General features: G+C 36.2%; 2 protein-coding genes across 9 annotated transcripts; one reads left to right on the top strand and one right to left on the bottom strand.

Annotated features, from left to right (window-relative positions):
- The first annotated feature begins 5,166 nt into the window (after window positions 1–5,166).
- Window positions 5,167–6,906, top strand: LOC125356439 (prolyl-tRNA synthetase associated domain-containing protein 1). Its single transcript, XM_048352917.1, has 3 exons — window positions 5,167–5,273; window positions 6,261–6,699; window positions 6,730–6,906. The coding sequence occupies exons 1-2, from the start codon at window positions 5,190–5,192 to the stop codon at window positions 6,684–6,686; spliced, it is 510 nt and encodes a 169-aa protein (XP_048208874.1). The 5' UTR covers window positions 5,167–5,189; the 3' UTR covers window positions 6,687–6,699; window positions 6,730–6,906.
- Window positions 6,907–13,143: 6,237 nt separating this feature from the next.
- Ccdc88a (coiled-coil domain containing 88A) lies at window positions 13,144–122,012 on the bottom strand. Of its 8 annotated transcripts, none has more exons than XM_048352899.1 (33): window positions 121,188–122,012; window positions 120,990–121,090; window positions 104,708–104,816; window positions 94,925–94,994; window positions 91,042–91,100; window positions 83,029–83,112; window positions 81,682–81,822; window positions 75,129–75,301; window positions 68,729–68,810; window positions 67,832–67,990; window positions 65,074–65,220; window positions 64,296–64,440; window positions 61,285–61,469; window positions 57,574–57,711; window positions 53,811–54,881; window positions 52,085–52,212; window positions 49,433–49,574; window positions 45,172–45,336; window positions 39,798–39,959; window positions 38,105–38,382; window positions 37,749–37,892; window positions 35,648–35,834; window positions 32,884–33,029; window positions 29,667–29,759; window positions 29,328–29,542; window positions 25,977–26,060; window positions 24,840–25,043; window positions 24,197–24,268; window positions 22,981–23,061; window positions 18,982–19,250; window positions 17,834–18,293; window positions 13,902–14,001; window positions 13,144–13,415 (listed from the first exon to the last, which is right to left on the bottom strand). In XM_048352899.1, exons 1-32 carry the CDS (start codon window positions 121,248–121,250, stop codon window positions 13,937–13,939), a joined length of 5,622 nt encoding a protein of 1,873 aa, XP_048208856.1. In that variant the 5' UTR covers window positions 121,251–122,012; the 3' UTR covers window positions 13,144–13,415; window positions 13,902–13,936. The 8 variants fall into 8 exon arrangements, with proteins under 8 accessions (XP_048208856.1, XP_048208858.1, XP_048208857.1 ...); XM_048352901.1 differs by having other exon boundaries at window positions 18,982–19,247; XM_048352900.1 differs by having other exon boundaries at window positions 49,433–49,571.
- Between the last annotated feature and the right edge of the window lie 3,573 nt (window positions 122,013–125,585).

Raw genomic sequence — 125,585 nt, 5'->3', positions numbered from 1 at the left:
TGTATTGCCTAGACAGGGCTCAAACGCAAAAGCTCCGGTCTCCTGGAACCTGGGGCTGCAGCAAGAACGGACGGTTAGTTTCAGTATAAAATTTGTAGTCCTTGAGAAAAATAACGCATCGGTGTTTTATACACCCTTTCATAGTTGTATATCTTTACTAAACGATATCAGATATAAGTCAATCAAAAGAACTGTAGGAGTACAGAATATGCCACTTTGATGTAAGGATTACGTTGAGGTGAAAACGATTGAGGATGAACAGATTTGAGTTCGCTGTCCTTATTTGCGTAAAATCGGTATAAATTTCCCTCAGTGAAGGTGTGTTCAACCTGAGGAAACGTAGCCTAGGGAACCAGTGAGGCATGGCAAATGGCTGCCAGGCTTCCAGAAAATTAAACTTAAAGCTTGTTCATCTGCTTCCCTTAAGATTAAGGGAACAAAGTCATATTAGGGGAAATGACGTAAAATCAGTTTACAGCAAATACGGGAGATATCCCTTCATGTACTTTCCTTAATCTTAAGGTACCAGTCATTTAGAGGAAAATGAAACAGGATAATTTAAGGAAACAGGCCTGGTGAAGGCAACTCAGAAACATGGTATTTAGAAACACAGAAGTGCCATCTTTGCTTCAAAGAGAGACAATAGGATGTATTCCTTCCTGAGAAAATTGCTTCCCCCAAACTTAACCTCCTACCCAAAATGGAAATAACTGGGCACCTCCCTTATCTCAACGATAAGAATCTATTTTATGGCAGGATGCATTCTTACCCAGAAACTCAGAAAGCAACACCAAGTGTGATTAAAACAAAGACAAAATACCTATCTTAGCATAGTTTTGAAGCCAGACCCCTTGCCTTACCATATAAATACCCCAACAGCCAAGGAGTTTGCTGCCTGGGCTGGCTTTGAACTGTGATTCTCAGCTCTCAGTCTCCCGAATAGCTAAGATTACAAGCATGAGCCACCAGCTCCCAGCTTCTTCTGATAATTTTTTTTAGTTTAATTCATATGCCTTCATGATTGAACCCAAGAGCATAGAGGGAATTTTTTTTTTCTCCCTAACACTTTATACATTTCTGGAGAATCAGGTAATTCTGGAGGATTTTTGAGAATACGTAAAATAGGTAAGATGTTTATATTTAAAAAGAGTTATGGCCATGTTTATAACATGGAAAATTTGGAAATGATTTACATTTAAATCATTAGAAATGGGACATTTCCAAATTTTGAGTTGAATACATAAATGGAACACCATACAGTTAGGTAGATTTTTATTGAAAAACCTCTGAGGTAGAAAAAAAATCATGGAATGAGAGAAAAACTGGGAGAAAGTGAAGGAACGGTGACATTCTCTAAAAAGAAATGTAATCTTTACCTGACTTATGTAACTGTAACCCTTCTGTGCATCACCTTTATAATAACAATAAAAAGGAAAGCAGATATATAATTGTTTTGATTAGATAAAATGAGGAATATGCATCATTATAGAAAGTATATACCCTATGTGTGATGTGAATTTGTATGTACTTATGATATAATCTTTTCCTGGTTTTTTTTTTTTTTGGTCGGTCCTGGGGCTTGAACTCAGGGCCCGGGGACTGTCACTGAGCTCTTTTTGCTCAAGGCTAGAGCTGTCTCACTTTGAGCCACAGCTCTACTTCCGTTTTTCTGGTGGTTACTTGGAGATAAGAGTTGTGCGGACTTTGCTGCCCAGGTTGGCCTTGAACTGTTATCTTCAGATCTCAGCCTCCTGAGTAGCTAGGATTGATTCCAGGCGTGAGGCACCAGCACCTAGCTTCTTCTTGGAATCTTTATGTATGATATGTAATTGTTCTGGTTCTAGTTCTGATACTGAGGCTTAAACTCAGGTCTTGTCATGTGTGTGCGCGTGTGTGCGCGCACGCGCCATCATGGAGCTTGAACTCAAGGCCTTGACACTGTCCCTGAACTTTTTTTGCTAGTGTTCTATCACTTGAGCTACAGCTCCATATCTGGCTTTTTCTCAGTAGTTTATTGGAGATAAGAGGATCACAGACTTTCCTGCCTGGTCTGGCTTCAAACTGTAATCCCCAGATCTCGGCCTCCTGAGTGTGATTCCTCGTAATCTGGTGGTCTTCTCGTTCTTCATTAACTTCTTTGTTCGTAGTTGGCACTCTACCTCTGAGCCATGCCGTCAGACCTTATAAAAATGTACTTTTACAGAATATCACAAGCCAGGATATTGTAAAGACACTTGCACATTCATGTTCATTGCAGCACTATTTACAATAGCCAACTTATAATAACACAGATGAGTGAACCCAAAAAATGTGGTACATACACACTATGGAATTTTACACAGACATTAGAAATTTGTAGAGAAATGTAACAAATCATTTTAAATGAGGTAAGCCAAGGTCCAAAACACAAACAGTACATGTTTTCTCTTATACAGGACTCTAGGCATTCACACACAATGAGACCAAAGGAAGGTACACAAAGCTGAAATGCCTATGTGCACCTGGTCATACAGAATATATTTATCAAAATGAACTCCAGGAAGTGGAAATAAAGGTGTTTATTTTCTTTGTTACCATTATTGTTTTCTTTTTGTATTATTTGTTCATTTATCTGGCTTTGGGATGTTAGGGAGAGGCACAAAGGGTGAACAAATACAGCAGTGGTACTCAGTAGATACATGTTGAAAATGAACTATACAGGTTGTGGGTGGGGATGGGAAAAAAGAACTGGGAGAGAGTCAGAGAAAGGGTGACATTGTCCAAGAGGTATACTTTTTACCTGACTTATGTAACTGTGACCCCTCTGTACATCATCTTTATAATAATAAAAAATTTAAAAGAAAACCATTGTAAATGTATTTTTTATACTTTTAAAAGAATGATTAACGGCATTTATTTAAAGATCAAATTTATACAACTTGTTAAAAACCATTAGGCAATAATTGTATATTCAGGAAAAAAGCTACTTTATATTTTGAGCAAAAACTAAATATGAGTTTGTTTCTGAATGACTTGATTTTTTGTTCTTACATTACACCTAATATATTAGAAATATTAATATTTATACAAACTAGCATTTACCATAGCTGTTAAGCAGGACTAAAGGCATAATATGTGATTTCTGGTCTCAAGTTTGTTTCTTTTAAAATTTATGTAAGTAAAAGACAGGCATGCAGGAATCCTAACACTTGCTGGGGCAGGAAGATTGGGAGTTCAAGGCCATCCTGGGCTATGTAGTAAGACTCAAGAAACAAACAAGCCTTATGTAAATATATTACACTTCCAAGTAAATTTAATGCAACACAATTACAGGGAATTTTTCTTGGCTATTAAGACTAGAACAAGAATGCGAAAGTAGTTTCTATAAACCTAATCCATCCAAACTAATTATTCTGAAAAGCTAGATGTAAAGAAAATATCCTTACTCTACGTGCACAGTAGTACGGAGGAGGGAATCTGTTATACTGTAGTACATGTGTATATTAGTGTTCTGGGTTGCTATGAAAACCAATTGTGGAGTACATAATACTGAGCATAAGGCTCCATCAATATAGTGGGGTAGGATTCCCTAGGCCTGGAAAGGTGCAGACTGGTTTACAGAACACCTCAGAGCCAGTCCTGCAGTCATTGTTCCTTCAAAGAATCAGTCATTGTCTGTTTACTGCACAGCCTGGTGCTCATAGGAGAGTCTTCTGTAAAAAGTTGCTGGTCCAAAGTAAAGTTTCCTTATTACCATTCGATTTCAAGCAAGGGCTGAAGAAAGAAAGCAACACTTCTTTTATGCTTAACCTAATTGTCTTCCAAAGTTTTCCTTACTTTGTAGGAAGTCAAGTTTTACCAGGCAAGGAGACAATCAATGCATCTATCAATGCACGATTTAATGTTGGAGGTAATTCTATCTAAGTTGTCTAGTTAATTAACTTTTTTCCCCACTGGAACTTTCTTGACATTTGAAGTCTTTGTGCAGGATTGGTGTACATTTTATTTGTTTTAATCTTATAGGTTGGCCATTTTCTGATTTTTTTCTCAAATATTTTCCTCTCTTTGGGTATAAAAATAACAATCAATATGGAGTTTTCAGAATATAGAAAATATAAAAAAATTAAATTCCTTTAAAAAGTAAAGACCTATCCACTGGAGATAACTGTCTCAACTAATATGTATGCAGCGCATGAGGGCCAATTTCCACCGCTAGTACACAGGCAGACAGCTATGTCCCCGTTGATCTCTACAGGCCTCAAGCACCTTGTTTCAGCGCCCTTGCTTGTTTTGCTTTCTCCTATCTTCCTCTGTATGGAATGCTCTCTTCTCTATCTTAATTTTCACTCCCATTTTAGATCTCAGCCCCTGAGTAGCTAGGATTGCAGGCATGAGGCACTGGCGCCCGTCTCAGAGTCATGGTCTTTATCACACTTCCTCACACTTCAGCCAGTCCCTGTAGGCTTTGCCAGTGCCGTGCCAATCAATGGACTCCACTCTACCGACAGCAAGTTCATATATTGCTACTCACTGGAGGAAGATACTGCCCCAAAGGCACTGTTGGCCACCTCTATCCATCCCCTTACCCTACCTTGGGCCTCACTCTGCTGACTGAGGAAGCTCAAGATTTCCTCCTACTGCCAGCTGTTTTCCCCTCTGTTACCAAAGGAACTACTTTCTATGATCTGTTTTGAGATCAGTCTTCTATGATTCTTTAGAAATATACTTCCTTGTGGAGTATGGTTAGGGAAAGAAGATGCTAATACGAATTAGTTTTTGAAAACTAGCTCACTGTGCTATACAGCTATCTGTATTTAAAGCAAAATTGGAGTCATATTGTCTCCATTTACTAAACAGTGGGCACGACTATACCCTTAAGCACTGGCAAGATGACTGAGAAGCTGGAATAACAATAAGGATCTCAGTTTATTTAACATAGTTTTTTATGGTTAGACAGTCTGGTCTTGGCAAGTGAAAAAAGTTATAAATCACAAATTAAGGTTGGAAATCCTTAGAACGGCGAGGAGGTCTGCCATTTCCAGCTGCTCTGTGCCTCGTGGCTTTGAGCGCGAGGCCCGCGGGCGCCCAGCACCTGGGGAGGGCAGCAAGGCGGCTCTGGGAACGCACACGCCAGGGGTGCGGCGCCCGACCGGGCCAGGCGCAGCGCCTGCCCGTCCCCGGCTTCCGGTTCCGGTCGGCGTGGCGGTGGCATGGCGGGCACCGAGTTACGGGCGGCGCTGGAGCAGCGGCTTGGCGCTCTCGCCATCCCCACAGAGGTCGTGGAGCATCCCGAGGTGAGGCTGTCGCCTTAGGGGTGACGGCTGCGCCGGCTGGCAGGGGCGCCACAGTCACCAGGATCCCAGGCGGAAACGTCGCTGCCAGAAGGGACTGTGGCCGTGGAGACATTGATTCGGACTGAGGTTGGGGGGGGGGGGGGGAGAATATTCAGTTTTTCTCTCGGAGTGATTTGGTCACATACTCAATGAGGCGGCAGTACCACAGGTGGAGAACTGGGGTGTCACAGCTGTGTGGGGTGTGCGTTTAAGCACACACCGTGTTTGGACGTTACTACGCGGAAGCTTGTGGGCGCAGCTGCGATGTTCTCGGCCCCGTAGGTGCTGCCGGACGCGGGGTTTGAAGGTTTGGTATTTTCCTACCGTGATCGGTATAATCACAAAGGTGACATGCAGAAATCACTCTCCCTACCCCACCCCCCCTTACCAAAATGCACATCGCTGTGTCTTCTTAAGCAAAATTTAGTATGTTTCAAAGATTTCTATGCAAGCACACATTTAGCTTTCCTCACCTTTACAAGTATAACATCAAATTTTTCCTTTTTTTTATTGCTGATATTTTTTTTTTTTTGGTAGTACTGGTGTTTGAACTCGAGGCCTCACTGTTGCATTATTCCAGGTTTTGTCTTCTCACCCTCATTGTGGTTACGAATTTGTGGAGTGGAGGTTGCCATACGGTTTGAATTACTGGAAAACCATAGGAATCTGGACTGTATGCTTTTAGCATTAAAAGTTGAGAATTTAATAGTTAATATTTTCCAGTAATGTGACGGCTTGGTCTGCACCTTGCAATAAAAAGCTGGACTGAAAGAAACAGGGCAGTTTTTTTCTGTATTTAGTAATGGTCTATAAAGTTATCTCTGCCATTTAAGTTCAGAGCAATAAGTATGCCATCATCTTTCTGTGTTCATCTAGCAAACAAAATACAAGTGTGTGGATTGTATATTGTTACACTGCTTCTAAACTCATTTTGTGATATTTTTATAGGTGTTTACAGTTGAAGAAATGATGCCTCACATCCAACATTTGAAAGGAGCTCATAGTAAGAACTTATTTCTTAAAGACAAAAAGAAAAAAAGCTATTGGCTGGTGACAGTTCTTCATGATAGACAAATTAATTTAAATGATCTTTCCAAGCAGTTAGGTGTTGGGAGTGGAAATCTGCGGTTTGCTGATGAAACAGCTATGCTAGAAAAACTAAAAGTTGGTCAAGGCTGTGCCACACCCCTGGCACTCTTCTGTGATGATGGAGATGTGAAATTTGTTCTGGATTCTGCTTTTCTGGAAGGTGGACATGAAAAGGTGTACTTTCACCCAATGACTAACAATGCAACCATGGGACTGAGCCCTGAAGACTTTCTCACATTTGTGAAGACAACAGGACATGATCCCATAATATTGAACTTTGATTAACTTTTTGGGTTAATGTTTAAAATAAGTTTAGTAGCTGGGTGCTGGTGGTTCACATGTGTAATCCTAAGACAGCCTGGGTATGATAGTCCATGAGATTCTTCAATAAATTTCTCCCCCAGAAAGCTGAACAAAGAGCTGTTGCTCAAATGAGAGAGTACTAGTAGCTTTGACCACAAAAGTTCAGGGACAGTGCCCATGCCCCAATTTCAAGCCCCAGGACTGGCACACACACAAAAATGTATTTCTGAAAGCTGCTTTTTTCTTTTATAATAATTTTTTAAAAGTACTAAAAGCAATAAAAAATAATACCCTTAATTTGTGGACTCTCATTTTAGAAGAGATTTTTCATCTTAACAGCTTTCTTAAAAATGATGTGTCAGGGTAGTTTTACATATCAGAAATGTAGTCCCCCATCTCCCTTGATGACAACTACTCATTATAGAAATGCAAGCTGCTTGCTGGTGGCTCATGCCTGTAATCCTAGCTACTCAGGATGCTGGGGATTGTGTTTAAAGCCAGCCTAAGCAAGGAAGTCTCTGAGACTTTATCTCCAATTCAGCACCAAAAAAGCTGGAAGTAGAGCTGTGGTTCAAGTGGTAGAGTACTAGACTTGAGAAAAAAAAAAAGTTCAGAGACATCACCCAGGTTCTGAGTTCAAGCCTCAGCACCATCACAAAAATTAGGAATACTTTAAGATTAACTAACTTACATCTTAAGAATGTTTATTGTATTTGAAAGGAAACAAATGACAAAACTAATGTATAAAATTAAGCTTGTAGAATATACAATAAAGAAAAAACCCAAAAGAATAAATATAACAAATTGTTGATAGTGATTATTTTTAGAAAATGGAAATTAAGGAATAAAAATTGCCCAGGAAGATAATGAAATTAGTCAAGGGTAAGAACTTTCTGTGGTTGTGTGTTTGCTTTCAAACCAGTGATTATTTCTCTGCAAAAAATAATATTTTCTTTTTTGCCAGTCCTGGGGCTTGGACTCACTGTCCCTGGCTTCTTTTTGCTCAAAGCTAGCATTCTACGGCTTAAGCCACAGCACCACTTCTGGCTTTTTCTATTTATGTGGTGCTAAGGAATTGAACCCAGGGCTTCATGCATGCTCGGCAAGTACTATACCACTAAGCCACATTCCCAGCCCACAAAAATAATTTCTATAAAAAATAATTTTGATCTAGAAAAGGTAGGGGGTGGAAAATGTGACAGATTGCCATACTATTATGATTACATCTTAAACTCAGTAGCAAAATATGTACTATTAAAATAGTTTTTAGTGTGTTCAGAGGTTAAGAATGTGAAGTTCATTTTTTTATTCCACAGTTTACAGTCCTATTTCTAAAATAGTTCTCCCTTTAATTATGACACTTGAAACTATTAAAGCCTAGGAAAATGTAGAGACAGTTGTAATACAGAAGAAAAACATGAAGAATAGAAATCTGACAGGTTTTTTTCACCTTAGGTTCAAACAAAAGCCTTCAGTAGTTGATGAACCAACATAGGTTACACTACAAAAATTACTCTTCTGGCCAGGGGCTGGTGGCTAGCGTCTGTAATCCTAGATCTGAGGATCATGGTTGGAAGCCAACTAGGGCAGAGTCTAAGTCTTATTATCTCCATTTAACCACCAAAGAAAAAAGAGAAGGTGTGGCTCAAGTGGTAGAATGCTAGCCTTAAGCACAAAAGCTCAGGGACTGCCCAGGCTCTGAGTTTAAACCCCAGGATCTGCATAGGAAGAAAAATACTTTCCTGGTCATTAAATACTGTTTTTTTCCTCCTTCACTCTCCCCCTTTAGTGGTACTGGTATTTGAGCTCAGTGCTTTGAGCTAGTTCAGCTGGCACTCTACCACTAGAGCCATACCTCCAGCCCAGCTTTTTTTTTTTTGCCAGTCCTGGGGTTTGAACTCAGGGCCTGAGCACTGTCCCTGGCTTCTTTTTGCTCTAGCAGCACTCTATCAGTTGAGCCACAGCGCCACTTGTGGCTTTTTCTATGTATGTGGTGCTGAGGAATCAAACCCAGGGCTTCATGTATATGAGGCAAGCACTCTACTATCTCTTGGCCACATTCCCAGCCTTGGCCCAGCTTTTTTTGAGATGAGTCTGGTGGACTTTTCTGCTTGGACTGGCTTTAAACCAGGATCCTCCAAGTCTCAGCTTGGAAGATTTTCAAATAGGGTATCTTTTCCTTTTGAGCCTTCAAAAAGCGTGGAAAAGATGTCCATGTCCTATTGGATGGTAAAGTAGATTATATGTTCAGTGTTTAAGGCAGTTTTAGGTTGCCATGCACATAAAACGAAGGAATAGTGTAATTGGTCTGATATATGAAAATAGGCTGAGAAAGACTGGGTCCATACAGTCTGTAAGTGAAAAATGAAAAACTTTTCTAACGTCTCATTGGTTTTGCTTCTAGAAGTTTCAGTTACATGTGCTCAACTAATCCAGGAAATTCCAAGAACAAAAATTCATACATTTTAAGTTGCTGTTCTTAATGTGAGATTTCATACATCACTGAATTTTGTTATTACTCATTTAGCATTATTGGTTATCATACTGATTGATAGTATCAACTATGGTGATAGCAAGTGGTGTCCAAATAACCTAATATCACGTCACATTTCCCAGTCACTGACCTCACCTGCCTCCCTTCATTTCATGTAGGTATTTTATCTTGTTTCACAAGGGTAAAAAAAAGTACAGCTTGGTATGGGGGGGGTGGGGGGGGGCTCATGCCTGTAATCCTAACTACTCAGGAGGCTGAGATCTGAGGATAGCAGTTCAAAGCTAGCCTGGGCAGGAAAATCCATGAGACTTATTTCTGGTAACTACCAATATGGCCAGAAGTGTTGTTGTGCCTCAAGTGGTAGAGTGCAACAGCCTTGAACATAAAGTTCAGAGATGGCACCCAGGTCCTAAGTTCAAACCCCAGGACTGACAATAAAAACACCCACAAGAGTACAATACAATAATACAGGTATATTTGAAAAAGATCATATTCATTTTTTTATTACACTAGTTATAATGGTTTTATCACTAGTTACTATTGTCAATTTCTTACTGGACCTGTTTAATAAGTTATTTTAGGAATATATGATACGAAAATGCTGTTCATATAGAACTTAGTATTTGTGGTTGAAATTCAGGTATCCACTAAGAGTCTTGGTAAACAGCCCTCAGATAAGTTGGACTATCTGTAGATTGTGTTTAAACCTATATTGGGACAGACAGAATACTAATCTTTATCCCCAAACTTGTTAGCACTCATCCTCAAATAATTAGGACCAAAGTAATCTATATAAAAATCATGGGCTGTGTCTGAAACTGTTCTCTAAGGCTAAGAATAGCATTTGGATAAGATATAACTTTTAAATAATTACTAGTCACTTGTTATAAATATTACCTGTTTTATTTCTTTTTATATAAGAAAAGTGAATGTTAGCCCATAATCCGAACTAATTTTTTAAGAAACAAAATTAAAAAACTAAAAAGACAACAACAATGGTGCCTCTTGTCATGAGTTGTAATCCTATGACTAATATGTTAGGTATTGGCAAGTAATAAAACATTTTGGCATTCAAATACTTCATTAGCATTAGTTTTAAAGGAAATGTTACAGCTTTTGTATTACTTGATTTGGTTTTTAATAACAATTATAAGTACAACAGCAAACACTGAAGAAACCCCTTAGAAGGAAAAGACAATTTAAAATCAGGTTTCGTTAAAAGGTGTTATAAGTGCAACATTATCCATTAAGCATTCCTTTTAAGGCATTTTCATTGTCCAAATAACTCAACATTTACATCACGGTTTATATTATAAAATGGGCTCCTTTTGTATTACTCATTCAAGGCTTTAAAAAAAGAATACATTTCAGGACTAAGCTGAAAAGAAAAAGACAAGTTTACCACTTTTCTCATAAAAAAGTAAATACAAGTAATTTAACATACATTATTATTTCCCATTATAATTCTAGATTTGGTACAGTATTGTTTTCACTTCTTGACAGAAACTTAAGACAGTAGAGGCTGTAGTACTTCATTTGTGAGGTGGCTACAATTCTGTAATGTGCACAGTGATTTTTAAATAGGCTTTTGCCATGACTTGCATGAAAGGTGCTACATATAAACTTGTGAATTCTTTGGTAACCACCCATTCAAAAACTTGGACCCAAATACTTCCTGGTCAGATCTGAAGCACATTAGAGCTCTGGGCTGAAACTATTACCCTGTGTATTGAATTTCTTTTCAGTTTCCTTGGCGATTTAGGCATTGTCTTAGAATAGAGCCAGATTAAAAGCATGTTATGGAAATGGCCCTGACAAGTTTCCAGCTAGCCTTATATTTTGTTTTATAGAAGGTTAAAGGACCAGAGTGGCTTCTTACAAGCTTTTACATATAGTCATTAGGGGTGGGGAACATCTGACCTAAGGGCCTTAGAAGGGCCTCAAGATCATTTGGTACTTGATGGGACACACATGCATGTTTCTGGTGTGCTTCTCATCAGCTGCCCTTGACTGTCTACTTGTATTGATAATTTTGTATGACCTTTAAACAATGTTATAAATATCCAAATGGCTCTTGGCTCTGAGTCCTTTCTTGAAATGGTATAAAAAGATAAGGAATATAATTGAGTATACTTGCATGTTTTAGTCACGAGTTTTTTGCTGGTTGTATCTGTCTTCTCAGGGTCAGCCTACTTCAATTTAGTACTTTACAGCCTGTCATTCATTATTTTCCTTTCAAACAGTAGCGTGTTGGCCAACTCACAAGTGTTCTGTTTTAGGATATTAGTATTGTGGAGAGGTCAAACTGCTATCATTCACTCTCACTGGGTCACCTCACACTCATTAAGTTTCAACTTTCAGCAATTGTCCTGGGATATGTCCTTGTGCAAATTTGATGCTAGTTAATATAAATCTAAGTTACCCATTTTATTTAGCTAAAATGTAATTCTACATTTACTTTCAACTTACATAATTCAAAATTAATTTACAGTTTTTACATGAAAGTGTCTCTAGGCTGCCATAATACCCATTTACCAATTCTGTACTTGGATCCAGGGAGTCATGATGGAGAGAGGTATTTCACAGTCTAGAGAATACATTTTAAATATTTTGCCGTGCAACATTTGTATTGCAGTATGAATGCTTTGTATTTACATTTACATAGCACCTTTCATCCAAGAGTTTCAAAGTGATCTTACAGTATTATTTGCTGGCAAAACCTATGTTGATGGTGGCACTGAGTTAAAATAAATCCAAGCTATCTTTCCATATAAATTTCTGAACAACTAAACATGCTGTCTCTTTTTTACTCATGGCCCTTCCAAAGGACTAAACACAACATTGCTACTGGCCTACCACTTACCAAAAGTAGAGACAGAGTTAGACAGATAGGGAAGAGAGAGGCTTTTCTCATGGTTACTGGGTTAGTGATGATATACATAGTTCATAAACAACATTATGGAACATGGAATTATTCCAAAAAGTTCTTTAGAGCTGGTAGTGAGAGCCTAAGAAGTGTACTGCTAAAATTAAAAAGTCAGTATCTTCTAATTTCAGAAGATTATTCTGATATTTTTATGTTAATGAACTTTTATCAATGCACTGTATTTTATTTCATAAGAAAATAAAACTGTGATATAAAATTGGAGCTACTAAAAATTGATGTTTCCCTGGGTTAACTAAACCTATTTTTGTGCTTCTTCCAAATGTTCAAGGTAACAAACATACAAATATTTCAAAAGTACCAATAACAGTTATCAACTTTAATGTAATATTATAAAGGACAAAGCAAAATTCTTATTAATAAATGATAACCTTAATAATAAATGAGTTCTTGGCAAAATGCAGATAATAAATTATTTACATTATTTTTTTGCCACAAGAAAAACTTCTTAAGCAATAATCAGCTCTCAAGTTAAAAAAACACACACATACATAACCCAACAGCAAAGAAGTGAAATGAGCTACAACAACAGTTTTATCTTGGGAATGCTTTGCTGGAAAACCATCCTAAAAGGTTTTAGAAAAACTTTATTTTGGGATCCATGTATGAATGTTAAGGGTAGTAGAATGGGAATATGGAAAAATAATGTAACTTCCGTTTTTTAGAATATATCTCATGTATTTTTCAGATGTATTTTATAAACTGAATTTCTTTTGGAGTGCACTAAATGTAATTGGCCTCAAAAGAAAAGTACCAACACATGCAGTCTGCTAATCAAAAAAAGGCTCTAACATGCCAAAACAAATTTTTCTCCGTATCTTGATATATAAGTACATTCCCACAAAATACTACAGCATTTAATTTAGGTTTACACAACTAAATATAAATGGCTATATTTTGGCTAATACTTAGCATTAAGCAAACATGGATAAATTCATAGCTGATGAAAAGTAGATTGTTCTTGGAATACTTCTCATAACACTTGACCTTAAAACACTTGGTCCTTAGTGAGAGAATGTCCTTTATTCAGTAGAGCTTAACAATACAATATATTGTTAAGTCCTAAAACCTTCTAAAACTTTTGGCAGTTGAATCCAGTAGAGCTCCTTGATTCAAGGAAGGAATGAAGGTTTGTATTTCTTGCCTGCTCTATTCACGAAGGATTGTTAAAGGTCTCCTTAAAGATTTTTAAGAAATGGCTCCTATAGTTGCTAGGTGTCTTGTTACTTCAGAAAAAAGCTTCACACTGAGAAACTGAAGGGCACTTTTCTCTCTGTATTTAGTTGGAAGGTAGAAAGAAGAAAGAAAATGTAAGAATAGATAAGAGGGATACAAACTTTACAGAGCAGCCTCAATTAGAAAACATGCATCAGATATTTCTATTAGAATGCAGGTATGACAGGAAAATCAGATACAACTTTTGAGAAGATTTTCATAAAATAAGCATCTAGTTTATTCCTAATCATCAAGAAAATTAGGGGAAAAATGGTATTCTTGACATAAAACACAACATTATTTGCTAGTAAAGTTAAGTTTAAATTGAGGGGAAAGTAGGTTTCAATGATTTGATCCCTAAACTGACAGGAAAACCTTTGGCAACCAATTAATGTTGCTTTGCTAGTAAGTATGTCAGAAAAATCAATGAATCAAGCAAGCAATATTTACATCTGTTAATGCAATATGCACTTGTTCTCATACTTAATTCGGTTAGTTTTATAAATGAGACTAATCTCATTTACATTTGAAGCAGTTAACTCACCACTTGGCCCACATGTCATGTAGTGGGTAACAGAATTAGGAGCTTTGTTGCTCCCTAGACCTGCTTTTTGAATTTCTGCTTTCTTGTACTTTGTCCACATCTGCAGGAGAAAAGCATTTCATGTTATTTAGTCAAAGGTTAAACAACACAATTCATGTCAAGAAACTAAAGAGCTCTCTCACTGGGTAGGGCAAGAAGGATGTTTTAAGTGTGTGAGGAAATTACTTATCTGATTAATTTCATTACCTAATGACTGATTTTTTATACTCTAAAGCCATAAACAACATTACGAGAGCTGTAACTTTAAAAAATAGCTAACAATTTCCTTTCTTCCCTCTTATGGCCACAAGGTGTTTGCATATGTACTAAATGTACTATGTACTTAATGGTCACCAAATAGCTTTAAAGTAAAAATCTTGTAATACAACAGAAGAAATAACATGAGAATATTTATATGATTTACTAAGAAAACTAGTACTACAGCCATTTAACAAACAATATACCTACTTAACATTGATTATACCTAAAATTGCCTTGCTAAAAGTGGACCTAACATGAGATGTATTCACAGTACCACACCAATATATTGTATAAATTCTATAAAGATAAGCCAGGAATACAAAAGCTATTCAGTTTCATTACAGTCAAGGTACTGAAATCGTTTTCTAATGCTTGGTGAAGGGTGAAACTAGGTAAATTTTTTTTTTTTTTTGCCAGTACTGGGGCTTGAACTCAGGGCCTGAGCACTGTCCCTGGCTTCTTTTTGCTTGAGGCTACACTCTGTCACTTGACCCATAGTGCCACTTCTGGCCTTTTCTGTGTATGTGGTGCTGTGGAATCGAACCCAGGGCTTCATGTATATGAGGCAAGCACTTTACCACTAGGCCATATTCCCAGCCCTAGGTAAAAATTTATGGAGTATCTTAGAGTAAATAATAGCTGCTGAAGTTGGAGTTGCTTCACTTTTCAAATAATTTTGGACAGCTATGTGAATTTTCATTTACAGAAATAATTATACTAGTTAAAAATGGGAGGGAAACAATTTTTTTTCTATCAAAAGTTTGTTTCCATATGCTGTGAAGAAACACAGGTAAGATGCTAGTATTTAAGAAAGTTATGATGATGGTTTCTGGAAGAATTCTAGTTTACATTCTCAAACATTCTTCAACACACACACACACACACACACACACACACACACACACACGGTACTTGGATTCCTGCATACTGTATATGTTCTTTCTAAAAATATATTACCATTTGGTAGGAAGCAATTTTTTCCCTGTAAGTTCAAGTCTGTAAAATAACTATATAGCTTTAGATATAATAGTGTAGTGGATTTTGAATGACCGAGGATAATATTTCAGATTGGAAGTGTTATGGTCAAATTTCTGACATCTATTCTGAAAATGTGAAATAGTTGTAAAATAATATTTGAATCGTAATGGAGAAGATACATTAGCTATTTTATTTGTGTCATGTATGTCCTCTCATCTAATTTCAACTAAGTCAATGATTATCATTAAATTTTATTCCTGAGTTATGAGAAAAAAGGAAACAACACCATAAATACTCCAAGTATTAGGAGTCACTAGGCAAAAACTGACAGTAAAATAGTATAATGCATTTGTGCAGAAAATGGTACTGATATATGAAGTTTCTGATTGTGTTCATGTGATTACCTGTACTAGAATTGTTTTTAGTAATACCTATGGGGTGGTAGGGAGAGGAGAACCATGGTAAAAATATAAAAGGAAGGGGCCTGATCCCTGAAATGATCTTGTGTAAGTACAAGAGTTACCTCAGTTTATAATGAATACAAATTTCATTAAGCAAAGTGTCTGTTGGCTTTTTTTTTTTTTTTTGGTGGCCACAATGGCCCTTGAACTAAGGGCCTCTTGCTCTTGCTTGGCTTTTTCACTCAAAGCTAGCACTCTGCCACTTGAGGCACACCTCTACTTTTGGCTTTTTGTTGGTTGATGAGAGATAAGAGTCTCATATGGTTTCCTGACAAGCTGGCTTCCAATTTTTCTGGCCGGGAGAGTTTTGAACTGCAATCCTCAGATCACAGCCTCCTGCATAGCTAGAAATATGGGCATAAGCAACTAGTGCCTGGTGATTTTTGTCATTGTGTTTCAGCCTAAATACTACTGATTATTTAGGATGAACCCAAATGGCAAAATTATTTCAGAGGTAAGATATAGTCTTCTAGAAGGAAGACAGGGTTACAGGGTTCCTCCCCCCCCCCCAACAACTTTTAAAAAAGATTCTGAGATTCAAGTTTAGCTGACTTGTTTTAAGTAACCCGAACACAGACAATTTAAAAGCCTAAGATATTATTTTTCTGCTCAAGACTGGACCTATGCCACTTGAGCCACAAGTCTACTAAAAGCCTATGAGTCAGAGTGTACAGATTTGTGTATCTTTTGTCTTCAGAATGTTTGTTTTCACTAAAGAAAACCTTAGATTCAAGGATTGATACATACTTGTTTAAATTGTTTTATAGTTTAGTGTAATATATTTTAAAAATATAAATTTAAAATATCTTCAGAATGCATATCTGTACTTTAATAAGTTAATGATATTGCTATCATTTTGCATAGAAGTAAATACAATTTCTCAACATATTAAGTGTTTATTTCTTGACTCGTATAGAAAAAGAACTGGAGAAACTATTATGTAACTGATTTCATGTTAATTAAGTCATCTTGAAGGAATGATAATATTTGAGCTATTGTATTTATCAAATGAAGTACAAAGAATAAAAAGAGTACAATGTTCCTAATTACTGTGTAATTACATTTAAATTTGATCAGGATTTCTAGGAATAACACTACATTTATGAGAAAACAATGTTTAAAATCTGACAAATGGTTTATAAACATGGGCATTAATTAAAATTAATTTGAATCATAAAATACTTCGTTAAATATAGAACAGGACAGAAAGGACAAAAGAAAAATGAAGGTATTTTTTACACTTTTTTTTACACTGTACTGTGCAACAAGAAGTGCACATTCTGGAAATCAAAGAAATAAGAGCAAGAAAGAAGGACAAGGGAGTGGGAAGATTGAAGAAAAACATTCCTTTTTGGAAGCAACCAAACAAATGACTTCCTGGTAATATAACATGCAACTATTTTAGCATGCTTTTGGATGTCAAACTAGTAAGAGGAACATGCATGATTGAGAATTTAAAAGGCATGCAGAAATATACAAGGTAATATTTCATGCTGGCTTCGGTGTGGTTACACATTCACATTTATATACATGCCATCATGGACAGCTGAATTCTATGCAACAATTTTAATAAAAAATATAGGCCTAACCAAATGATTGTTTTCAACAGCAAATCTTCAAAGAAGCAGAGTGCATATCAAGTAACATCATTATGCAGTTTGGATCACACACAACCATATTCATACCAAACAGTTTGATTATCCTCAGAAACCAACAATGCAGCTTCTGCATCATCAGGACACAGGCATGCAGGAATGCTAAGATTACTATCTACAGAGGATTGTGGGTTACCATAACTAGAGCTCTGATTATCAGGAAATTGTTCATTGTCTTTTTGGGCAGCTTTACTCGAAGAAGCAGAAGCCTGATTAGTTACTCTGGTGATGGGCCTGGGAGGTAACCCACTTATATTACTAACTAATTCTGTGTTTAAGGATAGAAATGGCTGAGATGAAGGAATCACAGTACAAGACTCTATACTATCTTTAGCTGATGCTCCAAATGAATCATTAGGTATTTTAACAGTGGCAAAAGTTTGGTTTAGAAACAGTGATCTTTTTGTTCTTAAGTTTCTAGCCTGGTCATACAGATACTCAGGCATATCTGAAGCTAAATCATTTTGAGTATAAAAACCTTTAGCATGAGTAGGACCATGAAGAGTGTGAGAGGACCACTGATGTAAATGGTACTCACTAGACGCTGCAGTGATGTTGCTATCAGCAGTAGGCAGTGGAGAGTCAATTGACAAAGGCAGTCTACTGTCCTTGGCCAAAAAGTCATGTATGCTTGTCCTTCGTGTTGTTCCTTCAGCTGTAGAGATCACACTACTTGCACGAGGTAAAGTGGCATAAGGATTGCTATCTTTTGATTGTCGTGACAGAGAGGTTTCTTTTACTAATTTTATCTTTCCGTGAGTGCCTGGTGTAGATTTTCCTGTAGAACTAATGAAGTAGGCATCTTCAGTCTTTCGAGGACCAGGTCTCACAAACTCAGGCTTAGTTGTCCGTCTGTCATAGAAGTCCCCTGGGGTTTTTCCACTTACTGACCTGGACAGACCACAACTAACTGGCTTGTCTTTTCCCAAAAAGTCAGAAGAGACAGATAAACTTTTCATTACTTCATCTAAAAGATTCTCTTGACTTGAGGACTTTAGCTGTTTAAAAAAACAATAATGAAACAGGTTAGTAAACATAGCCTCCTGCTGTTCTGAGTCTCACAAATCTTGTTGGCCTTTCACACTATCCTGTCTCTATCTCCCAAGTAGCTAAACTACAGGTGTAGAGCACCACACACAGTTTGAATATAGCTATGTTTAGATTTTTGTGATATACTAACCAGGACAATATCTGGATTTCTTTCTCTTTTTTTCAGGACCCAAAGTCAACTGGGCTGACACTCTATCAATTAAGCCATACTTCCAGCCCCCCCCTCACCCTTTTTTTCTGCCTGAGCAGGATTTGAACTGTGATCCTCCAGAGCTCAGAATCCTGAATAGCTAGATTTACAGACATGCATCTCAATAACAAACATTCCCCCCATCCTCTGTCGCCCCAGTGCCAGTACCAGGCTTAAACTCAGGGCCTCCTACTCTCAGCTTTTTATTTTCCCCCTCACTACAAGCATTCTTACCGCTTGGAGTCACTCCTCCAGTCTGGCTTAATTGCTGGCTATGGAGAGACAGTCTTGTGGACTTCTCTGTCCAGACTGGTTTCAAATCATGATCCTAAGATTCAGTTTCTTGTGTAGCTAGGAATACTGCAGTGACCTGCCAAGGCCTAGCTTTAATCATCGACATTAGTTAGCATTTACCTAAATTAAGGTCACCATACATAAAAACTAACCTGTATTGAGGTAAGCTTGTTGCTTTCTTCCAAAAACTGTTGTAGAGTAACAACTTCACTCCCAGGGGAACCAGTTTTAATTTTATGAAGTCCTCGACTTTCTAGTGTTTCTGGCATTTTGTGCTGGAGCACTGGACTTGATCTAGTTTGTCTTTTTAAGTACTGTATTGGACTGCTCCCACTGCTGGACCAAGTCTCATGATCATGAAGCAGGCTAAATTCTCCACTGCTGTGGCTTTGTGGCCTGCTTTGGTTATTAACTGCACCTGCTTTTGGAATAAATGCTGTGTTGAGACTTCAGTAATAGAAATCAGATTGTAAGCAATAAAATTATTAAGTGGGATTATTTCACGAATAGTCAAACTTACATTCAAGTTTTAAGAAAGGCTTAGTAAACCATGTTAGTCTTTGATGAGATTAACAACTGTCGGCCCGTGCTTGCTTTATTTTATCAAACTGACACATATTTTAAGCACTGCAAGTGTAAAAACTTGCCTTTACCACTAGAATCAAGCTTAAACAATCTACTACGAAGCAAGCACTTACATACCTTTGAAGACTAAATAAATGAGTAAATGAATGAATGATAAAATGTTCAAATTCAGGTCCAAATAATTTAAAATAATTCAAAATTTAGAATTAGGACTTGATTATGTACATTTCAATTATAAGGTTAAAACCCAAGACTTTTAAATGGAAAAATAACATTTCATAATTCTTTGCTTAAAAAGTCTTCATTACTTACAAAACCATGGTTTTTCTGTTCATTCTAAACCAGTAAACGTAAATTTAAAAACAAATTTAAACAGTATGAAAATCAAGGGAAGATATGATGCAATTAATTTAAAAATTCATGTAACTATTAAGATCCAATTAATTAATTAATTAAAGACAGGGGCAATGCTGGCCTGGAAGTAGCTATGTATATGTAGCACAGGATGGCCTAGAATTTATAATGCTTCTTTCTTAGCTTCCCAAGTGTAAGGATTACAGGTGTGTGCCAAGTTTGAACTCAAGGCCTCAAGTTCTTATCTGGCTTTCTGTGGCACTCAAGGCTGGTGCTCTACAACTCGACCAATACTACCAGTTCTGGCCTTTTGCTGGTTAACTGGAGTTGAGTATCACAAAATTGTCTGCCCAATTTGGTTTAAATTTGTGATCCTCAAGCCTGGCACTGGTGGCTTGTACCAGTGGCTCACAATATAATCCTAGCTACTCAAGAGGCTGAGACCTGAGGATCACAGGTGGAAGCCATCCTGTGCAGCAAAGTCTGTGAGACTCTTTCGCTCCACTAAACTACCAAAAAAGCAGGAGGTGGGGCTGTGGTTCAAGAGGTAGAGTTTTTGCCTTGAGCAAAAGCTCAGAACAGAACCCAGGCTCTGAACCAACCTCTACACACACACACACACACACACACACACACACACACACACACACACACACACGTGTGCCAAAAAACAACAACTATGCTCTTCAGATCTCAGCTCCCCCCCCGTGTGTGTGTGTGTGTGTGTGTGTGTGTGTGTGTGTGTGTGTGTGTGTGTGTGTGTGTGTGTGTGTGTGTGTGTGTGTCCTGGGGCTTGAATTCAGGGCCTAGCTGCTGTCCTTGCGATTTCTGCTCAAGAATAATGCTCTACTATTTGAGCCACAGCTCCACTTCAAGCTTTTTGGTGGTTCATTGGAGATTAGAATCTCACAGATTTTAAAAAAAAAAAAATTTTTTTTTTTTTTGGCCAGTCCTGGGTCTTGGACTCAGGGCCTGAGCACTGTCCCTGGCTTCTTTTTGCTCAAGGCTAGCACTCTGCCACTTGAGCCACAGCGCCCCTTCTGGCCGTTTTCCATATATGTGGTGCTGGGGAATTGCACCCAGGGCCTCATGTGTAACAAGGCAAGCACTCTTGCCACTAGGCCATATCCCCAGCCCTCTCACAGATTTTTTTCCTGCCCAAGCTGGCTTTGAACCTTAATCCTCAGATTTCAGCTTCCTAAATAATAGCTGGGATTACAGGCATGAGCCATGGACTAGAGGACTAGATCTCACCCTCTTGAGTAGTTAGGATTATAGGAGTGAGCCATCAGTGACTGATCAATTCAGTTTACTTTTTTTTTTTATTTGCCAGTCATGGGGCTTGGACTCAGGGCCTGACCACTGTCCCTGGCTTCTTTTTGTTCAAGGCTAGCACTCTACTGCTTGAGCCATAGCACCACTTCTGGCTTTTTCTATATAGGTGGTGCTGAGGAATTGAACCCAGGGCTTCATGTATGCGAGGCAAACATTCTAGCACTAGGCCATATTCCCAGTCCCTCAGTTTACTTTTTTAATCTTCTCTTTTTTTTTGGCGGTGGAGTGGGGGGACTATGGAGGATGATCTGGGGGCCTGAAATCAAGGCCTGAGCACTATCCCTGAGTTTCTTTTGCTCAGGGATAGCGCTCTACCACTTGGGCCACAACTGCACTTCTGGCTTTTTGGCAGTTTCTTGGAGATAATGTTTCATGGACTTTCCTGCCCAGGCTGGCCTCAAAGATCTCAGCCTCCTGAGGAGCTAAGATTACAGGTGTGAGCCACTAGCAACTGACATTAATTAATGTCTGGATTACATTGTTCTTAGTCGCTACTGTTGGTATGTTGTGTAAATAACCTTGAGAGACTCAGTTGTGGTTGAACTACACAGAAGGGAAATTGTCAGGTTCTGGAATAAGCTAGGATCTGTGCTATTCAGTAATACTACTATTGTTTTTGATAAATAACAAACTGACAATAAATGGTTTTGTAATCACAAATCATAAAGGGGTCATGGAAAAAATTGTTTCAAGTTATTTAACATTTTCCAGAAATAAACATTTTTTTTTGCCAGTCATGGGGCTTGGGACTCAGGGCCTGAGCACTGTCCCTGGCTTCTTTTTGCTCAAGGCTAGCACTCTACCGTTTGAGCCACAATGCCACTTCCAAGGCTTTTTTCTGTTTATTTGGTGCTGAGGAATTGAACCCAGGATTTCATGTATGTTAGGCAAGCACTCTATTGCTAAGCCACATTCCCAGTCCCCAGAAACAAGGTATTATGAGTGGAAGAAATTCTTCATGCTTTCAGAATTTATTTTTCTTCTATGCTTTCAGGCTGTTTTTTTCTTCCAGATGTAATATGAATTAAAAATAATTATCTCCTCCAATGATATTTCATGTTATCACAAAAGTCACAACATTAATGATAAAATTATAATCGAAACAATTTTGTTATCCAAAAAGTAATACAACAAATGTATTACTCAAAAATTCTGGACTACATGAAATAATGATAATAGATTAAATGTTTCCAGAATTTGAAAGGGATAGCAAATTTTAAAGGAAAAAAGCTCCAGCTAGAGTTTCTAGATATTCACATAAATATCTTACAGAATGCTTTTCTTTAAAATTTGAGGAAAAAAGAATTATTTCCATTTGTTGTAATAAGGTGTATATATATATATATATATATATATACTTAAAAAATTCTTATGTAACACACAAAACTTCTCAAGTTATATATAAATAAATAAGCTATACTATTTTCTAATATATGAGTAATGCAGGTTTAATGTGCATGCATCATAAAAAACTAAACACTTAGATGTCAAAGAAAAAAGTCAAAAGTTACAAATAATTGTCAAGTATAAAGATTACAATAAGACTTTTAATCTGTGAAGATAAACAGCTAAAACCCCAAATAACTTCCTGTTTTTACATTTGTATACATTGAAATACATCTGTATTACAATGTGAAAAATATAAATGTTTCAAAGAACTATGCTTCAAACATAAATGATTTGGGTTTAAACTTTACTTCCAAAAATCCTCATCCCATCTCTAATATTTTCCCACTTGGTGCCAGGGATTGAACTCAGGGCCTTGTGTGTGCTTGCTAAGCATGTACTTTATTACTGAGCTTTTACTCTTTGCTCCTCTCCTACTTGTATATGTTACTAGACATGGACAGAGTATATTAAGTTTACCTACAGCATACCTTTGACTTCATGGAGTGAAGCATTGTTATTGCTATTGCTAGTGGATGTTCTGCCACTATCAAGGCTGGCTGGTCTTGACGCTAAATGAAAAAATGAGGAGACAGTGTGATAAAAATTTACAGTTGATAACATTGAATTTTACATTCTGATTGCAGAATGTTTTGAGAAAGTAATCATGCATACTTTCCCAGGCTGAACATGCCCACAAGTGACCTTATAGTTTAAAAAGCAAAGACATTTCCAGATAGTTCAATAAGACACTTGAGATTAGGACACTTCTAAAACAATAGATGACATTCAAAAGAAAGACAGACAGTATATATTTATACTTGAAAATGATTTCTACATAAGTTCTACAACTGTTTTAGTTGAACAGAATGACGCTGCCCCCAAATTCTAGTGATTGGATCACTTAGAACATATCAAAGAACCCTGCACATTGCAGATGTGTCATGAAGAACAGGACTATGAGCATCTACAGAGTTAATTCTCTGTGTTCCTATCCATAAAAGAAAAACAAAACAATTATATAGTTATCACTGCCTGTGATGCTTCTTAAAATCCTGCTCATGTATCAATTTCCTTTAACATATTACCCATTTGTTAATAATAACTTAGTTTGTTAAGATACAATTTTCTAGATGGAAACTTAAAAATCTAAAATATTCAACACTGGGGGGCTGGGGATATAGCCTAGTGGCAAGAGTGCCTGCCTCGGATACACGAGGCCCTAGGTTCGATTCCCCAGCACCACATATACAGAAAACGGCCAGAAGCGGCGCTGTGGCTCAAGTGGCAGAGTGCTAGCCTTGAGCGGGAAGAAGCCAGGGACAGTGCTCGGGCCCTGAGTCCAAGGCCCAGGACTGGCCAAAAAAAAAAAAATTCAACACTGCAAAAAATTTGTCTTAATATTTTACCAAAATAAATACTTAAAACCAATGGTAAAATGCAACTCATAATAACCTTATATAAAAATGGTCATATTATTTTTGAGGATTATGAAGGCACTGTAAATATCCTTAGTTAAAATACTGTACATTTAGATGAAACAACAATTTTCAAAGGGAATATTATGCTGTAGAAATGGAAGAACTATAGAACTGTAGGATGGAGAAAAGCATGCTTTCTGGCAATGGCACATTCACCTACTCAAAAGACTTTCAACATTCCCATTTAGTATTTAACTCATACTATCTAATTAAGTTCATATCTTACCATGAACTCTTGATCCCGTACTAGAATCATCACTAATACCTTGTGGACTTATGTCTTCAAAGGATGTAGTATCTATATAAAATAGCAAAATGGACATAAACATTTTTGTAACAATTTTATCATAAAATTTATACAGAATATGGATATTTTCTTTAATCACATATCATACATCTTGACCTAGTATATTTTATAGACTCAACAAGAAGTAGGAGTAAGTAAAAGGTAGCTAACTATAGAGAGAATTGAGTTAGGAAAAATGCTAGAAGCAATGAGATAAATCTCCCTTGTCATCAATCCTGCAAAGCAAAGCAAGCAAGAACCTCTGTCATTGTTCTATGTGGTTCTCTGAAGTAGTATGCTTTTAATTTTTTTTTTTAAAACCTAGTACTACTTCCTCCTTTTTTTTCACTTTTTATGTGGTTTACTTTTTGTTAGTTTATTAACTTATTATTAAGAAAGGAGACCTAGAAAGCTTTATAATAATTCATATATTTGAAATGATTTGAACATTCTCCCAAATCAAATCTGTATCATGGTTGATAGCTATTCTTGGTTGTTTGAAGAAAAAAACTACACAGGAAGTCAAATTAAGATTCTTGTTGTCAACAGTTACACCACAGTGCAAATAGCAGACGGCCTATACCTTTATTATTAACCAACTGCTTGGATCTGAAGCCTGCAGAAGAGTTGACAGTTGAAAAGTTGATGGCTGTAGTAGAGAAGGCCATAGCTCCCAATTCTTTTCTCCTTTTACCCGTTGAAATATCATCAGGAACCTCCAAATTCTCAGTACTACCTGTCCACTGTCCTCCTGCTAGGACCATGGACTGCACCAGGTCATTCATGGCTGGGATGCAAATGAAAGCAAATGAATCAGCATGGTTAATGTCTTATTTCTATTTTGTATTATAAGTGATTGGGTTTTTGTCTATGAATTAATGAATATGGACCTAAATAATAATCATAATGTCATTTGAATTATGAAATGCATTCAGCTGAATGAAATGAGGAGGCCAAACCCTGATAAAGTTCAGTAAATACGTATATTCCACCTCTGCCCTCTTTAAAGGACAGAAAGGAATTTTACTACAATCAATTGTCATGCTTTTTGCACAATGATGTATAATATAATTAGAAGCTTTCAAAATGTAGTTTTGTGGTGATAAAAATAAGAATGAAGATGAAATGCAATTCTTATACAGCATCATTATTGCAAATGAAAGAGTCCTTGGTCAGAGCAGGTTACTGAAATTATTCATTTTATAAATCAAGTAAGTATACCATTGAATATAAACCTGAAAGAGATACCCACAGTGACAGACATTTGATTATGTAATTAATCCACTTAAAAAAAAGGAAAACCCAGACTAAGAAATAACAAACATTTTGAAGGGTTGTAGGCCATTTGTTTATTTATTTAATTAGATTCGTTCAGGAAGTGCCTAATGCTAAGGGTTTTATTGTATTTTCCTTACATTTCTTGGGGGAAAAATTCTCTATGGCAAGTTTGTGGTTTTTTCCTGCCAACTTTTAGAAAGCACTGGAAATTTACAAGTATATTACATGTATATAAAACATATGCATGTATATGTATCAGTAGACATACATATAATGCAAATGCAGTGCAGTTAAAAAATATTCTGCTAGCTCTTTTTATTAAAGACTGAACTTTGCTTTGCAAAATAAGAAATCAGCACAGTCCAGAGGAAGGTTAGTGAAAAATTAATAATGGAAGCCAGTGTAGTTATTTGAAAGAAGCTGAACTGTCATAAAGTCTTACACATGGAACGACGGTAGCAGGCCTTCATTTTGTCTTTATCCTTCGGTCTGTTCCTCAAAAAGGGCAGTCTTTTCAGTGCAACCACTTTAATGTCAGAGCATGAGGAAAAACAGAAACAGAAAAATGAAAGAAAAAAGGGAGAAGAACAGATGGGAGTTAAATGTTGAAATTAAGGACAGAAATGAATGTTGAGTTTCAGCTATATTAAAGCTATTATTCTCATGCTGCTGAGTGATAATGAAACATGAAATATGTACTTTGATACTTTATAAATACTTGGAAAAGCACTGAAGACAATGATGAGGAACATAGTACTCTGAAAGGACTGGCTATACTGCTATAAAGACAAGAAGTAATTAGAATCATTTATGGAGTGACTAAATTCCCTAGTAGGAGTTGTAAGGTAAACTCCAAAAATTAGATGACTAATGGCTCATATTCTAAACAATGAAAATGTACAAATTTTTCCAAGTCTCTACTTTCTTTAGTTTTTAAAAAGCATTATTTTGGGGGAAAAAACAGGAAAATGAATATTCTAACAAAGTATTTTAGTAAGACATCAACAAATATTAGGGTGCCAGATAATAAAAATAATCTAAAGAAAATGATCAAAAGAAATTTTAGAAGTAAACTAAAAACTTAAAGAAACCTTAAAAATCACCGTAAAACATTTTAGTGATCTCCTAAGCTCCAATAAAGAAATATTGTTTTGAACTGGATTCTAGTATGTTATTATCAATACCTAGAAATACACAGTTTTTTTTTTTGTCAGTTGTGGGGCCTGAACTTATTAGGGTTTGGGTGCTGTCCCTGAGCCTTTTTGCTCAAGGCTAGTGTGCTCTACCACTTTGGGTCACAGCTCTACTTCTGGTAAAATCCATAGTTTGTTTCAAACAATTTTTCTAAAGATAAAATAGCAATTATATTGATTTCACTTTATAAAAAATAGCTGGGAGAAAGAAGAAAAACAGAATATTTAGACAGAAGTAAAAGTATGAGCACTAATCTCTGAAAAAAGTTACAAAGATAAGGAAGCACCCCAAAGCATGAAAAATGACAGGAAAAAAAGATAACCCTCTGGTTATATTTAACATAAACTGTGAGCTTATGTTAAAAAAACTAAATGAAGCACTGGAAGCAAAAAACAACAACCGACTTTATGAATCAAAGTCTTATCAGTGAAGTAGAGAAGTTATTAGGACAAAATTTCAAATTCATTAACCATTTACGATTTAATTATATCTTTCAATTTTTTTCAGTGCTAAGGACTGAACTCAAAGGCCTTGTATATGTGGCAAATGCTGTACCAGTGAGCTGCCTCCTCAGCCCTATTATTCTTTTTGGAAATGTAATTTAGAAATTAAGAAAATAACTTGCAAAAAGATATACAGCCATAGTAACTAAGCTGTTTTTCATAATCTTGAAAATAATAAAAACTTTTGGTAAACTGACAAGAATCATTCATGAAAAATAGTACAATATTAGCCTTATAACTTGTTTGACTGCTTTAAGGAAATTTTATGATTCAAATAGTTTTTTAATTTGACCTATGTTTTTTTCAAGCTTGATAAACAAAACTGTTTTCAATGGTCAAAAAGAACTGAAAGCGATGTAAAAATGGACAATTAGCTAAAACAAAACTGAGTGATTGAAGCATGCACATGTCATGTTTAGATACTTTTTTCCTGTGTCTGATTGTAACTGTTTGCAAAGACTGCTTTACTAACAGACAAACTCTTCCAAAATGAACAGGATAAAAAAAGAGTATTAAATATGTGAGGGAGGGAATGTGATTCTTCTTATGGCAATTAGTTTGGTGATAAAGAATGTTTTTTTACCCAAAGCATACTTAAATTAAGGGGCTACTAGGATTGTTGGATTCTGTTTATTCGAAAAATTCTAGAACAATTGTAGGAAAAGAGAATATTACTGCCTTTTGACTCTTATTCTGAGAAGTTTCAGCAGAGTATGAAAGAATAACAAATTGACACTCCAAACAGACAAAGGTATCTCAAGACTGTTGTGCTTTCTTATGTAATAAACTTATAAAATTGACTTATAAGCTACTTGAAAGGAAAACTTGATGATCTTCCCACAATAGTAAGTGTTAATTTAGTGGACAAGGCTGTATGGCAAAAGATCAAGGAATAATCTGTGGAGACACAGAATTAAATTGCTTTTTGGAGACTAGTATACATGATGTGTGTAGATTTGTTCTTTTTTTTTTTACAGTTTATTTATGTGTTTTGAAATATGTGCTATAATGTGTAATAGCTTACATACTAATCTTTTCAGAGATAGCTCATTCACTAAATTCACCAAAACATAGGCACAATTTTTTGAGAGTCTTGAGAGTCATCCTTATGGGGAGACTACCTTTGGAGGAGACAGAAACTGCTTTTGCTTGTTATTTATTTTAACAGAATGGTGTATATGTTGTATTTTTTAGCTTGTGACACTGGTTATAATTTGAAAGGACTCAAAGTAGATTTTCCTCCTCTTTTCTTTTCTTCTACTGGTTTTTTTTTTTTTTAATATATCCCCTAAGAATACTGAAGACAACCTCTTGGTCATCTTCACAGGACTTAGTATTGAATTCTTTTTCTATTCAAATATACATTTTTAGGCCTTTACTCTTGCTACTTAGCTAAATACACTAGAGATGAAGTAAAAGGCTATAAATTATATAGGCCATGTTAGGATGTGATAGTTCTAGATTATAAAAATTAAAAGCTTCTATACAAAGTTATTTATCACTCTTTTTATTTCATTTAAATCAAAACATTACCAGACACCCTTCAATAATTTTCTTAACCCTTATTCATTTCTAAATATTAATACCTTTTCCAATTCATGCCTATTTTTCTTTGCTTCATCCAATGTAGTAACTTTGGTCCAGTTTACTACCATCAATGTTCCAAGCAAGAACCTTGCTATAAAATGCTTTATTTTCATTAAGTTATAGGTATTAATGAAAATAAAGTTATATACATTATATAGTACATATATATGTGTGCATATATATGTATGCATATATATTATATATAATACATATATTTTATCTGCAAGGGGTAAAGGCATTCTAGCTCTTAATTCAATTTTCTTTTTAAAAATATTTTACCTCCCTGGCCAACTGAGGGCATCTCTGTGTATACTATGTTCCAGAAAATCAAATGGTTATGTACTATTATGCAATTAATTTTATACTAATATAACATTAAAAGGTGATGCCATTCCATTCATTAGACCATTTCCTGAAAGGACTGAAGTGTGTTTTTTATTTAAATAGAAATCTTTCAAAAGATTCTAAATTAAAAAAAAATACCATGTTTAAAGAGTTTAAGCACTCACTGCTGCTTTTCTTGGTCCCAAGAGTTTGTCCATCTTCTAAAGAATTTGACCCTACTGAAGAACTATCTTGACTATCTTGATGGGGCAGTTGAAGAAATCCTTCACTGGAATCTGAGCGGGTAGGTGTTAATGTTAGAGATTTCTGACGTTCCCGGTTAATATCTTTCTTGGACTTTATCAATTTTCTCATTTTTAGGGTAATCCAGTTGCCTCTCCTAATAGAATAATTTTAAAAATTCTCAGTCTAAAATTCAACACATAAATCCATCACAAAATTAGAAATCTTCAAAGTACTAGAAATATATTTTTTCTAAATTCATAAAATTTGTTTAGGGGTACCTTCTAGGAGGAGATGGGTCATAAAACTTGTATTGATCCATAATTTTCTCTTCTAATTTCTCCTTCTGTCGTCTTAATTCATTTAACTTATCACTGTAAAATAAGAATTAATTTTAAAACATGTATATTTTGTATAATCATGAAATAGACTACATTATTTTGTAATTAATATTCTTCTTTTTCTTTTTCTTTTTTTTGGCCAGTCCTGGGTCTTTTTTTTTTTTGGCCAGTCCTGGGCCTTGGACTCAGGCCTGAGCACTGTCCCTGGCTTCTTCCCGCTCAAGGCTAGCACTCTGCCACTTGAGCCACAGCGCCGCTTCTGGCCATTTTCTGTATATGTGGTGCTGGGGAATCGAACCTAGGGCCTCGTGTATCCAAGGCAGGCACTCTTGCCACTAGGCTATATCCCCAGCCCCCAGTCCTGGGTCTTGAACTCAGGGCCTGAGCACTGTCCCTGGCTTCTTTTGGCTCCCTCTGCCACTGGAGCCACAGCGCCACTTCTGGCCATTTTCTATATATGTGGTGCTGAGGAATCAAACCCATAGCTTTATGTATATGAGGTGAGCACTCTTGCCACTAGGCCATATTCCCAGCCCCTAATGTTCTTCTTTCTGAAACATAAATACAAATACCACAAGTGACAACTGAGTTTGTAAGGCAGCAACAATGGGTTTGCTATGTTTTTCCTTTGCTTTAAACTTACAACTTACTTAAAAATTAAAGTATATAGGGCTGGGGATATGGCCTAGTGGCAAGAGTGCTTGCCTCGTATACATGAGGCCCTGGGTTCGATTCCCCAGCACCACATATACAGAAAATGGCCAGAAGGGGCGCTGTGGCTCAAGTGGCAGAGTGCTAGCCTTGAGCAAAAAGAAGCCAGGGACAGTGCTCAGGCCCTGAGTCCAAGCCCCAGGACTGGCCAAAAAAAAAAAAAAAAATTAAAGTATATAGAATCTAAAGTTTCAATTCTTCAATAGAGTTGTTTAAAGAAAAATTTCATACTATTATCTCATCATATAAAGAAATTCTTCAGCTTTGTACAGCTATTTTAACAGTATCAGCCATAACTATTTCCCTACTCTCTTGGATTGTTTTTGCAGAAAGGTGATTTATTTTAACTTATATAAGCAAAATGTGAAAATGCTGATATTTTATTTGCTTATAATTAAAATAAAATAAACACAGGAGGTTGAGATCTGAGGATCACAGTTCAAAACCAGCCTGGGGAAAGTCCTTAGGTTCTTATCACCAATTAACCAGTAAAAAGCTGGAAGTGGAGTTGTGGTTCAAGTGGTACAAAACCAGCCTTGCGGAGAAGAAAGCTAAATGGCAGCACCCAGGCTCCGAGTTCAAGACTCACTACTGGCAAACATACACACAAACATAATTAAGAATGTGCAATTACATCCTTATGCAAATAGATATTTTTTTCCTCCTGGTTCCAAATACTTAGATTACATTTAATTTGTACTGAATTATTTCCTGACCCTTGATATAGATAAGTATACTTTTTTTTTTTTTTGCCCATCCTGGCTGGGGCTTGGACTCAGAGCCTGACTGAGCACTGTCCCTGGCTTCTTTTTGCTCTACCTCTTGGGCCACAGTGCCACTTCTGGCTTTCTCAGTTTATGTGGTGCTGAGGAATCAAACCCAGGGCTTTGTGCATGCTAGCACTCTACTACCACTAAGCAAGATTCCCAGCCCCAGTATGCTAGTTTTACCATATCCTACTAGTAGAAATTATCACATACAGAAACATCTAAGATCACAAACCAAAGTAGAGGGCTCACTCTTTGGGGAGGGGGGAAACCCACAAAACAACACCAGTAACAAAAACCTTATTGCCAGACACTGGTGGCTCACACCTGTAATCCTACAGGCTGAGATCAGAGGATAGAGGTTCGAAGCCATCCCAGTCAAGATAAATTTGAGACTCTTATCTCCAATTAACCAGCAAAAAGTGCAGGTATGGCTCCAGTGTTAAAGTACTGTCCTTGAGCAAAAAGGCTAAGCAAGAATGCAAGGCTCTGAGTTAAAACACCAGTGCATGTGTGAACAAACACACACACGTACCCCAGTTGCAATGTCAAAGAATACTATTTATACTCAATAAACATTTAGAAATTATGTAACAATAAGGAAGGGATGAGGAATATATAAAGATGGATATAAGTAGCTCTGCTAATAACACACCAGGAGAGAGGATATACAGAAATGACCATTATAATTGTAGCCAAAAGTAAATCAAATTGTAGAAATCAAATCAAATTGTAGAAATACAATAGAAACCTGTAAAAGGGAAAATGTTCCCATCCTAGATGACCAAAAAAATTCCTCATGAGAAAAAAAAGACTATTACTATAAAAGCTGAGAAAGAAATGTAAGGTTGCTAACCAAAGTAGTTGACCTTGAATATAAAAAGGGAAGCTGTAAAGGAGTCTTGGGTTTAGATTTTGTTCAGTAGAAAGTCAGATGCATGAATTTCACAATTGTGAAATCTTTGCCTAAGGTACCTTAAACCCAATGATGGAAACATATATATCGGAAAGGCTAGTGGTAAAGACAACATTCAAGAAGCTTGAACCACAATCTTTCAGATCTCAACTTCTTGAGTCATTAGGATTACAGACGTTAGCTACTATGTACAATTAGGACATGGTCTTTTATCTTCAGGCTGATCAAGCAATCCTCTTGCTACAGCCTACTAAGTGCTAGCGCAAAGGGGGTGCAATGCCTTACTTGAATTCATTTCTTGGCTTAAGTATTATATTAATTCTTCTAAGGCAAGATCTATTTTGTTGTTGTTGTTGGTTGTAGGGCTTGACCTCTGGGTCTGGGCACTGTCCCTGAGCTCTGCAGCTCAAGGTTAGCGTTCTACCACTTTGAGCCACAGGGCCACTTCCAGGTTTCTGGTGTTAATTGGAGTTAAGAGTCTCATGAACTCTCTTGCTCAGACTGGCTTTGAACCTCGATCCTCAGATCTCAGCCTCCTGAGTAGTTAGGATTACAGGCGTGAGCCACTGGCGCCTGGCTAATTTATGTGTTTTCAGTTAGTATTTCTGGTTATTTGAGGAGTGCCTGCAATATTATTAGCACTCAAAAATACATACTGAAGTAGTTAAAAATCAAGAAAGATGGGCATGAATTTTCTTTGCTACTGGACAAAGCAATAACATCATGGGTAATATGTAAAAGTGCAGAATTATTTTGTACCTACATGTACTGTCTTTGTTCTACATGAAAAAGATCCTTGCTTTCCATATTTTGTTCCAATAGTGTTCTATTCTGAAGCATTAGTGTCTGAATTTGATCTAGTAGATGTCGATTTTCTTCTTCCAAGTTTCCTTTAAGTTGGCTGAGCAACTGTTTAAGATAAAAAATTAAAAAAACATTGACATTTAGCATAAATCACCTGAAACATTTAAAATAAAGTACTTCATAAAGACTTGTCTTTAACTGTTTGAATAAGTAGATGACTGCACTTTGATCAAAACATAAATTATAGTAATAATAACAGCTACAGAACTAAATTCCAAGCTATACACATATATTTCTTAATTCCCACAAACACTGGATGGGTCTAATATGTGATAAATTAGGTCTAAAATTACTGCTACCTTTGAAATTACTTAGCCTATAGCCCAAAAGCTAAACTCTAATCCCTAGTCTTCTATTTAAGTAGCTAAGAAATGTTGGACAAGTTAGTTTGGTCTCAAATCTATAAAATGAGGATAGTTCTTATCTCACAAGTTGTTGGAACGATTATTTATGTAAAGTACCTGGTTGTAAGTTACACTTCATAAATGTTATTCTTGTCCTATCCACCATTTTCAAGTAAGTTTAAAAACTTGTGTTTTACAGCTTGATGAAGTGGAACAAGGTAATTCAGTCAGTGGTATATATTTTCAGCTAGTATGGGCTTTTTGTATGAATTAATAGAAACTGGAAATACACTGCAACAATAGATGCAGAAGCAAACCCTTGAGCCTAAATATCAGTGAGTCATTAGCACATTTTCTTGATGAACCCACATGCTTAAGGAAAAAGAAACATTTACTTGTCCATTAAAAACTGAGGTTCTATGATTATTATTGTGTTAGATAACTGATAAGACATATAATCAGAAAAAGTTGTACACATATAGGTAAGTGAGTTATCACAAATTTAACATACATATTAAAACAGCACACAGATGAAGAAATAGAATGTTAGATGTATTTTACAATCACTTCTGTGCTACCTTCCAGTCATCTTCCTTTTTCACCAAGGTTAAGTATCATCCTGACTTCTCACACCAAAGAAAAGTTTCTACCATTTACAATTACAAATCATGACATTATATAACCCCAGTGTAGGGTTAACATCTGATCTGAATTATGACAATCAGCCAGAAAAGAGGATTCATCTCTGGTAGTAGCATGTGAGACATTACCAAAATTCACCGTCACTGTCTCATTTCTTCAATCTCCTTGTTAAATTTCTGAGTAGTTTGCTTTTATACTATTTGCCTCAACTAGCATTTCAACTTCAAGCTATCTGAGGAATGATAGACAACGTCCTCAAGCACAAGGCTTTGTTCTGCTCTGCTTTGAATCAAGTCTATTTCAGTTTGGGGGCTGATGGCTCACACCTGTAATACTAACTACTCAGGAGACTGAGATCTGAGGGTAGAGGTTCAAAGCCTACCCAAACAGGAAAGTCTGTAAGATTCTTATCTCCAATTAACAACCAAAAAGATTGAAGTGGAGCTGTGAAGCTGTGGCTCAAATGACAGAGCACTATCCTTGAGCAAAAAATTTAGCTCAGGGACAGCACCCAGGCCCTAAGTTCAAGCCCCAGGACTGGCAAAAGAGAAAAAAAGAAACCATCAAGTCTGTTTTATGTACTGTTAGAAATGTTGGCAAGCAAGATATACCCCTCATAACAACCCATAAATAATAGAAAAATAAAATTCTCAAAAAGGTACAGAAAAATCAGAATATTTATTATGAATATACATAGACAACCATCTAGATCCAATAACTGTTAATACTGTACCATGTTATTTATAGAATTATTTATAGATTATCTATACAATGTTAATTGAAAAAATATATATATTCACTGAAATACTTAAGACATATTTGTTCTTTTCCCTATCTGCACCTGCCTAGAATATGACTTCATTTCTTCAAGTCAGTCTGCATCAGGGAAGGGGAAGGGAAATACTGCATACAATCATAGTTATTTCTCAAGGCGGAGTAGTTCTCTTTCAGAAGTGCCGCTCATGTCAAAGTCCTAAAATGGTTGTTTTTGACAATATTATCCAACTTTTTTTTTTTTTTTTTTTTTTTTTTTTGCCAGTCATGGGGCTTGACCTCAGGGCCTGAGCACTATCCCTGGCTTCTTTTTGCTCAAGGCTAGCACTCTACCACTTGAGCCACAGCACCACTTCCAGTTTTTTCTATATATGTGGTGCTGAGGAATCGAACCCAGGGCTTCATGTATACAAGGAGAGCACTTTACCACTAGGGCAAATTCCCAGCCCCTACCCAACTGTTTTGAATATTCCTCATTCACTATTCTGGATGTACACCAACCAAAGTATATTTTACTCATACTTTTACAAATTATGGGTAGAATAAATGCTAGGAACCTTCTGAGTTTTGTTGAGTATTTAAATGCATGTGATTTCAAACTAATTTTTCTTTCTCTTGCTTATTATATCATGCTAAGTTTACAATACACATTTTATTGTCAAATAAGCATTTAATTACATTTTGAAAGCAGCTGTACAATAAAAATTGAACTATCAGTAAAAAAGAATGAAATTAATGATATATGTTTCTCAGATTTTTGTAAATGTCAGTTATCCTCCTTAACCAACTATTAGAGAAGCAACCCAATAAGTATCTACCGCCTTTGTCATTATAATATAATTAGGCTATGTTTAGGGCAGGATCACAGAAAGAAACAAAACAGTGATTAAACTTGTAGCTTACCTCACACTGGTTATTTAGCTTGGTGGATGTGATATCCAGCTGTTGGTATTGTTCCTTAAGCTTCGAAAATTCAGCTTCTAATCTTGTTTGTTCCAGTTTAGAATTATTTAGGAGGCTTTTCAAATTTTTATGGTCAGTTTGTAAAATTTCAGTCTCTTTTAAAAGCTGACTATATGTATAATTTAACCTAAATTAGAAATCATAATAAAGATAGTTAGACTAATTTTTTTGGTGGTACTGGGACTTGAACTCATTGTTTCCCATTTCCTACCCATTTCCTAGGCAAAGATTTTACCACATGAGCCATGCCCCCACCCTTTTAGTTTTAGTTTTAATTATTTTTCAAGTAGGATCCTGTAATTTTTGCCTGATCAGGCCTAGACTGGTCTCTTCTTATTTTAAGACTCCTGCATAGAAGAAATGACAATTGTAGATCCCCATGCCCATTTTTGTTTTTTTGCCAGTCCTGGAGCTTGAACTCAGGGCCTGAACACTGTCCCTGGCTTCCTTTTTGCTCAAGGCTAGCACGTTACCACTTGAGTCACAGTGCCACTTCTGGCTTTTTCTCTTTATATGGTGCTGAGGAATTGAACCCAGGGCTTTATGCATGCTAGGCAAGCATGAGAATTTCAGCAACAGGATAGGAAACCATGGAAGATGATTCTAGGAATCTAGAATGTGTGTGTATGAATGTGCGCCAGTCCTAGGACTTGAACTTAGGGACTGGGCACTGTCCCTTAACGAGCCACAGCTTCACTTCCAGTTTGGGGGAGTCTTAACAGACTTTTGTGCATAAGCTAGTTTCAAACTGCGATCCTTAGATTTCAGCCACATAACTAAGATTATAGACATGAGCCACTGGCATCTGGCTAAGGTTTTTTTTTTGTGTGTTTTTTTTGCCAGTCCTGTGGCTTGAACTCTGGGCCTGGGTACTATTCCTGAGCTTTTTGTTCAAGGCTAACGCTCTACCACTTGAGCTATACAGTACCACTTCCAGCCTTTTCTGAGTAGTTTTATTGGAGATAATAGTCTCATGGACTTTCCTGCATGGGCTGGCTTTGAACCATGATCCTCAGATCTCAACCTCCTGAGTAGGCAGGCTTGCAGAAATGTGCCACTAATGCCCCACTGGCTAGGAATTTTTAAAAAGAAAAACAGATCAATTCTAAAGGTGAATTTGTTAAATTCATAATTAGAAAATAGTTAGGAACCTGTATTTGAATTTTGCTGTTTAGCTATAGCAATGTAAGTGTAGTACAAATGCTTTTACTATTTCAACTAAAATTTCTGAAAAACATTGAGAACTGTACACTTATGAAGTAGGCTGGTTATATTTGGCAAGTTTTGACTTCCCCAGACTTTCAATTAAAAAAGAAACAAAAAACTTTCCTGTGGCAACATAAATACATTAATGCACAAAGTAGTTAAAAATACCGGTTCAAATCCAGTTAGACAAAAAATTATTAGGCAACAATTTCAAAAGACAAGAATTGGGATGCCAAAGTAGGGAAAACAATGACACAAACCATCAAGTTTAATTATATTTTATCCCAATAAAGTTTTTTTTATAGGTTATCAGCTTTAGAAATTTTGTTAAATGATACAAATTAAAAACTTAGTTGAAGCTGAGATTGGCGGCTCATGCCTATAATTCTAGTTACTCAGTGGGCTGAGATCTGAGAGTCAATGGTCAGCTCAGGCAGACAAATTCCAAAGAATCATCTCTAAATTAACCAGCAAAAAGCTAGAACTGGAAGCATAGTTGATCCACTTTGAATGGAAAAAGCCAACTAAGATTTTGAAACCCTGAGTTCAAGCCCAATTATTGGCATGTGTAAATAAATAAATAGGCAAAATTAGCTGAAGAAGAGAAGATAGAACAATTAGTTTTTTTCCTAATTTATAACTAGCAATGCAACTTTGTTAAGTAGCTTATTTACTGCTTTGAAGTCTTTGAAAAAAAGTTTTGACTGCTAAAAGATCTGTTTCAAACAGTCTATTCCTTAAAATTTGAACCCCAAATTATAGTTGGTATTACAAAGGGGCAGTATATACTTCAGATTTAAGGAATACAGAATTAAAATATATAAACAATTGTTACCTATCATTTTCACCACAAAGTTTCTTGTATTCTGCGGCTACTGTCTCATGATTTTTGTTTTCAAGAAGCATTTTTTCCTGTTCTATTTTGAGTGTTTTTTCCAAATCTTCCAATTGTCCTTTCTGTTTTAACAACTGATTGTAACTGTGGAAAAAAGTTAGGTATATAGCTTATAGTATTTTCAAAGAAGAAAATATTTTAAAAATGAACAAGAGTATCTTATTAAAAGTACTACATAAAATACATGTAATTTTATACAAATTACCTTCATAAGTATATTTAATTCATAAACCTGACTATATTGTCTAAAGAAAATTTGTTTTAAAATTAAGAGTACAACAAATATAGTTGGTTACCGGTCTTCAAGGTCTTTATGTTCCACTTCAAGATTTTTGTGGGCAGATTTCAGAGTTCCATGTTTAGAGATGAGAGATTCATATTCTGAGGCCTGACGTTCATGAAGAAGTTCCAGCTTCTCATGATCTTTGAGCAGAGAATCATAGAGAGATTTCAAGTCTTCTCGTTCTTTGATTATAGATTCATTTTCATTTTCTAAGGATGACTGCTGGATTAGGAGTTGTGCATTCTGGTTCATAAGTGAGGTACTCTGGGAATTAAGGGTGGAATTTTCAACCTGTATGAATACATATTGTTAGCAGAAGTGATGTTAACAGAAAGTTCTAAATCACAGCAGGTATATTCATATTTTAATATGAAACTAGATTTTTACCTTCCCAAAGAATAAAGTTACCACTCAATTTTTATTTCTGGAGATGGTATGATATTATATATACACACACACAAACACACACATACACGCACATGCACACACACAAACATATTATAGTCAGGTGCTATATATATGGGTGGCTCATGCTTGAAATCCTAGCTATTCAGGAGGCTGATGTCTAAGGATCATGATTTGAAGCCTACCAGGGCCAGGAAATGCTGTGAGACTATTAGGTCCAATTAACCACCAGAAAACTGGAAGTGGAGCTGTGGCTCAAAGTGGTAGAGGACAGCACCCAGTCCCTGAGTTCAAACCCTCTGACTTATCCCCCACAAAAGATACAAATAACATAACATATATATGTGTGTATATATATAGAGATATACACACATACATATGTGTTATACATGCACATATGTATGTGTACTATATATACGTTATATATTTGAGTTGAATTTTGATTACCAACTATTTATTTGTATTCCACTTGCAAAGTATTAAAAAATGAAATTATTTTAGCTTATAATTTCTAGAATCTAGGAGCTGACAGAACTAAAAAATTACTTTTTTTAATTTTCCCAAGTCCAAATTAGTAATTTCTTTACCACTTGGAATAGGATAATATAAAGAACTGTTAGGTTCGAAGAGGAAGCTTGTTTCTGAGATTTGAAAGTTGGGCTTTTTTTCAACTAGACTGTTCTGAAAAGACATTGGGTGGTAAATGAAAGATGGATCATTTGAAATGTCTGATGACAAAATCCCAAGTTGTATGTGTTCCACTAACTAAACTTATAAGAAAGCTGTAAAAATGAAACATAGTATGTTGCAATCATACCTTACAGCAAAGTTTAGTAGCTAATTAGAATTAGATTATACAAGTCAGCTTAGCTGGGTGAAGGTGATTCACTGCCTATAATCCTAACTACTCACAGAAGGCTAAGATCAGAGGAATGTAGTTTGAAGCCAGCCCAGGTTGAAAATTCTATGAGACTCCATCTCTAGTTAACCAGGCAAAAGTAGGGCTAGAGGTATGAGACAAATGCTAGAATACTAGCTGAGCAAGCAAGATGAGTAAGCACAAAACTCTAAGTTCAGCCCTGTGTAGCCCCCCAAAATGTATTTTTGGGTCAATTTATTGCTTTTTTACTACTTTTGACATTTATAAAATGCTGATGTTTAAATGTTTGACACTGTACTAGATAAAAACATTTTGTTTTCAACTGTCCAATTCACTCACTAAGATCTATTTTCAAGCCTCCTTTATTTAAGAGCATACTTCAAGTATCTGGTTTTATAACTCCCAAATATCACATTACAACCTGAAGCTTGGCATTCTGGGTTTGAAGAGTGGTATTCTGTTCCTGTAATGACACAGTCTGCCTCTGAAGTGCAAGAATCTGGGCCTGTAAATTATTGTTCTGGGTTTCGAGTTGCTTCAGTTGGGTTTTCAATGCTTGCTTCTCTGCTTGCAATGTAGCATTCTAAAAAAGACACCAAAAATTAAAATTAAAATGAATTTCAGATTTATTTTTCTGTAAGATACTGAAATCTTATACAATGAGCATTTATTACTAGTTAAAATAAAAAATTTACAAACTCAAAAAGAAAAAAAACCACCCTCTATCCCATATAATAAGCACATTTATTAATCTGTGAGAAAGAAGGCAATAATACCGTAACTTTAATATGTAATTGTGCCTGGATTCTGTTTTATAAAAATCTGTACATAAATATTCCATTCTAAATATATTTATTAATGCAAGGAATTAGAATGAGGTTGTATGCTCAGAAGTACTAAGTGGGGCAGGAAGAAAAGCCCTACCTAAAAAGGGCTGAAATAGAGCTCCTACCTAGCAAGTACCAAGGCCCTAGGTTCAAATCCCCAGTATCACTGAGAGAGACAGACAGAGAAAGAGAGAGAGAGAGAGAGAGAGAGAGAGAGAATGAACACAAACAGAATATTTTGGTAAAGATACAAAGGAAGAGGGAGGGAACCCTTACACACAGTTGGCAAGACTGTAAATTAATGCAACCACTATGGAACACAATGTGCAGGTTTTTCAAAAAAATTAAAAATAGAACTTCATATAATCCTGCTATACCACTCCTGCAAGTCAAGATATAGTCAAGATATCTGATACCCGTATTTATAGCAGCATTATTCACAGTAGCCAAAATACAGACTCAGCCTAGGTGCCTATCAATAGATGGATGAAGAGAAAACATATATTCATACACAGTGGAATATTATTCAGCTATAAAGAACAAAATTATGCCATTTGCAGGAGAATTGACAGAAATGAAAGTCAACATGTTAAATGAAATGCTCCAGGCTGAAAAAGACAAATATCAAATGTTTTCTGTCTACTGAATCTAAACCTAAAGAAAAAAACAACAACTGAACATGAGTGTGCAACAGGGTTTCTGTTTATGAATGAGAAGAAGCAGGAGCAGAGAGAGGAAAAGGAAAAGGTAAAGACTGCATGATCAAAGTCCTTGTTTTTCATACATATATACAATATTTTAATCAGATTGACCTCACTTAAGCTCATTTTTCCCATTCCATCATTTTCCCACTCATATTACCATGAGTTTCATTTGTTATCTTAATTTACATATGTGCTCTATTTTGGTACTATTCATCGTCTAGCATTCTCTTTTCCTCCTCAGGTGGTTCTCGTGCAGGTTTTAAAATAGAATAATAAAATCCAGTAAAAATTGTTGAAAAGGGGGAAGGACAAAAGTAATAAAGGGGGAAAATCTGATCAAAGTATATTATATGTATATATGGAAATATCACAATGAAACCCCTTTATATATATAACAAATAAAACAAACACAAAGTAGAAAAAAATTTTGAATTTCATACTAAAAAATGTAAAGCTACTGGTATGTGTGTGTGTGTGTGTGTGTGTGTGTGTGTGTGTGTGTGTGTGTATTTGGGGGGGAGGGGGGGCTCATGGAGCTTGAACTCAGAGCCGGGCACTGTTTCTGAGCTCTTTTGTAAAAGGCTAGTACTCTACGACTTTCAGCCACAGTGCCACTTTCAGTTTTCTGGTGATAATTAGAGATGAGTGTCATGGACTTTCCTGTGCAGGCTGGCTTTGAACTGTGATCCTCAGATGTAAACATCCTAAGTAGCTAGGATTACAGGTGTGAGTCACCAGTGCCCGTCAATATTTTAAGTTTTGAAATGATAATCTGGGTTATTTAAAAAGAATACTCTAGTTAATATACTAAAAATGGGCTTGATCAGTAGAGGAGTGGAAAAGGGGGACGAATTAGGATATACTGAGTCAAGATGATCTATCTTGACAAGAGTGATAGGAGCAAAGATGGAAAGAAGTAGATGTGTTTGGGTTATATTTCCTAAATAGACATAAACCTTGATTATGGACTTATATGAGGGTGATGGTGAAAAGTATATCAAATTATTAGACCACTGGTCTTGTTCAATAATCAACCAAGGAAGTATAAAAGTTAAGTATTGAGAGGCTGGGAATGTGGCTTAGTGGTAAGAGTGCTTGCCTCCCATGTATGAAGCCCTCCCTGGATTCAATTCCTCAGTACTACATAAATAGAAAAAGCCAGAAGTGGCTCCTTAAGTGCTAGTCTTAAGCAAAAAGAAGCTCAGGGACAGTGTCCAAGCCCTGAGTTCAAGCCCCAGGACTGGCAAAAACAAAGAAACAAAGAAACAAACAAAAAAAAGTTAAGTGGAGGGGCCAGATGGCTCCCCAGGCTCCCTGAACTGCTGACACAGATACCTGACACAGATTCTTCTGTGTGATTCTGTGAATAAGCAGAGGGAGGCAGAGTAACAAAGGAAACTATATTATAAAAGAGAAAGAATACTGATTATCACAGAATAGGTGACAGAAAGCTGAACAGAATAGAGAAAAGGAAAGGCAACACAGAAAAAGGAAACAGCCAGCAATTCCAACTTGGATACCAGAGGGTAGAGGAAGAAGCTGATACCATAAAAACAAGATAAGGCAAACCTAAAGACAACAGATGGCAGAACTAGATCCAGGATAATCCCAAGTGTCCCAAATAGAAGTTCTTAGTGTAAGAAAATTCCTCCTGAAAAGTAGGCTAGCATTGAAGAAGAAATCTATTTTGTTGTTCTTCACACCTGAGTTGTTTTTTTCAGACTGAGCTATTTTTAGGACCTGCAAACAAGGAAGACTCATAAGAAATGATAATAGAAAGGGGGAAGGTCTAATGTGTACCAGTTTTTAAAAAGTTCAAGTAGCAGAGTTGGTGGCTCACCCGAGGATTACTATAGACACCGAACTCTTAAGTCTTGGCTTAGAGCTTGGCCTCCATGAGCTGTCTTCCTGCCGTGTATGGTTGGTTGTGGGTGGTTACAGACACCTCTAAGCCTATGTCACTCAATTTCAGAGTATAATAAAGAAAAGAACATGTATGCATCAAGAAAAGAACATGGCTCACACCTACAATCCTACTCAATAGAGTGAGGATTATGGTTCAAAGCTAGCCCAGAAAATAAATTCACAGGACTCCAATTAGCTAGCAAAAGCCAGAATAAAGGCATGATTCAAGTGGCGAAGTGCCAGTTGTGAGTGAAAATACAGAGAGAGCTAGAGGACCCAAGTTAAAGCTCTAATACCAGCATTTTTTTAAAAAAAAAAAAAGGGAAAGAAAGTATGCAGAGAACACAGATCATTTCTGGAACACCATTAAGAGACAAACTCTGTTGGCCACTGATGGCTCATGACACCTGTAATCTTAGCTACTCAGGAGGTTGAGGATCACAGTTTGAAGCCAACCCAGGCAGGAAACTCCATGAGACTAAAAAACTACCTCAAAAGCTAGAAGTGAGAGAGCATTAGCCTTGTGCCAAAGCAGCTCAGGGATAGTGCCCAGGCCCTGAGTTCTAGGCCCAGGACTGGCACTTAAAAAAAAAAAAGAGGGCTGGGGATATGGCCTAGTGGCAAGAGAGCTTGCCTCGTATACATGAGGCCCTGGGTTCGATTCCCCAGCACCACATATACAGAAAATGGCCAGAGGTGGCACTGTGGCTCAAGTGGCAGAGTGCTAGCCTTGAGCAAAAAGAAGCCAGGGACAGTGCTCAGGCCCTGAGTTCAAGGCCCAGGACTGGCCAAAAAAACAACAACAACAAAACAAAAAAAAGACCAACTCTATTAATTATTGATGTAGAAGAAAAGGTACAAGCTAAAAGACATAGAAAATAGTCAAGAAAATAATACCAAAAACTTTCTACAATCTTGTCAAAGAGATGGCAATGCAAGTACAGCAGGCATTTAGGACTCTAAACAGGTAAGACCAAAAGAGCTCTTCCCATGTTACTTTAGAGGTAAAATACTAAATATACAGAACAAGAAAGTAATATTGAAAGCAAAATAAAGCATCAAACACATAAAAAGATAAAATCATCAGAATAACAAATTTCTCTATACAAACTAAAAACAAGAAGAGCCTGGAATGATATATTCTAAACCCTGGAAGAAAATGAATGCCAATGTAGCTATTTGGAGAGCAAAGCAATCTTTCGTAGCAAAAATAAAAGCATTCTAAAGAATAAATGCTTTTATCACTAGTGGAATTAACAATACTAAGCCAGGATTGAAGAATATACTCAAAAGGATCCTACAAACAGAAGAGAAAAAACAAGTAGGAAAACATTGAAAAGAACAGACTACATTTTACTAGTCAGATGGATAAACACATGAAGATTACAGAAGAATCAAACATTACAAAAATAATAAAATGACAGAATACTCCATACTTTTCACTAATAACTGAATAGTCTCAATTCTCCAATTAGAACACAGTGTGGTGGACTGGATTAAAAAAAACAATAACAGAAAACCCAACTGTTTATTGCTTACAAGAAACATACTTTATTGACAAAGTCAAACAGGTTTAAAATAAAAGGACAGAAAGATACATTTCTAATTACACAAAACACAAATGATAGCAAGAGAAGCTATACTTATAGCTAGTCAGAAACAGATCTATGAAGGCTGGGAATATGGCCTAGTGGTAAAGTGATCGTCTTGTATACATGAAGCTCTGGGTTCGATTCCTCAGCACCACATACACAAAAAAGCTAGAAGTGGTGCTGTGGCTCAAGTGGTAGAGTGCCAGCTTTGAGCAAAAAAAAAAAAAAAAGGGCTGGGGATATGGCCTAGTGGCAAGAGAGCTTGCCACGTATACATGAGGCCCTGGGTTTGATTCCCCAGCACCACATATACAGAAAACGGCCAGAAGTGGCACTGTGGCTCAAGTGGCAGAGTGCTAGCCTTGAGTAAAAAGGAAGCCAGGGACAGTGCTCAGGCTCTGAGTCCAAGCCCCAGGACTGGACAAAAAAAAAGAAGCCAGGAACAGTGCTTAGGCTCTGAGTTCAAGCCCCAGGACCAAAAAAAAAAAACAAAACAAGAAAAGAAATAGATCTACAAATCTGAGAGAGCAGACTTCAAACCAAAACTAGGGGAAGGTGAGAGGAAGGATAAGAAAGAACAGAGGGGCGAATATGATCAAAGTCTATTATATACACAAACAAATGACATGATGAGCTATTGAATATATGCCAATAAAGGAGCATAAAAAAATCAGAACTACAAAACTAGGCGAAATTTTCTAACTTACCTGATTATATCCAATGACTTTTAATATACTTGTTCTACTAAAAAAATTTTAAGAACTTACATTTCTCTCTACTTCAATTAATCTGTCTTTAACTTTAAGAAGCTCTCTAGTTGTTTCTTGACTTTCTCGTTCCCATTTGTTATCTTCTCTGGATACTAGAGGAGAGCTCTGCACCATCCTTTCCTCATCTTGTCTCTGTTTGAGTGCTTCGTAATTTTTTTTCACCTAAAATGTATTCAAATATTTTAATACAGAGAAAAAAAATCACCAAGGTTATCCTTCTCACAATTAATTCCACCTTGCATAGGTCTGGTGAATGGAAAGGTTTTGGGGGAAAATATGCCAGTAATACATGTGATAACTATTATTAATATTATCAGAGTTACAAATTGATCATTTTAAAATGCCAATGAGGTGGCTCATACCTGTAATAATAGCTACTCAGGAGGTTAAGCTCTGAGAGACTGAGTTTAGAGGTCAACATACAGTCTGCGAAATTCAATTTCCAATTAACTAACAAAAAAGCAAGGCTGGAGTTGTGGCAGAGTGCTAGTCAAGGAAGAAAGCCAAGCAAGCATGAGGCTCTAAATTCAAACCCTGGTATCACATATTTTTCTTCTAGAAATACTGTGTATGTTCATACATACTAAATATATCCTTTTTTTTTTTTTTTTTTTGGTCGGTCATGGAGCTTAAACTAAGGGGCCTGGGCCTTGTCCCTGAGCTTTTTTGGTCAAGGCTAGCATTCTACTACTTTCATAGCACCATTTCTGTTTTTTTTTTCTGGTGGTTAACTGGAGGTTAAGAGTATCACAAACGTTGCTTCTCATGCTGGCTTCGAATTGTGATCCTCAGATCTCAGCTTCCAGGGTAGCCAGAACTACCAGTATGAACTACCAGCTCCTGACTATAATTTCAAATCTTATCGTGATTAAAATGTCCCTCAAGGGGCTGGGAATAGTGATAAAGTGCTCACCTCGTATACATGAAGCCCTGGGTTCGATTCCTTAGCACCATATACAGAAAAAGCTGGAAGTGGCACTGTGGCTCAAGTGGCAGAGTGCTAGCCTTGAGCAAAAAGAAGCCAGGGGACAGTACTCAGGCCCTGAGTTCAAGCCCCAGGACTGGCAAAAACAAAACAAAACAAAAAAAATGTCCCTCAAGAATTGTGAGTAGACTCAGATGTGTTGGTAAGTAGTAACAATTATTTTTAGAGCTATACTGTAGCCAATATAGGAATTTCACAGATTCCTGTGTAAAAACCAAGTAGAGATTTGTTATACAAGTTCAGTCTTAAAAAGATACCTAAAGTTACTTAAGTATCTATAAATATCTGCTCTTCTAAAGATATGTTACTAAGAATGAACTGTTATTAATAATTTTATTCAGATCTTGATATGAACATAATTGCTGTAATTTATCTTAAAATGATTAGGATTTTAACACTCTTATAACAATAGATGACTAACATCATTAGATTGATATTATAGTGGTCATATGACTTTTTTTTTTTTTTTGCCAGTCCTGGAACTTGAACTCAGAGCCTGGATACTGTCCCTAAGCTATGCTCAAGGCTAGCACTCTAGTACTTGAGCCACAGCACCACTTCCAGCTTTTTTTTCTGTTTATGTGGTACTGAGGAATCAAACCCAGGGCCTCGAGCATGCTAGGCAAGCACTCTATTGCTAATTCACATTCCCAGTCCCCCTCTTACTATTTTCTACTTGCCTAATCTGTACTTTATTCCGTTTCTTCTTTTCTGCCTTCTTTTAGATTTTGTTTAGATTATCCTATTTTTAGCATTTTTGTTATTCTATTCTTTTGGGGAGGTCATATTAAGCAATATTTCTTTGCTATACTACTTTAGGCTTATACTATTTAAACTCCAGAATCTGTTACATCTTTACCACATCATTCATACACATAGAATTTATGCCCAAGTGACTGACAGTAGAAGACAATGTTGGAATTAGATTTCATAACTTTTAAATTTTGAACATACATATACCAACTTACAGCCATTTTCTGGCTAAGTAGCTCCATGAGGCTGATTTTTATGGCATTCCATTGATAATGCTTACGGAGATGGAAATTCAAGACATTAAACACATTTTAGAAATCTGAAATCTGGCATGTAGTTTCAGCTTAACATTATTTTTATTTTTTGCTAATTCTAAGTTCTAGAATTTCTTCTGGAACAAAATATATTCATTGAAAAAAAATCTGTGACAAGCATTAGTAACAATGGTCTAAAACAAGTTTTCTACTTCCCACATGAGAAATTTAACTCTGTGTGTGTGTGTGTGTGTATCTTTTTTTTTTTTTTTTTTGCCAGTCCTGGGGCTTGGACTTAGGGCCTGAGTACTATCCCTGGCTTCTTTTTGCTTAAGACTAGCACTCTACCACTTGAGCCACAGCGCTACTCTGGCCTTTTCTACATATGTGGTGCTGAGGAATCAAACCCAGGGCTTCATGTATGCGAGGCAAGTACTCTACCACTAGGCCATATTCCCAGCCCGAGAAATTTAACTTTGGAAGGTACTATGCTCACTAGCATACCACTCACTGATACTTTGATTAACTGTTTCTTCTGAAGTTATTCTTCAGAAGTTATTCAACATAACTAGGAAATAATACATCTAACAAAATAACCTGTTTGGTAAATTGTATCTGGAATTGGAGAACTATAAATACCTAATGAAAGTCATGTAACTGAATTCTTTGCATGCAGCAACTCTTATAATGTGAACCATACCGATCTTATTAAATCTATGCCTTTAGAGTTGCAATAGGTAATGACTGCTGTCAAAGCTAGGGTAGCTTTTTTCCATATCGTGTGAATATAGTGTGAATCTCTGCTTCATCTTCCTGGAAAGATGAATTTCAGACAATGAAGAGACCTATCTCTTCCTTGCCCTGCCATCTACTTGTATTTCCTACAGTATACTCAGTAGTTCTAAATGTTGCCTACATGTTGGATTGAACAAAAGATCTCTATTGGGATAATGGCAAGAATGAAAGAAAGAATAAACCAGAACAAGATTCTACCATTATGTTTCATTTTACTTACTATGAGAAAAACAGAAAGCACTTACCAAGTAATTCTAAACACTGTATATGAAAACAGACCTAATTAGTACAAATACTGTCATTTGAACAGAGTAATCTATTTCATAAGCTCATCATCTGTAACCACTAATTAGAGGTTTTGAATTATCAACATGTTTAGAAGTCAGGTTAAACATACATAATTTAAGCTTAAATCTGTAAGGGACTGTCATCCTCCTACTGTCCCCACTTTTAAAAACAACATTGTTTTCAAATATAAAACCTCTATTCCGGCTGGGAATGTGGACTAGTGGCAAGAGTGCTTGCCTTGTATACATGAAGCCCTGGGTTTGATTCCCCAGAACCACATATATAGAAAATGGCCACTTCCAGCTTTTTCCGTTTATGTGGTGCTTAGGAATCAAACCCAGGGCTTTGTGCATGCTAGGCAAGCACTCTACCTTTAAGCCACATTCCCAGCCCAACCTTGAGCCATTTAAAGCAAAAATATAATGTATTTCTGAGATTTCAACAATCAGCAAAAGATAAAAAAAGCTCTAATTAAAAGGCCATTTCTTAGTCAAATACACAATATCCATCCAAAATTACGATGGTTATTAAATAGCATTAAAAAGAACATGACAACTGCCTTCCAAAAGGAAAAGAAGACAAGCAAATAGACCTGGAAATAATTACTTCTTTGACCATACTTTCCTCTTTGTGGTAAACTCATTAGGCCTATCTTTGCCCACCAAAATTTTACCTCAATTTTCAATAGAAGGTAATGCCAGAGTGAATTGTCAGTATCATAGTGAGTTTTCCTAATGAAAAAATGTACAAAGGGACCTTTATCATTTATCAAATACTGAATACATTATAGCATATTGATGTTATATTCATATTGTAAAGAACATGCTCAAGTTTCTGAAAAGAATGAATGATTTGGGCTGGGGATATGGCCTAGTGGCAAGAGTGCTTGCCTCATATACATGTAGGCCCTGGGTTTGATTCCCCAGCACCACATATACAGAAAATGGGCAGAAATGGCACTGTGGCTCAAGTGGCAGAGTGCTACCCTTGAGCAAGAAGAAGCCAGGGACAGTGCTCAGGCCCTGAGTCCAAGCCCCAGGACTGGCAAAAAAAAAAAAAAAAATGAATGAATAATTTAAATATTAGTAAAATGTTTGAACTTTCATAGTCCATTTTATACTTTTCTGTCCAAATACTTTTAAGATAAAGTATAGTTAAAATTACTTTGAAAAAAATCACTTACTGTTTTAAGTTCTTGTCGCAATTGCTGGTTATAATTTGTGGATTCTTCTAATCGAGCTTCTAAAGCAGCAATTTTTTCTTCTTTTATTTCAAGAGATTTCTTAAGAGTAGATTCTAACTTTGATTCCAAAAGTTTGTACCTACTGTCCAAGCACAGAAGTAAAATAAATCATCATCAGAGGTCAGAAAATTGTTTTCAAAGACAATTTATGACCACGACATTGATTATATAAATGAGTTATAGAGAAGTCCTTTTAAGAGGCAGCTTAAATTAGCTTTGTTTTACTGATTTATTTCTCTTTTAAAACTATTCCTGGTTAGAAAGCAATAAAAATTGGTTAGTAAACAGAGCTCTAAATTACAGCCTAGACTGTCAAAGAACAAATAATAGCCAGTGCATACCAATAGACCCATCACTTGAGAGGCTGAAGCAGGATTGTAAGCCAGCCTGGAATACATAGTGCATTCAAAGGCTAGCCTAGGTACTGGAGCAATGCCCAAGTAATAGAGAGTAAGCTCTAAAAAGCAAGCTGAGCAAGAGCATAAGATATTGACTTCAAGCCTTGGTACTGGCACAAAGGCTGGGTCCTAGGCACCTAGGGCCCCTTAGGCTACATAGCAAGTTTCTACCTCAAAAAACCAAACATGTACATATGCCAAAACCAGCAAACAAAATCAGTACTCAAAAAAAGGATCTTGAAGTTCTAAGTCCAAAAATATTTATCCTAGTTTTATATGACTAAAATCAAGAGGAAAGAAATGGATTTATTCATTTTATCAAGCATTTGCCTATGACATTAATGTATAAAGTACTTATTCAAGGACTAGCAAACAGCTAAAACTTAACACTCAATAAAGACTGTCATTGGACAATAGAGTGCTTACAGTATTTAAGTATCTGTATTAATAGAGTATATATTAACATGTACTAGACTAACATCTAATATTAATATTTAATACGTATTAAAAGGTAGTCAAGGGCTGGGGATATAGCCTAGTGGCAAGAGTGCCTGCCTCGGATACACGAGGCCCTAGGTTCGATTCCCCAGCACCACATACACAGAAAACGGCCAGAAGCGGCGCTGTGGCTCAAGTGGCAGAGTGCTAGCCTTGAGCGGGAAGAAGCCAGGGACAGTGCTCAGGCCCTGAGTCCAAGGCCCAGGACTGGCCAAAAAAAAAAAAAAAAAAAGGTAGTCAAACCAAATTAGCACTTAACTTTCTGATTAAACCAAATAAAGTATGAGCTTGTGAAATACTTGTAGTGTTAATAATGGTAGCCTGACTTCGGTATCTAAAAATTCTCTTTATTAAGATCTAGCCTTTCTAAGTATCAATTTATACTATTTTTTCTATTCTCAAGTTATACAAGCAAATCTTAAACAGTAAGTATCAATTTTCTCTAAATGCTATAATGGATAATGGATGATTATATAATGGATAAATAAAATTATATCAAAAACTCCAATTAATTAACATCTAGACTACACAATACAATTTGGGTGTATGTATCTAATAGTGAGGCTTGAACTGAAGATCTCATACCTGCAAGGCTGATACTTTATCACTTGAGCAATACCCTTAGCCTTTATCTGCTTTAATAATTTTATTTTATTTTTTTTGGCCAGTCCTGGGGCTTGGACTCAGGGCCTGAGCACTGTCCCTGGCTTCTTTTTGCTCAAGGCTAGCACTCTGCCACTTGAGCCACAGTGCCACTTCTGGCCGTTTTCTGTATATGTGGTGCTGGGGAATTGAACCCAGGGCCTCATGTATACGAGGCAAGCACTCTTGCCACTAGGCCATATCCCCAGCCCATGCTTTAATAATTTTTAGGAAGGCTAGTCAAACTGTGACTCAATTGGTAGAGCATTAGCCTTGGTGAAAGTATATCAGCTATTTTAAAATACTGTTTGTCAACTCTTCATTTTTTACACTTTTCTCAATGTATTTTGTTATTTTCCATTTCTTTTATTTTTTTAGATCCAAGACTAAAACTCAAATTTCATACCTGACACCTTTGCTCAATGGCTGGCACCCAACTGAGCCATGCTTCCTATCTCTCCCTCAATTTCTTAAGTCCACAAATGAAAAACAAAATGCCTGTGTATTTCCTGCAAGAATGCTTGTTCATTGTTGATGTTTTATTCACAGGAAAATTACAGCCTCTAATCTTCTGCTACCTAGGTGGCATCTTGTTTTCTATTTTGTATTTTTACTTATATGAGATTTTTTCCTCACATAAATATTAGAGTCTCTTTATTTGGTTCTTTTTCCTTATATATCTTTCTGGTGGCTCATGCCTATAATCCTAGCTACTCAGGAGGCTGAAATCTGAGGAGTGCAGTTCAATGCCAGCCTGGGCAAGAAAGTCCATGAGACTCTTATTTCCAACTAACACCCAGAAAACCAGAAGTGGAGCTGTGGCTCAAAGTGGTAAAATGTTAGCCTTGAGCAAAAGAGCTCAGAGACAGCACCCAGGCACTAAATTCAAGTACCAAAACTGACCCCCCCCCCAAAAAAAAAAAGATGATCAAGTACATAATGTCTTTTGCTGCTAGAAGAAGTTGCTGTTTAAGTAAAAACAAAGTAAAACAAAACCCTCAATAATAAATATCTGGAATTATAATTTCAACTATTTGCCAGACTTTATACTCACCTGTCATCAGTACTTTGTTCATCATGTAAGAGGCGTTCTTTATTTAACCCTATCTTCTCAAGCTCATGAGTTAATTTTTCAAGATCATTGTTCATTTGTTGAGTCTTCAATTTTTCACTGACCAAATCCTTATTTCAAAAGAATACACAACTCAATTAAGTGTCAAGAACATAACATATCAGAAAATAAATCAAGATTCCCATTACTTTGATGCAGGAAAGTAATTTTGAACCAGGAGCGATAGAAATATTATCATTAAACCTTTCTTTTTTCTTTTCTTGGTTTTTTGATTTGTTGACTTTGGAAAGGGGGATGCTTCGGGCATGCTAGACAAGTACTGTTAAGACCAAGCTACTGTACATAAACAACTACTGAACAATAGTTAAGCTTCACATTGTATTCCAGTTGAAATAAACTTCTTTCCTTCTTTTCTTGTGCTAATACTTCTTTTTAATCATAATGTTAAAAACTAAGTGACAAAAGAAATGTCTGCCTACTGATTAAAGACAGATATAGCCTCTTTAAGGAATTATAAGCCTGACCGTGGTAAATAGTTCTATATAAGTGAATATCCCGGTGGTAATTGTGAACAGTTGTAGCCTAGTAATGTAATTATATCGGGGAATTGAAAAATACTCAAAAATGGTAAAAAAAAAAAAAAAAAAAGACTAATGAGAGAAACTCTATACTTAGAAAAATGCACCTTAATGGGCTGAGATGGCTTAGTGGTAGAGTACTTACCTAGCACGCATGGAGCCCTGGGTTTGATTCCTCAGTAGCACATAAACAGAAAAGGCCAGAAGTGGAGCTGTAGCTCAAGTGGAGTATGCTAGTCTTGAACAAAAGAAGCTCAGGGACAGTGCCCAGGCCCCGAGTTCAAGCCCCAAGACTCGCAAAAACAAAAACAAACAAACAAACAAACATGCACCTTAGGTTTGAAAAGTATGAAGAAAAAAATAAACATTAATACTCCTTCCACCACAAGGCCCCTTCTCTTAAAAGAAAGAGGCTTAAGATAGTGATCTGAAAAACTAGAGGGTATTCTTGGAAGATTGGGCCAAGAAAACTGTTGTGCATGTTTGTAAGACTACAGAACAACAGAAAGAAAAAAATGAAAAGTCCCTATTAATACCTCTGTAGTAGACATGCACTTTCTGCTATCTCGTAGCAGAAATGTGACTTTCTGTCAGAAAGCTAATATTTAATTACCAGCAGTGTATAAAATTAAAGGAGCATTAAGGCATGACTTGGTTACCAGTACTGGAGCTTGAACTCAGGGCCTAGGTGCAGTCCCTTAGCTTTTCACTCAAGGCTGTTTGCTCTTGAGCCACAGTTCCACTTCTGGATTTTGGTGATTAATTGGAGACAAAAATCTCATGGACTTTCCTCCCTGGGCTGGGGTCAAACCTCCATCCTCAAATCTCAGCCTCCTGAGTAACTAGGATTATAGGTGTGAGGTACTTGCATCCATCTTGATTAAATATTTTAATATTATTTTTGAAATTAGAGATTGAAACTAAAATGTAATAGAGACCCCAAAGAATCTTAATACTACAACCCTTCAGACATTTTATTTAGATTTACTTTTAGTTTAACCGAGACAGAAACCTAGAAAGTAGTTTCCAAGTTCTGTTGAATCAAACAGAATTTCTAATGTTTCCAATAAAACTTAAAATAACGGATTAAAAACATAAAAATTATGTCAAACTCTGGTAAATATGCTTACCTCACGTAATGTAACCAAAGTTTTTACATCAATAGTTGCTCTTTTCACAAGCTCTTTATTTTCCTTTTCTAATTCTTTGAGACGAATACAAGATTCTTTGTATACACCAATTTCTTTAAAAAGAGTTTTGTTTTCTTTTTCCAAATTTCCAATCTTCACATTATTTTCTTCTAATGTGATATCTTTTATTTCTGCTTGTTGTCGGAGTCTCTTGTTTTCCTTCTCCAATTGTTTCTTATCCTTTTCCAGTTGAGATGTTTCCTGCTCTAATGATTTATTTTCTTTTTCTAGCTGTTCTAATCTCTTGCTAGATATTTTCAATTCTTCTAGGTTCTTTTGCAATGTTTGATTTTCCATCTCTAAGTCTTGTAGTTCACTTTCTAATTGTTGGATTTTTTTATTGCTATTTTCTAAAGCTTTCTGTAGCCTTTGGTTTTCTGTATCTAATCCCTGGTAGCTAACTTCCAAACGTTCTGTTTTCTTGAAAGATGCTTTCATGAGCTCCAAACCTTTCTTAAGTTGTTCTTTCTCACTTTCTAACTCTTTGTTTTCTAATTGTAGCTGAGCCATTTTCATACTTGCACCCTTCAAAGATTCCACATTTCGTCGAAGTTCTAAATTTTCCTCATCAAGTTGGGAATTTTCTTTTTCTAAGGATTCTAACTGAAAAGTAAGGTTTTTGAAGCTATCCAATGTTTTTTTTAATTTTCTATTTTCTCTTTCTAGCTCTGAATTTTCTCGTTCTAAGGCCTCAATTTTTTCACAAGTAATTTTTAAATTGGTTATCTTTTTCTGTAACAATTCATTTTCTTTTCCAAGATGCTGCAACTCACTTTCAAGTTCTTCTGCTCGTTCTCCTTTTTCTTTATAATGTTCTAATTCTTTTCTAATTTGCCTTTTTTCAAATTCAATCTTGCTTAGCTTGCTACTTGTTTCCTTGATAGATTCGTGGAGAATTTTATTTTCTTTTTCAATGTCTTTTACCCTTGCTTCAGCACTGATCTGAGAACGCTGCCTTAAAGAAGACACTGTTTGATTCAGATGTTCATTTTCCTGTTCCAATATTTTAATCTAATTCAAGAAACATAAAGAAAATTTAAAATTGTAATGAGGAAAACTACATATTGTGAATTATAGTTTTTACCTTCCAGAAACACAGACCTATGTGCTAGAGGATATAAGGCTACAATATGCCTTACTTTGAATTCTCATAAATATTTTCTGAAAGATCGCTTTGCATATGTATTGTCAGGTTATTCTTTAGAGAGTTCAGTCTAAGTGAATAGTTAATACACGTTCATTTACTATTATTTTTTTTTTTCTGTGCCAGTACTGGGGCTTGAACTCAGGGCCTTTTGCTCTTGCTCAGCATTTCCACACATGGCTGGCATTCTACCGCTTGAGACATGCCTTCAATTCCTGCTTTTTTGCTGGTTAATTAGAGATAAGTGACTATCAGTTTTGTCTGCGTGGGCTGGCTTTGCACCTCAGATCTCAGGTAGGGTTACAGGCATGAGCCACTAATGCCTGGTTTGCATTTATTACTAAAATGACCTTCAGATTTTTTTATACATGTTTTAAATTCAAATATAAATACAGGGTGAGATACACCCACACATCTCTTTGAAGATGTATAGTTTAACTTCTATTAAACTATTTTTTCAATGCCTGTAGTATGAAGGATCCTCCCAATGTATACATTGTACATCTATGTATTCATTCTTTTTTTTTTTTTTGGCCAGTCCTGGGGCTTGAACTTAGGGCCTGAGCATTGTTCCTAGCTTCTTTTTGCTCAAGGCTAGCACTATACCACTTGAGTCACAGCACCACTTCTAGTTTTTTCTATGTTGTGCTGAGGAATCAAAACCAGAGTTTCATGTATGCAAGGCAAGCACTCTACCACTAGGCCATATTCCCAGCCCTGTATTCATTCTTAAAAAGAATTCTAATTAGTGAAAATTTAACAAATAAAATCATGATACATCTGATAACAAATTCATCTAGTTGATACCATGCCCTAGTATAATGGATTTCAAAATGTAATGTGTTCACTAATTCTAAGAAGTTTGTGAAAGATGTATACTTTAGAATTTTTATTCCATACTCTATAGAGAAAAATGTACCTAACCTATTCATACTTGTTTCTTCAAATAACAGCAATAAATAGTTGAAAACAAATTCAATAGTATTCAAGATATGGGCTGCCATATTCTTCCTTTTTAGTAGGGTCAGAGTACAGCTACATTTCTTTCCTACTCAAGTAAGGGCCTTTAGAATCTGTAGTATTATTCTATAGACACTGGAAAGCATAGGTGCTAGCACATTTTATACTAGATTGTTATTAAGCATGTGGGCAATGTTAAAAAATTCTGATTTCTCTTCAAATGCTTAAAAATACGAGGGGTAGGAAATGGGGTTAAATTATACAACAGTTCCTTCTTTATCCATGAGGAATATGTTCTAAGACCTCTAGTAGAAAAAATGAAACTGTGACCAGTACAAAAATCTTGTGCTTATCATGTTCTCTCCTATATACACATGCCATGATAACATTTAATTTATACATTAGGAACAGTAAAAGATTAACAGTAGGGATGGGAATGTGGCTTAGTGGTAGAGTGCTTGCCTTGCATGTATGAAGCCCTGGTTCAAATCCTCAGCACCACGTAAACAGAAAAAGCCAGAAGTAGTGCTGTGGCTCAAGAAACAGAGTGCTAGCCTTGAGCAAAAGAAAGCCAGGGACATTGCTCAGGCCCTGAGTTCAAGCCCCAGGACCGGCAAAAAAACAAAGATTAATAGTAAATGACTGGATATTTCCACAATCTCAACATACTTCTTTTCCTTATTGGATCAAGACCTTTATTTAAAAGAAGCACTTAATGGGTTTTCTTTGATATATGTGAATTACTTATATCACTACTCTTACATTTAGGGGTGACTTAAAATGCCTGCCTCGGTATACCCGAGGCCCTAGGTTCGATTCCCCAGCACCACATATACAGAAAACGGCCAGAAGCGGCGCTGTGGCTCAAGTGGCAGAGTGCTAGCCTTGAGCGGGAAGAAGCCAGGGACAGTGCTTAGGCCCTGAGTCCAAGGCCCAGGACTGGCAAAAAAATAAATAAATAAATAAACACTGTGATGCTATCATAGATAGACATGTAATAACCATGAAGCTAAAAAATGACTATACATAAATAGTATATACAGCACAACTATACTCGGCAAAGGGAAGATTCACATTCCAGAAAAGATGGAGCAGGAAATCTTGAGATTTCATCTACTCAAAATTCTTTTTAAAACTTACCAAATTTTTGGAACTTTCCATTTAAAAATTTTCAGCTGTTGGTGATTACAAGTAAGTGAATCTGACTTGAGGGGTGGTGTGGTGGTGGATGACCCAGGATAATGAAATTACTTTAACTACTTTAAAATCTAAAGAACTCTCTTTGATTCTATAGGAACTTTTTTTTTTTTTTTTGGCCAGTCCTGGGCCTTGGACTCAGGGCCTGAGCACTGTCCTTGGCCTCTTCTTGCTCAAGGCTAGCACTCTGCCACTTGAGCCATAGCGCCCACTCTGGCCGTTTTCCATATATGTGGTGCTGGGGAATCGAACTGAGCGCTTCATGTGTAGGAGGCAAGCACTCTTGCCACTAAGCCATACTCCCAGCCCTGATTCTATAGAAACATTTTATTTGTACATATTTTAATGTAACTTCTGGCAATAATTTTGAAATACATTATTTGAAGTAAAAAATTAACGAACCTGTCTCTCTGAATTTTCTCTAAGTGTTTCAATTGTTTTTTCAAGCTGAGCTTTTTCCTTCATTAGATCTTTGCTTAAATTTTGACAATTTTGAAGACTTTGCTTTTCTTGAATAATCTCATTTTCAAGAACTTCAACCTAAAGAAAAAGTAAATTATAAAACAATACATTAGATATTTTCCAACAGGCAAACTGTCAAAACAAAAGATAACTACTGAATTAACAATACTTTAAGCACTCTGCCACTGAGCTACATCACTAGCTCTAAATTTGATTGGTGTATTTTAAAGATACAATAACAGTAGTGAGGACTAGGAATATGGCCTAGTGGCAAGAATGCTCGCCTCATATATATGAAGCCCTGGGTTCGATTCCCCAGTACCACATATATAGAAAATGGCCAGAAGTGGCGCTGTAACTCAAGTGGCAGAGTGCTAGCCTTGAGCAAAAAAGAAGCCAGAGACAGTACTCAGGCCCTGAGTTTAAGGCCCAGGACTGGCAAAAAATAAAAAGTAAATAAATAATAGTGGTGATTAAAAAAATAGTAAAGAATAGCAATTTCAAGCTAAAGGTATGTCACATTGTGGATAATTTTATTAGTATATAACATATTTAAACCAAGTAATTTTAAAAGATCAAGAAAAGATGTTATAACTTGGCCTTCATTGTTCCCCCAAAGTCTCACATGTTAAAGGAAATAGTAAAAATCTTGCAAAAACATCCAGGAGTCTATCTCAATAATCTGAAATACTGGTTCTCAGAGGATAGTTCCATGACAACAAAAAATGAGCATTACACCTAGGAACTTCTCAGAAGCAAGGATTCAAGAATTCATAGTTACATATGTTTCTGAGGTAAGATTCTTTTCTTTTTTGATACTGGAGATTGAACCCAGGATCTTGCACTTGCTACGCAAGCGAGCTGCCACTGAACTACATCCCAGTCTTCTAAGGTAATAATCTATTTGCACAAAATTATGTGCATGTGTGTCAGGAAAGGATGCAAAAGTATTCAGCTCATTACATAATTAAAATTTACTGTTTATATTAAAATTCATGTTTCAGCCGGCTCCAGTGGCTCACACCTGTAATCCTAGCTACTCAGGAGGCTGAAATCTCTGGATCGCAGTTCAAAGCCAGCCCAGGCACAAAAGTCCCCCATCCCCCTCAGACTATCATCTTCAATTAACCACTTAAAAACTGGAAGTGCAGCTGTGGCTGAGAGTGGTAGAGCACTAATCTTGAGCAAAAGAGCTCAGGGACAGAGACCAGACCCTAAGTTTAAGACCCACAATTGACCAAAAAAAATAATCAGGTTTTAATTGTCATCTCTAAGTACTATTTTCTACTAAAAAGAAAGACTTTTGGGGAAAATGACTGTTTCCAGGCTTTTGACAGAAAATATTAAAGATGATCTTTTAGAGTATTTTATCATTACAGAGAGTTAAACACATTTTTCTGAGCTAATGATTAAGTATTCAAGGAGCAGTTTACGAACAGATTCCCAATAGCTCATGTTAAGATAAACGGAGAACTGAAAAGCTTCAAATATTTTTAAATCCATGAGTTTCCAATGACACTAAAGCAAACTATAATTATTAGTTACCTCAGGAGGATATGAAAGAACCAATTCTAGTTTTCTTTTCCTTTCTTTCTTTTTTTTTTTTTGCCAGTCCTGGGGCTTGGACTCGGGGCCTGAGCACTGTCCCTGGCTTGTTTTTGCTCAAGGCTAGCACTGCCAATTTGAGCCAAAGCACCACTTCTGGTCTTTTCTATATATGTGGTGCTGAGGAATCAAGCCGAGGGCTTCATGTATGCGAGGCAAGCACTCTTGCCACTAAGCCATATTCCCAGCCCAAACCAATTCTAGCTTTCTTAACGTAAGTTGTCCCTTTGAGTAATTTGTGATAGCTCTTACTTAAGCCAACGTTTTTTTGTTGTTTTTGAAGTTTTTTATATTTATAGATCTATTTTAAAATCTTATTGTCAAGGTGATGTACAGAGGGGTTACAGCTACATACGTAGTGAGGATATTTCTTGTCATACTTGTTATCTTCTCCCTTGTTTTTCTCCCACCTTCCCTTCCCCCCAACCCTGGAGTTGTTTAGTTAATTTCAAACATGTTGTCTTGTAAGTATTGCTGTTGCACTGGTTAGTTCTTTATCCTTTGTCTCACCATTTTGATGTTCCCCTGCCTGATTCAGATAAATGCATATACAATACCTAGGGTAACAAAATCAAATACAGGGACAACAGGGGGTAAACCATAGGAAAGAAAAATGAAAGAAAAAATAAATAATTTCACATAGTACATTACAAATAACAACAATGAAAAACCTCTTTGTTTCCATATCTTGGAGTTAATTTTGCTTAGGTATATCATTATATGATCATATGCAGATATCTACTGAGCTATACCACATTTTATTGATCCATTCATACAATGAGGGGCATGTGGGTTGATTCCATATTTTAGCTATGGTAAATAATACTGCAATGAACATGGTTGTGCTGGTAGCTTTAGTATGACTTTGTGATCTTTTGGGTAAAGGCCAGAAGTAGGGTTGCTGGGTTATAGGGTAGCTCTATGTTTAGTATTTTGAAGAACCTCAATACTGCTTTCCAGAGTGGTTGAACAAGATTACACTCCTATTTGGCCAAATCCCTGCCAGCACCTGTTGTTATTAGATTTCTCGATAATGGCCATTCTAACTGGGGTGAGATGGAATCTCAATTTTGTTTTGATTTGCATTTTTTTTATGCCAGGATGTTGAGCATTTCTTCATGTATCCACTGGCTATTCTTATTTCCTCTTCAGAGAAGTCTAAATCATTAGCCCACTTATTAATGGGGTAATTGTTTCTTTGAGGATTTGTTTTGGGGGGGACTTAATTTTTTGAGTTCTATGTATATTTTAGATTTGAGGCCCTTGTCTGTTATATGGCTAATGAAAATCTTCTCCAAATCTGTGGTCTATTTATCTTGCTAGCTATGTCCTTTGCTATGGAGAAGCTGTGCAATTTTATGCAATCCCACTTGTCCAACCTTACTTTTGATTTGTTTTGTTTCTGGGTCTTTCTTAGGAAAGTTTCTTCCTGTGCCAAGGAACTCTAGTGTTTCTCCTACTCCTTCTTGTAATGTTTTCAGTGATGCTGGTACTGGCGTTTGCACTCAGGCCTGGATTTTGTCTGAATTTTTCTACTCAAGGCTACCTACTGCTCTACCACTTAAGATTTTACAGCTTCACTTCAGGCTTTTGGTTGTTAAAGAGTCTCTTGTACTCCTGTCCAGGCTGGCTCCGAACTATAGTCCTCAGATGTCAGTTTCCTGAGCAGCTATGATTACAGGTGTAAGCCACCAAACACCTGGCCAAAATTAATTTTTTTAGATGTGATGTCACTGTCCTTGTAAAACAATCCTTACTTTGTGTGTGTGTCTCTTTGTGTATACGTATCAATTATTTTGTTAATGAATAATATGCTGTCTTCTAGGATTTGCTACAGGCAAAGTAGGTAGGGGTACAAATGAGATAAGACTGTAAGTTAATAATTGTTAAAACTGATTAAGAGTTATAGTGTTTACTACATAAAGTGTATGACAATTCTATTGTAAGTTAAAAATATTAAGGATACATTAAAAACAGAAAATAAGCATGCTGTTTATTTATATTTACATATGCTTAACATTACAATAAACATTACATTTTATTTACCTTTTTATTCAGTCTTTGATTTTCTTTTTCTATTTTCAGTATTTTGGAAGTGCTGTCTTCTACAGAATCCATAGTACTACGAAGCTCTTCTACAGTTTTTGTCAAACTCTGGTTTTCCATCTCCAACTTTAATAATCTACTTGATGTCAATTCACTTACTTCATGGCTCAAGGATTTCTGTGGTGCTGTAATGTTGAAGTATATGCCATTATATGTTTGCTTTTTAATATTTAAAATATTGCTGGAGGCCAGTGACACCTGTAATCCTAGCTACTAGGAGGCTGAGATTGGATGATCATGGTTTGAATCCAACAAAGGCAGGAAAGTTGTGAGACTCTTTTCTCCAATTAAGCACCAAAAATGCTCCAAGTAGAGCTGTGGCTCAAGTGGCAGAGTAGTCTTGAGCAAAAAAGCTTAGGGACAAGGTCCAGGCCCCGAGTTCAAGCCCCAGGACCATCACAAAACAAAAACAAAATTAAAATGCCGATATAAACAGTGTGACACCTCCTCTTAAAAAAAAAAGCCACACCTGAGCATCTTGCTGGTTGATATGACGGTCTTGATTTGTTTGCCAGGGTTGGCTTCAAACCAGTATCTTCAGACAGATCTCAGTCTTCTGAGTAGGTAGGAGGCATGTGCCATCAGCTCTTGGCTGTTGAAACTTTTTTTTTTTTGCCAGTCCTGGGGCTTGAAACTCAGGGCCTGGGAACTGTCTCTAAGCTTCTTTTGTTGAAGTCTACCACTTGAGCCATGGCACCACTTCCAGCTTTTTCTATGTACATGGTACCAAGGAATCGAACCTAGGGCTTCCTGCATGCTAAGCAAGCACTCTACCACTAGGCCACATTCCTGGCCTGAAACATTGTTTACTAACCAGTCATTATTACTTACTTATTATTGGTTAGTTCAGATTTTTTTCTTCATGATTCAGTGTGATCAACTCTCATCCATGTATTTCAAATAAACAAGATCAGTCTACAACATGGTATGTATTTATATGTCTACTATGATGACTGTTTTAGATTATGAGTATTAAAAATCATGCTTACAACATCTTTTTTTTGTCGATTGTGGGGCTTGAACTCAGGGCCTGGGTGCTGTCCCTGAACTTTTTTGTGCTCAAGGCTAGCACCTGAGCCACAGTACCACTTCTGTGTTTTGGAGTGGTTAATTGGGGATAAGAGTCTCATAAGGACTTTTCTGCCTGGGTTGGTTTGGAACTATGATCTTCAGCCTCCTGAGCAGCTAGGATTACAGGTGTGAACCACCAGCACTCGGCTACAACATATTTTTAACAACATGGGAGAGTATGTACATTATATTATTAGGTGAAAAAAGCAGCCTGGATTTTGTAAGCACATTGCTGAAATGTTCAATTAGACATGTATACAGAAATGTTCTGATGCAAATTTTATGAACTGTCAGAGTAAAATAAGTTATGTGTTACTTATTTCCTCTTATATTTTTACATGTTCTACAACATTTTTTAGAGACTGTCTTTATAATTTAAAATGGTATCACATTTCAAAACAAATATTCTTGTCTATAACCACAATCAAAATCAATTACAAAATATGTATGATAGAATAATAATAATAAACACTTGTATTTACCATTTAGTAGGCTTTTTATCAATAAATTTAATCTTCACTACAATCCTAAGAGGTACTCCTTTGTCCCATTATATGAGCAAACTCTTTAATAGTATATTTTAACCATGTTAATAGCATACATATGTCTGAAAGCTTTCCTTATAATTCAATTCAGAAAATATTTAAAAAGTTAAAATAGTAAATAAAATATTAAACTATTTTAAATAAATATTTTAATTAGTGACTTCACTAATTGAATAGTATCATGTACTATGTAGTCAGTACAAGGAGAACCAGAATTTGGAATTAAGTTCTCAAGTGTAAGATCAGGAAAACATAATAGGTAATACATAGGATGAGTCATCTCTGTAATTCTTCTGTAAGTACTAGATTATAAATACCTTTACATCATGTATCTATCTGAAAACTGTATCTGCAGGTTCTGGTATAGTGTTTTACACTTTGTGTCCAGCTTATGCAGAAGAAATGTAGGTAGAATAATCTAATATTTGCAAATGAAGAATTATGGAATTAGTCTTCTTTTAATAAACTTGGCCTGACTTAATTTTGAAAAAGTATATCAACATTAATATATCAAATGCTATGACTCAAACAACTGGATTGTCTGTAAATATGCCCAACTTTAAGGAAGAAGGCAAGTCAGTCTGGAGCCTAGGAAAAAGAACAGAAAGTTAAAATTTTATTTGGTGGTCTTTCATCACATGTAGCAATAGACTGGTTGGTAGGTAAGCTCCTATAATGATGATTAGATTTATGAAAGTAGCCATGAAGATCTTTCACCTTCTTCTGACTAAATACTCATGTAAGTATCTTCTATGTTTCTGACTTCCCATTCTGGTTTATCTACAGTAAAAAAAAAACAATGCTAACCAGGACTTTTCTGTCTTACTACTAGATGACTATACTAAAAGAAATCAAGGGCTGGGAATGTGGCTTAGTGTTAAAGTCTTGCCTAGCCTGCATGAAGCCATGGGTTTGATTCCTCAGTACCACATAAACAGAAAAAGCAGGAAGTGGTACTGTGGCTCAAGAGGTAGAGTGCTAGCCTTGAGCAAAAAGAAGCCAAGGGACTCAGGTCTTGAGTTCCAAGCCACAGGACTGGCAAAACAAACAAACAAAATTTGATATATTGGTATTCCAGGCTTTTGTAATACTAACATGAAATAGTGCCAGTTAAATCTTGTTATTATATTCATAAAATTGAATTTTAAGAAAGACAATGCTAAGGAATTGACTAAAAAAATAAAAACAACATATTATATGAGATCATATTTGGTTAGGCACTGGCATTTGGAGTTATATCAGCAAAACAAAGAAATGTAATAATATATCCAGAAATATAAGCATAAATGATACTTCATTTATTCCTTTATTTAAGTAAGAAAAAACTGAGAATACCTTCAGAAAGTTCACTAGTTCTGGATATCTGTTCCAGCTCCCAGCCAAGATGTAATGATTCATCCATACTTTGTTTCTGGGCCATTTCTAAAGTCATATTTTCTTCCATTAATTCTTCAATCTTTTTTCTATCCATGTCTCGTTCCTTTTTATTAGAAAGCAGAAGACAAAAACTAAGAAACAGTACAATTCCTATCCACTCTTGTATTACTTATAAATTTTATTAATTAGACACTGAATAGTAAGTTTTGAGTTCTTAAAAAAATTTTCAGTTTAATTAATACTGATCCATACTAACAGGGGTGTCATATCCTTTTAAAGTGACCTTTGGAGACATCGTAAAAATGCCTCTTCACAGCCAATATATTGATTTAGTGATGTAACAGAGTTCTAACCAGTGCTAAGTTTTAGCAAAATAGCTTTATTTCTATGCTTTTAATAATATGGGGTAAAACATGACAAAATTAATAAATAATGGTCATATGTAAAGGAAACAGAAACTTCTACATATGTACTTACATCAACTTGGAAACATTTATTTAGATATGTATCTTTTTCTTCACATTTTTTATTAGCATCAAGTAGTTGTAAGAGGGGATTTAATTTTGGCATGTACATATATACTTACAATGTACCTTCATCACTTATCCTGCTCTATTACTCTTTCTTCAGTTAAGCCTCAAGAACTCTAGATATCCTTTTCGTTATGGGAAAATCTGATGAGTCATAGATAATTTCCTTAGTTGCTATACAACTAATTTTACTCCATAAATCTTACCATTTCCATATCATGCAGTTTAGCCTTTAGTTGTAAATTCTCTTTTTCTAATTCATGTAATTTGTCAGAACGAGCTCGAGTTCCTTCTAGTTGATCTTCCAACATAGTTTTTGTTTCTAATAAAACTTGATTGTCTTCTTTTAATTCCTATAATCATTTTGAAAGGGTTTTAAAAAAATCACAATGAGCTAATTCACCTATTAATTTTTTTAAGTTCTGCAACATACACATTTTTATTGTGAACCAAAGCATTAAGCCAGTCTTGTAAACAGCTTCATGCAATAGTAAAGCTATTAAGAGATAAATAGTTGTATTTTTTTGATTCATTTACCCTCCAGAATTTAAGCTACTATGCAATCAAAATACCCAGTACTTAGAATGAGTAATACTTCTATATTTGTAGTAGGCTTAAATTGTTAAGAATATATTTAAACTCTTAAAAGGATAAGGAATGAAGTATAAATAGTTTTCCAGATATTTAAGACAAATCCCCACAGAATGAATGCTTAACTTAGACAGAAATGAAGTAAAAATTTCATTCTGAGCTAAAACTTGGAAGTCAAGGGTTTTAGATTTTTATAGTAAAATACCAAGACATAAGCTAAGATTCACATAAACCAAGACTCTATGAATAATTTTTAAAAATCTTGAGGAAATCCTTTAAATGTGCCTGCGTATAATTTGAGGACACATTCTCAGTTCTACATTGCTAAGTTATATGCTGAGGTTTATAAATACTAGAGAAAAGGATATTGTTTTTACTTTTATGTAGCGTTTTACTATGAAATGCAGCCTGATATCAAACTCAAGATCCTCTTTGCCTTAGTCTTATAAGTATGGGAATTATAGGTAAGTATAGGTATACCAACACATTCAGCTCTAGAAAAGTATACTAAGTAGGGGCCTGTAATCCCACTTGCTTAGAGAAGTGGAAATCAGGAAGAACACAGTTTCAAGCTAGCCAAGGGGAAAAGTTAGTCAATCAGTAATGGACATTGTGGTGCAAACCTAACATTCTGGTTATACAAGAGACATAAATATGAAGGATCTAAGTAAAGATGACCTGGGCAAAAACTCAAGCTCCTACTCAAAAAATAACTAGGACAAAAAGGGATGAAGGTGTTTCTAGTACCTAGGAACTGTAAGATCCTGTGTTCAAATGCTACTACCATCAAGAAAAAAATGTATATTAAGTCACTTAGTAATGGATGAGAACTCCTTAATAATAGCATGCACACAAACATCTAAATAACTGGCAGAAAATTAGTAACTTTTGTATTGCAGTACTATTATTTCTATTTAATGGTAACTTCACACTAAAATGATCTTTATGCTTTCAATGATTCTGCATAATGCTTTCTTATCCTATACTGAGACTGACCAAAATCTCTCTGTTGACAAAAAGTAAGAAAATTAAACAAGAAAAAAAAAAAAAAAGGATTAAAGGACAGTAAAATTCTTACTCCACCTTCAGGTAACACTAAATTGCAATTCAGAGTTGTTTTTTTCTCATTTATTTGCATATACATAGCTTTTATTGATAATAATTCTAATCTCATTAAACAGCAGTCAGAAATGTTCTCATCTGTAGAAAAGTTTGAGATTAGCAGAAATAAGCATTTTAACAAAGACAAAAGGACTTCGAAAGTCTGTCCTACTTCTGATGTTAAATAAAGGAATAAAAAAAAAAAAAAGAATACCAGGTGCTAGTGGTTCAAACCTGTAATCTTGACTACTAAGGAGGCTGAGATCTGAGGACCATGGTTCGATGCTAGCCCCAATTAACTACCAGAAAACTGAAGTGGCACTGTGGTTCAAAGTGGTAGGGTGCAAGCCTTGAGCAATAGAGCTCAGGGCCAGCACCCAGGCCCCAAGTTCAAGTACCATGACCAACAACAAAAGAAAAAAAGAAAAAGGAATACCAAAGAGTTAGATAAATTACTAATGTCAAAAAAATCCATTTGTGGGCTGGGAATATGGCCTAGTGGCAAGAGTGCTTGCCTCATATACATGAAGCCCTGGGTTCAATTCCTCAGTACCACATAGATAGAAAAGGCCAGAAGTGGTGCTGTGGCTCAAGTGGCAGAGTGCAAGCCTTGAGCAAAAAGAAGCCAGGGACAGTGCTCAGGCCCTGAGTTCTAGCCCCAGTACTGGCAAAAAAAAAAAAAAAAATCAATTTGTGAAAGTCTAAGTAATAATTCTGATTTATCATTTATTTCTTCCTCTCATTTAAAAAAAATCCTTGTTTAAAATCCAGCAACAGTGGCTCATGCTGACATCTGGAAGACTAAGGCTCAAAGCCAGCTCAGGCAGAAAAGGCTGCTAGACTCCATGTCCAATAACCAATACAATGATGGAAGTACGGCTCAAGAGGGACAGCACCACTGTGAGCAAGAAAGCTGAATAAAAGCATGAAGCCTTAAGTTCAAGCCCTAGTATCCAAACAAACAATGAAACATTTTTATGAAATAATTCCTGTTTATTAAGTACATTTTGAAAGTCATTAGCACTTTTTTCCCCCAGTCCAAAGGCTTGAACTCAGGACCTGGGCGCTGTCCCTGAGCTTCTTCTGCTTAAGGCTAGTACTCTACCACTAGAGTCACAGTGCCACTTCCACCCTTTTCTGTTTATGTGGTACTGAGGGACCAAACCCAGGACTTCATGCATGCTAGACAAGCACTCTACCACTAAGCCACATTCCCATCCACTCATTAGCACTTTTAAGGAAAGAAAATATGGTGAATCATTAACAACATACCTCAACTCTTGCTTTATAAAATTCAATATCATGTAGTCTCTCTTTATATCTACTGACTTCACTTTCAAGTTTATCAACTCTTACTGCCTTCTCTCGAAGTGCATCCAATTCATCTCGGTACATTCTAGCAGAACGAGCATCCGAAAGCAAATTCATGTTCTAAATATAAACATACAATGATGCTTTTAATATTACTCTTTCAACTTTTTTAAGTAAACTAGAAGTTTTGATCTATTTAATAAGCAAAGAGTCAAAATTTAAAAAGCATTCCCACATACATAAGTTAAAACATCGTGTATCTTGAGTAATCAGAGACCCAGGGAAATAACATAAATAGCACAATTCACAATACATACAGTTGTTCTAGTTTCCAAGCCACAAAAGTGAAATACTCAAACAAGACAGACTTGGGGCTGGGAATATGGCCTAGTAGTAAAGTGTTTGCCTCATATACATGAAGCCCTGAGTTTGATTCCTCAGCACCACATATATAGAAAAAAAGCCAGAAGTGGTGCTGTGGCTCAAGTGGTATAGTGCTAGCCTTGAGCAAAAAGAAGCCAGGGACAGTGCCCAGGCCCTGAGTTCAAGCCCCAGGACTGGCAAAAAAAAAAAACCAACAAAACGAAAAAGACAGATTTGGAATTGCCCCAGTCCCAAGAGTATCTTTTGAAACTTAGCAAAGTTTAGAGCAGAAATAAAAATCCAAAGACCTTAATTTCTAGTTTTCACTCTAACATTTTTGTGAGAGAAACACGGAAAAAGTCATCAACTGTAAGCCTCAATTACCTCATTTACTTATATGAAGTATTGAGGTCAAGGTTATAAATTAGAAGGAAAAAAACCCCACAATTTCCAATTACTTGAGGGTCCTATATGATAACAGTTAGAGGTACAAACCTCTTGTTGTAGCCTTTTAAATTCTACTTCCATTTGTTCAAGTTCTTGTTTGCAGTCCAACAACTGTTCAGTCTTTTCCTCCCTGAAGCACAAAAACATATTTATTAAAGATAAACCTCAATACTTAATAAATTATTTTCCTTATCTGCATTAATGTAAATGTACTATCATTACTGAATAGCTAATTGAATACAGTATTAACCATAACTGTAACTCAGAGGAGAAAAAACTAAGGTATGTATATAAATAGATATCAGCAACTTTCCATTGCCATCACTGCCATGTTGTTGAAAGGGTAATAACTTCAACGATCAATGTCCTCATACTTCATTATATAGTTTTTCTCTTATCTTTCTTTCTTTTTTAAATTTATTTTTATTTATTTTGTTTTTGTTGCCAGTCCTGGGGCATGGACTCAGGGCCTGAGTGCTGTCCCTGGCTTCTTTTTGCTCAAGGCTAGCACTCTAGCTCTTGAGCCACAGCGCCACTTCTGGCCTTTTTCTATATATGTGGTGCTGAGGAATCGAACCCAGGGCTTCATGTATACAAGGTGAGCACTCTTACCACTAGGCCATATTCCCAGCCCTTTTCTCTTATCTTTCATCTTTCTCCCCAAAGGTCTTTAACACATATACTGAGTTAAAAGAATTGTACATTTACTATTTGTCACACAGATAAAACTTTACTTTTTATTGGTTTCTATCTTGTAGCTTATAGAAGCATAGTATACTTTTTAATACAAATATATTTTTATAAGAACAAAACAAGGCAAAATTTGGGGCTGGGAATATGGTCTAGTGGTAAAGTGATCATCTTATATACATGAAGCCCGGGTTCAATTCTTCAGCACCACATATATAGAAAAAGCCGGAAGTGGCGCTGTGGCTCAAGTGGCAGAATGCTAGCCTTGAGCAAAAAGAAGCCAGGGACAGTGCTCAGGCCCTGAGTTCAACACCCAGGAGTGGAAAAAAACAAAACAAAACAAATATACTCATGCTTTTTTTTCTTTTTGATCTAATTTACTTCTAATTCTCATTTTCCTATTTCCCCTTCAGAGCCAATCTCCTCAAAGAAATACTAACTCGATTTTCCATCATTTTTCAATAATAAAAGGTTATTGAATAAGCAACCTATTGTTGACATCTTGTATACTTCCTCTTCTTCAGAACCATATGTTTTAATACTGAAGTATCTCCTTGAGTGAGGAACCAATGCATCTAGGTGGGTAATATGCTTTGGAATAAAACTTGCTATACATGAAATGTTGCATATATTAGGACATCATCCTAAAAGTACACTGCAGGTTCAAATGTATTTGATATATAAACCACTCTCCAGAAAGATCATTAAGCAGCAGAGAACAAAGTTATCTTTACAAAAAAAACGAAAAATGCTGTTAATGTTCTCATTTGTATTTCTTTTCTTTTCCTTCCTTTTTACCTTTTGTTTTGGTGCTAGTCCTGGGATTCAACTCAGGGCCTGGGCATTGTCCCTGAGTTTTGTGTTCAAGGGTAGCTCTCTACCACTTTAGCCACAACTACACTTCTGGCATTTTGGTGGCTTATTGGAGGTAAGAATCTGTCAGATGTTCCTGCTCAGGCTAGCTTCAAATCATAATCCTCAATACCAGCCTTCTGAGTAGGTAGGATTACAAGCTTGAGCAACCAGTTCCTGGCTTCTAATTTGCATTTCTTTTTTTTAAATTTTTTATTATAAAACTGATGTACAGAGAGGTTACAGTTTCCTACGTTAGGCATTGGATACATTTCTTGTACTGTTTGTTACCTTGTCCCTCATACCCCCTCCCCCTCCCCCTTCCCCCCCCTGAGGTGTTCAGTTCGCGTACACCATACAGTTTTGCAAGTATTGCTTTTGTTGTTGTTTCTCTTAATTTACCCTTTATCTCTCAATTTTGGTATTCCCTCTCAATTTCCTAATTCTAATACCAGTATACACGGTTTCCAATATACTCAGTTAAGATTACAGAGATAGTGTAGATACAATCCAAGAAGGTGATACAAGAACAGCATCAACAGTATAAACTACAGATACACATGGGATGTTGAAAGTAGTTACAACTGTGATCTAACAATCATTTCCATAAAATGGAGTTCATTTCACTTGGCATCATCTTATGTGAACATAAGGGTATAGCTATTGGGCTCTTGTGATCCTCTGCTGTGGCTTGCCTAATCCTGTGCTAATTATTCCCAATAAGGGAGACCATAGAGTCCATGTTTCTTTGGGTCTGGCTCACTTCACTTAGTATAATTTTTTCCAAGTCCTTCCATTTCCTTACAAATGGGGCAATGTCATTCTTTCTGATAGAGGCATAAAATTCCATTGTGTATATGTACCACATTTTCCTGATCCATTCGTCTATGGAGGGGCATCTGGGTTGGTTCCAGATTCTCGCTATGACAAATTGTGCTGCAATGAACATTGTTGTGCTGGTGGCTTTATTGTGATTTTGTTTGTGGTTTTTTGGATAAATACCCAAAAGTGGGGTTCCTGGGTCATAGGGGAGTTCTATATTTAGCCTTCTGAGGAATCTCCATACTGCTTGCCAGAGTGGCTGAACCAGTTTACATTCTCACCAACAATGAAGTAGGGTTCCCTTTTGGCTACATCCCCTCCAACAACTGTTATTGTTAGTTTTCTTGATATATGACATTCTTACTGGGGTGAGATGGAATCTCAATCTTCTAATTTGCATTTCTTTTTTTTCTTTTTTTTCCCCATTTCTTTATTGTTAAAGTGATGTACAGAGTGGTTACAGTTTCATACATAAGGCAGTGCATACATTTCTTATCCAACTTGTTACTTCCCCCCTCATTTTTCCCCCACCTCCCTGCTTATTTCCCTCCCCCCATGAGTTGTACAGTTGGTTTACACCATATACTTTTGTAAGTATTGCTGTTACATTGGTTTGTCTTTTTATCCTTTGTCTCTCAATTTTGGTATTTTCTTTCCCTTCCCTAGTTCCAGTACACATATAAAAGGTACTAAAATCAGTGATATCAGGGGTAAAACCATGGGAAGGAAAGACAAAAGAAAAAGGCCATAATTTCACATGGTATGTTGAAAATAACAACACCAATGATAAAAGCACTTGTTTCTATAACTTGGGAGTTCATTTTGCTTATCAACGTCTTATGTATTCATATGAATACACTGAGCTATTGTGATTTTCTGCTAGGATTATTCTAGATGTATAATAATTATTATTCCCAATGAGGGAATAGTCTATGTTTCTTTGGGTCTGGCTCACTTCACTTATGATCTTTTTCGAAGTCATTTGTCATCGCCAAAATATGGAACCCACCCAGATGCCCCTCAGTAGATCAGTAGATCAAGAAAATGTGGTACATATATAAAACGGAATTCTATGCCTCTATCAGAAAGAATAACATTGCCCCATTTGCAAGGAAATAGGAGGACTTGGGAAAAATCATACTAATTTTCATTTCTTGAATACAAGAAAATACTAATTGGGTTTTCCATGTTTGTGGTATTCAAATTTCTTACTTTGTGACTAATTAACTCATCTTATTCCTAACTTTTTAATGGACAACTGGTGTTTAAATAAAAAACTATTACTTTTAGGACTAATACATTAATAACATTTCTTGCCAATGTTCCTTTTAGGATTATTGACTATTTTAAAAATTATTGTTTTTTTTTTTTTTTTTTTTTTGCCAGACCTGAGGCTTGAACTGAGATGTGGGCACCTTCCCTGAACTTTTTTGCTCAATATTAATGCTTTGTCATTTGAGCCACACCTCCACTTCTGACTTTTTACATTGCTAACTGGAGATAAAGAGTCTCACAGACTTTCCTACCTGGGCTGGCTTCAAACCAAGACCATCATCACAACCTCCTGAGTAGCTAGGATTACAGGTATGAGCCACTAGTATCTGGCAAGCCAATTATTTTTTAAGCATTCAACCAATTATTTTTTAAGCAATATTGAAAATAAGGCTAAAAGATATGCAGCAGTATTTACAATAGCTTAAAATGGGAATAATTCAAATGCCTATCATCTGATGAAATGAAAAATTTAAATGTAGTCTATCCACACAATGGAATATTATTTGCCCATAAAATATTATTTGGTACCTTAACCAATAGCTACTATAACATGGATGGACCTGGAGAATATTATGCTAAATTAAGTCAGTGATAGAAACCAACGTATTATATAATCCCATTTAAATGCAATGGCCAGAACAGACCAACTCACATAAATAAAAACATATGTTAGTTATTATAGGAGCTAAGGGCACAAGGGATAGAATGAGTTTATTTTGAAAATGTTTTTAAAATAAAAATGTCTTTATTGTGCAATGTTTGCTTGACTCCATTAATAATCTAAAAGCTATCTAATTATATACTTTAAAAGGATGGATTTTTGGACTGGAGGTGTGGCTCAAGTGGTAGATTGTCAGCTCAAGCAAGCGAGCTGAGCAAGCTTGAGTCTGACTTCAATTTCTAGTAACAGCAAAAATCAAACAAACCTAATCATAGCAAAATAAGGCTATTTTTTAAAAGAATAAATACATGAAAGAAAATTTTAAAATATGGAATTGATGGAAAAAAATTATTAAAGAGGCTTTTGATAGTGTTAACTACTGCATAAAATGAAATTAACAAGAAATTATTTCTTCCATTTAAATCATAAATTACACTTTTACTCTGAATGTTTATAAGAAAAGCAATTATATTCTGTTGCACAACCCCCCAAAATAAGTATAGTTAACTTTCACATTCTAATTACAATTATTTGTTGCATACTTTCCTACTATAAAGAAACCTGAATTACGTTTGTCGATCATGCTTTCTTTTTAATCAAAATCTATCCCAGTAACAAGACTAGCAACTAATGTTAGTATAATAAACCCATGAATGTAACATATTCAAGGAACAATAAAGATATTAGACGATACTGGATGAAGTGATAGTTACTAGGAATACTTGCTTTATCTAGCATATTGATTTATTCATTAAAAACATTTATTTCCATTTTCTAATCAGTACATTATGAAACCAAATTTTGCCAGTCCATTCAAGTTGTTTGGAATTTTAATATACTTCATAGCTAAGTAATTTTTATTGGAGAATTAAGTTCTAACAAAATGCAAATTGTTAAACAGATTCACAGCCATGACTGTAGTTCTAATTGCATGCTTTATCTAAAGACTGGAGAAGATTGTGCTAAATTATATGCAAAGAACTAGTGTTCACTGTTTAGCCTATCCATTAACTGCCAGTCAAACTAATAACAGCAATCTCTTCCCTAATTTTCCTGGTGCAGCTGTTTGTAGAATATCCTGGGCGTGTTCACTTCAATAGACACATAATAATGCAGACATCCACAAATGAAAGCTGTTTTTTTTTTTTAAATTTTCCTGTAGAATAATATTTCTTCTACCTTGCATATTCAATTTACTTTAACTACATTAAATAATCAGTAAATAAATATAATAGAAATATTGTGATTTTAAGTTTAAAATCTACAAGCTTAAGTTCCAGAAAAGCCAAAATGAGAAAAAAGTTCCTAAAACAAAAATTCTTTGTTCTTCCTAAAATACACAATTCAAGATATCCAGCAGAGAATGGTTATAGTTTTGCTATGGTTTACTAGGGAATATCTCATGTGTAACATTTGTATTTTAGAATTTTGTATTTACATCTTAGAAAGTTGAATAATTTTATGAAGACTAAATGTGACTATTTTACTTAGTAGACTTACACATTTCAAATACTTAATGTAGAAGATACAAAATTAATTTACAAAATTATTTTTGTATTATATACTAGCAATTTAGTCTTTCAAAACCATTAATTTTTTAAAAAGCTGAACTTACTGATTTATGTCAGTGGTTCCCAGTATTATGAATTTCAAGGAATATAAAAAAATAATAAGCCCAACAATTTGCCAAGGAAGGATACAATTTTGTTTCCGTAAAAGAAATTTTAACACAGAAAGATAGGAAGGATATAACTAAAATAAAAAGTATTCTTTAAGTTGATAAAAACTGGTGTTAAGAAAAATTTGTTTCCTTTTTTTGTTCTGGTACTGGGGCTTAAACTCATCTAGTCACTGTCCCTTAGCTTTGTCACTAAAAGATGGTACTCTACCATTTGGGCCACAGCTCCATTTATAGTCTTTTGGTGCTTAACTGAGCCTGGGCTGGCTTCAAACCACTATCCTCAGCTCTCAGCTTTCTGAGTAGCTAGGCTTACAGTGGTGTGTCACTTTTCTCTGGCTTATTTTTCTCATTTTAACAAATACAAGTGAAAACTTAATATAGGTCCATTGATCGATATAGTCTATAAGCCTAAACATATTGTTTATGTCACTTTTGTGATTTATGAATCTTGAAAATCAGCAACTTACAGTTCCTGCCTAAGCCTTCTTATCTTAGCCTTAGCATCTGCCAGTTCCACTGACAGATGCTGTCGACTTTCTGTTCGCTTCATGCCTGGAGAACCACAGGGTGACTGTGCAGATGAAGTGCCATGGGGTAGAAAATGAAGTCCATCTCGCTCTTCAGAGAGTTCTACGATAGTCTAAAAATTGCAAAAATAAACACAAAATCACTTTTAGTATTCTATATTCTATATCACTTTTAGTATTCTACATTAACATTATTCACGGGCTCTAAGTATTATAATATACAATATATCAAGAAAAATTCATTGGTCAAAAGTATCTTAAAACTTTACCATATTTAGTTGCTTTTTTCTGTTCTTTTCTTTTGTGCCAGTCCTGTGGCTTGAACTCAGGGCCTGGGAACTGTTCCTGAGCTTGTATGCTCAAGGCTATTTCTGGACCATTCAAGCCACAGCTCTACTTCCTATATTTTTCTTGTTAATTGATAAAAATCTTACAAGCTTTCCTCCCTGTGCTCGCTTCAAACCTTGATGCTCAGATCTCAGCCTCCTAAGTAGCTAGGATTACAGATGTGAGCCACTGGCTTAGCTGCCATTTTAAGTTTCATTCAGTAGTTCACACATAAGCTATTTAGTAGATAGCATAAGAACAAGGCTTTGTGTTTTTCCCTTTCCGTTTTTTTCAGCAAAAGAAATCAATCATGACAAAGAAAAACAAAAACAACAACCAAAAAACCCATCTAGATTAGACAGTAACTATTAGGCATAAAAGACTCGATACAGGAAAGGAAACAACTCTCACAGTGATCTGTCTAGAAGTGTGCTATCCAATTTAATAGCCAGTAGCATGGGTGGTTATTTAATTAAAAAAAATTTTAAGTAAAAAGTCAGCTCTCTAGTCACAACAGCCACACTTCAAGTACATGATACATATACTACTGAGCTACCCCAAGATATAAAATCTTGCCATCAGGACAGAATTGGACACTACTACTCTAAAATTTTGTAATTCATGAAAAACTAACTGCTAGAGGGAATAAGACCTCAGAGGTACCAAGATGGATTCATTTATAATTATACAATTGGCTAGTAGCAATGCTGAGAGACTCCAGGCTAGTCTCAACTCTATATCCTATGTTCTATTTCAAAATAATCTGCTTTCCATCTCAAAGCTTCCTATATAATGTTCTCCGAAGGCCCTCCATGAAGTCTCCTTTTCTTTTTTCATAAATCTGTATTTTAAATAATATATCCCTTACTATCATTTTCTTTATTCTTCCAATTTTTTAACTGGTGAATTATCTAAATATTTTTCACTCAAATCTCTCAAGCAAACAGGATTTATCTTCTACTGTAATTTCAAATGTTCTACTACTCCACCCAAAATGAGTTGGTTACTTCCTTTGGATCATAAACTAAGAACCTTTATTTCTCACCAGGTCATGTACTAAAGCATTACTTATTTTTTGTTTGTTTGTTTTAACCATCTATTAGAATTTACATGTTTATCTTTGGAATACATTTGAGTACCTGTATCAAGGTATATCTTCTTCCTTGCAAACTATTGCTTTTATAGATTCATGAGTGCATGTTGATAAGCCTAAGGAGGAGCTGGGCAAATGGTGGCTTACATCTTTAATATTACCTATTCAGGAGGCCAAGATCTGAAAAATCACAATTTGAAGCCAGTCCAGGCAGAAAAGTCTGTGAGACTTTTTGTTTTTTTTTTGGCCAGTCCTGGGCCTTGGACTCAGGGCTGAGCACTGTCCCTGGTTTCTTTTTGCTTAAGGCTAGCACTCTGCCACTTGAGCCACAGTGCCACTTCTGGCCATTTTCTATATGTGTGGTGCTGGGGAATCGAACCCATGACTTCCTGTATTGCGAGTCAAGCACTCTTTCCACTAGGCCATATTCCCAGCCCCCTCTATGGGACTTTTAATCTCCAATTAATCAGCAAAATACAGAATTGGAAGCATGGCTCAAGTGGTAGAGCACCAGCACTGAGCAAAATAGACAAACACAAATATAAGGCACTGACTTCAAATCCTGGTACTAGTACCAAAAGAAGAAAAAAAAAACACACTCAATGACATCTAAAGATGATCCCTCAGTTCCTGTCCTCATATATCCACTACTTAATATATGCAGGCTTCTCAGTAAAGAACCATTTTTTCATTTGTGACATGCCTGTCTCCTTTACTATCCTTGCTCATATGTCACCATACCTACACTTGAACTTTTAATCACACAATTACTTTTCTCTTGCCCAAAGAGAATATTTTTAGCTACTTTAGATTCCTAGTTAGTCTGGAACAACAAATAGTCTCACAAGTGTCACTGTTACTTTTTATTTTAATAGCACCAGGCCACTATCTGACAACATCTCATTTTTTTTTGTATATATATTTTTAGACTTCCTAGCTAGAATTCCTTTACTAGAGAGTAAAAGTCTTTCATTCTTTTTTGAAAGTTTGGCAGTTTGTTGTTCTAATCACTTTAGCGAAGATCTTGCAAAAAGCAAGTGTTCATTAGATGTGTTTGAAGAATGAACATAAAATATATATAAATGGTAAGGACAAAAATGCAAGTGGTCTATTTATTTGACTTGTAGAACTCATTAAGAAAAATAATTAGAAATGTATTCTAAATCAGATTTAGACAGGTTAAGAACACAAGCATTTGATTTAGAGGTTCAACATTACTATATTCAACTTCTCTGAGCCCAATTATGGTTATCATGAAAATTCAAAAAGACAAGAGTATGTAAAGCTTGTAGCACAAAGTCTGGCTTAAAACAGAGACAATAAGAAGATTCATAAATTTTAAAATACTTCAAATTTATTAAAATCTCCTATTTGGGGGCTGGGAATATGGCCTAGTGGCAAGAGTGCTTGACTTGTATACATGAAGCCCTAGGTTCAATTCCTCAATACAACATACACAGAAAAAGCCAGAAGTGGGCGCTGTGGCTCAAGTTGGCAGAGTGCTAGCCTTGAGCAAAAGGAAGCCAGGGACAGTGCTCAGGCCCTGAGTTCAAGCCTCAGGACTGGAAAAAAAAAATCTCCTATTTAGTTAAAAGGAATGGACTGAAGGAATATGCACAGCTTGAAAAAAAACAACAGGAAAGAAAGTTAAGACTTAACCTAAATAAGAACTTGTTTTAACCTAACAGAAGGATATAGAATTGTTATATTTACATATTATATACTATATTTAAATGTGTAGTTCTTTTTTATGCATATAGAAATTTTTTTAAGAACTAAGGTTTGAGCTCAGGGGATAGGCACTTGAATTATGCCTCTAGCCTTCTTTATTTTTGGTTATTATTCAGATAAGGAATTGGCATTTTTGCTTTGGGTTGGCCTTAGATTGCAATCTTCCTACCTGTGCTTCCCATGTAGCCAAAATCACAGGCATAAGTCACCATATCTGGGCTGTTGGTTTAAGATGGGTCTTGCTAATAACTTTTTGTCTGAGCTGACCTCTTATCTTGATCCTCTCAATCTCCCTCTCCCAAGTAGCTGGGATTACAGATACATACCATCATATCTAAACCTTTTACTTATCTTTTTTTTTTTTTTTTTTTTTGCCAGTCCTGGGGCTTGAACTCAGGGCCTGAACACTATCCCTGGCTTTTTCCTCAAGGCTAGCACTCTACCACTTGAGCCACAGCACCACCTCCGGCTTTTTTCTATATATGGGGTGCTGAGGAATCGAACCCAGGGATTCATGTATACAAGGCGAGCACTTTACCACTAGGCCACATTCCCAGCCCCACTAAACCTTTTTCTCATTGTCCATTGGCTCAAATTTGAGGAAACCATTCCCCAAAGAAATGGATTTAAAACAGCTTAAAACTTGTTTCACAAATAGCTGAAAAAGGAGCTTATTTTCCCTGTTACAAATATTAATGTAACAAAAATGCTTAATTGGACAAGGATAGTATATTCTCGAAGGATCATACTACAATCATACTACAGTGCTTCATATTCCTTTTAGATTTTGCAGTCACATATGACAAGTATCTTGATTATCTTGTATTTATCGCTTCATGTAAATAAGATAAAGCAATTTACACATGCCCATCAGTCATATAAAAGCAAAGCAAAGGTGTTTTTCTATTTTTGCCAGTCCTGGGGCTTGGACTCGGGGTATGAGCACTGTCCCTGGCTTCTTTTTGCTCAAGGCTAGCACTCCTCCATTTGAGCCACAGCACCACTTCTAGCTTTTTCTGTATATTTGGTGCTAAGGAATTGAACCCAGGGCTTCATGTATGCTAGGCAAGCACTCTACCATGAGGCCACATTCCCAGCCCCCAAATCAAAGGTTTTAAAAAGTAATTTCTCAGAAGCTGTATGACATTATTGTAACACATTTTAAAAATTGCAATATAAATCAAAGAATGTTCTCCGTAATAGAGCCATCAGTAAAGACACCAAAGTCAAATGAAGACATAACACCTATGTACAAATACTTAAAGATAACTTAAAAATTAATACTATAACTAATTCATTAAGGAACAAGCCTTTATTTAAAACTGAATTATTATCTTCCAAAAATTGTATCACATAGAAAGTGTAATAGGAATATGTATTAAGAGATATTTTAATACAAAGTTGACTTTAACATATAAAAAATCCCATTAAAGGGCTGGGAATATGGCCTAGTGGCAAAGATTGCTGGCCTCATATACATGAAGCCCTGGGTTCGATTCCTCAGCACCACACATATAGAAAACAGACAGAAGTGGTGCTGTGGCTCAAGTGGTAGAGTGTGAGCCTTGAGCAAAAAGAAACCAGGGACAGTGCTCAAGCCCTGAGTCCAAGGCCCAAAACTGGAAGAAAAAAAAAATCCCATTAAAAAATAAAATGATTTAAAAGCATTTCAGGAAAAGTCTGTTACACACTAAGGAATTTTTTCCTAGTTCATCTCTTTTCTTTCTTTGATCTACTCACCCATTAAAATTTTAATTTTTGCTCTAAAATTTCTCTTAATTCATTTCCTGTATTTTCTTTTGTTTTGGTACCTGAAGTAAAATTGAAAATTCTCATCAGAAGTAAAAGGCTCCATAGAGATATGTGCAATTTCCTCTATGTAGACTTTCATTGGTCCCAAAAGCAATCATACAGTCTCTATAAACAACCTCAAAATTGTCTCTCACATGTAAAAAGAACAGTGGTACTCAGTAGCCACTATGCTGAAAATGAACTATACAACTCATGGGCAGGGATGGGAGGGAAAAACTGGGAGAGAAGAAAGGAATAACACTGTCCAAAAAGAAATGTACTCATTACCTTATTTATGAAACAGTATCCCTTCTACATATCACCTTTATAATAACAATGAAAATATGTAGAAAAAAGATATATGTTCACTTGAATGACAGAATACTTTGGTATTCTTTTAAGATAACATTAGTACTGCATGCACTAAAGTCTAAACTGTTCTAAAATCATAAGCTGCTTTGAGAGAGTACAAAAAATTCAGTCTAATTTTATTTTTTACAAAGCAATGTTCTGTTTTAAAGAGCTTATAATAATTCTCTTTTTATAGATCACACTTCATCATACTACAAAAATTTGAGATCTCTGGGACATTTTATTCCAAACACCTGTTATTCTCCTTTTCTTCATACTTACTTTTTTTCCTACATCAAAATGTGGCAATAAAACTACAAAATTAGCCAGAAGCAAATTCTTATGCTTTAAAGCAATGGTTTTTCCACTGTATCAACTGTATTTTCAATTTTACAATGTATACTATTGCCAGAACTGTGGGGGACAAACTGTGGGAACAAACTGCAAAATATATAGGAGCAAAATCAGAATAATACTAATTTAAAAAGAGAAAAGAAACTCTAACTTTGCCTTATTTATTATTAGCAATTTGAGGACCTTCTATATCATTTTTGCTACCTATGGTCTACTAAGAAAAAAATGGAAGAAAGGAAAATGGGTGGGGGAAGGAGGAAAGCAGAAGGGGAAAGGGAAAGGGCAGAGGAAGGGGAAGATGAATAGGAAGGGGGAAAGATAAAGGAGGGAGGGAAAGGGGAAAGGAAGAAGGGAAAAAGGGAAGGAAGACTTCCCAGTTGGATATCCATGTGGGTTCCACATTTGCAGATTCAACCAAGTATGAATGAAAATATGTAAGGGAAAAAAAGCCTGCATTTGCATTGAACTGTATAGATTTTTTTCTTGTTACTATTCCCTAAATAATGCAAAACAATAACTATGTGCAAACCATTTACATTGTTTATAATGACAGACTACTTTGTAGAATATGTAATTCTAGAGATGACTTCAAGTATATAGAACAACATTTGTAGGTTGTGTGTAGTATATACAAACACTGTACCATATGATATAAGAGACTGCACATTTAAGGCTTTGGGTATCTGTAGGGGGTCTCAGAACAAATCCTCCATGGATAACAAGAAAGACTGTACTGTATTACCTATTGCTAAGAAATACAGTATCAATTTGAGAAAAATTTCTGAAGTCACTGTTTATTTTATTAGAAAACAAACTTTTATAATACAATGAAAATATGTTTCAAACCTCTGAATGTTCATCTCTCTCATCTATAAGTCTTTTCAGATGCAATGCCATATTTTTCAAGAGTGGTTCTATATCCTCCTGAGACATATCTGACACTTCCATCCATTGCAGATCAAACACATTTTCCTGATTGTGGGTTACCTTTAGAAAGGTAAGCAATTGTTTTAGTACAATATTAGCTCTATTATTTATATATTTCATATAATGAAAAGCCAACATGGTATTTAACCTATGAAAGTTCACTTGAAATTAATGATGAAAACAAAACTAAAAATTTTATATTAAATGTGATTTTTAAATGAATACTCATTTTCTCATCAACAATGCATTCTTATGGAAAAGTAGTTCCTGAAAACTCCTACGAAAGCAATTGAACTTTTAATATTTTTGTGATACTAGGGCTTCAAACTCAAGCTCTTGCACTTGCTTATCTATTATACTTCTTAATCCATGCTCCCATCTCTTCTTTGTTTTTATTTGGCCAATTGCAGGACTTTTACTCAAGGCCTGGCACTAAATTAACTTGTTTGCTCATAAATGGTGTTGTACCACTTGAGTAACACCTATAGTCCAGCATTTTGTTGGTTAACTGGAGATGGAGTCTCACAACCTTTTCTGTCCAGACTGGCTTCAAACCTTGATTCTTCAGGTCTCAGCCTCCTGAGTAGGGAGGATTACAGGTGGGAAACTGTAGATACTCAGCTTAAAACAAATTTTAACAAATAGATTATTTTAACTCCAATTATTTGATACATTATTTCCTAGACTTTCTACAAATGATTAGTTACCTGTATTCAAGAAAAAATATTCAAAACATATTTTATACCCATTCATTTAAAAAATTATAGGAATGACAATACTACTTTTACCATGTTATTTCTCTGCTAAGAAGTTTTGCATTACAAGTAGTCTTCCATTTTCTGCTATTTCCATATTCTATGTGATTCACTCTGCACAATTCTAATAAAGACATACTTTCATCTTCAAAAATCATTCTTTCCCTATGTTCTTACAGATAAAAGTAATGAATATGTTATAATTAGTACTGTACCCTGCATAAGGTATTATGAAGAAGAGATAACTTTTATAAAGGTAGTATTTATTTATATTTGATCTTTGTTCTTATCCCCTTCTTTAAAATTTTATTTTTATTTTTTGTACTTGAATCAGGGAATGAACTCAGAGCTTTGTGCTCTCACTTGGCTTTTTCACTAACTGCTGGTGATCTATCATTTGAATCATGCCTCTAGTTTCTTTCTTCTTGCTTATCCCATGACTTTTAGTATTCTGAGTGATAGACAACCTATAAACTTCATTAAAAATTGTAAAACTTATACATGTTATTACCTCTTGAATATGTGCGGCAACTGCTGCTTTTGTATCAAAATCTAATCCTTGAATTCTTTCAATAAACTCTTCTTTTTTCTGACACTAAAATAAAAAAAAAAGAAAAAATCATTCATACTTCAGGGAATATCATCCTTAAACATATAACAACTTATCAGCCTTGGCTATTTTGTACAGCACAATAAAGATTTTGTTTTACATTCATATTGTCTCTTTCAAGTATTTGCTTAATAAAGAAATAGTGATTGAGAAATATTTATTTAAAATAGAAAGGCATTGAAAATCCATACAATTTTAATGTAGGAAAAGTTGTAAAGTGGAAATTATGACACAACCCATCTGAGGTCAGTACAATATTATTATGCTAACTTTACAGAGAAGTAAAGAATCAAGAACTTGTTTCAGAGAGAATAAGCTACTTGCCAAAAAACACAAGTGAGTCAGTGGCAGAATTCGGAATACAGCCAAAATGCTCAGGCAGCCCCTGGCAAACACCAAACAACACAGTCTTTCTTCGTGTTTGAAAAAAAAATGCGATTTTTACTTCAAGTTTACAATTCATTCTCACATCTCATCCTATCAATCTTAATAAAAGAAACTCAATTTTGAGGCCTACTTCAACATTTATAAGTAATCCATACATATTTGATGTGTTTCTAACAAAGTAACTAGGGGAAAAATTTAAGAATGTATATATAAAAAGGTACATAATCAAATTAATTCTTCATAGTAAACTTTAAAAAATCCTTACATAAATTAAAAATAGTACAATGAAAACAATCTTTTCCCCAGTATTAAGTAACAACTTAACATGCACCTTCAATCTCTTCTAAAATCCAACTGCTAGTACAAATAAATGTATTCTTGCAGCTACCAAATGAGAAGTGCATACAAAAAAGACAGCACTGCCTTGTCTAACTCAGATGCATCTCCAGAACCAATTACTGAACTACCAGTGAATACAATACACAAAAAGAAACTGGCTCTTTGATCATTAAGGAACTAAACTCTTATATTCTACATGCTTATCAAATTATAATACTTTATTTCAGTTTCAGGACAACTTAAACGTATCATCCAGTCTACAGGGTTCTACATCACATAAAAATGAAATAACTAGGATGATATATTAATGTTTAAAACTAAATCACCAGGAATGTGTAATTCCTAGTTATGGCTTAGGAAGTCAAAAGTGTTTTAGGAGGAATGAAATGAAAATCATCTAAAAATCAGTTAAACATTAGTTGTTGTTGTTGTTTTTGCCAGTCCTGGGGGCTTGGACTCTAGGCCTGAGCACTGTCCCTGGCTTCTTTTTACTCAAGGCGCTATAGCACTCTACCACTTGAGACACAGCGCCACTTTGGCTTTCTCTGTTTATGTGGTGCTGAGAAACTAAGCCCAGGGTTTTTGTGCATGCTAGGTAAGTACTCTACCCCAAGCCATTTTCCCAGCCCCTAAACATTAGTTTTTAAACTAATTTATTTTTGCCTCTTAAGTATTTGGCAGTTCTTGTGAAAACAGCAGTAATTATTTGATAATTGAACATTTAAAACATATGTAAACTAACTTTTCAGGGACAGTAACCCCAATTTTTACTTTAGCATGTCTATAAATGTGGGCTTATAGCTTCTGGGTCAATTAAAATATAGAATGGCAGAGTTATTGTAAAAAGCAATAACCAAGACTCATCAAAGAGATCCCTAACTCAGCTATCTTTGGTTTTTCTTTAGTTTAAACCAAACAAGATTTCTCTTTCTAAACCTAAGAGCCACTGTTTCTTTACTCCTACTATCGTCAGGAAATTACTTTTGTCACTCATAAAACAAATCAGCAAGAATTCTTCCTTTACCCTTAAAATACACACAATTTCTATTAAATCTCACCTTAATTCAAACTCTAAGAGCTTTAAGAATTCTGAAAGTATTTTATAAATAGGTTAGGCTTTCTTAGGATCCAGAATAATTATCATTTTTATTTTAATGGGCAGGAAAGAGAAAAGAGTGACAAGAAGGAAAAGAGAATAAAATTCAAACACTGAAACTGGATAGTAGGACCGAATGTTCCATTCAGTACTATCCAACATGGCAATCAATAACTGCATGTGATTACTCAATACTTTTTTTGTTTTTTATACCGGGGTCCTGAGGCTTGAACTCAAGGCCTGTCCTTGAGTTTTAGGATCAAGGCAAGTGCTCTACCACTTGAGCTAAAGCTATGCTTCTGATATATTAGGGGTTCATCGGAAATAAAGATTCTCATAAACTTTGCTGCTTGGGCTGACACTGAACCACAATCCTCAGATCTCAGCATCTTGAATAGCTAGGATTACCAATGTGAGCTATCAGTGCCAGACTAAAATTGCTTTTAACTGTGTTATTTTAACTGATTTCTGATACGCCAGAAATTTATCACAATATTTTAAGATTATTATTTTTTTAACTGAGATATATGAGGTTAAAAAAAGTTATTTGGCTGCAAGGGAAAACTGCATTAACCTTGAAGCTGTACACATAATACCAGAGATCTTAGGTTCACTCTATTTCAAATTTCTCATATTTTACCTGGTACTCTTAGTGGTCTCTCACCCTAAAGGAGACAGGCTTATGTATAAGTATCAAACTAAGACAGAAGAAAGGGTATATTTCTAGTAAACTATTGAGTACAAAAGGTATTGAACAAGAAAAGAAATTATTAAAGTCTTATTAATAATAAGAACACTGCCAGGCGCTGTGTCTTATGACTATAATCTTTTACATTTTGTTCTATCTTTGAAGTACAATAAATTCTTCCCCTCAACCTTAAAATGTACCCCTCACTCTCCATACTTTCTAAACATCTTAAAATCACTTTTATTCTCCTTCTTACTCCACACTGTCACACATGTACATTTATATATTATCCTCATATATTTTTCCATTCTGTGCCTTTTCTTACATCCTAGCTTACCTATCTCACCCAAATATTCTTTTTCCTTGTCTAAGGACTATTAGAAATAAAATCTAGGCTGTGAATACAGCCTAGTGGCAAGAGTGCTTGCCTCGTATACAGGAAGCCCTGGGTTCAATTCCCCAGCACCACATATATAGAAAATGGCCAGAAGTGGCACTGTGGCTCAAGTGGTAGAGTGCTAGCCTTGAGCAAGAAGAAGCCAGGGACAGTGGTCAGGCCCTGAGTCCAAGGCCCAGGACTGGCAAAAAAAAAAAGAAATAAAAATCTACAAAAGAATCTCCAGATCATGTGACTCTCCAGATTATATGAATCTATATACACTGTTAACCAACTTAAAAATTAATAATACTTAATATCTATTAGAAAACCCTAACTGATGTTCCAAACTACATGGACATGACAGCAGCTGTACGTCTGAGGAACACAGGTCAGGCCAACCAAACCATAGGCACCAAGGCCTCACCCCTGTGTGTATCTGCAGTTACCATGCCTGGGGCATCTACATTTGTGGACACAGGTATGACAACCCAGGTGTACTTTCTCAGCTATGCAGGTTGTATCTTCTTGTGCCAGCATCTAGTCTTATCCACCTTGAAGGGTACCTAATCAAAACCTGAAATATTCTAGTCATAGACTATAACCAGGACTCAAAATATTTGAAGTGAGTTTCATAAGGCTATTGGGCAAAAATTACTCATGGGGCTGGGGATATGGCCTAATGGCAAGAGTGCTTGATCGATTCCCAGCACCAGAAACCCTGGGTTCGATTCCCCAGCACCACATATACAGAAAATGGCCAGTGGCGCTGTGGCTCAAGTGGCAGAGTGCTAGCCTTGACCAAAAAGAAGCCAGGGACAGTGCTCAGGCCCCGAATCCAGGCCCCAGGACTGGCAAACAAACAAACAAACAACAAAACAACCAAAACTCATGATTCTTGAATTGAAATAAACCAAAGGCTTAACAGTAATCAATCAATTTTTAGAATGAAGAGTAGGCTCTTAGTAACAGCATTTTGGACTTCTTGGATCCTCTTGTCACATTTATGCCTTAAGACACAAATGTCTTCATTTTCATTGTCTGTAACGCTGAGTTTCGTTACTGCTGTACTGTACCTAGCTGATTTTGCTTGGGTTAAGGAGCAGTTTATACTATTAGCCTAGTCTACTCCTGCAAGGTGGATTTATGGAACACAACTGTAATATCTTTCAAAGCATTTTTGTCTGGCTCCATTTATAAAGCACCTGTTAAAAATAGTTCTGTAAGTAATGGCCAGGGACCAAATTTATCTGTCAGTTGATGTTCTTAAGGCAATGGTACTACCTGTATTGAAAAAGTCTGAGACTGATGCGGAATCATTTGAGCTAAAACTTGTGTGACAAGGGATGCCTCCTGGAGAAGATCAAGTGGTTTCCTCATGTTCAGCTTATTCTGAAACCATTCAGCTCAGATACAAGAAAAATAAAATGCATCAGAAGAACGTCATACTATGAACACATATAGCCTCAGATGGTAAACTAGAGTGTTAATTCTGCAAGGAGCACTGTCAGCAAGTTCATACCTATATCTGTATTTATACAGATAGATACCTATAGTTACACATTGAAAAGGTCAACTCCAGAAAGTTTCTGGGCTTTGAGGTATCACTGATTGTTGAGATCACCAAAAGCACCGTCACTGGCTTCTAAATCCCTAGAGCTAGAAAGCAGTGGTGCTTCTAGAGGACCTCAGCAGGAATTGTGCCATATATTTGCTCAAAGAAATGTACAGGGATGTATGTGTGAACTCAACCAAATGCTTGCTCTACTACCATTTCCAACTTCTGCTACAACTGCTCCAACACAGTTCTATCTCCCATTGCTGAATACAGTGTTCTCACTGACCAAATTTAGGTGATGTCAGCTACAGATGGTATGGAATAATCAGAATAAAAGGTGATTCCCAAAGGAAGTTCTGAATGCTTGCACAAAAAAAAGAAAAAAGAAAGAAAAGAAAAGAAGAAAGAGAGAATGGTTTCTGGGCAGGTAGAAAACAACAGCTACCTGGAATTTAATAGTTAAAAAAATGACAGCAATATAAAAGTCTACCTATAGAAGACATATCTAAGTAATGATGGGGTACTGGGATGGAAAAAGGCACAAGAAATGTTACTCTTAACTGGGTACTGGTGGCTCATGCTTGTAATCCTATCTACCCAGGAGGCTGACATCTGAGGATCACAGTTCAAAGCCAGCCAGGAAATAAGTCTAAAAAGGCTGGAGGTGGAGCTGTGGCTTAAGTGGTAAAGCAAAAATGAGCAAACATGCTGAGACAGAATCCAGGCCCTGAGTTCATGCCCTATGACTGCCACAAAAAAAAAAGAGTTCTTTTGTTGCTAAATAACTTGCACTATTTTGTTTTATAGTTACAAATGTTACATATAAATGTTATATATGTTAGTTTAAGAGTCAGGTACAACTCATAATTTTTCATCAATTCTAAGGTACCTGAAAATAAGGCAAAATAAAAGTAAGACAAGTTAGAAGGTAGGTTCTTTGCAAGGAAATTCTACTTTGCTTCACTAATAAAATAAAATAATGTAACACAAATACCATAGTCGTTGAAATATTTTTTAAAAACATTTTAATTTTTTAAAGGAAATACCCATTATCAGAAACAGGAGGGTTTGCGTTAACTTATCAAAAGGTTCAGTACTTCAGAAAATGAACACTATTTTCATGTCTCCCTTGTCATTTTCAATAGAACTGTGTGAGTTACAAAAATAAGAGAGGGAGATTGGCATAGATTTTGTAATGCTTTTATTGTTCTTTGAAATACTGAAAATAATGACGGTTTAATATTTTGAGGAGTTTCCTTAAAACATAAACAGGTCCTTGGTTGTGCTCTATTTCTATTGTCAATTTTAGTAACTAGCAGTAACAACCAAATAGTAACCATCAGTAAAAACCAAATTTATGCTTTCATTGTGCTATCTTGTTTCACACAACATTCATCAACAGAGAATATTTTTAAAAGCAAATACAGTATTCAACAGTTGTAAGTAACCGAGGGCTGTGTTTCTAACTCAGGATCTGATGACCAAATTAGAATAGCAATGATGACAGACATCATATTTAACTTACAAATCAACTGTCAAGTAAACACTTGCACACTATTAAATTTAATAATGCTAAGTTGTAGAAGGCCTTATCTTCCATACTCTTGACCAGAGCCTGGGAAGGAGTTTGCAACAGGAAGATAGAGTCAAGGCATGTAGATGAATAAGAATAATAAACTTTATAGATATAAACTATATAGATAGTTGGACAACTATGGTAGAGAGTATTCAATATTTCAAAATAGTGGGCTGGGGATATAGCCTAGTGGCAAGAGTGCCTGCCTCGGATACACGAGGCCCTAGGTTCGATTCCCCAGCACCACATATACAGAAAACGGCCAGAAGTGGCGCTGTGGCTCAAGTGGCAGAGTGCTAGCCTTGAGCGGGAAGAAGCCAGGGACAGTGCTCAGGCCCTGAGTCCAAGGCCCAGGACTGGCCAAAAAAAAAAAAAAAAAAAATAGTAAACAAGATTTTTGGTTTTTTGGTTGGTCATGGAGCTTGAATTCTGGGCCTGGGCATTGTCCCGGAGCTCTTTTGCTCAAGGCTAGTGCTCTACCACTTGAGCTGTAGCACCATTTCAGATTTCCTAATGGTTCATTGGAGATAAGAATCTCAGGACTTTCCAGTCTGGGCTAGCTTCAAACCCTGATCCTCAGGTATGAGCCTCCTGAGTAGCTAGGATTATAGGTGTGAGTCACCAGCATCTGGCTTGTAAAGAATATTTTAATGTTTCCAATATAAAGGCTTAATAAATGTCTCTTAACTTGATCTAACCATTATACATTGTATACTCATACTGAAATGTCACAATATACCACATAAATAAGTATGATTGCTATGTGTCAATGAAAAAATAATGTATAGCTCCAAAGCAGTCAGGTGTAAAAGCCTACACATTCTGGGATGTTTAATTTTAAGCATAGGAATGTAAAATATCACTAGTGGGCTCATAATTAGTTACAAACAATCTCATTCCACAAAGAATTGAAATGGTTCAACACTATAGTAACTCATCCAAAAATAAGGCTTATTAAACAAGAAACAAACATAACAGATTTGGAAGTCACAGAGTTGAATACCAGTTCTTTGGCCCACTAGCAGTATGACCTAAATCTAGAGTAACTATCTCAGTTTCTTTAAGAAACATTCAGTTTCACTTAATTAGCACCTCCCTTGACTCACAAATGTCCTAATTTGTAAAAAATAACTTAATTTTATCTCTCCAATTCCAAAAGAAAAGTGAGGGAGGGAAGGAGGGAGAAAATTAAAGTAGAATATGCTAGGTATGGCTTAAGTGTAGATGGCTAGGAAATATGAAAATATGAAAAACATGAAAATATGAAGGGGAGGGAGGGAGAGGGAAAGAGCGAGAAGGGAGAAAACATTTAGCACAAATCCTATCTCTCTTTTTAACTGTTAATCTCCCCTTCCTTCTTCCTAAAACAACAAATCATAAAAAATTTTGGGGATAAATTTTTAAAGATACCTCAGAGGAGAAACAAAAAACTTAGGACCATTAAAAGATTCAGAATAGGGGCTGAGGATATGGCCTAGTGGCAAGAGTGCTTGCCTTGTATACATGAAGCCCTGGGTTCGATTCCCCAGCACCACATAAACAGAAAATGGCCAGAAGTGGCGCTGTGGCTCAAGTGGCAGAGTGCTAGCCTTGAGCAAGAATAAGCCAGGGACAGTGCTCAGGCCCTGAGTCCAAGTCCCAGGACTGGCCAAAAAAAAAAAAAAAAAAGATTCAGAATAGAAAAATTAAAGATTTTAAATAATAAGATTATGATAACATAACTAAATTTTAAAATAAGAATATTTATCATCACAATCTCTTCTATGAGGCTATACAGACACCTTTTCTAATATATACTTTGAAAATCAGTGGTCTATCCTTAAATCTTTTATAAACTGGAGCCTAAAAGGAAGATGGTGCTAAAATAAAAATATGAAGAAATATTTTAACTTACCTGAACTGCACAACCCAGTAAGAGCAAAAGCAGTTTTTTAACTTCTTCAGTGCCTTGTTCTGAAATTAAAAAAAAAATAACTAAGCACTTTTATACCTCAATATCAATTTTCTTTCTTGTAATACTCATAATAACTTGAGCAAAAGATTCATCATATAAACAAATGTGGTAGAAAATTTAAATGAGTTCTCTGTGTGTAATGTGATAATAGTCAAATGTGTTTCAAGAGTTTCTGTAATATATATGCAAACTATGTATCTTCTCCTCCACAAATTATATTACATCAGCTAATTAAATTAAATTAGAAAGACATGCTCCAAAGTCAGCCAAAATTACTCCTAAATGGCTAGTCTCCTTTGTTTTCTTATTAAAACACAAATATTAGGATTCATCTACTTCTAAAATCTAAATGGATTTCCACTATGCTTCCACAAAATGTTAAGACATCTTATAAACAATGGAGACAAGCATCATTCTTAAAGTTAGTATATTAGTAAGAATCCAGGACCATTCTCTTTTTGGTCAGTCCTAGGACTTGAACTCTGGGCCTGGCACTTGAGCTCTTCAGCTCAAGGCTAGCACTCTACACCTTGAGCCACAAGCACCACTTCCAGTTTTCTGGTGGTTAATAAGAGAAAGTCTCACAGCCTTTCCTGCCCAGGCTGGCTTTGAACCACGATCCTCAGATCTTAGCCTCCTGAGTAGCTAGGATTACAAATGTGAGCCACAGTGCCTGGCTTCAGGACCATTTTTTTTCCTTATTTATTGTACAGAGAGGTTACAGTTTCATACGTTAGGCCTTGGGTACATTTCTTGTACTGTTTGTTACCTCCTCCCTCATTTCTTCCCTCCTCTTCCCACCCCCATGAGTTGTTCAGTTGGTTTACAACAAATGGTTTTGCAAGTATTGCTTTTATAGTCATTTGTCTTTTTATCCTTTGTCTCTTGATTTTGATATTCCATTTCACTTTCTTAGTTCTAATACCAGTATATACAGTTTCCAATGTACTCAGATAAGATACAGTGATAGTGCGGGTACAACCACAGGAAGGGGATACAAGAGGATCATCACAGAACTATGCCTATTTAATCTTTGATAAAGGAGCTAAAAAAAATAGGATGGAAGAAAGATAGCCTCTTTAACAAATGGAGCTGCCAAAACAGTTTCAACACATGCAACAAACTAAAACTAGATCCTTATATATCACCTTGCACCAAAATCAATTCCAAATGGATCAAAGACCTCGAAATTAAAACAGATACCCTGAAAACACTAAAAGAAGGAGTAAGGGAAACACTTGGGCTCCTTGGCACAGGACGGAACTTCCTTAACAAAGACCCAGAAATGCTACAAATCAAAGAAAGGATGGACAAATGGGAATGCATCAAACTGCAGAGCTTCTGCAGGGCAAAGGACATAGATTGCAATATAAACAGAAAGCCCACAGATTGGGAAAAGATCTTTACCGGCCATACAATGGACAAAGGCCTCATATCTAAAATATACGGAGAACTAAAAAAATTTAATTCCTCCAAAACCGCAAAGAATAAACAGCCCCCTCAACAAGTGGGCTAAAGATTTAAAAAGGGAACCCTACTTCATTGTTGGTGGGAATGTAAACTGCTTCAGCCACTCTGGAAAGCAGTATGGAGATTCCTCAGAAGGCTAAACATAGAGCTCCCCTATGACCCAGCAGTCCCACTTTTGGGCATCTACCCAAAAGACCACAAACAAAAACACACTAAAGCCACCAGCACAACAATGTTCATTATACCACAATTTGTCATAGCTAAAATATGGAACCAACCCAGATGCCCCTCAGTAGACGAATGGATCAGGAAAATGTGGTACATATACACAATGGAATTTTATGCCTCTATCAGAAAGAATGACATTGCCCCATTCGTAAGGAAATGGAAGGACTTGGAAAAAATTATATTAAGTGAAGTGAGCCAGACCCAAAGAAACATGAACTCTATGGTCTCCCTCAGAGGGAATAATTAGCACAGGTTTAGGCTAGTCACAGCAGAGGATCACAAGAGCCTAATAGCTATGTCCTTATGAATGCATAAGATGATGCTAAGTGAAATGAACTCCATGTTATGGAAATAACTGTTATATCACTGTTGTAATTACTTTCAACATGCCATGTGAAACCGTAGCTTCTATTGTTGATGATCCTCTTGTATCCCCTTCCTGTGGTTGTACCCACACTATCACTGTATCTTATCTGAGTACATAGGACCATTCTTGACTGGACTGGGAAAACCTAATTAGAGCTGTACCTAAGTTGACAGTAAAGATTATAATCTTAAATGTCTGTTAGGACAGTGCAGCTACTAAAATGAATGTATTTAATAAGCTGGGTGAAAGTTAATGGTCTACAACTTAACTGGAGAAAATATTCTCTAAGAGCATTCAATTGATATTATCTTAAAATATTGATTAGGTTAGTTTTTCACAATCAGGCTAACCTAGGTATGATAAAGTCCATATCTTCGGATTTTTATCCAAATATGAGAAATTTCCTCCTACTTTCCATGAAACAATTTATTTTCTAGACACAGTGAGCCATGTTAATCACCATTCCACTCACATATACATATAGTCATACTCCTTTGTCTTAATGTTGACTATTCTCTCTCTTTCTTCTCCTACCTCCTCATCCCCTAACTAAATTACTTATCATCATCCTAGGCAAAGCTCTAATATCTCTGTGGTCTAGCTCATCTCACAAAGTAATGCCTTAAACTCTCACTAATATGTCCATGTTAAGATTAATGGAGCCATAATTTATACTATTCATTAATATTTTGTACGTATCTTTTTATTTCATACTAGTTAATCTTATAATTTCCCAGGAATCTGTGTACCTCTTACTGAACCACAAGATACTCCGGAACAAAGACCAATTAATTTACATGATAGCCACTTACTAAATGTGTATGGAATTAAAACAATTACTTTTTTTCTGTTTTAGCCATACTAGGATTTGAACTTGGGGCTTCGTGTTTGCTAGGCAAATATGAACCATGGCTTTTTAAAAAAAAATTTTTTTTTCTGGGGTGGGGGGCAGTACTTGGGGTAAACCAATTCCATTCTAAATGAAAAGGTTTTTTTTCTCCTGTGTTTTTATTGTTATGATCAAAACCTAGGAGTGGAGTATCCTAAAAACTAACACCAAATTCACTCATACTAAAGTCACTTACAGGCTACTTAAAAGTCCCTTCAATGCAAAGTCAATAAAAACAACAACAAAAAACTCATCCTCAAACAACCTTGACAACAGTAGATGGTAGATATATAAAAACAAAACTAAAAAAATTTTTAAAATCATTTATTTTCTAAGGTTGTATTCTTTTCAGTTTAACACTATATGACCTTTTGTAGTCGTTTATGATGAAGCATCAAAAATCATAATTAGGGGCTGGGAATATGGCCTAGTGGTAAAGTACTTGCCTTGTATATATGAAGCCCTGGGTTCGATTCCTCAGCACCACATATATAGGAAAATCCAGAAGTGGCACTGTGGCTCAAGTGGTAGTGCGCTAGCCTTGAGCAAAAAAAAGAAGCTCAGGGACAGTGCTCAGGCCCTGAGTTCAAGCCACAAGACTGGCAGAAATAAAAATCATAATCATCACCGGAATGTCTAGGTTTGACAAAGACGAAAAAGTTCTAGATTTAGTTTAAGTATAGGACAATATCACCTACAACTTAAAAATATTCTGAGTCTGTTCTCTCTATAAACTAAAACTGGAACATTACTTCAAACTCCTATAGAGTTATGAAAAACCTGGTAAACTAGTGTAAAAATAATCTTAGTAAACATCGTAGTATCACATAACAGATAAATTGTTATATTTTAGTAATTGTAATACTCACCAGAAAATGGATTTTTGCCAATAACCAAGACATTTGGCAAAGACATCATAATCAATTGCTGCAAAGTCTCCTGTAAAATGATATACAATAGTTATTTTATGTTAATGCTGACTAGGTAATTATTCATCAAATTAAAACTTAGGATTTGAATATCCTTTTGTAAATATGTTATACTCTAAAAATAAACCTATGTCCTTTAAAAATATTTAAATACATTGAAGTTACAAAGGACTAATTTTAAAATTAAGAATGATAATTACTAAAACTCCTCTTTGTGATCATTTCACCAAAAATGAGTACTTACTCAGTGAATCATTATTTCCTCCAGGATGTAAAATAGCTGGTTAACTGCCTTTGATTACTGTCAAATTTTCAGAGACAAGAATATAGACACATTCTGATGGCACATGATGATTCAGAAAGAACTAAACATATTCATCTTAGGCTATACAGTAAGTATGCACTTTCTGTTTACAATACCTTTTCCTTGAGGAAATAAAAGAATATATCATGTCTGCCTTTACAACCACTGCCAATGATGACATGCTACAAAGGATGGATGTGTGCCATGTGAAATTACTGAATCTTTGCAAGATTATAGTAATGAGCATGACAATTTCTTTAGAAGTTGCTTTTGACCACAGTGCTATTTACAAATAGTAATGAAGAATAAATTTCCAAAAATTATATGACCTTTTTTGGAATCATGCTTTAACATAATATTAGGAACAAATTAAAATTAAAAATTAACTTGTAATTTTTGATCTGATAGAACATTTGTATATGATTAGTGAATAGTATGTCAGCAAATGCAAGATAGAAGTAATCTTTTATGTATAATTCTCCATATTTTTGAAGCCTATGGTCATTTTTCTAGTTACAATCTATGTCTCTTAAATTCAATAGCCCTTAAATTCAATAGCCTCCCTTGCTTATGATTAAAAAAAATAACTATTAAAAAAAAAGAAAAGCCTATCTTGCAGGGCGCTGGTGGCTCACATCTGTAATCCTAGCTTCTCAAGAGGGAGAGATCTGATATTGCCATTCAAAGCCAGTCCAGGGAAGAAAAGTCCATGAGATTCTTAATATCTCCAATTAAATAACAAAAAGCCAGATGTGTATATGTACCTAAAGTGATAAAGTGCTAGCCTTGAGCAAAAAAACAAAAAAAAACCTCAGAGATAACACACAGGCCTTGAGTTCAAGCCCTGGCAGGGTGTGGTGGGGAAGCCTACCTAATTTTTCACAGCAGCTATAATTTACTTATTTTCATTTGACATGAACACTTTTAAATACTCATTTGGGAGACAAAGAGAAGAGTGCCTTAGATCTAGTGATTATTTGAAAAGGTTAGAACTACCACTTGATCACAATGAAGTGTACCTTCAATATAATTTCAAATAATCTAATGTTTTTAATTACCTCTACACCACAAGTTTTCAGATTACTTCACTGTCCTTGTATTATTTATCACAATATAAATTATTTAGTCATTTACTTACTATTATTCTACAGGAACTGTACATTCTATAAAAATTGGGACATGCAGTCAGGTGGTACTGGCTCATACCTGTAATCCTAGCTACTCAGGAGGCTGATATCTGAGGATCTCAGTTCAAAGCCAGCCCAGGCAGGAAAATCTGTGAGATTTTTATCTCCAATTAACCACCAAGAAGACTGTGGCTCAAAGTGGTAGAATGCTCACCTTGAACAGGAAGGGCTCAGGGACAAAGTCTATCTGGAGGTTCAAGCCCCATGACCAATAAACGAAAAAAGATTGTTTTTTGAAACATAGTTGAATTTTAACATACACAATTTATTTTCCTTTGCTGAGTCAGAATGCAAGAAAATATTTCACCTCAAATATTTTTCCTAAGGGGTGTACAGTATAAAAAAAAACCCAAAACATTTTTATAGTTCTAGAAAGAATCAGGGGTGAAAAATCTATAGGTGAACTGCATTGATTTGCATACTGTTAACTTGAAATTTATGATATCTTAAACCAGGCTGTGTCTACATTGGTACCATGCAAAGAATAAAATATATTTCAGTAAGCCAACTAATATTATAGATAAGGTTTCCGATCTATTTCTGAAGACAATGTAGAAGCACCTTAAAAACATTTATCTAACAATAGGAACTACAAGGAGAGGGCAGAGTTGTGCAAACTGATTCTACAAGAACAACAGAGGGGAAGTACTACACAGGAATTTCAATCTTCGGTAGTACTTTGTATTTTAAATACATCATACAATATTTAGAAAATGTTGGGTCAGTTTTAGCTCTGAATTAGTCAACTGGCATTCAAACATGGATTAGAAAGAAAAAGGTAAAACTAGTCATCCAACAAACGTTAATGAAATATTTCCAGTCGTATCTGAACATATAAAGACATAACTAAAATCTAGTCAATACAAATCAAAATCATCAGTTCTAATATAATTTTGGTAGTACTCCCATTTGACTTCTCAATCTTGGTTTAAATATCAACATTATTAACACTGTGGACTGAATAATTCATATTTTGAGGAACTGTGTATAAGAGGCTTAGCTGAATCTCGGGCTTCTACTCACTAGATGCCTATAGTATCTTCAGCTGTAACAAGTGAAAATATCTCCAGTCAGTGATGTGTTCCCCATGGCATAAAAATCATAAAAAATCAATTTCATAATCCCTCATCTCATATTTCTTTGTGACTATAACATAACATTAACATAATTAATATACAGAAGATTTCAACACCTGGCATGGGGCAAGGATGATAACAAAAACATCAATATAAATAGGAATGAAATATTAACATACATTAAATATTCACAGACTACATTCCATGATTCTACTTGTAGTGAAATGTTCAAAATTGGCAAATGTATAGACAGAAAAGAAATTAATGATTTTCTACAAATGGAAGCTTGGGACAAGTAGGTGTGTGCTAGACAAGAGGCAATGAGTGGTTCTTAATAACAGAGCGTTTTTTTGAGATGATAAAGATGTTCTAAAATGGGGCTGGGGATATAGCCTAGAGGCAAGAGTGCCTACCTCGGATACACGAGGCCCTAGGTTCGATTCCCCAGCACCACATATACAGAAAAACGGCCAGAAGCGGCGCTGTGGCTCAAGTGGCAGAGTGCTAGCCTTGAGCGGGAAGAAGCCAGGGACAGTGCTCAGGCCCTGAGTCCAAGGCCCAGGACTGGCCAAAAAAAAAAAAAAAAGATGTTCTAAAATGTAGTTGTACCACTATATAAATATACTAAAACCCACTGAATATCTGTATGCTATATATGCTACTTAAAATAACAATAAAACAATTATACTGCATTGATAAATTAAGACTCCAATGCAAAAATTCTTTTATCTTTTACTTGATTTTTCTGAGGAGTATCATTAAAATTTCCAAAGGACACTATTACCTCCAAAGAAAACATCGTTCTAGTAGGACAAGACTAATAAGCAGCAAAAGCGAGTCACTTAATTACATAATCTAGTGTTTGGTGTAAAATATCTAAAAATACTGCTACTATAAAACAATGGTAAAACCAGGCACCAGTGGCTCATGTCTGTAATCCTAGCTACTCAGGAGGCTGAGATCTAAGGATTGTGGTTCAAAGCCAGCCCAGGCAGGAAAGGCCATGAGATTCTTATCTCCAGCTAACCACCAGAAGACTGGAAGTGGTGCTAGTGGCTCAAGTAGTAGAGCACTAGCATTGAGTTGAAGAGCTTAGGGACCAGAGCCCAGGCCCATAGTTCAAGCCCAATGACCAACAAAAAAAACCCCAAAACAAACTAAAAAAGAAATGGTAAAGGCAAAGAGATACACAGTAATATCTAAATCACTCAAATCAATGGGAGAAAGAGCCTAAATATTGGAAAATATTTTAAAATATGTTTAGAAAACAACCTACCATAGACTTCTGTATTTGGTAACAAGAAGATCTAAAGAAGAAGGCAGGCAGGAAGCAGAGCATCCTGGTTAAAAGTACTAATACATGTTACAACATAAATTTCAAAATCATTATATTAAGTGAAACCAGTTACAAAAGAACATACCACAGAATTCCATTTATATGAAATGTCTACAACTGGAAAACCTACAGGCAGAAAATAGATTAGTAGGTCCTATAAAGTAGGTGAATAGGATGGGATATATGAACTAGAGAAAGCAAGGTACTGGGTCCATTGGCTGGATTCTTTTTTTAAGTATTTAAAACATATGACTGAGCTCAAAGGAAAGGAAAAGGCTAATCTTCATGTAAAAGATAAATCAGAAAAAAAGAACCCCCAAACCTGCAAAGAAAGACAAAGAAGAAGCTACCTAACTTTGTTGGCATTTAGTAGAAACTAAGAATTGTTTCCTCAAAGATTTTGAACAATGCCTCCCAAGATATTTTTTAATGTAAATACATTAAAAACATGTTACAAACACACAAGTACAGAAAAACCATCCAGAAATATGTATTATTCAAATAATAGTGGTGTTGTCTTGCAACAGACCTGTCTTTGCACTTGCTATTATCTTCTAATATTTTATGGTGTACCAGTTGTATTTGTATAATAAAGTTGCTTAAAAGTAGTTACACCAAAACCTGGTTTAAGGTTACCCTTGAATCAATATAAACCCTTGACTCCAACAACAAAGATAGACATTCTCCCCAAAAATGAGCTCACAAAATACACAAGCATATCAATGTCACTGATGTAGGCATTACTAGACAACAAAGAACAGATTCAAATCCCCACATAGTTCAGATTTTGAAATAATTGGATATGAAGCCTAAAACAGAAAAATAAATTTCTGAAGAAATGAGGAATCAAAAAGTAAAGGGCTAGAGGTGTGATTCAAGTGGTAGAGAGCTTTAAGAGCCAATACAAGGCCCTCAGTTCAAACCCAGTATCATGAAGTCTTTTATAAGTCATACATACTTTAAGTGTCATTGCTTAGAAAAGAATTAGTGAAGTTGAGCATTCCTGGTTCACATCTGTAATCTTAACTACTTAGGAGGTTAAAACCTGGAAGTCTAAGGTTTGAAGCCAGCCCAGGTAGAAAAGTCTGAGAGCTCCACCTCAAACTAACAAAATGCAATACTGAAGGCATAGCTCAAGTGGTAAAGTACCAGGCACTGAAAAAAAAATGAACAAAATAAAAAGCAGCCATGAAAACTAAACATAACTTCTAAAACTGAAAGATACAATAAGTCAACGAGTTTTAAGACGACACAGATGAGAAGCAAATTAGCAATGTAGACAGTTTGGGTAAAATAAAACATAGCATAAGACTAACAATATAAAAGCAAGTTTAGCCGGGGGCCGGTAGCTCATACCTAGCTCCTAGGAGGCTGAAGTCTGAGAATCACAGTTGTGAGTCTCTTATCTCTAATTAATCACAGAAAAAGCTAGAAGCAGTGCTGTGGCTTAAATGGTAGAGTGCTAACCTTCAGCAAAAGGAGTTCAGGGACAGCACACCCAGGCCCAGAGTTTATGTCCCAGGACCAGCAAAATAAAAAAAAAAACAACAAAAAAAACCCCCATAAAAACAAGTTTAATAAACAAGAAAGAGCAAAAAGGAAAAACTAATATACCCCAGTAGAACTCTCTGACAGATATAAAATTGAACAATATAAAGGTAGTATTACAAAAAAAAATATTAAAAGCAGCTAGGTGTGGTGGCTCATGTAATCCTAGCTACTTAGGAGGCTGAGCTCTGAGGATTGTGACACCAAACCAGCCCAGGCAGGAAAGTCTGTGAGACTCTTAACTCCAATTAACTGCCAGAACAGCCAGAGGGATACTGTGGCTCAAGTGGCAGACTGCTAGCCTTGAGCAAAAAAACAAAAGGCTCATGGATAGCACTTAGGCCCTGAGTTAAAACCCCAGGACTAGCACCAAAAAATGAATAAATAAATAAAAGACATGTTAAACTAGGAGCAAAACTTAAGAGGACCACGGTCAGGCTATGGTATCTTATGCCTATAATTCTAGCTACTCAGGAAGCTGAGATCTAAGGATCACAAAGTTCAAAAGTTCAAATCCAGCCTAGGCAGGAAAGTCAGAGACTTTTATCTCCAATTAACCACCAAAAAGCCGGAAGTGAGGCTGGCAGGTCACTAGCCTTGAGCAAAAAAAGCTCAGAGCCATCACACAGGCCCTGAGTTTAAGCCTCAGGAGGTGGGGGAAAAAAAAAAAAAAGAAGAACAGAATCCTTCAAAGTAAAAGAGAAGCAGAGACAGAAAAATAAAATGTGCAAAGTACTCAGAGAAAAATAATTGTCAACCAAGAGCTATAGGCCTCACAGAATTATTTATGAAAAACAAGAGTACTGGCTGAGGACTGGAGACATACTTGAATGGCTGAGTGAGTGCTAGGCAAGTGTTAACCCTTGAGTTTTCCACCAATAGCATGGGTTGGGGAGAGGAATGTGGGATGGGTAGGCAACTCAGTAGCAAATGTGTTTAACGTGTGTGAAACCTTGGATTTAATTCTCATTACCAAACACAAAACAAGACAAAAATCAAATCAGAGTGACATAAAGGCAAGGTTAGACAAATAAATACTGAGAAACTTTATTATCAAAAATCTCTCTCTTGGGCTGGGGATATAGCCTAGTGGCAAGAGTGCCTGCCTCGGATACACGAGGCCCTAGGTTCGATTCCCCAGCACCACATATACAGAAAACGGCCAGAAGCGGCGCTGTGGCCCAGGTGGCGGAGTGCTAGCCTTGAGCGGGAAGAAGCCAGGGACAGTGCTCAGACCCTGAGTCCAAGGCCCAGGACTGGCCAAAAACAAAACAAAACAACAACAAAAATCTCTCTCTGACGCTAGAACTTATAGGCACAGGTAGGAACTTCCTGAATATAGGTCCCAGGGGCACAACAGATAGGGGAGAGTCTCGACAAATGGGACTACTACAAAATAAAAAGTTTCTGCACAGCTAAGGACATAGCCACCAAAACAGAAAGACAGCCAACCATATGGGAAAGGATCTTCACCAGCACAGCAACAGACAAAGGCCTAATATCCGTCATCTACAGAGAACTCAAAAAACTAACCCCCTCCAAACCCAGTAAACCAATTATTAATGGGCAAAGGAGCTAAAGAGAGACTTCACAGGAGAAGAGATAAAAATGGCAAAGAAACATATGACGAAATGTTCAACATCCCTGGCAGTAAAGGAAATGCAAATAAAAACAACCCTGAGATACTACTTCACTCCAGTTAGAATGGCCTATACTCTGAACTCAGCCAACAACAAATGCTGGAGGGGATGCGGGGAAAGAGGAACCCTTCTCCACTGTTGGTGGGAGTGCAAATTAATACAACCACTTTGGAGAACAGTATGGAGGTTCCTCAAAAAGCTCAGCATAGACCTACCCTATGACCCAGCCATACCACTCCTAGGCATCTATCCTGAACAACAGGTCTCAGGATATCAAAGACATCTGCACATCCATGTTTATTGCTGCACAATTCACAATAGCCAAAATATGGAAACAACCCAGATGCCCCACTACAGATGAATGGATCAAAAAAATTGTGGTACCTATACACAATGGAATACTACATAGCAATTAGAAATGCTAAAATACTGGTATTCACAGGGAAATGGTCAGAACTTGAACGAATAATGTTGAGCGAGACAAGCCTAGAACACAGAGAACAAAGGGGCATGGTCTCCTTGATATATGACTTTGGGGGGAGGGGGGAACAGTAGAGACCAGGTCTTCGAAACAAAAAAACTTCTTGTCAAATGGTATTTCCACAAGTTTGGGTCAGCGACCTTACATTATGTATCTAAAACTAAACAACTACTAAACATAAAAAGGTCTAGAATAAACCTATCAGTGGATCACAATAACTCAACAGCTATGTACATATGATCATATAAGACGAGGATAAGCAAAAACAACTCCAAGAGAAGGACACAGGAGGATTCTATTGTTGATGTTACATTTAAAGTTCTAGGTGAATTTCCTTTGGCGTATGCTACGTGGTTACTATATATGATTTTGTTACACTGGGTACTGTATATATGCCTACCTGATCTAGGGAAGGGAAAGAAAAACAAGGGTGTAAGATATCACAAAAAATGTACTCACTGCCTTATTATGTAACTGTGCCCCTTTTGCACAACACCCTGTCAACAAAATTTAATTTAAAAAAATCTCTGAACAAACATTTAAAAGAAGTTGCATTCTTCTCATCAGCAAGAAAATGGTAACAAAGGAAGGCAAGATACATGAATCCTGGGAGAAAGGATTAAAAATGTGGCTTGATCTGAAAAAATATGCCTATGATTTAAAAATAAAAACTTTCAGTATCTAATTTGTAGAGCTGAAAAGATGAAAACCTTTTTGTGGTCAAGCACTAGCCTTGAGCAAAAAGAGCTCAGGTACAAAGCACAGGCCTTGAATACAAGTTCCAGGACACACACACACACACACACACAAAAAAAAAAAGAACAAAAATGTAAAACACAAAAACTGCAGTTATAAGACAGAATGACTGGAGTGAAAACATTCTAAGCCAGGCACAGGTGGCTCATGCCTGTAATCCTAGATACTCAGGAGGATGAGATCTGAGGATCATGGTTTGAAAACAGCCCAGGCAGGAAAGTGCATCATATACACACACACCTGGAAGTGGAGCTGTGGCTCAAGTGGTAAAGAGCTAACCTTGAGGGAAAAAAGGCTCAGGGGCAGCACCCAGACCCTGAGTTTAAGGCCCAGGACCTGCACAAAACAAAACAAAATTACTCCATAAGAAAACAAAAATATTCACTAATTTTGTCTTTTGCTATTTTATATATGAAAAATATATTTTTACATAGCCTTTGCGGGGGAAAGAAACAGTAAAAAATTTAAAACTATTGTTATAAAAAATTCAAATTTAAACCATTTTTATAAAGAAAATATGTAGAAGCAATTACTGGCAAATGACCCAACTCTCCTGGATGATTTAACAATATTTCACTCATCTGTATCTATTAATGTAGCTTCAAGTATATAATAAAAAAATTTAAGTCCATCATCATAAAAGGATATAACAACTCATCATTCTCAATAGCTGATACAGAGACAAAATTAATAAAGCAAACTAAGTAGTTAAAATGTTAAAGAATCAGAATCATCATACAAACCCTATTTTTTCCCCCCAGTCCTGGGGCCTGAACTCAGGCCTAGGCACTGTCCCTGATCTTCTTTTTGCTCAAGGATAGCACCCTACCACTTGAGCCACCCCACCAGCTAAGTGTTTTTGCTTGTTTGTTTTTTAAAGACCATTAAAAAAGCATACTCTATGAAAGCATAATTCAAGTAAGCTAACAAAGTTGCATTAAACAAACTTTCAGGAAAGTAGGAAATAGCTATAAGAACATATAAAACATGGCAGTTATTTTTAATATTGGATAATAATAAAGTGCTTGCTTATATTCTTAATATTCATAAGGCTATCTGACAACTAGATTAAAGGATCTGACAAATGATAAGCATTTAATATTAGATGATGTTAGGCACCAGTGGTTCACACCTATAATACTAGCTATGAAGAAAGAAGGGTGAGATCTGAGCATCAGGATTCAAAGCCAGCCTGGATAATATGTGAGATTCTTATCTTCAATTAACCAGCAAAAAAGGCTGGAAGTGGAATTGTGGCTCAAGTGCCACTTAGCCTTTAGCAAAAAACCCAGGCCCTGAAGGCTGGTACCAAAAAAATTCTTAGATGAGTGACAGTAAATAACAAAACAATGTAAATTATTATTAAAATATTAAACTACAAAAAGAACTACTCACCTGGTAATAAAATTTTATCTGTTTCACCAAAATGGATAAATTATGAATTCTGAGTGATGCATCATTGTTGACTTTTTTATTAACTCTCTGACTCTCCGATTTAGGATTACTGCAAGAAATTAGAAAAAATAAAGTGACATTAAAGGATAATTAAAATGAATCATATAATACAGTTTTTCTTTTAAAAATGTGCATTCATCTGCACTAACATAGGTGATTACTTTATCATGTATTCTGGACTTCCAGTTAATATAAATGCACCTGATATTCCTAAACCAGCAAAAACATAACAAAAACCAGATGACTTGTAAAAAAAAGATTAGGTCTTTTGTTTCCTAGAATTTCATTTTATAAAAGAGATATGACTTTTTTCCAGACAAATGCTAATTTGCCCAGTAGTTTGACATGCAAACCTCCCCACCCCGGACTGATATAACTGATTTTTGAAGTTCAATGTATCCAGTTATGCAAGGGTCAGGCTAACTTCCCTATTTTCTTCTATGTTCCACAAGCCTACTTTATATATTTCTGTATCAACAGCTCCATTTTAATTACTATAGTTTTGTGTACCTCGATGTCTAGTAGAACAAGAAACCGCAACTAAATCATTTTGTAAATTCATTTTAACTATTCATGGCCCTTAACATTTTAGGACCAATTTGTCATAATTTACATAAACAAGCCAACAATCAAATTCTAGGAATATCAACTGGAATACTTCCCCCCTCTGCCCTCTCTCTCTCTCCTAGGCTAGCCAGGACAACAGCATTCATATTTTCATACTTACACTATCAGTTGGGACCTTTTTGCCCAGGTTGGCCTCGAACCATGACCCTCCCAATCTCTACCTCCCAAGAAGCTAGGATTACATATTTGAGCCTTAGTTGCCCAACCCTAATTGCTATTTTTATACTCATTTTTCTCTTAGGCTGAAAGCTCCCTGACATAGGGAACATATCATACTGAAACTTTTATTTCTAAAAGTGAGCATATTTCCTAACATAAATTCTATCTGAATGAAGATGAGAACAAATGATTAGAGTAAACACAGTATTCTAAAAACTAGGTTTCCTAATGAGAATTATGAGATGATATTCTAACTAACTCACTTAACAGTAAAGATATTCCCCCACTAAAGTTTCTGTCTTAAAAATCAATTGAATAATGAATGGTCCTAACCTATAGTTTGGGATCTACTGAAAGGGAGAATATCAGTAAATCTAACCTTACTGCAAGTGAAATAATTAAAAATAAGAACAGCCAAGGCAAATGAGAATTTAAATGAAAAAGTAGTTATCTGATGTAAAAGCATGAGCCAGAACTAGTTACTTATAAAAACAGTATCACAGAAGTCACATCATGTGTCATAGGAAACAAAGACAAACAGCAGCATGGTCAGAACACTGTGCTTAAAAACCCAGACAGCTGAAGGGAAAATCTTATTTAATGTAATCAATTCCAGTACATTTTTAGTCAGTGAGTTCAGCTACTCACTGAATATCTAGTACTGGCCATATCACTTAATGTATAAAGGCTTAGTTTAGTCATGCTGTCACTGTAGGGAAAAATGAAATTGTAACTAGGAAAAAAGAATAAAAACCCTAGTAATGAAATGTTAGGTAACCTACAGTTATTTAAATTTCACTGGCAATCATAGACACTCATTAAGTACCTTAGATCTTTAGCCTTCTTTTAATTTCTACTTTCCTAATTATATACTCAAAAATTCTTCATATGCCTCTCACCTATGACTATTCCTGAATATAACTGACAATACTTAGACTGAGAAAATACTTTAGTATTATCCAGAATTACTATAAATCAGGAAATGGAAGACCAAACTGTTATTCACCAAGGACCCTAGAGCTCTTCTTTTTATACTATTTTCTCTTTTAAAAAAATTATTAAAAAGAAACAGAGAAGATGGCCAGAAAAGCTCCATCAATGTCATTTATAAAATCTATGTGTACATAGTTTTATTATACTGCTTCAGCATATTCCCAATTCTGCTGATAGTGAGTAAGCAAATTAAACATAATTCATTTTTCCCTACCAGTTCATCACAATATTTTATTATAAACGTGAGCATTTAAGATTAACAATAAAAAGATCCAATATTGGATGGGGACAAGTTTCAGGGGTAGAGTGACTACCTAGTAGGTGTGAAATTCTGCGTTTAAGCCTCATTCTCACCAAAAGAAAAAAAAAAAAAGGAAGTTCAGTATAACCCCTGAAAATGCACGCCCATTACTCTGACAACATACAACAGTATTCATATAAACTTTTGATTCCCATTTGACAAATTTTATAATACATCATTGTTTTTGTGTCATAAAATTATTATCAAGTTTGTTAAGTGTTTTTTTTTCCCCAAAGTACAGTCAGTTGTTATTGCTTTTTATTTGGTAGGTCCTGAGGCTTGAACTCAGGACCTGGGCACTGTCCCTGAGCTTCTTTTGCTCAAGGCTGGTGCTCTACCACTTTGAGCCACAGCTCCACTTCATGTTACTGCTTTTTGTAGTGCTGGGTATCAAACGTAGGGCAAGCAAGCACTATACTATTGAGCTATATGTCCAGCCCTCAAAAATTTCAAGGTTCTTTTTAACTTTATGTGTAACATTCCTCTCATGGTATCCCAAGATTCAGCTGTCAGACAATCTAAAAGTTTGTTTTGTATAAAGTTCTTTTATGAACTAACCAAGTTTTCAAAACTTTAAATTTTTTGTTTGTTGTTAAAATGGCCATACTGAAAAAAAATTTGGTTTGATAAAAATCTTTCAAAAAAGTTTTGTTTAAAAATTGTGGGTTTTTTTTTTAATTTAATGTTTGCTTGTTTTTGTTGTTGCTGTTTATCTGGTCCTGGGGCTTGAACTCTGGGCCTAGATGCAACTCCTGAGCTCTTTCTTTCAGCTCAAGGCTAGAGCTCTACCACTTGAGCCATAGCACCACTTGCAGCTTTTCCTGTGGTTAATGGAGATAAAAGTCTCACAGACTTTCCTGCCTGGGCTGGCTTTGAACTGTGATCCTCGGATCTCAGCCTCCAGAGTAGTTAGGATTACAGGCACGAACCACCAATGGCCTGGCAAAAAAAATTTTAAGTTTTATATGAAGTATTTTTTTTAGCTTTTGATAATAACTGCTTTTTTCCCCTGGGACCAGGACTTGAACATAGGGTTTTTGTTCATAGGCTGGCGGCACTCTACCACGTGAGTCACACACCTCTAGCCCCCAAACTGTTTTAAAATGATTAAGACGATTCTGGCTATACATACAGGAGTTTATTAATTTGGGTTTTTTGTGTTTTTTTTTTCTTTGTAAAATAGGGTTTCACTACCTAACCAGGCTGGCCTCATTCTTGATCCTCCTGCTTCAACCTCCTGAGGGATTAAATGCATGTGCCATTCACACTCAGCTGTTCTTATATACTAATAATATGAAAAGATGAAAAACACAACTGAAGCTAAACAAACAATTTTTGAACTGAAAATACTTTGCCATCACCTAAAATCAGACTTAGAATCACCAACGCTAACTTAAAGAGATAAAGACAAAATTTTCTTTCTTTTTATGAAACTGTTCTGATTTTTGCCTGCATATCTTTAAAATGGATATGTAAGAGAGATATGAGAAACTTCTATCACCTGTAGAAGTCCAACAGAATAATGGAGTTCTTCAACTAGGCTTATTTAGCACCCAGGGTTCCCAGTATTAGTTTCTAGTTTATCCTATATCAAATTGAGTGTTATTTTAGTATGATGTTAGAACTGAAAAAAAAAATTCTTTAGAATCATTGGATTTACCATAGTCTATGATCATATACTTTTGACTTAAAGGACAGGACAACCCAATAAGTACTTTTAGGCATGTATCCACAGAGCAATAAACTCTCAATTATAAGGCTCAAGTTTCCCATTTGATATATGCCTAAGTTAAGGGTCACACTGACATATGGTAGAACCATGGAAACAGGCCCTTTCACCCCCAAGGATAGATCTCCTTACATAAGGAAAACTACTTCTGGTGGAACTGTGAAAAATCCTGAATTTCAACTCTATGAAAAACATTTAATGATGAATTTACAGAAAGTTAGGCAAATTAATGAATAACATCAGGAATAGAAACAACTAGCTTTTTAGTCAATGTGGTACAAACTGACTAAACTTGCAATAACAATATTAGCAAGACATGGTAAAATACAGTGACTCATCAAAAATATAAAAATCTTAGCTGTAACTATTGGGAAGTGAACATGCACATATGCTATACACCATATATATATATGTCACACATACATAACATTTCAAAATACTTAAAAGAAGTGCTGTAAGGGGAGAGACAGAGTGAGCACATGCACATCATTATTGGTTTTCACTACCTTTTGGTTTTAACTAATTCTTATAACCGTGGAAAATATTTTTAAATATATTTGAAATGTACCATAAAATTACTTGCTCCATGAGCCTTGCACATTTTACTTATTTCTAGGAGAAAACATTAGAAATTGTCCCTAATTGTATAACTAAAGCACATTTAATGAAGCTATACTATACCTAAAATTCAATGCCTGGGATTTACAACATCATAAAAGATTGATGAGACTAAACTTTAAAATAAGGAAAAACTAAGATTAAAAAGGTAAAAGACTACATCTTATGTAAAGACAGAAAAACACTCTAATTCATATATATATTTAATAAAACACAATAAAAATCTCAATATAGTCCACAATCTAGATGACACCATGTTTCTTTAAAAAGAAAGTATACTCTATTAAGTATTCTAAATATTCTGCCTTTCATTTTATTTAATACTTAAAGTGATAAATAATATTAATTCAAAATAATCATAAATAAGGAAGACTTATAAGGCCCTTTTTGAAAATATTTTTAAAGAATATACTTTTGGAAAGGCCTTTTTCTAAAATAAAAGTTAAGCTATTAAATGATACACATATAACACATGGATTACGAACTGCTACTAACTTTCTAATAATACACAGCTATTTCCAAAGCAACATAAACTCAAATCAACTATCTTTTTTACTATATTTTTATTAGATGAAAATGAACTATTTTAATGTTGTAGTGAATAATAGCCTAAAATATACCCCATATCTATCTAGTAATAAGTTATATATCAAGGTGGCAGCAAAACAGAGTCTCAGTTTCACATTTATAAATGGCCTATAAGACAAGTTGTAGTAATTTCACTTATATAATACACAGGTAATAGTATTCTCTACCACTGTATAGACACAATTTTAAATTAGGAGAAAAATGAAGGAAAAGTTAGCACTTATTCTCAGAGTTGGTCCCTGGATAACCAAGAGTTATGTCTTTATTTATTAATTGACTAATATCTATGAGAAACAGAAATCTGATCATTTTAATGGCTTTATCCTTTTCTATTTAGTCTCAAATCTGTTGTGTGTTTTTTGGACCATCTGTTCTCTGTTGGTGCTTAAATGGTAATGGTTAGGCACCATTAGCACTTTTGCTACATGTGTTCAGGCTCCTCACCATGCCACTATGAGTAGTTTATAACTTTTAACTTTTGAGATATTTCATAACATCTTATTGTCACTGAAATATCTGAAAAAACAAGTAATCTACATATCTAACTTAAAATGTTTGTAAACCAGAATGTCTGCTTTAATTGGGTAAAAAGCATCATAATTAAAGGCTCTCTGAATACTATGATACCTTATCCTTGAGTATAAGTAGGGAAATGAGTGGCCTTTTTTTTAAAGATACTGTTTCAACTTAATTTCCATCCACCTCAACTTTTCACAATATTTCCACTTATATTAAGTGATTAAATCTTTCCAATGACCAAATAGTGATACTTAGAGAGGTATGTAACATATTACTGCAGAGACTACAGACACAGCCCATCTAATATATTTATCCATGCAATTTTAGACAATACTTAAGTTACTTCTTAAAAAGTTGAAGAAAAAAATGGACATTTTTTAAAAATTAGCCCAAGACTGAGGTAGCAGTATAATATTATGTTCATTAGTTTAAAAACACAGAATCTTTAATGCTTTAGAATTTTTAATGTTTTAAAGATTGCAAATAAACTCAAAACTAGTAAAAATCCAATATTATACAAATATTAACTTTAGTTTTATCTAAATTAAATAGCTAAAGACCTACCCTTTGTTTATTTTTGTTCTAACAAGTTGAACTCAGGACTCCACTCTCCTTGGCTTTTTTTCCTCAACACATAGCTCATACTCTACCATTTACACTATACTTACAACCCCGACATTTTGCAAGTTAATTCAAGTTAGAGTCACTGGAACTTTTTTGATCCTCAGATCTCAGCTTCCTATAGCTAGGATTATAGATATGAGCTGATGCCACCTGGCAATTCTTTCTTTCTTACAGAACAAGTCCTTTTAAGACTTTTATGATTAAGCAGGCAGTTTTCTAACATTTTGGTTTCAGAAGCCCTCTAAACTCTCAAGGTGCCATGAGATCTATCTATCTATCTATCTATCTATCTATCTATCTATCTATCTATCTATCTATCTACCTACCTACCTACCTACCTACCTACCTACCTACCTACCTATTTTCAGAGTCAAGCTCTCTCACTTTGTAGCCCAGGCTATCCTGGAACCCAAGACCCTCCTGCCTCAGCCTTCTGAGTGCTGAGATTACACAAATGCCCAGAAACATCTTTACTTTTGTAACATCAGTGCTTTTGCAATAAGGCCAAATGGCATGATAGTACTATTATGGAAATAATTCCGACCTGATAATCATCTTCAGAATCACTGGGGTCTGTTTATCTCACTCTAAGAATCATATTAGGCAAATCATTTCCTATTGTTGGAATGGAGACCTTAGGACTTACTATTAGGCTAACCAGTGCCTTGAATAAGGTAAGAGAACATTTATTTCTATAGTAACTCACCACATGACTAATATCTGAAATGGAAGAAGAATGTTATTAGGATCAATAGGCTGCATTGATCTATAATGGAACCTTTACCCACTGTCCTTAAATCTGAAGACAGAGCCAGAGAGGTTTGTTTTCATTTGTTTTAATCAGTATTCTAGGGCAATAAATATTAGCTTCAGTTCCAATCAGTCCCAGAGATTCAAGAAATACCAGAGTGCTGATGTATACTTAGATGTTTCCCTGAATCAGTGACAAACTACTATGGGTATCATCCCCTTTTTAGTAACTTAAAATAAAGTAAGATTTCTCAGGAGGCAGGAGGGAGGAATGAGAGAGGAGGTAACAAACAGTACAAGAAATGTATCCAATGCCTAACGTATGAAAATGTAACCTCTCTGTACATCAGTTTGACAATAAAAATTTAAAAATAAATTCTCAACATGAGCTCTCCTCCTAGGGTAATTTAAATACTGTACTTGATTGTTACTGACAGTACTACTTGCCATCTTTTTTTTCTTCTCTCAATGCTGACGGCCTTGTACACACTAGGGAAGTCTCTATCGCTGAACTATATTTCTAGTCCTAAACTGGCTTTGAACTCACAGTCTAGCCCAATCATGTCTTGAACCCAACAATCCTCCTGCCTCAGCCTCTGAGGTGCTGGGATTATAAGCATATAACAACTGTATATGGCAAGCAAATAAAGCCCTCTGAAATGAAGAAAGCCTATAAAAATATTTCCAGAGTACAATATATTCTAATTAATAAACTAAAATAAATCATGGTTATAGAAACTAGCCTCAAGTTCTAAGTTTCGATATAAAAATCTTTTTTCAAAGGCATAGGCCTTTTCAATACCCTGGAGCAATTTCAGCTAGAGAGAAAAGACTTGTAACAAAGGGTTGAATTGCAATAAAAATGATCACCTTCCTGTCTAAATTTCTATGATAAAAACACCAGCAATCACAGCACCAGTTCCTGATATTTAAAGGACAGGATCTTTTTGGTTCACTTTGGTTGGTTATATACTCTGCAGATGGCTCAGAGGACATATAACTGCCTACTTTGAGGAGCAAGTAAGTATAACCTCAACGTATCACTCAGACCTTTCCTTTTGAAATCCTGGGCTACTAATAGAGTTTCAAAACAGTGACAACAGACAAATTCTACCAATGCCATTGTTTTCTAGATTTCTAGTGTTTTTTCACTCTTAACATGCTTCCAGAATTATCTCTTGGCGATGTATTTTTAGAAAGCTGTAATGGATGACCTTTTTGTGTTTACACTTAAAAGTTAAGAACTGTTCTGGTGCCTACTCCTAGCTATTCAAGTGGGGGAAATTCAGAGGATCATAGTTTAAATTTAAAGTCAGTACAGGCAGAAAAAGACATGAGACTACATCTCCACCATAATTACAAAAAAAGAAAGGCTAGAGGCATGGCTCAAGTGGTAGAGATCTTGTTATTTGAGATAAAGTCTTGCTAACTTTTTGCCCAAGCTAGCCTTGTGAGCCACAACCTACTTACAATCCATCCCAAGTAGCTGATTTACCAGCATATGCCACCACACCTGGTTTATTTTAATTTTACACAAGGATTATGTTTATGTACATAGTTGTAAAATGTTCTCTTCCATCCCCATGATGAATGATTCTTCAGTATCCACAGTGTTAAAATTAGCTATTTGTTGCCTAGTTTTCTATTTTATTTATTTTTGCCAATCCTGGGGCTTGGACTGAGGGCCTTAGCACTGTTCCTAGCTTCTTTTTGCTCAAGACTAGCACTCTACCCCTTGAGTCACAATGCCACTTCTGGCCTTTTCTGTTTATGTGGTGCTGAGGAATCAAACCCAGAGCTTCATGCATGCAAGGTAAGCACTCTACCTCTAAGCAACATTCCCAGCCCCTCTATTTGAATTTTTTTTTTATTTTGGCCAGTACTGGGCCTTGGACTCAGGGCCTGAGCATTGTTCCTGGTTTCTTTTTGTTCAAGGCTAGCACTCTGCCACTTGAGCCACAGCACCACTTCTGGCAGTTTTCTATATATGTGGTGCTGGGGAATTGAACCCAGGGCTTCATGTATATGTGACAAACACTCTTGCCACTAGGCCATATTCCCAGCCCTTAATTTTTTAATTAATACTCATTTCTACCTCTACAAGTAACTAAGAGATCATAGATTCTTTTTTGTTTCTTATTTAGAGATCATAGATTCTTAAAGACTAGTGAATGAAACTCTTTCTGGGCTTTAGTTATCTGCATTAATATTAATTTTATCTATACATAAGCAATTGTCTAACCTTGGTACTAGCCACTATTCAGAACTGGAATCTCCAAAATATGACTTTCTTCACCCTCGAACTACAACTTCCTATTCTTTGTATCCTCTCATTCGTTTCTTTCTTCTAATTCTGGTCTCTTCCTTCACTTTTCTTGAGCCTCTGAACTATCACTTAAGAATTAATAACTCACTTGAGTACAGTGGGTTAGGAGGAAAAAGCAATCTCCAATTCAGGATAAATTCTACAGGCCTTTTAATTTCTGAGCAGCTATAAGGATTACTGGTTACCCAAATATGCTGACTGACTCTTCTAAAATGTGTGGTTAAAAAATTTCAAATAAGCCATCAACTATGCATGTCTATTATTGTATTCATCTTTAAGTCCCTTTGTGATTTCCTCTCAACAGTCTTGTACATTTTTTCCACTTTCCTCAAGCCTACCACTAAGATTCATATCTCCTGGCTTCTTTTCATGCTTTTTTCCCCCTTTGCTTAAAATATCATTCTATTTACTTCCCCACTGTTTATAACTAATGTCCATCCCGATCACTCTTAATCAACTTTCATACCCAGCTCAAATATTATTTATTTATTTTTGTGCTGCTTGGAGCTGAATATAGAACCTTGCATGTGCTGAGCAAGCACTCTACACATCCACATCCATTCCAAGAAATCTTTCCTTCATGTGAATCACTTCCCTCATTGTGCCAACCTTCTATCAAGGTCAGTAATTCCATTATGTAGCACATACAAACATATTTATGCACTTCTTTCCCTTACCACTGGATAAACACATCCCAGAAACTAGCAGTTTGTTATATAGTAAGTACTCAGAAACTATCCACTGAACAAAATGATCTTTAGCTAGACATGGGTGGTTCACGCCTACAATTCTAGCTAACTCAGGAAACTGAGATCTGAGGATTCCAGTTAGAAGCAGCCCCGGGAAGACAAATCTTCCCAATTCTTATCTCTAATTAGCCAAGAGAAAAACAGAACTGGAGATTCAAGTGGTACAGAACTCTGTTCTATGTTCCATTCTTGTCTTCTCTGGGGCACAGACTTCTACTGGCCAAAGAGCTATGTAAACAAAGGACAAGTGCTCATATACCCCCACTCTTCTTTTCTAGATGACATTCTAGGTACCTGAAACTTTGGTCTTGAACAAACACCCTTAACCCAATTTCAGGGTCTGCACAGGTCCCTTTCCCAGGCCTATCTTAAGGATGGACACTATAAATGTTTATACTCTTGGGCCAAGGGGAGGCAGGTTGTGAAAGAGAATGTGAGCGCTTGGACTTTAGACATACACCTAAATTCAGAGTCAATACTATTTTACGATTACTTTATTTATTTATTTATTTATTTTTGCCAGTCCTGGGGCTTGAACTCAGGGCCTGAGCACTGTCCCTAGCTTCTGTTTGCTCAAGGCTAGCACTCTGCCACTTGGGCCACAGTGCCACTTCTGACTTTTTTTTTTTTTTTGTATCTATGTGGTGTTGAGGAGTCGAACCCAGGGCTTTATGTATACAAGGTAAGCAGTCTTGCCACTAGGCCATATTCCTAGCCCACGATTACTTTAATAGACAAATCTACTTTTCATATCTTAAGATTTGATGGGACAAAGATACATTTCTCAGTAAATAGCCTCTGTTTAATAAATGGCTTCTTTACAAACACATTATGAAGCTATTTTCAGGATACTTAAGCAGAAACTGCATGACAAATGTCAGGGCTTTAACTTTTTTAGTTATTATAAAGGTGATATATAGAGGAGTTATTACAGTTATATAAATCAGGTGAAAAATATATTTCTTTTTGGACAATGTCACCCATTCCCTCACTCTCTCCCACTGTTTAGGGCTTTAATTTTAAAAAGGATTTCCAAAAGTAGTGTCAGTGACTCATTCTAGGAATCCCAACTACTTGGGTAGCAAAGGTAAGGATAATCAAAGTTCAAGGCCAACTTAGACAAAATAGTTTATGAGACTCATCTCCACAGAAAAGGCTGGGTATGGTGGTGCATGTCTGTCACCCAGCTACAAGGGAAAAGTAAATAAGATATTCATGCTCAATAAAAGCAAGATCTTTTTTCAAAAATAACAGAAGGGAAAGAAGGCTGGAGGTGAGGTTGTAGTTCAATGTATAATACTCATTTGGCATGTTCAAGGCACTTAAATCCCCAGTCCCACTAAAATAAGTAAATAAATAAGATAATAGTAATTTTTTAAAAGCAAGAAGTATATAAAAACAAGAAAGTATTCTAAATAGATTTTTAGAGTTAAATAATGGATTTAGTCACAGAAATAGATTTCAAACACTGTTCTGATAATTGTCTCAGTATTTATAAACTGTTAATATTAAGCTCCATTCATATTTTAAGCTGCTTAGACAGTGGTAATAACACTTTTTAAGATTATAAATGTACATAAATTCCTGAAAAGCTCACAAGTAATATTCAACAGCAGTTATAAAACTGGATAATTTCTCAAACAGAAAAATGATCATTTCTGCTTCACTGTTACCAAGTCCCTATAACTAGCACTGAGGAAAGGAAGATTCCATTCCCCCAAGTAGGAAAATGCCCTGCAGCATACAGAATGGCTAGCCTATCATCCACGATCTCTAAATAGCTTCTCCCTTAGAGGTGGCTGATGTCTTGTCACAAGTTCCTAGGGGCATTCCTCCCTCCCACCTCATGCAAGGAGCTACTCAATGAAAGCTAAGATTCACCTCTCAATACTATAAATTCCAAGTCAGTGAACAGGCTTCAAAAGCATTAAAAAAAAAAAAAAAAAGGTCACTGAAGTTAACTCCTTATTTTCAGAGTCGGGTTAGGAAATGACAACACTGGAGTCAATAATTTAAATCAATATTGTAATTCAAATTCAAATACATGTTTTAGATGAAAAAGATTCTACAATAAGGCTTCTATAATGAAAGTCTATGTCACATTAAGCAGTAATAGAAGACCAGTAGGGCAAAAACATAATTAAAAGTCTGCAAAACAAATCAGTATTTCTTGCCATGATGGAATAATAGGAATGAAATTCACTCTTGCCTGAAACAACTAGGGAAAAAAAAGACAAAATATAGTAAACATTTTTCAAGATACTGGACATCAGGCAATAAACCAGTTATCTTTGATAGATGAGAAACAAACCTAAGTCCAAGAACTGACTGACTTAAATAGTTCCTAAGCCATGAACAAATAAGAGGAAACTTAGGCAGTGCAATGTACACTCCCTGAGATGAAATGGAACTAGCAGAGTACTACAAGGTTTTGTCTCAATAGTACAACAAAGTAGTAGTGCCCAACAAAACTTTAAAACTCAAAGTCCTGTGAATGGATCAAAATCTTTCTGAGTAACTTAATTATATTCCAAAGCAAAGCTCAAGATTTCTGCTTTCAGTGGAATATAAAAATAACCAATAACCAACAAGGCAGAATTTCAAATACTGACACCAAAGAAAACCTAACAGCCTACAAAAGCAAGACAATACAATCCATAATAAGGAGAAAAATCAAAGTGACCTCAATGAAATGACACAGACAGAATTAGTAGGAATGGACCATTAGCCAGTTATAACTGTATTCTATATGTTTAAGAATATAAAGAGGGACTGGGAATATGGCCTACTGGCAAGAGTGTTTGTCACATAGACATGAAGCCCTGGGTTCAATTCCCCAGCACCACATATATAGAAAACGGCCATAAGTGGCGCTGTGGCTCAAATGGCAGAGTGCTAACCTTGAGCAAAAAGAAGCCAGGGACCCAGTGCTCAGGCCCTGAGTCCAAGGCCCAAGACTGTCAAAAAAAAAAATAATAATAATAACATTATGGATAATTTTTTTGCCTTACCACTTTAAAACTTCACGTAAGTAAGTATGCATTAACTTGTTTCTGGAAAATTATTTTTTAAGAAAGCAAAAGCTTACTTTTCTTTTTTCCCTAATTTCCTTTCCCTTAATTTATTTAGGTCATTCAGAACAGAATGAGGACATTTTAAAAAAAGCTACAGAGGTGGAACTGAAAACACAGAAGTAGATTTGAGGTTCAGAAAGCAACCAGTGCTCCAAAAAACAACCTGGTAACCACTACATCATTTCCAAAATAAACATTTTTTTTAATATAAACGTGTGCTCCAAAGTGTAAACAAACTAACACAGTTTTGTTAGCATTTAGACAACTACTAGAATTAAAAAGTATTTAAAAATATTTTTTAAAAGTATCATCCAAGGGGCTGGGAATATGGCCTAGTGGCAAGAGTGCTTGTCTTGTATACATGAAGCCCTGGGTTCGATTCCCCAGCACCACATATATAGAAAATGGCCAGAAGTGGCGCTGTGGCTCAAGTGGCAGAGTGCTAGCCTTGAGCAAAAAGAAGCCAGGGACAGGGCTCAGGCCCTGAGTCCAAGGTCCAGGACTGGCAAAAAAAAAAAAAAAAAAGTATCATCCAAATAAAATTCATTAATGTGGAAAAGTAGTATATTTTCCTATATTTTGATCTTTTATTTTTAGAATTCATCTCACTAATTAAGACTTTCTAACTTTAGCAAGTAAAGGAACACAGGGTAAAATTCTGAATATGTATCATTATATGGCTACCTTTCCTGTCATGAGTGTCCCATAAAATATTAATATTTTCCATTATTTTTTATTTATTTATTTTTTTTTTGGGTCAGTCCTGGGCCTTGGACTCAGGGCCTGAGCACTGTCCCTGGCTTCTTCCCGCTCAAGGCTAGCACTCTGCCACTTGAGCCACAGCGCCGCTTCTGGCCGTTTTCTGTATATGTGGTGCTGGGGAATAGAACCTAGGGCCTCGTGTATCCGAGGCAGGCACTCTTGCCACTAGGCTATATCCCCAGCCCGTATTTTCCATTATTTTTATTAAAATATTTTTCATCATTGTTAAAATATTGTTTCATCAACTCTTCCATTTTGCTTAGGAAATAGTGGGATATTTCGAAGAAAAAACAATTCTATGGGTGGCTGCTAAAATATATTTACTAACCCTAAAATGTTGACACTGTAGTTTCCTTTCTAAGAAAAGAAAAAATAGAAATATATATGTATGCATATGTATGTATGCATATATATGTATATATATGCACACATACACATACATTGAAATAGCATATTTCTTTTTTGGATGCCTGTACAAAAACATGTTTTTGGCCAGGGTTGGTTGGTGGCTCTCACCTGTAATCCTAGCTACTCAGGAGGCTGAGATCTCAGATCTGAAGTTCAAAACCAGTCCCAGCAGAAAACTCCATGAGACTCTTACCTCCAACTAACCAACAGAAAACTAGAAATGATGTTGTAGCTCAAAGTTGTAAGCAATAGTCTTGAGCAAAAGAGCTCAGGGTCAGTGGCCAAGCCTGTGAGTTCAAACCCCACAACCAATCAAAAAAAAAAAAAAAAGTTTCTGGAAAAAGCAATATAATACTTCCCTGTGGGATCAACATATACAGGAAAAACATACACAAATCTGAGCACAGAGGACAGTTATTTATGGATTTGACATAGAAAAATCAAATAGAATCAGTTTGATAATAAAAATTTGAAAAAAAAATCAAATAGAAACTAATTTTCATAAAACCGAACTGATAGATGTACTGCTATTAGAACAGAATATACTTATTTCCTAATAAGTATATTCTAATAAGTATTTCCTTAGTATTTATAAGGCATAAATTTCCCCCATATATAATAGGAATGTCTTCAATTCAAAAGTTGCAAACTACCTTTGTAATCAGGTTCTATTCAGGACAAATAAGGCTACATCCATATTATTTTAGGCACAAGTATAATATTCAGTTTGATAATCTACAGGGATGTGCATGTACACTATAATACCTCTTATGATAAAATGAAGTTTTTCATTGATTCGGCTATCAACATGCTTTCAATACATTTCTGGGCTGGGAATATAGCCTAGTGGTAGAGTGCTTGCCTACTATACATGAAGCCCTGGGTTCGATTCCTCAGCACCATATACATAGGAAAAGCCAGAAGGGGCACTGTGGCTCAAAGGGTAGAATGCTAGCCTTGAGCAAAAAGAAGCCGGGGATAGTGCTCAGGCCCAGAGTCCCAAGCCCCCAGCACTGGCAAAATAAATAAATAAATAAATAAAACAAAAAACCCACACACATTTCTATTTAATACAACGCAATAAAATCTGTCGTAAAAAGCAAAGATTTGGCCAAAGGCTGGTGTCTTATATCTGTGGTTCTAGCTACCTAGATGGCTGAGATCCAGAAGATCACAGTTCAAAGCCAGCCTAAGCAGAAAAGTTTTTAAGATTCCATCTCTAAAATAACCAGTAAAAAGCCAGGCTGGAGATGTGCAGATGTGATTCAAGTGGTAGAACACCAGCCTAGCAAGCAAGCAGGAGAGTTCAGACCCCAATACAGAAAAAAAAAAAAGGCAAAGATTTACCTAATAATTCATTAATCTTGTCAAGATTTAAGTTACTTATATAATTATCTGAAAAGACCTTTAAACAATTGACCCAATGCTAAGCAATCTAATAACAGTAACACAGAAAGTTATCTAAGGTATTTAAATTGCTTGCTACAGCAAATCTTCCTATCAATCTGAAATGCTTGAATTTATCCTGAAATCTGTTACTGCCCCATCAGTTTCAAATTTTATGCCATTTTATTCTTAGACACAAAGGTTAATAAGAAACACTGCTGCTTCAAACACACATAACTTTACAGTAAGATCTCCCCCCTCCCTTTTTTAAAGAAACTAGATTCCTATTTCTTTCTTTCTTCCTCTCATTTGTCCAAATTATCCAAGACACAATGTGTTTTGAATTTTAACACTGAAGACAACAAAAAGGTTGGCAGAATGAAAAGTCAAGCTTCTAATTTGTAACAGATAAAATTACAGGTTGTGATAAATGGGCTGGGCATCTACAATGAACACTCCTTTCAAGGATCCAATTTTTAAAACAATTTTTCTGACCAAAGAACCAAATTAGGGCTTAAAACGCTAAGTCTCTTAAGTCCAGGGCATGTTATTTTTCTAAGAAAACAAGTTATCTAGAAAAGAAAAAAAGAAAAGGACGATAACACTTACATTTGAAGCATGACCTGGTTCAGGAAGACTCCATCCACCAAAGCCACATATTCATCCAGATTGGTCCCATTTCCTGCAGCCAGAGGTCCAAACGTTTTGACCTAGAACAGAAAGGATCACCACGGCGTGAACGCCCACCTCCATCTCCGAAGCCACAAATAACCCAGCCAAACATACAATAAAGGGCATCCTACTTACCCAAGTGACCAAGGGGCTGGTCATGAACTGCTCCAATAGGGGGGTAAAAATTTCGTTCTCCATTTTTACAGATTATGTGTTTGAGAGAAGGGGAAAAGGGGAGAGAAAAAAAAAGGGGGAACTAGCACAAACATACGCCTAGAGAATTGGTTGCTAAACGTTGAGGAAGTAAAAAGAATCAATGAAAGTCCATTTCGACCAGCCAGGAAAATCCCATCGAGGAGCTGGGGGGAAATGTCCCTCCTCGCAGCCCCCGAGGGCAGGGAGCCCAGATCCCGGGAAGCGCCCCCGACAGCCCCCGCGAGCCGCAGCCTGCGCTGGAAACGTCTGTGCCGGGCGAGGAGGGGCAGAAAAAAGGCATCTGGAGGAGGAGGAAGGGGAAAGGGAGCCAGAGCAGCCAGACAAAAAAAAAAAAAAAAAAAGCCCCTGAGGGCTGCCCAGCTCTGGAGGCAGCCGACCAGCCCCACTGCCCCGCGATGAATTAATCCCAACGCGGGCAGAATGGAAAATCTCGTCCCCGGGGCTCCGAGGGGCCGCCGGGCTGGGGCCCGGCCTCGGGGCTGCGCTCGACTCCCGGCGGCGGCGGCGGCGGCGGGCGCGGAGCCTCCGCGGTCTCAGCCCCTCAGCGCCCCCGGGCAGGGCTCGCCCCTTCCTCCCGGGCGGACTCCATCCCTCAGCGGCCCTCACGCCTCGCCGGCCGCCCCTTTGCTCCACCCCAAGTAAGGTCTGGGGGGTTCGGTGTGTGTCTCCAACCCTCGGGCTGGCCAGAGCCCCGCCAGTCTCTTCAGCGGCGCCTCTGGGAAAGCCCTCAGCACAAAACCAGCGCCGCGCTCCAGCCTCCCGCTCTGCCCTCTGGAGGAGCCGGAGTAACGGCCTCAGAACCGCAGTGCCGAAGCACACCCAACTCCGGGCCGTCCAACCAGCGCCCACCAGCCTGCGGGACGAGGGAGAGCGCGGCTCCCTCCGCGCCGATATCCTTCCGCCAGCTCCCCCTCCTCCTTTCCGCCCCGCCCCTCCCGCGCCTATGCCTCTGGATTGTGGGAGAAGAAAACCGCTGCATGAGCGCGCTCCCGAGCGCGCGCGCTCCCAAGGGCCGGGGTTCGGCCCCGCCGCCGCCGCCCAGATTCAGACGCGCGAGCACTTGCAGCTGCTGCGGGTGGCCCGCGCGCCTAGCTCGCGCTCCGGACGCCTGCCAGGGCTCCGGGGAAGGGGGTGGGCGGGTGGGGGGTGGGGGGAATTGGAATGGGGGGAGGGGATGGGCAAAACGGGGTGGGGGGCTGTCTGCTCGCTCGCTCATGCCTAATTATGGTTTATTTCCTTCCCGAGCGCCTTCTTTGATGTGTGAAGGGAAGGAACGAAAAACCCCTCTCGTTTAAACATGAGGGATGCAGACCGCCTTTTTTCAGGCAGTTTGATCCGCTCTGGTAAGCATGCTTTTTAGCCAGCAGAAAGGGAATGGGAAACTGACTGCAGCAAATGGCTAAAGAGACTTGGGGCACAACTTGGGTTTGGTTTCCTTTAAAAAAAAAAAAATCATTCTCCTTCAAAGACAAAACAGTTTGCTAAAGCGTACATGTTCTTCAAAGTCGCTAGTCAGAAATAGTGCGATTTTAAATAATCAAAACTATCTTTCAACATGATATTCCCTTGACTATAGCAACCGTGATTCAGACTTTTTTTTTTTTTTACTATTAAGCTATTGAAAAATATCCAAGCAAAATCAAGAGCTACAAGGAGAAAATATTTGGAAATGATCCAAGTCAGGTGACAAACAGATTATGCATGTCATAAATATGCTATGCACCATTGGAGCCATTAAATAATGTTTGCAGTCCCTAGCAAAATCAAATGTTACCCCTGTTTCCAAAGAAAATAAAAACATTTTTCCAGGGATAAAAATGAGCATATAAAACACTGTTTTAAAGAAAATAAGTATAGGCGTGTAGTTTTACTATGTGAATTGTGCTTACACTTACATAAGTATCTACTTTGAGTACTTATGTATTTTCAATGAATAGTAAGGATATTTTTGTCATAACACTGAGTTAAGAAAAAGTACAGTTTCTTAAGTAGTTGAGAGTCTGATTCTGGAGTGAGCTTGATGATTTATTTATCAGCTGTGTGAATGTAGGCAAGTCCCTGAACCTCTCTGAGCTTTGCTGTCTTCTTGTGGAAAACTGGGAGAACAATAGCGTGGGATGAAAGTGCAGCTAACAGCAAGGTTTTTTGGTTATTGCTATTGATGTTGTTTTTATCATTATTTCTCCCAACTGAGGAATCTTTAGGAAAAAACTTGAAATGCAATTTCTCATACTTCAGTTGAAGAGTTCTTCAGCTCTGTTTTTCCTCACAAGAGGAAAGATCTTGCTTTGGAGCACAGAGGAAAAAGCACCCTTGTAAAATCATCTTATTTTAAATTAGGATGCATTCATGTGGCACTGGTGGTGTAGACAAAGCCTTATATTACTCTGATCTGAACACAATCTTGAGTCATCCTGGTTTCTAGCAATCTTTTCCTCTGGATGACTCTTAATCACAGTTCATTTGGCCAATGACATGCAGAGGGAAAGCAGGCACCAGGAAGGAAGCATTGCTTTCAGGAGCAGCTCAGGGTCTGACATATCAACTTTTCTTTATAATCCCACACAAACCTACAAAACAACATGGAACTAGTTATGCCTAAAATGGCATTTATCATGAGACAGACCAACCTTCTTCATTCAAAGATGAAACCCCATAAGGTGTTAGCACCAAGTACAGCAGGCTGATATTTTGGACAATGGTGACTGAAAGGTCAGCCATGAAGTAGTACATTAATGTAGCACATTGTTTATCCAGTTTACAGTTAGTGCTCATCCCTATAGAAATCTGGATTTCCCTCTAGAACCAGATGGCCTCAGATGCTTCCTGGTCTATCTTTAGCTTTTACACTCTCTCTCTCTCTCTCTCTCTCTCTCTCTCTCTCTCTCTCTCTCTCTCTCTCAACAAAGAAACATGAGGAGTTAATTCTAAAAACAGGAAACTTTAGACCAGACTGAGGACTGAAGGAACTTGGTTGAAAACCTACCAGTGCACAATTCACTACTTTAACAGCAGCCCTAGAAATGTTTTATAATATCTCAAGAGTACAATCAGGAAACTTCTCTGTCTGGCAAAAGAGGGATTGTACATTATACACAATTTAATGGTCTTTGAATTGCAATGTCCTGTAAGATTAAATCCAAAACTTTCCTATCCTCCTTTCACTTAGGAAGAAACTCCACAAAAGTGTTTTTTGTTTTGTTGTTATAGTTATTTTCTATCTATCCTTTCTCAGAATGTTAAAAATTCAACAAGAAAACTAGGCATGGTGTCTTACGTATAACTCTAGCTGCTTGGGAGGCTGAGATCTGAGGATTGCAGTTTGAAGTCATCCCTTGTTATTAAGACTCATATCTCTAATTAATCAGCAAAAATCTAAAAGTGGAGATGTGGCCTAAATGGTAGAGTGTCAGCCTTGAGCAGAAAAATCTAAGGGACAGTGCCCAGGCCCCAAGTATTGTCTCTGTCTGCCCCCCCCCCCCATCCAACAGGAAAGGACTTCAGAAAAGCCATACCATTCTGGTCAAGGATTAAGTTATATGCTCAGTTCTCCTCTAATACAAAATTAAATGATTGGAGTAGACTATGGTCTAGAGAAAGATTCTACCTCCACCCCTCAGATTCTATACACAACATTACTCATATGCTACAGATACCCATATCTACCATATTTCGGTTATTTTTGTTGTGGTATGCAATTATTCCTATAAATCTATACTTAAAAGTATTTGTCCCCAGATCAAGGTCCAAGTGGGCTAAAGACCTAAAAAGAGACTTCTCTGAAGAGGAAATAAGAATGGCCAAGAGACACACGAACAAGTGCTCTACATCACTGGCCATAAAGAAATGCAAATCAAAACAACATTGAGATTCCACCTCACCCCAGTAAGAATGTCCTTTATCAAGAAAACTAACAATAATAAATGTTAGAGGGGATGTGGCCAAAAGGGAACTCTACTTCATTGTTGGTGGGAATGTAAACTTGTTCAGCCACTCTGGAAAGCGGTATGGTGATTCCTCAGAAGGCTAAACATAGAACTCCCCTACAACCCAGTAGCCCCACTCTTGGGCATCTGCCCAAAAGATTACAGACAAGAACACACTAAAGCCACCAGCACAACAATGTTCATGGCAGCACAATTTATCATAGTTTTTTTTTTTTAAGAACTTGCACCAATGCCTCTTGAAGTTTATTTTCAGTGTATTCAGCAAATTCATTCTCTAGCTGGACATGGTGGCCTGTTGCTGTAGTTCCAGCTACTTGGGAAGTTGAGGCAGTTGAATTGATCAAGCCCAAAAGTTAAAGGCCAGTTTAGA

This window comes from Perognathus longimembris, chromosome 8, assembly GCF_023159225.1.
Source record: "Perognathus longimembris pacificus isolate PPM17 chromosome 8, ASM2315922v1, whole genome shotgun sequence".
NCBI lineage: Eukaryota > Metazoa > Chordata > Mammalia > Rodentia > Heteromyidae > Perognathus > Perognathus longimembris.
Note: the sequence above shows the minus strand (reverse complement) of the source record. Positions and strands in the feature narration are given on the sequence as shown.

Excerpts from the sequence above, each read along its gene's own strand:
- LOC125356439 (XM_048352917.1), top strand. The coding sequence starts at position 5,190 with ATGGCGGGCACCGAGTTACGGGCGGCGCTGGAGCAGCGGCTTGGCGCT. Across the intron at positions 5,274-6,260 it reads AGGTCGTGGAGCATCCCGAG|GTGTTTACAGTTGAAGAAAT; the intron begins GTGAGGCTGTCG and ends ATATTTTTATAG.
- Ccdc88a (XM_048352905.1), bottom strand. The coding sequence starts at position 121,250 with ATGGAGAACGAAATTTTTACCCCCCTATTGGAGCAGTTCATGACCAGC. Across the intron at positions 23,062-24,196 it reads TACGGGATCAAGAGTTCATG|CGTCAAGACCAGCCAGCCTT; the intron begins GTAAGATATGAA and ends TTTTTCATTTAG. Across the intron at positions 17,744-17,773 it reads TGGTCCTACTCATGCTAAAG|ATATGCCTGAGTATCTGTAT; the intron begins GTTTTTATACTC and ends ATTTAGCTTCAG.